General features: G+C 32.7%; 2 protein-coding genes across 3 annotated transcripts in view; one reads left to right on the forward strand and one right to left on the reverse strand.

Annotated features, from left to right (window-relative positions):
• Positions 1-1,089: 1,089 nt before the first annotated feature.
• On the forward strand, positions 1,090-73,298 carry LOC143253034 (protein lin-9 homolog). 2 transcript variants are annotated; one of them, XM_076506123.1, is made up of 15 exons: positions 1,090-1,154; positions 2,430-2,465; positions 16,548-16,594; positions 17,926-18,033; positions 24,893-25,026; positions 38,313-38,438; positions 41,140-41,297; positions 43,098-43,231; positions 43,432-43,545; positions 55,223-55,324; positions 58,145-58,225; positions 63,487-63,612; positions 67,978-68,160; positions 69,959-70,053; positions 71,507-73,298. In XM_076506123.1, exons 1-15 carry the CDS (start codon positions 1,136-1,138, stop codon positions 71,607-71,609), a joined length of 1,566 nt encoding a protein of 521 aa, XP_076362238.1. In that variant the 5' UTR covers positions 1,090-1,135; the 3' UTR covers positions 71,610-73,298. The 2 variants fall into 2 exon arrangements, 1 of the variants encoding a protein (XP_076362238.1); XR_013029307.1 differs by lacking the exons at positions 69,959-70,053; positions 71,507-73,298 and adding an exon at positions 63,803-63,885 and having other exon boundaries at positions 67,978-68,116.
• Positions 73,299-82,910: 9,612 nt separating this feature from the next.
• Positions 82,911-144,179, reverse strand: part of LOC143253035 (uncharacterized) — a 73,959-nt gene continuing 12,690 nt past the window's right edge. The window contains exons 2-16 of the mRNA XM_076506124.1: positions 112,769-112,840; positions 110,463-110,534; positions 109,763-109,834; positions 103,497-103,568; positions 102,396-102,467; positions 101,891-101,959; positions 101,447-101,590; positions 101,086-101,223; positions 100,210-100,275; positions 96,715-96,858; positions 95,921-95,992; positions 93,341-93,633; positions 91,824-92,006; positions 90,697-90,935; positions 82,911-89,746 (exon numbers count right to left, since the gene is read on the reverse strand). Coding sequence (XP_076362239.1) covers positions 87,320-89,746; positions 90,697-90,935; positions 91,824-92,006; positions 93,341-93,633; positions 95,921-95,992; positions 96,715-96,858; positions 100,210-100,275; positions 101,086-101,223; positions 101,447-101,590; positions 101,891-101,959; positions 102,396-102,467; positions 103,497-103,568; positions 109,763-109,834; positions 110,463-110,534; positions 112,769-112,840 — 4,135 coding nt within the window. The 3' untranslated portion in view covers positions 82,911-87,319. The remainder of the gene's footprint in view (positions 89,747-90,696; positions 90,936-91,823; positions 92,007-93,340; positions 93,634-95,920; positions 95,993-96,714; positions 96,859-100,209; positions 100,276-101,085; positions 101,224-101,446; positions 101,591-101,890; positions 101,960-102,395; positions 102,468-103,496; positions 103,569-109,762; positions 109,835-110,462; positions 110,535-112,768; positions 112,841-144,179) is intronic.

The following is a 144,179-nucleotide window of genomic DNA, read 5'->3' on the forward strand; positions in this document are numbered from 1 at the left end:
GGCAACGTCTAATGTCCTCGTAGAAATACTAAAATCCGAAGTTAATTCTCTGAAGTTGAAAGGTTTGTACTGTTCGAAATCTATAAAAAATTCTGGTTAAAATATCTGTATTGTTCCGATTAATAAACGTTTATCACAATTATATCTTCCAAGGTTTAACTGTAGTAATCAAACAAAATTCTAAAACTGACTCTTGGCTCGTCCATTTATAATCTCAGGCGAAATTCTCGAAAGTTCACATGGGAACAATATTCGAAGATTTGCTAGTGGTTTCGTAAAACATACATTGTTGTGTCTTACTCTCAAGAATTTTCTACACATTTATAAAAGAAGCGGGAGTTAAGCAATACATATTTAAGAATATACGTTACATGCATTAAACTGAAATAAACGTAGATATTAAATAAATGCACGATAGTTAATCTGTTACACCCGAAGAGCACTGGTTGAAGATAAAACGTACAAGGACGTTAAAATAAATGATTAATTGACTTGGAAGAAGAAGAAAGAAGAACAAAATCTACTGAGTGAGTCATAGATAGATTAAGAAATGCAGACTCTAGACGACACAAGATCATGATGAAGATACGGGATCCTGTCAAGATGAAACCGTTTAATTTATTTGTTTGTTTTGGAATTTGGCGCAAAGCTACTCGAGGGCTATCTGCGCTATCCGTCCCTAATTTTGCAATTTAAGACTAGAGGGAAGGCAGCTAGTCATCACCACCCACCGCCAACTCTTGGGCTACTATTTTACCATTGAAAAATTTAAAAAATAGAAAAATTATGACTAGTAAATATATAATTCAAACGTGAACAGATTATATCTGAAAATATAAGCAGAACATTGTCATTCAAAGTCTATTCGATAACCAATTATCTTAATATTCTAATATATATAACTGGTATATCAAAACAACGCCATATTTGCTTGAATATGTGCAATTTCATTTCATGTACCTTTATTATTAATTAAGGAATTTTTGTGATTTTTTACGCGTCAGTTGAATGAATTGTAATTAACCATTCTCTTTCAAAAAGTGGTTTTCTTTTAATATTAAATTTTCTTTTTTTTTTCTAATATCCAAGGGCAGACGGCTCCCAGGATTGGGGTTGTTAAACTACATAGGACGTTATGGCGGACTCGCTTGAATGTAAGGAATTCGAGAAATGATGATTTATTCATTTTATATTATTTTAAAGCAGTTTTTAGTATAATTAAGTACTTTGTAGTTTTCTATTTTTCTACCTAAGCTAATTTTGTGATGTAAAGCAATAATGAATATCGTTTTTATGTTACGCGTGTAATGTATAGTGACTATTGTTACTAATAATACTCAAGTCAATAATAACATATGATAGGGTGTGTGTGATACTGATAATGCTGCTACTAGTCTATTAGTACTAACAGGAGTAAAATACTGTCCTAGATAATGTTGTCAATGAAGCTCCCTTGTACTGACCTACCTGAATTACTAGTGATAGTAATCAGTAATAGTAATTAAATCATTAATAATGTAAAGTTATTGAACTAGTATTATTATTACAGTAATAACTATGACTTATAAGTTATAGTTGAAGTTAAAATAATATCACAGCTACAGCTGGTTAATAATGTTAATTGCTAACTGATTAAATTATGGCTTTCTTGGTCAATTAATACAATATTCCTCAAACCCTCTTAACTTCAGGTAAAAAAAACAATTAGCAGCAGGTGCTTTCACTAAGCTGTTTTCCTTCTTCTTAGCAGATACAATTACAGTAGCAACTTTATCATAACAAAAATAAGGTGAACAAGTTTCATGGCAGTATATTGATTATTCAAAAATAGTAAAAATCAGAAAACATAATTGTAATTAGTTGCTTCACATCACACTAATGAAAGTAATTTCTGCTCAGTTTAGTAAATCAAATAACTTTACACATTACAATAAAGGGATTTAACTTAGGTTGTGAATTAAAGTACTTAGGCTGTAGTGAGGGTCAAATATATGAGTGCAATCATGATTCTCCTGCATAGTGGTATTTTTGCAGACCCACTGCCTAAAACTGGGTTGTGATACCCATGGTGGGCAGAGCACAGATAGCCCATTCTGTACCTTTGGGCTTAATTCAAAACAAAAAAACAAAGTAATCACAATCCATTTGAAATATGTGTAATGCCAATTATTAACAGTTGTAAGTCAAGTTGGCATAACCTCAAATTTGAAATAACACTGAAATTGTAGTCATCAAAACTTCAAAATGAATAATCTTGGGGTATTGCACATTAATGAAAAAAGAAGAAAATTTCTGTTTTATTTTTTGGCTTAGTGTTTACCTTGATATCCTAAATAACCTTTCATATTTACTGGACTTGTATCACATGTAGTTGACAAAGTGGGTAAAAGTGAGTTGATGTGAATGTTTTTTGTTTTTTTTGTCTTCAGGTGAATCAGCAGCAGCTTTATTGAGCATGAAAGATGGTATGTACTGAAGAATTTTGGTATCCATTTAATTAATGTAAGTAGTGCAGAGTTAAATTTTATGGCTGTGGCACAGCATTCTGCATAATTCTGTATTTTTTCTGTTTTTTTTATAATTATGAAAATTAAAAACAAGCTAAGAAGGGTTAATTTTGTAAATAATTTCAAACACTAGCAGAAATACCAACCTACAAGTGGCTGTTTATGCTAGTAATTAGTAATCACAGTATTCATATCTTATTTTGAAATGGTGAATATTTTAATTTATTTATTTTTTGAAGTAATGCATGGTGTTTAGATTGTCCTCTTTAGTCGTATGCAACTCATTGTACAGAACTCAAAATTTTTACACATTCAATTGATATAAACTGTAACTTTTATACATTAAAAGTGGTACTATTTGTTGAAAAAGTTTTGTAAAGGATTCTAGTTCAGTATTACTACATTTAAAAATTATAAAATATAATCAAACCCTCATGTACATAAATAGAAGTTGTGGGGAGAGTACTTATATTTAAAATTGTGTTCTTTAATGAAGGAAGTGGCTGTTGCACATCATAATTATTTTTCTTATTTCTGAATCTTGAATACACAGACTGTGGAGTGTTTATGGATTTTTGTTCAATGTGCCATTCAGTAGATATTATAACATTCCATAAGCCTTCTAGCATTGAGATCTTGTATTTCAGCATGACAGATGTTACTATTTTATTTATTATTTCTGTCACATAAATTGATATATACAGTCACATCATTGTTTCATTATTGCAAGTTTTTGGTTTGATTATTTTCTAGATAATATTTCTTTTCAAAATAAATCACAACTTTGTGTTGCAACCAATTAGATATCATTGCTCTGTTAATCTTGTCATTTTATATTAATTAATAAAAGTAGCAATTTAGTATTTGTGATCACTTGTTGGATTGTTTTTGCATCTTACAATAATTTCCATAAAATAATTTATTGCTAATGCATCATTTCATTTGGCATTTGAAAGTGAATGTACATAACTTGCTTACAGCTTAATATTTGATCCTTTGCACAATTACATAATTTTATCTATCCTGCATTATATTACTAAAAAGAAGTGACTTTTGCATGTTATTTTAGTAGCTAATAAAATTTCTTAATGATTAAAACAATCCTCTCACCTATATTATAGATTATTGTATTGTCATTATTTCAAACAAAAAGGACAAGTTTAAAAAGTTTTAGTAAATAAAATTGACAACCTTTTTACTAACACATCAGAAAAAGTTAAGTTTGAAACAAAAGAGTTAATTTCATTAAAACCCAATGGTTAAAAAACTGTCATACCCTTTGAACAGTGCAGTATCTTTCACAGTAGTCACTTAAGACACTAGATTGTGTCAAAATGCACGAAAGGTTTAAATTTCCTCTTTCCTGATGTCTTTATAAAAACATTCAAGGACTGCATAGCTCATTATTGTAATGTCTTCCAAAGAGAGTGGTAGAATGTTACTTGAAATTGTTAAATATATTTTAGTCCTCCATATGAAGATATGCGACTAGTTCTATTTCAGTTATTGTAGGTCATTTCATATCATGTTGAAATGATCATATAGTACATAATAAACTATTCATTATGATTTTATAAAATGACAATTAGTGGCTTAGGTCATTCTTTTCTAATGCAGATTTTCCAAAACTATTACTTTTTAAAATGTTAAAGAAGCATAATAATGTATAACTTGAATTTTTAAAAAGTTGTTATAGATATATTAAAAAAGATAACTGCTGAAGCATGTACCATCATTTTAATCATTAGTGCTTGTTATTATAGCATTTCAGATAATACCAAAGTTAGCCATCCTCGATGAGAAAATTTAGCTTTCCATCAAAACTGTACACATCCTCAAAGATATTCTCATCTTGAAAAATGGAGAGTTAAAATAACTTACAGTCATCCATGAAGAGACACATTAAGTATTTCATATCACCATGCTTACTGATACTTTTTTCCTTTAGGCCATAGTAAAGGCAAGACTTGTTAAAACTTGAGCTGCGGGGTCATGTTTTTGAGCAAAGAGATCCTCGTGAAAATTGCACTGGATTCACATTCACATGTCTTCAGCAAGTTTTTTTTTGTATCCTCTGTGTCTTATTTTTCTCTTAAAATGCTTTATCCAGCAATAAATATAAAAATGCACAAATCTATTGTTAGAGGGAAGAAGAGGTAGAACGTATACCTGATCTTCCCGGGTCCAACAAAATTGGACTTTAAAGTCAACTGCAGCAAATGATGATTAAGTGTGCAATTAATGTCAAACTTTTGAATTGGGAAGTGCTGTTCAGTGGACAGAAGATTAAACTGCATGATATTCTATAATTTTATTGAACTATTTTTCATGACCGTACTCTGAAAATGTACTCTTATGGGACTTGCTTTAAGTCACCAGTCAGTCATAGTTTGTAAACCCAAATTAATGGTTGTAGGGTTGGGGTTAAGGATATTCCAGAGTTTAATTTTTCAAATGCAAAACCTGCTACCTCTAATGACGAATATGAAAAGGTGCTAAAAGCACTTTGGATACCCTTACATAACACATCAGCACCTTAACATTTATCAAAGTTGTTTTGCGAAAGTGATCTAATCCTTATATGTCATTTTTGCATAACTGATATCCATGACAGCAAAAGTGTGGTTTGGATCTTTTCTGTTTATAGCAACAATCTAAAGGGATTGGTTTTATGTAATTGCTCATATGAAACTCTAATACTTGTCAGTTCAGAAGATATTGAAAAAAAAATGTTTTGTGTTAGGTCACTTGTGCATAACACCATTCATTTGTGCTACTTATCATGTAGCAAAGCTTTTCAACAGTAGAAGGGTGCTATGCATTTTCACTAAATACATTCATTTTTCTCTTTAGTATTGTATTACACAGACATGTTTAAATTTCTAGTGTGTTCAATTTATCAAGATTTGCACTGTTAAAAGAATTTTGTCTTTCATTTGGAAAGCTTCAGTTTTTTATCTTGAATTCTCAAGTGATGGTGATGTATACTTCGTCCTGAATGCAAGGCGTTGTTCACATTTTGGCCTCTTTTCTGCTGTGGCTTTTGGAGCTCATTCACTCTCAGGATCATTGCAGCCATTGTTCAACATGTTGTGGGTTACCATATGATTAATGGCTCCATACTCCTGCCTTGTCAACTGTATTTCTTTTTACTCAGTTGTGAATAATGCATTACTCTGAGATCTTCTTCTGATGTCCTTCAGGTAGTACTTTGCCATTCCTAAAATGTTCTTAATATTTCATTATGTTGCTGGATTTCATTCTCATGTATGTACCTTTCCTTATCTTTTGCCTGTTTCTTATATTTTATTCTTTTCTCCCTTTCTGATCCATGATTCTTGGGTTTATCTTCTCTGTTCTCCTTGCTTGTTATTAGGTTTTATGCTGTTTTCTTTCTCAAAACCAAATGCCTTGTTCCCCCTTACATTTGTGACTCCTTTTGTCTTAATTTGTAGACTTTCTTCATTTCCTTTTCCCAGTTCTCTATCATTGGTATCTGTATAGCCAGCTTTACCTTCTGTTTCATTTCCTAGGTTCTTGTTATCACTTTTTTCTCTGTATCTTTCTGTATCACCCCTCTTATCTGAGGTACTTCTTAATACTTCTGTAGAATTAATTCCCTAGTTATCTTGCCTATTCCATTTCTTCTGCTTTGTCCCTCTATAATTTGTTCCCCTGCTGTTTAGACTTGTTGGGTCAGGCTATTTTCTCTTTCCTCTACCTTTTCATTCTCGTTTTGTACTTCTTTTATGTTTGACTCCTTTTCTTTGCCCAAATGTCTTTTGTGGTATTTCTTTATTAATACTTAGATTGCTGTCATAACATTTCTGTCTGTGATATCTTACCAGGTTTCTTCTTTTTTTCTTGACTTTGCTCTTTACTTCTGTTCCTCATTTAAAATTTTCTTATTCTCACCTTCCCATTCAGGATTCCATGTTCCATTCTTTTTTTTCACTTGACTCATAATCTTGTTCATTATTCATCTTATAAATGACTGTCACTCCTGTATGATTCTTTGAGTACTTACTTCTGCTATTGATCTGACTTTCTGCTGATAGAAATTTTCTACTTATCCACCTTGGTCTTTTTCCTTACTCCTCTTCTCATTTTCTTTTCACTTACCTCTAACCTTATCTCTGGTATTTTTCACTTGGTCTACAGTTAGCAGTGGTTCTTTCTTTGTTTTTTATTATTTATTCTTCCTTTTCATGTTTTCTCATCCCTTGCCTTTCCCTTTGACTAAACATTGGCCACTCATATTCATTGCATTGTATCGGCCTTCAGTTGTCATATTCACAACTACGGGTTGGCATTCTTTTCTTAGACTGTTTCCTCTCCTCCTACCTTCATTTCCTCTCTGTGTGGATTTCTGTATGTGGTGAGGGGATCTCCAAGGGAAGGTCCTGTTCTTTCAATTTACCTCCTCTTGGATCTAAACGTTCACCAACATGCTTGTCGTGCATGGTGACCTGAGAAGGGGAGGAGAGGATTCTGGTGGTTTGCGGATTTAACCCTAACACACCTCTTTTGCCTTGAATTCCTGTAGATAGGCAGCCTTGAGTTGATTCCCCAAGGTCAATCAATTGGTCTATTTGGGCTAGGGTCAATCAAATACTAGTGTTGGATGTTTTAAACAGGTGTTTTGGACACTTTATCTGATGCTGGTGTTTGGGTATAGTGCTCACAAAACCCTGGCATTGCTGCAGTGTCCTTGTTTGGCATTGTAGTGCATCCCCTCATTAGAGCTCCATGGTGGGTGGGGTCAGTGGACACCAAAATATTTTTTTTTATTATTGATCCTCCAAATAAAATCTTAAATAAAATAGTGAAAAAAACAGTCCATAGATAAATGACCATGTCTTGAAGATTCTGAGCAGCAATCTTTAACACCTGTACCTCATTTTCTTATACTACACTCTTTTTCAGACAAATCTTTAGGGTAGATGTCTCCCTTTTTCATTTAGAAGGGACTAGCGGGACTTGCTGGCTCTCCAAACTCAGTAAAGAAGCTTTGCTCTGGTGACATTGGTGGAAACATCCACATCTCAACACAGTGAACTCCTCTTGCATTCAAAGGCAATTGGGAATATACCTATTAAGGTTACACTTCATGCTACTTTAAATTCATCATGAGGAGTTATTGTTGAGAGGGATTTGAAGAACATCCTCAAGTCAGAGATTTTCACTGGTTCTCCCCACCTAAGGAGTTGCTGCAGTGAAGTGTACCTCCACTCGCAAAGATGGAATTATGATGCCAACAAATGTCCTCATTTTGACATTTACATCACCATGTCCACATGCCACCATCAAGGCAGGTTATCTTAATTGCAAGGTACAGCCATACATTCTAAACCCACTCAGATGTTTCTAGTGCCTGCTGTTCAGTCACTTGAACACATCATGTTGTGGTTCCTTGATGTGTGCTCATTGTGGTGGCAAGGACCACAACACCTGTGAATGTGAAATGGACCCTCATTGCATCATTTGCAATGGCTCTCACCCCGTCCTACTTTCATTTTTGCCCTAAATGGTTGGAAGAAAAAGAGGTGCTGTGTTTGACAATGATTCAAAACATTACTTACCCTGAGGCATGAAAATTGCTGTCCATCACTTCATCTTAGATGTATGCTGCTTCACTTCATTCCACTACTACAGTGGGAGTGCAGATGGATATCTCTGTGCCTCCAAAAGAATCATTCTCAAACCAAGTGAATAGTCTTTTGACCTCCATGGTTAAAAAAGTTGATGAATCAATGTCAACACCCATTTCTATCCCTAACATACATTCCAGCAAACCCCAAGATACACTTCCTTTGGTTCTGGGTATGGACATTTCCTCAGGTACATCTTTTTCTCTCACCTCAAGATGCAAAACTATCATTCGTTCATATCCCCAGTCACTGGAATCCTCTTCCAACAACAAAGACCTAATACAGGTTCCATGGAGGTTAACAGACCTCCCTCAAATAAAGACAACAAATAAAAAAGATGTGGTTGTAAACATAAGGGCTCTCCACCCAATTCACCTACACATAAATCAAAATGGCCACCTTGATACAATGGAACTGTCAAGGTTTACATTCTAATATGGATGACATCAAAGCATTGATTGCTTCCTACCATCCTGTATATCTTTCTTCACAGGAAACATTTCTGAAACCTACCAATATAGTCACCTTTTGACAGTTTTCTCTGTACAGAAGTGACAGGCTGTATGATGGACCAATGCATGGAGGTGTGGCACTGTTGGTTGATCAGCATGTGCTCACCCTGTGTTTGCCATTCAACACAACTTTGAAGATTGTAACCATCTGTGTTTCCTTGGGTTGTACCATCACTCTTTTTCTCTCTACCTATCACCTAGAGCAGGGGTTCCCAACCGGTGGGTCACGACCTTGTTAGAAGTAGCTTGGGATAACATTAATTTTATTTCATCAATTACATTTTCAAGTTGCGAGTGCCAAAAGGTTGGGAACCCCTGACCTAGAGAGACCTATGATCAGTCAGATCTTGATGCTTTCATTGAACAGTTGCCATCTCCCTTTTTAATGCTCAGGGACTTTAATTGACATCATTCACTCTGCAGAAGTGCTGATATTGATGTGAGGAATTGCTCTGTAGAGTGTATGCTCTCTGATAACAACCTTTCTCTTTTCAATACTGGCTCTTATACTTATTTACATGTACCTGGTCAGTCCTTTACTGCTGTTGATCTCTCAATTTTCTCCTCTTCACTATTCTCCCACTTTTCATGGAGGGTTGACAATAACCCATGGAGCAATGACCATTTTCTTGTATTTTTAGTAAGACTGGCCATTATTGATGACACCCAACCCGCGAGCCCCAGTGGAAGCTGAATCTAGCAAACTGGACCTCTTTCACTGTCCTTGCAGAACTTGATCTTGCTATCATCTGTAAGCCATTAATAGATGACTGTTGGGCAGAAGTACCTGACTGTATTATACAGGCAGCTGCTCAGTGTATACCTAAAACATCACAACATTTTCCACGTTATCCTGTATAACTGTCAGTGGTGGATGACATGGCATGGAAGGCTCAAAATCGAGCCTGGGATACTTTTTGTAGGTATCCCAGACTCTTGCTGTACTTCATTGCTTTTCAGCAGGCCCCTGCACATGCTCAGTGGGAAGAGGTCAAAGCCAGAAGGACTCTTGGATTAAGTTCACAACCAGCATATCTTCTACCACCAGTTCCAAAGTCATATGGGAAAAGCTTTGAAAGGTCAGTGGGCAGTATAATTCTGCCCCCCTCTCAATCTTACTCTCTGATGGCCAGGAAGTAGCTGATACCTGGAGCATTACAGCTACTTTAGGTGAAAGCTTTTGCCAGGTATCTAGCACTTCTGATTCATCCTCCACCTTCTTAGCCATCAAAACTCGGGCAGAGTGATCACCTCTTTCCTTTTGAGCTACTTGTCTTTATGACTATAATCGTCTCTTTATACTGGTGGAAGTCAAACTGGCCCTTCACCAGTCTGGCAGTACATTTCTTGAACCTGATGATATACACTATGGAATTGCTGCACCATCTGTCTCCTGCTTCTCTTGCTATTCTTTTGATTGTTTTTAACTGGATCTGGCAGGAGAATGTTTTTTCTAATGCCTGGTGCCACACTATCATCCTACCTTTCTCTAAGCCTGGGAAGGATTCCAAGATTCCCTCAAACTACCATCCAATTGCTTTGCAAGTTGTCTTTGTAAGACCTTAGAGAGGATGGTTTGGTTCCTTGAATCAATCAACCTCTTCATCCTGACTTGGTTCTGATGACAGTGCTCCACCATGGACCACCTGAATTGACTTGAAACATCAATCAGAGAAGCCTTTCTCAAAGGACAACATCTTGTATCACCGTTCTTTGACATTGAGAAGGCTTATGATGCAACATGGAGGTATGGAATTTTGTGAGACCTCCATTTATGTGGGTTCCATGACCATTTGCCCATTTTTCTTGAAACTTTTTTAAAAGACAGATGATTCAAAGTTTGTGTGGGTTCAACACTTTCCCGTTCTTTTCTACAGGAACTTGGAGCCCATCAGGGCTGTGTTTTGAGTGTCACACTTTTCAGTATAAAGATTAATGCCATCACTGAACAACTACCTCTTACTGTTGCAAATGGGCTCCATGTTGATGGCTTTCACATCTCATGACAGTCGTCAAACATGAGGTATATTGAACGGCAGCTACAGACTACCCTCAATCATTTACTGAAGTGGATCACAGCAAACAGTTTTAACTTTTGTCACTTGAAAGCCATTTGCATGCACTTTTGCTGCCAATGGGGTATTCACTCTGATCATGAACTTTGTATCGGTGAAGTTATTGCACCTGTGGGCCCTGAGACAAAATTCTCGAGGCTTATCTTTGACCATAAGCTTACCTTTATACCACACATCAAGCAGCTGTGGGTCAAATGTGTAAGAGCACTGAACATCCTCTGTGTCCTCTCTTCCAGCACTTGGGGAGCAGATCAATGTTCTGTGCTAAAGATATATCATGCTCTTATTTGATCAAAACTAGACTATGGATCACTGGTCTGTGGCTCTGCCAGGACCTCAGTCATAAAGATGCTGGACCCCGTTCATCATTACGGACCTTGGCTCTGCACTGGGGTCTTCCACAATTCCCCAGTTAAAGCTTATACACAGTCTCATGAACCTCCTTTGTACCTCCACCATTTTTAACTGTCTTTACTGTATCCTTCGAAACTTTGTTCCTTACCAAAGCATCCCAACTAAAGTTGTGTTTTCCTTCCTTTGTGGGCCATGCTTTTTCAGAACAGATGATCTGCCTTTGCTCCTTTTGGCTTTTGTATCCAGGATCAGTTGGATGAATTGGGTCTGTCCTTGGATAGCATTGCTTTATCCACTGGTCAGCCCTTTCCACCATGGCTTATTACAGTCCCCATATGTGACCTATCTTTAAGTCATTTGAGAAAAGCAGACACTCCTGATTGGAAATACTGTCTGTTATTTGCTGAATATCTTTCAAACCATCCTTTTATTCCTATTTATACAGATGGTTCAAAATCAGGTGATTCTGTGGACTCTGCTATGGTTTGTTGAGGTTCAGTTGTTGCGTGCAAAAACCCCTCTACAGCTTCTGTGTTCACTGCTGAACTGTACACCATTTTTTTTGCCCTGCATCATATAGAAGGTAAGCAGTACTTAAATTGCAATATTTATACTGACTCGCTTATTTCCCTACTGGCTCTGGAATTTGCTTCATGTTGGTTCTCACCCTGTTCTCACCAATATTCAAAACTGACTGGCTTATTTCTCTTTAACATCTACTTCTATTCAGTTTTTCTGAATACTAGGCCACGTTGTGGGATTGGGCTCACTGACACTGCAGCTAAATCTGTCTGCTCTGGCACTGTCACTGCTGTGCCTGTTCCATACATGGACTATGGTCCTGTATTCAAGACTCAGCTTCATCCTAGTTGGCAATCAACTTAAAGTGAGAAACATGGAAACAAGCTTTTTCAAATAACACCTTCTATTGGACTTTGACCCTCTTGCTTCCATAAGGATCAGAAAAAGGAAGTTGTTCTAACTAGACTATGCATTGGTCACAGTTTTTTAACTCATCTTTTTTTTTTTTTTATCTGAGACTGATGCACCAATGTTTTGTTTGTTTAACATTCAGGTCACAATAAGTCACATTTTACTTTCTTGCCGTCCCTAGATTTTCAATAATGGCATCATTTTAAATATGTTTTGTCCAAGGTTTATCCATAACATTAAACAGTGTTATTGGTGATGGTGACACTGTACACCTTGGAAATGTTTTTAGTTTTTTAAAGATTAATCTTTTAATGCTATTTAAGTATTTTAATTTCTACATTAGACTTTTTTTAATGTGATTCCCTTTTAAGAATCGAAGTACATCTAGTTCAATTTGAAATTAGAAAATAGCCATAATGCCAAATAACTTGAAAAATGCATTGGAAAGGCAAACTTCAGGTGACTACTGCTGCTGTTTGAGCTACCTGTTAGTCATCTTGGTGAGTTAACATTAAAATTCTGCTTCAAGTCTTTTAAAACTTTTATTACTTTACTTTACAAAAATGGCCATAACGTCAAATAACTCGAAACCAGGACTGAAAAATCCAACTTCAGGTGATTAAGGGTGGTTACTGAACTTACCTGTTAAGTCTTCCTGGCAGGTTATGATAATTACAGTTATGCTACAGAAAGTCCTTTACAACTTGTATTACTGTAGTTTTTCTCTTACTGCTATAGACTAGATGTAAAAATTGGATTTAATGCTATTTATGTTTTTAATTCAAAAATTAAACTTTGTTTTGTTTTACCTTAATTTCCTTTTATCAATTTTAATAATTTTACTTTAAAGTTAATTTTTTTACGAGATGTTTGGTGCAGATAGCCTAGTTGATTTGCACCATAAAACACCAAACCATTCTACCTTCACTCCTTTTGTAAGGCTTACTCAGTTCTGAAAGTGGGTTTATTCTGGGGTCTGCATCCTTTCCTAAACTCATTGAGTTTTTTGTTCTTTCATGTATGAGCTATGGCATATTTGGTCACTAGGTCTTACACTTCTCATTCTCATCCTACATGAGAGGTTATTTTGCTTTTGGGGATTTTGGCTTCCTCGTTAATTTGAAGAAATAACTAACATTTCTTAAATTACAGACCTTGCAGATTCATAGTTTTTTGTTTTTTTTTCTTGGAGTCCATTTTTCCATTTGTGAGCATCTTACATCAAATTCCCCTTGAAGCTTTTATCTCAAGTTGGTTTGCCTTTAGGCATTTGACTTCACCTTTGGGTCTGTTGACGTTAGGGTGACCTTCTTGCCTTACATTTGCAGAAAGATTATAAGTGATTTCTATTGACAATGTAACCACACTTGCCTTTGATATATTTACTGCACATCAAAACTCCAGACCTTTTTCCTTTTGGTCTGGTCTTCCATTTTTTTATGTGCCCACTCCTCTATTCCTTCTGACCCTCATCTTTGTGTGCTTTTCTTCTTCATTTATATTGTTAGCATGTTCATGCTCAGTTCATTCTTAATCCATTATCATTTGTACCCTTTCCTTTACTCAATATTTCCTCTGTATTTTACTTTATACCCATGCATTCTATGTGCATGAAATTTGCCCAATCTTTCCTCTGTTGGACTAGACTTTTCACTTTTGTGTCATGCCTCTTGTCACATTCTAATTGTTCTCTCACCACTGTTTTGGGCAAATCTTTTGTCATTTCTTTTATTCTGGCAGTCATCATGTAACCATCTTTTTGCTTCTTTTCCTTGACTGTTCATCATTATGTTTGTCAGACTGTACTTTACTAATTGTAATAATGCCTTGTCTTTAGCTATTATCTTTTCCTTGTGCTATGAGGTATTTCTCCCTCTCCTTTCCACTCTGTTTGCAACCTTCTTTCTTCTCCATCTTGCTCTAGAGCATGACTGAAACCTTAATGAAGTTTACATGATCTGGTTCATGCCTCATTCAAGTGGTTGACCTCCTGCCTTTTTTTACAGTCTCTTTATCTTGGCTTGTTTCCTCCTTATCTACATTTGAATGTTTTCTCTATGGTTGGTTCTTGCAACCTCTTCTACCACACTTCTATATCCTTTTCCCTTATCAGTTCATTTCTTCCTCAGTTTTAACTGTTTCAAAGGTTACCCATTCTTCTTTTCAATCTCACTTCTTTCTGTCTACCACTTATAGGGGGTTATCTCCCATAACCTGGTTGGTTACTTGATGTGCTTATTTGTGGATTTTATTTTATTTTTCTCTCTCTACTGGTAAAGTTTACTTACCATCTCTGGGTGATATATTTTTCTTGAGTTGGGCATGTGCAAAGATTATTTTCTATTTCTTCACCTTTGATATGTCATATCTGCTTCATTTATATTTAATGAAATTTATAATCATGAAATTTCAAAATGGTACTTTGAACTTAGAACTTAGTGACACAGCAGATAACTCAGTGTAGCTTTGCAATAAGAAAATACATGCACACTCTAAACTGAGAGAGCTATAAAAATGCTGATATTTTATAAGTTAGATTTTTGAAGCAAAATTAAAATATTCTGAATTTCATAAACATTCAACCCCTTTGCTACCTCAATCCTAAGTCAGTTCAGGTGCAAAAGATTGGTTTGAAAGACCATAAAATTAGTGTAATAGCCTTTGTCTATGTGCTATCAATGTAGTTTAAAGTGACTTCAGAGTAAATGTATCTGTTAAAGTCTCAACTCTCATAATGACACAAAAAACTAACCATGAAGACCAAAGTGCTTTCCAAACAGGAATAAAGTTGCAGGAAATCACAGATGAGGATAAGACTAGAAGAAAAATTTCAAAGTCACTGATTATTTTTTTTGAGTACTCTGAAGTTCATCATTATTACATGAAATGTGTTTCATACCATCCAGTTGTTACCCATGTCAGGACAACCTTCCATACAAAGGAATGCTGCTGTGAAGCCATCAATGACTTGGAAATATTTGTAAAGTCCCACATCTGAGATAGGAGACAGTGTTCATATATTAGCAATATCCCAGTACCTACACAAATCTGGTATGAATGGATAGGTGGTAAGAGAGAAGCCATTTCTGAAAAAGAATCATTTTAAATCTTGTATGGAGTTTGTGACAAAGGATATAAATGATGCTACAGACATATAGCAGAAGGGGTTTTTGTCAGACAAAACAAAAATTATTTTCATTCTAACTTCAAAGCATTACATCTGGTGTAAGCCAAACACAAACACATCACTCAGTCAACATCATCCCAACTGTTTAGTACGGTGGTGGCAGCATCATGTTATGGGTGTGCTTTTTAGAAACTGGAAATTGGAAGCTTGTCAGGATTGAGGGAAAGGTAAATGGTGCAAAATACAGACAAATCTTGGAGGAACATCTTTTTAAGTTAGCCAAGAATCCAAAAGTAGGTTGAAAATTCATATTGCAATGAGACAGTGACTCGAAGCATTGGTTTCAAAAGAAAGTGGAAGTCCTGAAGTTTCTTAGTCAAAATCCTGTAGAAACGTTATGTGGAGACTTGAAGATTGCAGTCCATCAATGAACCTCCAACAAACCTGTCAGAATTGTAGCAATTTTGCATGAAGAATGGGCAAATTTTACATTGTTCCATTGTGCAAAGCTGGTAGAGGCCTATATAAAAAAAAAAGACTTGCAGAAATAATAGCTGTAAGAGGTGTTTCCACCAAGTGCTGATTTAGGGGTCAGAACACTTATGCAGTCAATAAATTTCTTTTTTTTTTCTGGGTTTTGCTGTCATTCAACCTCCCTTATACATAACGGTGTTAAGTTTGATCATTGGAGTTTTGAATGAAAATAAATTTATGAAAAACAGCTGTTTACATTATTTGTATTAATGAAAATGTGGCATTAATGGTTGAGAGTGAATACTTTTACAAGACCCTAACACTTTACAAAAACTCTTCCATCTCTTCATTGTGGAATTCTAGCTATGTTCAGAAATGTGGTATCATCTCAGAAGCTAACATTTTTCTTTGTCTGATAATGCATTTTCATACATACTAACCTCCTTGCCCACTTTCATGCACTGTTGCATTCCTTACCTTGTCACAGAATGAATTTCTCAGGTACAGATGCATAGTGGTAATTACTGCACATAGAGAAATGTCACCCTTCTACTGTGATCATGCAGTACTGCAATTTGCATTATACCATGTGAAATTAGGTGGGACTTACTTCAAGGCCTGTGGCTTTCATATCTTTTTGGCAGGGTGTAAGAAAGAGAGCTCACTCTGTGAAAATATATCTAACAGGAAAATGTCAATTTTTATCAGTAAGAATTAGAAATGAAAAACACTTTAATTTAATTCACAGGTATTATCTAAATAAAATACATCAAATTAGCAGATCTTCACTGCATGACTTGCAACTTTCTAGGTTGTAATAAACTGGATTATTTATTTTAAACAAAAAGCATTATTTCATGAAAAATAATATAATTTTAATTGGAATTGTTTAACTTGTATAATTTTCTTGAAAGGAGGAAGACTAGTTCAACCACCATCATCACCTGGAAGAAGAGGAAACGTGAGTTTTTGTTTCATATATAACAAATATTAAATTAACTGTAATATATTATGTTTATACAATTAGCATAACACCATATATTTATATATATGTTTATTATTTTTTATTATAGTGACCTTTAAGACATGCTTAGCTAATATTACACAACTTGCATTGATGCAGTGCATGTGCATCTAATATAGAACTGACTTTTAGTTTTACCTGACTTGGCTGTGTTTTAGTGGACCAGTATTTTGTAATATGCAGCCACATTTCAATTATTATACATTATATATGTGCATAGATTATTACTCTTTAGAAATAAATTATTGAACTTATTTTAATTAAAACATAGAACAATGAATTTGGAAGTAAACAAACAATTATCTCTTCTTCAACCTTTGAACTTGGTTGCTGCAGCACATCAGTTGCTAAGCCTTTTAAAATTTTGCACATGAAGAATATCAAACAAATTTATTTTAGGTGTTTTTATATACACAGTTGAATAACCAAAAAATCTACTATACTGATACCATGAAAATCAACTATAATTTATTAAGCTTAGCAAGATGTATATAGATTTTAAAAAATATTAAAACTTTTGAGTAGACTAAAGATACACAATCTCTCTTCATAGATATCATGATTCAAAAGAATATGGTGGTCTTTTTAGATTAAAATGGTTTAGAAGACTATTCTGGGAACATTATTATCTGTTGATTTGCTATTCACATTTCGTATAATGTGGTAAGAGTATATAAGGGAACACTCCAAAAAAATGAACTGTTTGATTCGGTACGTAAGTCATCTCTCTCCAAAATAAAAATATATGAAGTTCTTGTTTTATTCTAGCTAGTCAATATTAGTAATTTAAATTACTAATGTGTACAAAACTATGTACTTTGTATTTTGACATCACAAACATTTAATCTGAACCAGTGCTGCATTCAACGTACCATGTGACTTACTAAGTTACTTTTAAATTAAGGAATTAAAGTTTGATTTACAATATACAATGTTGATTCCAAACTTATTGGTATAAACTCATAAATTAGTAGTTCAATAAAATTTTGAATGTAAGTCAATAAATGCAATGACATAGCTTTTGACCCATGCCCCATTGCAAAAAGGTTAACAATGATTTTGTTTGTTATCCATGTATATATAGGTGTGTAATTTTCTCACATACAAGAGTTATTTATGTTATATTTGTCTGATACTTTTTCATTGCTCTCTTGATATATGTATTTTTCAACACTAGTAGTTTTTTGTTATTTAAAGGTTGTCACTGTTATTCTGTTAACCTCAGAAGTTTTCCATGTTTATTGTTATACATCAATGTATTGATATAGCCACCAAGAATAAGAAAAAGAAACAGGTTAATTTATAATGATGATGAAGACACATCATATAGCCTTTCCAAATCATCTCCAAGAAAAAATCCTCGTGTTTCGTCACCTGTAAGTATCATTTCACTTTATTCACTGTCACAATACTTAAGCTTTGTAATCTCAAAATAAATATATTTTATAAAGTTTAATCATTCAGTTTTAAATTGTTTTCATTAATGAGTTTTTATTAACATTGAATTTATTTTAAAATATTTAAGCATTTGTTACATAAAAGCTTCAGTATTTTATCTGCAAATGACTAAGCCTCTTGTTCTGCTAAGGGTTGATTACACTTTATATGAACAATATTCCAAGTCTCATGCTGCACTTGGAACTACTTCCCCTCATCATTTATGAGGCTCAATCTGGTGACACTGTGTATATATTGTTGCCCAAAACTGCACTTGCAGTTTTAACAAGCTTTTGGGAAAGACAAGAACAATGTCAGTCTTAATATAAACATTCTGACAACTTTCCAAAGACCCTCCAATATTCAAGGATGTCAAGACTATTTTTAAGGAGACCAAGGACACAAAAGTCCAATGGAGATGCCTTTTGGGGCTTTACAGGTATGTGCTCAAAATGGGAGTATTGTGATATCAGTTTTTTGGGCCATTTTTCTCATGAAAACAGTCATTGGTTTAAAGGCATGGCTGTAGATTTTAAAATTTACTTTTGAGTACTTGTCAACTTGGAGTTCTTGTTTATTATGATGTTCACATCACCAAGAGATCTTTCCAGCTTCATCCCAATGGTGTTTAGGTCATAGTTTTTTTTTATTATAATCATAGCCTATGGTATCAGTTTGTTTTCACATAGTGTGATTTGAATGTTATTACTCTTCTAAACACTCTGTTTAGTAATCTTTTATACTTTGGTATGTATAGAGCATTGAATATTTATTTCTTCAGAATGTTGTAAACAATCTCATTATAATCTCTCCTTGAAAAAGGCTATAACATGTATTATAAATATTTGATTGTGGCAGTGATACTATTTTGTTGACTGTTTGGGAATTTGGTGTGATGCAAATTTATATATATATGCTGAACATTTTGTTTGCAGTGACACAGGTTACATCTCAAATCTGCCACGTTTCTTTACGTTAGAAAGTGTGAGAAATCATTTTCTGTTGCTCTGTTTGAGGACTTGGTTTTTGTTTCAAGTTTGATCAGCAGTTTTCCCTTCCATCCCATATCTGTTCACTGATATAAGATTAGAGGTCATAATTTCTGTGAATGATGTAGAAGTCTGGAGATTTTGTATTTACGGTGTTTTGTAGAGTATATAGACATTACTTAAAACATATTGTGTTTGATTATATTACTTAATATATATCTACGTGTACTTAATTTAGAAGATGGTAAAAGAATAGATTTCTTGCTCAACTGTTGTCAAATGAATGGGTATTTCCTGTTTCAAAGTAGTACAATTGCAAATGACATTTTTATATATATTTCTGAGAATATCAGCATCCATAATTCAGAACTGGAAACATCATTTAAAGATCTTCAGACCACAGCAAAAAAAGGAACACTGTTGATTAACTGATCATTTTGATGCATATTTCTCAAATATTAAACTCTAATATAAAATGGCAGTCTTGTTAACTATATAACAGCAGGTTGTGGGAAAAGTTAGTTTTGACATTGTATTGCCTGAGTACCATACAGTGTATCTTCCATTGTAGGACACCATAGTTTCAGTGGTGTAAATTTATCCACTTTATTAATTTCACTGTTTATGGGTATTAAAAGATTGTAGTATAAGTTCAATATATTTATTATGTGGATTAACTAGCCTTAGAGTGAAATAAAAGAGATTGTTGCAATTACTTTCTTTACTTTACCAATAACACCTTAGTTAAAGCAGTTTGAATATGTTGGATTATTGCAGTGAATGTTTTATTCAACTTTAATGTTTTTCATCCAAGTGAATATGTAAATAATAAAAGAGATGACCTACTTTAACAAAATTTGGTACACTTAGGCTCAAAATTGATACTTAAGTACATAGTGTTACATGTTTGTAACTTTCTTACCCTCCATTTTAACTACATTACTAAATTACTTTTGTTGTTTTTTTCTGTCATTGATCACTCACCACTTAGTGTTAGTTGAAGTAAGAAGATTATATAAAATAATGTTTCATTGTTTATGGGAAATGCGACTATCAAAGTTTAATTAAACACAACAGAGTGCTTATGTTATTAATGCTTGAGTGTCATAACGAACATTGGTGAATTCCATATATAAGAAATTGGTGGCTTATCTAGGATTTATCCCAAAAGAAAGAAAAATAAGTGTTTGTTTAGATTGAGTGGAGTTATTTACAGACAATATATGTGGAATGAGTGACTGAATGGATGAAATTAGAAGAACCTCCAAGAATTGTTCCTGAGTCTCTGAGAAAGAACCAGTTATTGGAGGTGTGTGAACAATTAGACATATATTGCAAACAGTCATTTAAAAAAAAATGGGAACTAAGATTCTTGGTTGTGAACAGACTGATAGGTGATGACAGAATAGAGGAGAGTATGTTGGAACTCTTATCATGAAAACGACAATCCTGTATCTAAATGCTTTGAACGTGATTTAAAGTTAAAACAACTGGAATTACATCGTTAAGAATGGCAAAGAGAATTATAATTATCCAGTGTCAAAGACTTTATAATAGTATACAAAGTTAAATATATAGGAATGTTGAGTTAAGTATTCTTCTACAGTAGATGTCTATCACTTGTTGGCAATAAATTTGATATTAAATGAAGAGCATGCACTTCACTTGTTTTTATTGGAAATAAGTTAAATGTATATACAAAAAGTCTTTACAGTATGGAGATTTTAGTTGTATCTTAAACACTGTACAGTTCTATTCTTCTTGTCAAATGTCCACTTAAGCCATTTCAATTGCTTTAGAAATTAGTTGACAAGCCAAAATAATTTTCTCTTAAGTATCTCACAATAGTATCCATATGTGATAACATTACTGCTTTTGTATTATATAGTTCCAGTAGTCATCTACTTTTTCGTGCTACCAAATTATCGTTTGCTTTTTGCCAAAATTCACTTAAGCTGGTTCAGTTATTCTAGAACTCTCTTTGATGAGACAGCTGTTATTATCCTTATTTCTTTTAAAATTGCTAATCTGACCCTTAATATATCAACCATTAGGCTTTTCACTCCCACAGTGGTTAATGTTTAACCTTTCTCTGACTTATCCTTTATGTGACTTTTTCTCTCTTTCTTACTGTTACCATTACTTGTGTGTCTATCGTGTAGGTTTTCTTAAAATTTCTGTGGCCTTGACATCAGTAAATTACAAACGTAAAATAAATAAATTAATAATATAACCTACACTAAAGAATCTTTTACATCTGACCTTAAAAGGTTAGACAAAGAATTGGAAGTAAGAAATGATCAGACTAAATGAGCCTGAAATAAAAAACAAGTGTTCTGACATAAAATTATCACTAAAATTTGACTCTAGTTGTCATGTAAAAATAGTACCACCATTCAATGAACGTCAGGTAGATAAAAATTTTAAACATTTCCTGAAGGTTGCCCAAAGTTTAGAACAATGCTGATTTTATTACAAAGTGTCATTAGAATCAAAACTCAAAAAGTTTATAGTGCACTCTCCATTGACAGTTATAATGTGATGTTATAAAACTCTGGCATTTTAAAGCCTACGAACTAGTTCCTGAGACATTCAGGCAAAAATTTAATACCTATCAAACACATGAGAATCACACATCTGCAGAATTTATGCATAAGGAAGAAGTCTATTTTGACAGACGATGTACATCTTAAAAAATGAATGACAACTTTGAACATCTGAAACAACTGATTTCTGTAGGAGAATTTATAAGGTGTGTCAAGGATGATGTCAAAACTTCTGTTGGAAAAAGTAAAGGGAAAAGTAAAATCTTTGCAACAGGCTGTCACAGTGGCTGATGATTTTGCTTTAACTCACAGAATTAGATTCATTAATCTCAAAATACTTTGGAGGTAGTAGCAGTTCCAATAGTAAGTCTGGTTGAAGTTACCAGTCAAGTTCGAGAACATGTATGAAGTCTAGCCATTTAGATTATTGTGCTCCCGTGTCATTAATTCTAAGAGTAAGGGTCATTTAATATCCGTATTTTGGACTCTGAAAGCAAAAAATAAAAAGGTATCGCCTAATACTTTTGTTTCCTTGTGTAAGTCTTTGGGAGTCTCATCCTGTGAAAAAAAATTTCTGCCCATTATGTCAAAGGGTTTTATGTTCATTAAAAAAGATAAGTTTAATTCTGATAGGCATGGGATTAGACTTATCCTTTCTAATCCCATGTGTATCAGATTTATTTCAGAATACAGAGGCCACTCAGTCTTTGTTGTTGCAGGAGACACTGTGGATTTATTTTAGCCCAAGGCATTCAGGATAGCATTCTGAATGCATCTCTGCATAAAGTTTGTTTACAGTTCAGCCTATTTCCAGGATTTGTTACTGTAGGTGCTAGGCTTACTTTTCCATTTAAGGGTGTATCTTTGCTGCTGGATAATGACTTGGCAGATGATGACTGATGCTGGTATTATTTTGAAATCAAGCCCTTGTGAGTATAGTAAGTTTATTGAGGTAGAAATGTCTGATTTATTTCCAGCCTGTGCAGTGACTTGAGTGATACCCAAAAAAGGCATCAGTAGACACTTGGAAGTTCAGTAAGGATTAGGGATGTGTTGTATGGTGGTTTTATTGATTTATCAGACACATTTATGTCTTATTAAAGAGAATGATCATCCTTCTGTCAAAAGACTCTTGGAGACAAAGTTTGTAAGGTTTCTGAAAGGCAAAGTAATATGAAGATTGAGTTATCTTTGAAAAGTCAGCTTATACAGCAGGAGAGAGATCCTGAGATTGCTATACTTGTGAATAAGTCCCTACTTGTGGATGAAATAGAGACTGTCACTGTAGAATTTTTTCATTACAGATGGTGTACTCATGAGAAGATGGCATCCAGCTGATATTCCTTCCAATGAAGAGTGGATTATTGCATATAGGTATTAGATAGTGAGAGTAGAACACAAAATTTTATTGAATGGATATGTGGGTGTGAACAGAACAAGTGACAAAAAATGACACATTTTATTTTGGCTAGGTCTTATGTGCAATGCCCTAAATTTTGTAAAACTTGCCACACATAACAGATGGATGGTAAACCTAGTGTTCCAGTTCCTGTTACTCCACTGCAATAAATTCCTGCATCTGATGAACCATTCAGCAGAGTTATTATTGATTATGTTTGTCTGCTACTAAAAACTGAGGGAGGTAAAATTGAAGCTGTTACAAATTTTCCAATCCAAAAAGCTGTGAGATCACTTAGATTTTTTTGTGTGGCCGATTATTATTAGAAACTTTATAAGCACTTTGAGGTTGCTGTTCCACTTACCAGCTTGAATAAGAAGAAACAAAAGATTATTTGGATCCACAAATGTAAAGTGGCATTCAATAAAGTGGCTCTAGTGTTGAAGGCACCAAATTTTTGTCTAGTTCACATTGACTGTTGATACCATTATTCTTGAAATTGGGGTAGTTTTGTTGCAAAATGCTCATAAGGACATTGAACACCTGGTTTGTTATCTTTCAAAAACAAACATTCAACTGTAACCAGGAGAACTATTCCACAATTATTTGTTAACCTTGATTTTAGCCTTTCAACACTTCAATGTTTGTCTTCATTCTTTTGTAGAGCCAGTAAGTTTGTATCCAGACCATAATCCATTCTTAAATAAGGAACAAAACCCAAAGACTTTTAGTGTTGCAAGAGTATAATTTGGATATAAATATATTAAGTAAAAAATATTTTAATTGCTGATAACTCTGTCTTGCATCATACAAGGGTTTAATGTTATGTTAAATTATATGAACTAAAAATATTTGTAGGGGTAAATCTGTTACTTGCTTTATTGAATTGAAGTATTTATACCAAGCCATAATGCTATTGTTCTGTGTGTAAAATGAGAAATTATTATGAAGTTACTAAATGTTGGAGTTTGACTAGGATATAGAAAATTTGCCATTTTTGGGAGGTTTTAGATGTTTTTGACTTCCTTATCCCCATTTCAACATATTGATGTGTATTTTTTTTTTTTCCCTTTGTGATTGCCGGTCAACATTTAGTAATGTATAAGCAAGGTGCATACCATATATATATATACGTGTGTCCGTGAGCAAGAAATTCAAAGCATATTGGTTGTAGTAAGAAGATCATGTGAAACGTTATTTTGGTGTTTAGGTTTAAATTGTGACTATTATATTTTAATTAAACATCACCCAATGCTTGTGTTATTAATACATGAATATCACTATTAAATATGGGCAAATTCCATAAGTAAAAATAGTTTTGTGAATATAGATAATTTTCTGTATGGTTGTTATGTTTAAAACTTTAAAATAAAGTACAGAACAACATTTCAACCTTCATCTTCAGGTTAACAAAGAGAATTTGCAACTGATTATTGCCAGGCACGACAAGAGTGTAAATGAGTATGGGATTGTAGCGGCATTGCAATTAGATGTTAGGTTATTAATTAGTATAGGTAAAATTGTGTTCCTTTATTGGCTTAAGTTTGGTTTGAGTTGTTGTTTAAGTAGGTCTTTGATTTTGGTTATGGTTCTATGGTTATATTGTGTTTATTTGATTTGTAGTGTTAAAAAATGTGTGAAGGTGTTTTTTTGTGTTCTTTTAATTTGGTTTGTAAATTTCTGCTTGTTTCTCCAATACAGAAGTCATGGCAGTTGTTGCATTGTATTTTATAAATTATGTTGGTGTTGTGTTTGTCAGTGTAGTTTTTGATAGTGTGGATGTAATGAAAATACCTCTGTAGATCTAGAATTAGACCTATTATTAAATGTTCAATGGAAATTTTTTATTTGATATATGATCTAGCCAACTCCAGGAAACCCTTCTGTCACAGATAAGAGAGCAGCTCAGAAAGTTGGAAGTCGTCTTCGAAACCTTTTGAAATTACCAAAAGCCCACAGATGGGTGTGCTATGAATGGTTTTATTCTAATATTGACCAGTGAGTGGAAAAAGATTTGGTTTAAATTTTAACTGTTTAAATGCATAGAGTAGCTAGTCAGTGTTGACCAAAATATTGAACTGTGAGTAGAAAGAGATTTTATTCACACATTAAGACTGTTTAAGTATTTAGAAATTTTATATGAATATTGATTTGTGATTAATCTTGGTTAATTTTAATTTTTCTATCACAAACTATGCACATATTTGATTCAAACATTGAGCAATTAAGTAAAAGACTGCATGCAAGTGTTAAACAGTAGTAAGGAAATTGTATAAGTATTCATTAGTGAGACTCTTTTCTCAATATTTACTAGAAAATGCAAGTGATTTTATTCAGTTATTGATTATTGTGTGTTCAGTGTTTGATTCAAAGTTGATTTATTAATTGCCACATTTCATCTAAATATTAGCCATTCAATTCTCAACACTAGCTCGGTCACTCTGACCTACCACACGACCTCTTTGTACTTGTTTAAAGTCTTTGTAGGTTTAATACTTCTAAGTTTCAATATGGTTTGTATATCTTCATAAAATTTGATAGTCTTTAAGTTAATGTTACAAGTCTTATACAAAATCATATATTTTACTGAAGTATTTTTAATAAACTGTAATAATGATTTGTCCATGAATGTAATATTTGTTTTGAATGGTCCAAGTGCAAAGAAATTTTCATGTTAAAAAGATTTTCACTCATCTCCAAAATCTCAAATCTCCTTTGTTTGATACCCAAATTTTTCTAAATTGCTAAATATGTTTCATACATTTTTTAAGTGAAACTTCATAATTTGTCTACTATTTTATTTACCATAACTGCAAACAGGATTGGTCAATTTGGCCAATTTTGTAACCACTAATAAAAGTTGAAGTAAATCTAAAATATATTTTTTTCTTTCTAGAATGACTTCAGATGGTAATATAAAACTACATTATTTTATCCTAAGTAGCTTTAAGCTTGTAACAGTATAAATCTATATTGACAACTAACTTTTATTGTTTTATTGCTCTTTGAACTGTGTCTAACTACTATTTATGCCAAAATAAGTTGTAAATCACTCAGGCATGTGCAACTCAAGTTATGCTGTTAATCACATTACTTATGTGCTGCTTACATGCTTGCCATCTGAACCTGAACAATTTATCTTTTATTTTTATTTATTTTACCTAATCTGATCATAACTAACTTAAAAAGACTTATATTTTTTATATTTTAGTCACTGTTATAAAAATAAATGAAGAACAAACATGAAAACAAAAAAATTACTTACATAATCTTCTTTTCTTTTGTCACCAATTGTCTAGAGCATTTAAACCTACACGTTGTATACTAATTATAGTAGTGCATTAAATAATGCTCCAAAGAACATAAAATAGTATCATGCAAAAAGCAGACAATTTCCCTCAATTCTCAAAATGTTTCTGGCTTTATAACATTGCAACAAGAATTGTTACAAATTAATCTAAGTTATCCATTGTGATTCTCATGGGGACCACAGTTATGTTGTAAGTGAAATTGATGATTATCTTTTTAGAACACAACATATTGCAATACTTCATGTCTGTATGCAAAGTAATTTTCATGTTATGATTAAAAATACTTTTCTTTATTTCAGAAATCTCAGATTTCCTTTATGTAATCCCTAAATCCTTCTAAATACATTTCATTTTTTTGTCCACTAAAACTTAATATTTTTATCTGTTATTTCCTGTGCCCTATATCAAAAGAGGATTGGTCAATTTGAGCAACTTTTAAACAACCAAAAAAAATTGATGTAAATCTAAATTACTCTTTCTTTTTTCCTCTTAGAAGAATTGTAACATAAAACTACATTGTTTCTCTCAAGTAGATTTAAGCTTGCAATAGTATAAATCTATTTATAATGAAATTTTATTGTTTTGTTGTTGCCATTTTGTTTGGTCTTTGAAATGTGTTTAACAACTATCTGTTCTAAATGAAGGAAAAAAAAATCCTGTTTGCACATTTTAGTTACATTTATAGTAGTAAAGAAACAATAAACATGACAAATAAAAAGTAAAATACTTTCCCCATCTTTTTTCTTACTGTTGATTGTTGAAGACACTTAACCCTACTTTTTGTACTTATTGTAGTATTACACTAAATTTTTTATCCAATTAAACTATGTACCAAAGAACATAGACTAATAACATGTAAAAAGTAGACAATTTCCTCTAACTCTCTGACTTTCTAACTATGTGACAAGAGCCATTACAAATTCATCCAAACTAGTTGTTAACTTTCCCATGGGACCAAAGGTTTTACTCTGATTGAAATTGATTATTATACAATATACATTTGATAGATGGAAACCTTGACAATTAATTGGTTATAAATAATATATAATTAAACATGAGCCCCTCAGTGTGGATTCCTGTACTTGGTGAGGGGACCTCCAAGGGAAGGTTCTGTTTTGTCTGGTTACCTTCTCTGGGATCTAAACATCCACCCACGTGTTTGCCGTGCGTGGCGACCCATGAAGGGGAGGAGAGGATCCTGGTGGTTGAGGGGTCCAACCCTAACACACCACTTTGGCCTCGAATTCCTGTAGACGGGTGGCCTTTGGGTGGCCCCCCTTGTGGGTCAATTGGCTGGTCCACTTGGGTTAGAATCAACCAAGTACCAGTGTTGGAAGTTCTCAACGGGTGTTGTGGACATTGTGCCTGATGCTGGTGTTTGGGTATAGTGCTCACGAAACCCTGGTGTTGCTGCATTGTCCTTGCATGACTTTGTAGTGCGTCCCCTTGTAGGGCTCCATGGTGGGTGGGGTCAGTGGGTACCGAAATTTTTTCTTTTTCCTATGGATCCTCCAAAAAATTTAAATGAAATTGTAAAAAAACAGTCAATGGGTAAGCGACCACGTCTTGAATACTCAGAACAGCAATCTTCAACACCAGTAACACACGTACCTCATTTTCTTATATTACATTCTCTTTTCGGAAAAACCTTTAGGGCAAATGTCCCCTTTTTTTATTCAAAAGGGACTAGAGGGACTTGCTGGCTCTCCAAAGTCAGTAAAGAAACTTCGATCTGGTGACATATTGGTTGAAACATCCACATCCCAACACAGTGAAATCCTCTTGAATTCAAAGGCAATTGGGGATATACCTATTGAGGTTACACCCCATGCTACCTTGAATTCTTCACGAGGAGTTATTGTTGAAAGGGATTTGAAGAACGTTGCCGAGTCAGAGATTCTCGCTGGTCTCTCCACTCAAGGAGTTTCTGCAGTGAGGCGCATCTCCACTCGCAAAGATGGAGTTACACTGCCAACTAATACCCTCGTTTTAACATTTACTTCACCACATGCACCTGCCACCATCAAGGCAGGTTATCTCATTTGCAGGGTTCGGCCATACATACCAAACCCTCTTTGATGTTTCCAGTGTCAGAGATTCGGCCACTCAAAGACATCTTGTCGTGGTTCCCCGACATATGCTCGTTGTGGAGGCAAGGACCACGATGCCTATGACTGTGACATGAACCCACATTGCATAAACTGCAATGGTTCTCACCCCTCTTACTTTCATTCTTGCCCAAAATGGTTGGAGGAAAAAGAGGTGCAGCGTTTGAAAACGACACATAACATTAGTTATCCTGAGGCTCGGAAATTGCTGTCCACAACTCCATCTTGGACACATGCTGCTGCACTTCATTCCACAACTACAGTGGGAGTGCAGACAGATCTCTCTGTGCCTCCAAGAGAATCGTTTTCAAAACAAATGAAAAGCCTTTTGATCTCCGTGGTTAAAAAGGTTGATGAATCGACTTCCACATCCATCTCTGTTCCTCCCATATCTTCCAACAAACTCAAGATCCACGTCCTTCAGTTTCAAATACAGGCATTTCTTCTGATACATCTTTTTCTCCCACCACAAGAGACAAAACAATTATTCGTTCGCATCCTCAGTCACTGGATTCCCTTTCCAATAACAAAAACCTGCCCACCCGACCCAGAGCAGGATCCATGGAGGTTGATAGACCTCTTCCGACTAAAGACAGTAAAGAAAAAAGACGTGGTCTAAAACTGAAGGGTTCACCAGCCACTTCACCTACCCGTTCTTAAAAATGGCCACCTTGATACAATGGAACTGTCGAGGTTTACGTTCTAATCTGGATGATATCAAAACGCTGATTGCTTCCTACCATCCTGTTGTCTTTCTTTACAAGAAACATTTCTCAAAACTGCTGATACTGTCTCCAATCGGCAGTTTTCTCTGTACAGAAATGACAGGTTGTGTGATGGTCGAGTACATGGAGGGGTGGCACTGTTGGTTGATCAACACGTGCCCACTCTGTCTTTGTCACTCAACACACCCTTGGAGGCTGTAGCCATTTGTGTTTCCTTGGGTCATACCATCACTGTTTGTTCTCTGTACCTGTCCCCTGGAGAGACATATGATCAATCAGATCTTGATGCTCTCGTTGAACAGTTGCCATCTCCATTTCTAATCCTAATCACCTCTTTCCTTTTGAACTGACTGTTTCTTTGACTATAATTGTCCCTTTACCCTGGTGGAACTAAAAATGACTCTTCATCGGTCTGCCAGTACGTCTGTTGGACCTGATGATATTCATTATGACATGCTGCACCATCTATCTCCTGCTTCTCTTGATGTCCTTCTGATTGTTTACAACCGGATCTGGCAGGAGAATGTTTTTCCTGATGCTTGGCACCAGGCTATTATTTTACCTTTCTCTAAGCCAGGGAAAGATCCCAAGATTCCTTCAAACTACCGTCCAATTGCTTTGACGAGCTGTCTCTGTAAGACATTAGAAAGGATGGTTAATGCTCATCTTGTTTGGTTCTTTGAATCAAACAACCTCCTCTCGCCCACCCAGTGTGGGTTCCGTCGACAGCACTCCACCACAGACCACCTAATTCCTCTTGAAACATCTATCACAGAAGCCTTTCTCAACTGCCAACATCTGGTATCAATATTCTTTGACATAGAGAAGGCTTACAACACAACATGGAGGTATGGCGTTTTGCTAGACCTCCATACATATGGGTTACGTGGCCATCTACCCATGTTTATTAAAAATGTTTTAATGGACAGGAGATTCCAAGTTCGTGTGGGTTCGACACTTTCTCGTTCTTTTGTACAGGAACTTGGAGTCCCTCAAAGTTGTGTATTGAGTGTTACACTCTTCAGTATAAAGATAAATGCCATCACTAAACAACTCCCTCTCACTGTTGCGAATGCACTGTATGTCGACGACTTTCACATCTCATGTCAGTCGTCAAACATGAGATATATTGAGCGGCAACTACAAACTGCCCTCAATTGTGTACGGAAGTGGACTCTGGCGAACGGCTTTAATTTCTCTCTCTCCAAAACTGTTTGCATGCACTTTTGCTGTTGACGGGGTATTCACCCTGATCCTGAACTTCATATCGGTGAAGTTTTGCTGCCAGTGTTCCCGGAGACCAAGTTCTTGGGGCTTATCTTTGATCGTAAACTGACCTTTATACCACACTTAAAGCAGCTTTGGGTCAAATGCACAAGAGCACTGAACATCCTCCGTGTTCTCTCTTCTACCAGTTGGGGGGCAGATCGCTGTTCAATGTTAAAGGTATATCGTGCTCTTATTAGATCGAAACTCGATTATGGATCAATGGTCTATGGCTCTGCCAGACCCTCGGCCTTAAAGATGCTGGACCCATTCATCACCAAGGACTTCGACTCTGCACTGGGGCTTTCCGTACCTCTCCAGTTCAAAGTATATACATTGAATCTCATGAACCTTCTCTACACCTTCGCCGTTTGCAACTATCTTTACAATATACTTCGAAACTTCATTCCTTACCAAAGCATCCCACCTGGAAATGTGTTTTCCTTCCTTGGTGGGCAATACTTTTTCAGAACAGACGATCTGTCATTGCTCCGTTTGGCCTTTGCATCCGGGCGCAATTGGATGAATTGGGTCTGTCCTTGGATAACATTGCAGATTCCACAGGTCGGCCCATCCCACCATGGCTTATTACAGCCCCAAATGTGACCTTTCTTTCAGTCACCTAAAAAGGCAGATACTCCAGATTGGAAGTACCGTCTTTTATTCAATGAATATCTTTCAAACAATCATTCAGTTCCCATTTATACAGATGGTTCCAAATCAGGTAATTCAGTGGGCTCTGCTATGGTTTGCTATGGGTCAGTAGTTGTGCGCAGAATCCCTTCTACAGCTTCTGTGTTCACTGCTGAACTGTATGCCATATCTCTTGCCCTGGATCATATTGCAGCTGAGCAGTACTCCAACTGCACTATTTATACTGATTCGCTTAGTTGGAATCGCTACACATTAGCTCACATCCTATTCTCGCTGATATTCGAAACCGACTGGCCCATTTTTCATTAGCAGCTACTTCAATCCAGTTTTTCTGGATACCAGGCCATGTTGGTATTCGCGGGAACGAGCTTGCAGACATGGCAGCTAAATATGTCTGCTTCAGCACCATCACTCTTATGCCTATTCCGTACATGGACTATGGTGTTGTCTTCAAGGCTCGGCTCCGTGCCAGCTGGCAGTCCACTTGGAGTGAGCAACGCGACAACAAACTTTTTCAAATCAAACCCAAAATTGGACTTTGTCCATCTAGCTTCCGTAAAGTTTGGAAGGAGGAAGTTGTTCTCACTAGGCTACGCATTGGTCACAGTTTTTTAACTCATCATTTTCTTTTATCTGGAACTGATGCACCAATGTGTAGTTTGTGTAACACTCAAATCACTATCAGCCACGTTTTACTTTCTTGCCATCGTTACAATTCTCAACGACGGCAATATTTTAAACATATTTTTTCCCAGGGTCAGTCTGTAACATTAGACAGAGTTATTGGTGATGGTGACTCTGTCCACCTGGATAATGTTTTTAATTTTTTAATGGCCATTAATCTTTTTAATCTCATTTAAGTGTTGCATATTTATTCATTACACCTTTTTAATTGTGGTTCCTTTTTTACAGTTTTAATCTCTCTCATTCAATTTGACATTGGACAATGGCCAGAACATTAAATAACTCGACACCAGTACTGGAAAGGCCAACTTCAGGTGACTAATGCTACTGTTTGAACTATCCGTTTGAACTACTCGTTAGTCGTCCTGGCGAGTTGTTATTATACTTTTGCTGCATATAATTTCACACTTTTACTACTTTACTTTTTAGTACTGGCCATATTAAGTGATAACCCGGAACCAGGACTGGAAAGACCAACTTCAGGTGACTGACGGTGGTTTTTATACTTACCTGTTAGTCTTCCTGGTGGGTTATGATCATTACCATTCTGCTACAGGTAGTCCTTTACAACTTTGTTGACTGGATGTCAACATTGGTTTTTACGCCATTTTCGGTTTTAATTGCCGTTTTGCTTTTATCTTCAATTACTTTTACAAATTTTACTCCATTTACTTGACTTTTATCTTTTTACTGGGCATTTGGCTACTCATTATTACGATTTTGCGGAGTGTCTTTTAAAACTTCTATTCTTTTACATTTTGATACTGGTTGCTATGACACATAACCCGGAACCAGGACTGGAAAGACCAACTTCAGGTGACTGACAGTGGTTCTTGAACTTATCTGTTAGTCTTCCTGGCGGGTTATGATCATTACCATTTTGCTAGAGTAAATATTTTACAACTTTGAAGACTGGATGTCACCATTGGTTTTTACACCATTTTCTGTTTTAATTGCTGTTTTGTTTTTACCTTCATTTACTTTTACAAATTTTACTCCATTTACTTGACTTTATCTTTTTACTGGACATTTGGCTACTCATTGTTACAATTTTGCTATGTATCTTTTAAAACTTCTATTCTTTTACATTTTGATACTGGTTGCTATGACACATAACCCGGAACCAGGACTGGAAAGACCAACTTCAGGTGACTGACGGTGGTTCTTGAACTTACCTGTTAGTCTTCCTGGCGGGTTATGATCATTACCTTTTTGCTAGAGTAAATACCTTACAACTTCTTATACTCTGCCTTCTATCTTAACATTGTAGACTAGGTGTCAACATTGGTTGACAAATTTATAGTGAGTAATTTACATTTAAATTTGTACTTTTTGGAGTGATGGTAAATAAAATAGAAAAGATGACTAGAGAAAATGTGTCCCATATATCACACTAGGAAACATTTACGATTTTTTAAAGTATTATCTTGCAGACTTAAGAATGAAAAACTTGTATGCTATTAAAATATGGTTTATCACTTGATATTGTATGCTATATAAATTAGTATAACATGAACAGAAAATAGTTTAATAAAATTTGAATTTAAGACACCAAAACTTTGTTATACACACTGAAGAAGATCTGGGGCAAGAAGGGTTAATGGTAAGAATATTTACATAATGTATTTTATGATAAGTGGGTTGTTTTAATCAAAACTTTTGCCAGTGAACAATCAAAAGTTAAATTTAAGCATTATCCAATCAATATTTATTATCTGATCATTTAGCTTGTACAAGTTCTTTTATTTAGATTTCTTTTATACCTTTTCCCAAAAATCTATTGTATTTATTATAAGTAATTCAGATACAGTATTTTACCTTCTCTCACATAAATAACTATTCTCTTCAGTGCTTCTCTCTGTATGCCAGATTTTTTATGTATACCACAAGCTTTCTATCTCCTTCCTTGGAATTGATGAATTCCAATGTGTGTGTCATGCAAATCATCATGCATTAGATAAGGCTAATGGTATTGTGATGATGTAGATGGCGTAATATCCTCCAATATGAAACATAGAAACAAGTGGGAGGGATACTTCAAAATTGTTCATCCCTTTCTTTGGGATCCCTAATCCTACCTTCATGTGGCCAAATTTTGAATTTAAAGTAGAACCAATCAACATAAGTCCTCAAATGTGTTACAGATGTCTGTAATTCTCCCTCTTTTGTATTCCGTCAGTGTTGTGGATCACAGTGGAGGTAATTGTGGCTTCTCACTGTTCTTTTCCTTCTGCTACCTCTGTATTTTATTCTAAGGATATTAATGTACTTGGGATGGTTTTCATAATTTTCATATTGGAGAGAGATGGTTTACATTGTTATTTTTGACACTGGATTTTGGGTATCTGAATTGATATATCAGTTATTATATTCACATATGCTCTATTCTGGAGTTAGGGGATACTAGATTCCTCTATTTTATGATCCTGCCTTCTACCCCTGCCAAATGGCTGGGTTTTGGATTGCAGTTGACTTGCCAATAGTATGATCCTCTTTCCTACCCTGACGTAGATGTTGATACCTGAGGCCGAGTTTTGGAAACATTACCAGTATGATTCTCATCTTACCCCAGCATTGTTTTTGGCTCCCATTTGCATGGGTTTTGAATGTAGTTGACTTGCCATGTATGGCCCATTGTGCAATAGCCATTCTAACCCTTTGGGTACATCCTTTTAAGTTTACCTATTTTTATCATTTCTGGGATTGATTTTCATAAATGTTGCCTGCTTTGGATTCCTTTCAAACCCTACTTCTCTCCCAATCAGACATGCTCCTCTGTTTTCCACCCATGTGTGCAACATCCTTCTACAGTAGCCAAAGGTTATGCCTAGTTGTAATCTATCTCATTTTATGTATTTTCCTTTAGAGACTTTTGATTGATGCTTTTTTCTTTCATTTGCACTGGTTCTTCTACCTCTTCAATGTGGGATGCTACCTATTTATGTGGGTGGGAGTAATGTACCACATTGAAATTTATAATTTTCCTACATTGAAAGTATATTTCCTATTGGTGTTTATCTTCTCTCACTCTTCCTAATAATGCAACATATATGCACTCACATTACCATTTCTAAGAATCTAAAATTGGCCTTTTGGCTTTACAGAGTGACCTGTTTTGGCTGTGTTTTAGTGGTTTAGTATTTTGTAACATACACTCATATATCAGTTATAATACATTATAGATGTATATATACATTATTACTATTTACAAACAACTATCTAAACTTATTTTTCTTAAAATTTGGAACAGTGAATAAATAAGCATAGGAAACAATTCTATTTTTGAACTTCATACTTCTTTGCTGCTTGCCATAAGTTGTTAAACCTTATGTAATTTTACATGTGGAGGAATTGAAATTAAATAATTTTGTAAGTGTCATATATACATTTGAAATAATCAAAAAGATCATAAATTATTATATCATTATCATAGAATCCCACTATAATTTATCAAGCTTAGTAACTAAGCTGTATTTGGGTCTAAAACAGGTATGAAATTTCAAGTAAGTTTAAGACTCAACTTACCAACTTCAGGTCTTGTATTGAAAGAACAGGTTGATATCATAATACTTAAAAATGGCTGAGAAAACCACTAGAGGGATGTTCTGAGTTTTTGATTGGTTATTTGCATGTTGTAGACAGAATTAGGTGTACTTCAATTTTTTAAAAATTGAAAGAGATGGGTAAGGCCACTGTGTTTGACTTAGTACATTTAGTGATGTCTCAGCAAACAGAAGTATGAGGTTCTGATTTTAAATTCTAGCTTGTCTGTATCAGTAATTTGAGTTCCTATTTCATAAGAAACTATAGACTTTGTAGTTGAACTTCAGAAACATCTAATGCTGCATTTAATTATGACATAAAAAATCAATATTCAAGATTTCTTTTTAATATTTTAAATTTAAAATATTATCTAGTGGAGTAAACTAAACTTTGAATTATAATCTACAATTTGATACCAAATTTATTGACATACATTCATAAATAATGGTTCAATAAAATGTTAAATGTGAGTCAACAAATGCTGTATGACATGACCTTTGACTATGGCCCATAGTGATAAGGTTAAGGCATGCGAAAGAAGTTTCCATTATTTCTTGTGCAAGTTATCTGTTTCATATTTTTGAAACTTTACATATACATAAAGACTTTTTTTTATCACTAACCATTTTCAGCACTTCTCCATCATATAATATTTGTGATAGTAGGTAAGTTTTATATTTATAAATTATTTTTGAGAATGAACTTTTATTTGGTTGTATTATTTATATGATTGCCAAGTTAAATCTATGGTTATACTCAAGTGTTGTATTTAACTCTTTCAAATCCTTTACTATGCATGACAGAAAGTTTGTTTTACATTCAAAGTTTTATTATTGTACTTTTTGTTTATATTATGCCAATTAGTATAGCATAAAATATCAGCTAATGGTACATATTCTACTACAGTGGTTTCCAACCAGGAGTGCGAGATAGCGTTCCAGGGGGCGCGAGATAACATTACAGGTTTTTTTTGTTTATGTTAAGGTTACTGTCCCATATATTCAAAAATTACATTTGATTTTTATTTCTTATATTTCTTGTTACAAACGTAGCTTTTTACCTTGTTACGATAAACTATCATTTCTACCATCACCTGCACAGACTGAAATCTTAATGTACAACTTCAAATTCAAAGAAATTTCATTTCATGCATGGATGAAAATTTATTTTTTTTGTAGGCCATGTAGAGTTTATGCAACTTTTAGTTTGTTGTAATATTTTTCTTTTCCAAATGTTTTGTTTTTGTTTATATATCATTAAAAACTAATTATAAAAATTTGTTTTGGCCACCTTCACCTTTATTCTTAAATAAATGATTACTGTGAGGGGTGCGAGAACATATTAAAATTTTTTATGGGTGCAGGGCATAAAAAAGGTTGGGAACAACTGTTCTAGGAGTTTATAAGTTTTAAGTTCTGACTTCTGCAAGGAAATATTTTTAGAAATCATGAATTTCCCCTAACATGGCACATGGGACATATTTTATCTAGCCACCTTATCTCATATTTTTCCATCACCCCTTTTTAATACTAAGAAAGCAAATGTAAATTATTCACTGTAGAATTGTCATTGATTAGACAAACCATAGTTTTTATAGACTTTAAAATTGTTTAGTTACAGAGCTATGAATAGAAAGTGAGACATTTCCTGCCACATCCTTTCTTTCAGGATCTGTTTATAGTTCTCTTTTATATTTAATTATACATTACAAACAACCAATAGAAAGTCAAATTTTCATTTGTGAAATGACATATTCTATAATTTTTGTTTTGAACAAATAATCAACTTCACTTGGGGTACAAGCAACTTTATAGTGAGAAACTTGATGACAAGCTTGGAAGAAAAACAGCAAAATTGTGAAAGTTAGAGGAAATTATCTACTTATATTATTAGCCTGTTTTCTTTGGTGAATTATTTAATTAAAAATATTAAGTGCATTAATATTCAAAAGGAAGATTGGGTAAGTAATTTATTTCTTCTTTCATGTTTATTCTTTATTTAATCATATAAAAGTAATTAAAATTTAAAAACAGGGGTCTTTCAAGGTTATTTAAGACTTGATTAAGTGAAATATTAATAAAATGCTTCACAAGGCAAGCGTGAGAGCTGCAGATTCCTTGAGTGATTTAAAACTTGTAATGGCACTTGTAAGACATGGTACAAAAGGGAACCAAAATGGCAATAAGACAATAACATTTAATTATAAGTAGGTGTATACTCTTATGAGCCTGAAGCTGTTTAGGATAAATGAATGTTGTTTCATTCTAGAAAGAAGAAAGGGGGTAATTTATATATATTTTGATTTTTTTTGGTGTTTTTGAGGCTGGTCAAATTGATTGATCTTGTTTTAAGTTAGGGTAGAGAAATTAACAGATAAAGTATAAATTTTACTGAAAAAACTGTGTGAACCATTAGGAGGTTTTATGGATTACATAAAGGAAGTTTAAAATTTCTGAGATGAGAAAATGCATTTTTAATCTTACATGGACTATTCAAAACAAATAATATATTTGTGGGCAGATATTTATTTTAGCTAATTAGAAATACTTTACTAAAAATATGAGAATTTGTATGTGAAAGTTGTATAAAATTTATTGGAAGATTGCCAAATTTTGTGAAAATATACATATTGTATTGAAAGTTAGAAGTATGAAATCTGTAAAAAATTTAAAGAGTACAAAGAGGCCATGTGGTTGGTCAAATTGACCAAGCCCATGCTGAAAGAGTTAATAAATATTAAATACATAAGATCAGTTAGTAAGTAATATGTTATAAATCTCTAGTGAAAATGTGTTAGATTCAGAATTATTTTTTGAGATAAGTTTCTAATTTTTCTTTAACACTAGAATCTTTATCAGTATTATCAAGTTGCTTATTTAATACTTTGAAAATCATGATCATGATGTGTGATTTTGAAATGTTCTCAAAATACACATTCTTTTGCTTCTGAACCAACATAGTAGTATAGTTTATTATGTTTTCTATACTTTCAGGCCACTTTTCTTTGGAGACAATGAATTTTCAGTGTGTCTTACGGAATCTTTTCCTCAGTTAAAGACTAGAAAACTAAGACGGGTAGAGTGGGTCAAGATCCGAAGGATAATGGGAAAGCCTCGAAGGTATATACATAATGGTACTTTATAATGAAGGCCACAAGTTTAATCAATAAAATTTAAGAACAAGAAAATGAAAAATTAGGTAGTTTTTTTTTCTGTGTTCACTGTTGCAGTTTAACCATTTTCAAGATTTATCACCATTAAAGTATTTCTAAATTGTTTTGGTTGATGATAGTATGCAGAAGAAACTTGGTTTCTAGATCAATATTTTGTATAACATTATATCACACTAAGACTGATATTATATGTTCAATATTTCTGTCATCTTTATGTTGGATTCTAATAAGATAAAACCATTTCATCTGTGTATGCCACTTCTGATGAGTTTTTTACTCAACACTGTAGTTTATCAGAATATCTGAGCATGCAAAATATAAAGCTGTCTAAGAAAAATGACTTATATTTGTCATTTAGGGAAGATTAATTACCTTGGGTTCCCATTACATGTTGCTTCACTCTGTGTCATTTCATTATTGAACCATTCACCAATTATTACCCAAAGAAAATTCCCTTTTTTAATTACTAGAACTTTCTAATGTCATTAACTACTTTCCCAGTTGTAGTGTTTACCAACTACTACCAGTATTTTTGAAAGTGTTACCTTGTTTCATTACTAGTGCTAAAGCATTGTCGAACTGCTTTACTAGACATGAGGTTCACCAATTACTGTTTAGTACTATAGTACTAATATGTGTGTGAAGTAATACTGCTGTGTTCCATTACTAGAGTGTGCCAGTGTTGTCTGGCCATTTTACTGTGCAAAGTGTGATTTGTCCTTCACTGGCCAGTATGATGGAGGATGTAAACATATTTGTCCACCAGTGTCTGAGCAGGTTTTTTTTTTCTTTCTGCTGCAGAAAAGCCTTGTTTCCATCCTTTCAGCATGGCTCCAAAGTTGTGACCTGGTAAAGTGTGTCTTGCCAAGAATCCCAAAAAACAATTAACTTAAGCACTAAACTGTTTAGTTCTTTAATATCCTTAAATGCATGTTTTATCCAATACACTAGTTAAAAAAGCCATGTTACACACTTTAAAATAGTTATTCAAGAGTGGACTGAAATTTTTTAGAACTGCATCCCCCAACGATACATGTAAATATTGTGTTGCTTAACATTGTTTTAGACATATGTCCCACTTTTCAGAAATACACTACAATGTATAATATATTGCAAGATATAATAGTTCCTGTTTGATTGCTCAAATTAGTGGAATGAGACCAAATCACTCCTCATTCATAGCATTACTTTTCAAACCTGACATTGCTGTATATATTTGGTAATATATGACTACCTTAATGTTGCAACTAATTGAGGAGGTCAATAGCAAAATAGATGAAGCTGATGCCAAACAAAAATTAAATTTAATTATGTTTTATAAAAATCTATATTTTGTGCTCAAGATGGTATATTATTATTAGGAACTCATATTTGTATTAAAGAAAACATCACTAAACATTATTTTTGTTACTGTGATGCACCTTCACATGAAACATATATTTATAGATAACATTGGGTCTACATTTAAAACATTTGAGGGGTCTGTTTTAGTCATTATGTTTAAATCATGCTTCTCCAGTATAAGCTGTTATACACCATAGTGAGTGATATTTTATTAATAACTGATATAAATAACATTTTGATCAAGTTTTGTGTGTTACATGCCTGGCATACTTGATGAGAGAGATACCTTAGCTGTGGTATTTTCAGCACCTAAATTACATCAAGGTATATGACTTGTAGAGAAAGATTTGTTGAAAATTGTTTTCAATGTTACTGTAATGTCTCATAAGACAATATCTGTTACATTTTGTTACAAATTGTGGTGCTGCAGTTTTTTAAATGAAAAACCAATAGTTTTCTTATTTATTTGTATCTTTTACAACTTAATATTTAAAAAATCTTCATGTTAATTTTAATCTTAGCATAGTGAGTAATTTTATGCTAGCTTAAGTTTATGTAACAGATAGTGTAATTTACCAAATGATAAACATTTAGAAATAGTCAATGGGAAGATTAAAAATACATTCTGGTTTCTCAGTGTAAAGCTATAGTAAGTTTTAGAATTCTGTAAAGCTACAGTAAGTTTTAGAATTCTGTAAAGTTACAGTAAGTTTTAAACTTGTGTAAAGCTACAGTAAGTTTTAGAATTCTGTAAAGTTACAGTAAGTTTTAGAATTCTGTAAAGTTACAGTAAGTTTTAAACTTGTGTAAAGCTACAGTAAGTTTTAAACTTGTGTAAAGCTACAGTAAGTTTTAGAATTCTGTAAAGTTACAGTAAGTTTTAGACTTTGAAAAGGATTAAAAGGAACATAATGTTTTTGCTTCTTTTTTTTTAATTACTTTATTTTTCCCAATACTATTTGGAACTTAACTGAATTATATTCTCTAAAGATTGTCTTAAAAAATTTGGTTGGACATGTTTTAGCTAAAGGAAATTCATAGAAAGATTTGAACACTGTAATTTATTCCATTTAAAACAGTCTCAGTTTTTTCTTTATGATAGCTTATTGGTAGCAACCTATTGTTATTAAGTGCCAAAGAATGTATATCCTTCCATTAACGAGCATTCTAATATTATATTTATAATACTTAAGTTGAAATGCAGTTGGATCTTATTTATTATTTTATTTTATTTAACATTGGAGAAGGTAATTTTTTGTATCTATTTGTTCTGTTATACTTTATTTGTATATTTTATGACCCAGATGTTCATCAGCATTTTTCATAGAAGAAAGGGAAGCTCTTTACTCCAGAAGAAACAAGATACGTCAGCTGCAACAAAGAAAAGTGGCAGACCTCACAAATTATCGTGATCTACCTGATGAAATTCCTCTTCCTTTGGTGATTGGAACAAAAGTCACTGGTATTTAAAAAAATATAAAATTAATGTTTAATTATTTTTTGTGTTTCAGTGACCTTAACTTATCACTGGGCAAGCACATATCTCATTTATTACTACCATCTACAATCACATTTTGAACAGTGATTCTGTGTTATTACATTTTTTTTGTGAGTGCTGTATTATGATGCATAAAAAATAATGGGGAGTTGGGCTGCCCATACCACTATTTTAACCAGTAAAACATGAAATGTAGCATTAAACGAAAATTTCTTTTTGGCATTAATCTAATAACACTGTCATTTTTAAAGACCTTTTTGTGCATGTTACTGAGTTATGTTTAAAATTTAATTAAACCACTTTATTTTCAGTGTATTAATATTGTTTCTGTCAAGTACATTATAATTACAAGTTTAATATTATTTTTTTTCTTTATTTCAAAAGAAAACTAAAACAATACTTAATACTGCACTTTTTGTGCAGGCACTATCAGTGTTACAATTATTAACTTTAATCTTTGTATAATGATTTCAAATTGCAACATGGAACTACATTTGTTTATCCTAAATAGCTTTAAACTCCTAACAACATACATCTGTTTTCCTTTATTGCCCTTTGAACCTGTTTAACTGGTATTCCACTGCTCAAGTTGTAAATCACTTGGCAAATGTGTGGTCAACCTTACCTTATTTAATTACCTAATGGATGAGTAACTTAGAACTGTTTGTGAGCATATCTTGAGAAATATTTTATTTTTCTTATTTTTCTTTATTTTACCAAATACTTCAAAACCTTATCAGTTTCTAATTTTTACATTTGAGTTTTTTCATAATAAGTAAAGAATACTCATGGAAAAACAAGAAATGTAGTACTTATGTGGTTCTTTTTCATTTTGCTGTTGACTGTCAATTACACTTCACTCTGTTTTATACTAATAATATTACTGCAATAAATAGTTTATTTAATTAAATAATGCAACCAATAACACAGAATAATAAGCAAAAAACAGACAATGCTCTGTAACTATCATGAATTATCTCACTTTCTAATTATGCTATAAGAGATCCATTAAAAATCCAGCTAAGCTCAACAATGTGTTTCCCATGGGAATAAAATTTGAGTCTAAATGAATTAGACAATTTTCTTTACAGAAGACAACATAATGTAAAACACTATTATATTGATTAAAACTTTGGTTTTCTGTTGGTTATAAATATTACAGTAGTAACTGTCAGAACTGATGGCAATTTGTAAAAGAGAAGATGTGACAGGTGGACATGACAAGAGAAGTCTAGTTTTCTAGTATATTGCTGTCTAACCAAACAAGATTGAACAACATAATTATAATTTGCTTGAGTGATGACAACATCAAAATGAGTAATTTACATTGAGTATTGTACTTCTTGGAGGGATGGTAAATAAGTTAGAGAAGAAAGGATGCTTAAAGAGTAAATGTCACAATTCTCATACTTGATACAATTAGGGATTTTTAAAATGTTTCCTTATAAGATTAAGAACTTAAAACTTATATTGTACTTATATTTGGATTGGTAGCTGCATCTGATGCAAATTTTATTCATATACCCTGATAATAAAGTACTTTAATTAAATTTTGAATGTCACTCGGAAAAACCCTCATGATATGTAGAAAAAGATTCTTTTGTGGAGAGCTAAACATGACCAAAAATAAACATAGTGTATGTCCATTTAGAAACTTCAGTATAAGAATTTGTATAGGAATCTAGAATGAACATTCAGAAACAACTAGAAATATTCATGCTTTCAATGAGATGTATTAACTCTACCTGTTTTTTTTTATTTAAGCTCGACTCCATAATCCATGTGATGGTCTTTTCATGGGAAGTATTGATGCTGTTGACACCACAAATGCCACTTACAGAATTACATTTGAACGATCAGGATTGGGGTCACATTCCATACCTGATTATGAAGTTCTGGTCAGTTATTCACATTTATCTCTACAAGTTTTATATTTCTATTATATAATTTTAGGTATTTATTAAAGGAAAAAAACAAAACAAAATAGTAATATGACAAAGAAATGTTTTAATAAGTGTGTACAAATCTTTAAGAAATACAAAATTAAGATAAATTTACATAAGATTTTATCTATTAGAATTTTATACATATCTTACAGAGTACTGAACCACAGGAAACAATGCCAATAACTGCTTTTGCCCAGAAACAAAGGCCACGTAATATGTTCTACACTCCTCCAAGATACATTCCCGAACCTTCCTCTCCACAGTTGGTAAGATTAATGTTTTCTAGCATTAAAATAGTTTAATGTTGGAAAAGCAGAAGATGGCATATTGCATATATGCAATAACATTTTGATACTAACTTATCTGAGATTTTCAAACTAGAATAAATATTAAACACAATGCAGGTCAATATATGAGATTTAAATTTTATAAACATACACATATATTTAACCTGTAATTGATTTAATGCATATTTTAACTAGTAGTAGTGATGATATGCAATTTAAAATATAGTAATTTAGATATAGGTTACTATTAATATTTGTTTTGAAAGACTGGTCCTTTGAGTTCAAATTATGAAGGAAAATGAAGTTAAAAAGCCTTGATAATATAAGTTTGATAATTACTTTTGTTAATTGTGTTTTCAGTTTATTAATTAGTTTATATGTATTTTCAGAGTGTTACTTTGATTAGTTTTATTTTAATTTTATTACTTTTTATGGTGGACATCTAAGTTAATTACATTTTTCCACTTTTTATTCATAATTATTATTTAAAGTGTTTTATAATTTGTGAAGTTTTGTGTTTATTATAGCTATATCATAAAAAAAACAAAAAATAAATCTTAAGCTTCTGATCTTGTACATTATCTTTTCTCACAAAAATAGTTTTTCTCATTCATTTCTGTACTTAAGGTGTACATGGTGATGGGGCCTCCCATAGATCATTCTGTATTTTCACTTTACATCCCCTGGGATATGAACATCCATCTACCCATGTGTTTACTGTGCATGGTGACCCTTAAATGGTGAAGAGAGGATTCTGGTGGTTGAAAGATGTCCATGGCACTGCAACAGTCTTGAATTCCTGTAGATGGGCTTCTTTGGGATGGCTCTTTCAGGTTAACTTCATTGGTCCTGTTGAGTTAGAGTCAACTGAGTACCAGTTTAGGTATTTTCAGTTGGTGTTGTTGACATTGTGTTTGAGTATAGTGCTCACAAAAGCCTGACACTTCTGCAGTGGGGTCAGTGGGCACTGAAACATATTCCTTTTTATTATGGATCTCCCAACTCCTCCAAAAAATAGTAAAACCTCAGATCATTGATAAACAACCATGCCTTGATGACTCTGACCATCACTCTTCAACTCATATTGATTTTGCATTCCTAGTCAGAAAATCCTTCAGAACAAATGTCTTCCATTTTATTCAGAAGGGTTTAGAGAAGCTTGCTGGTCCTACTAAGTCAGTCAAGAAGGTATGTTCTCTGGACATCTTGGTGGAAACATCTACACTGAAACCCACCAAACTCCTTAATTCAAAGACCCTGGGGAATATACTGTGACGGATTTACTATTATGTATTTATTTAAATTAGTGTAAATTAAATTTAGAAATGCACATAATTTATTCTGCTAAATCTGTATTAAACAATTCCTGGCTCTTTACAAAAGTTGTAGAATATTTTATATTTTAAGAATCAATAATATACTATGTATGTAAGTATCAGTGATCACCAGTATTGTTTTAGCTGAAATTTCTAAAATATCATCTAATGCTTATAAAAAGTAATCAATGTAACTCATGGAGAGATAATATATATTGCTGGTTTGCTACAGTTGGCATACTGTAAACCATGGTAGCCATAACTGTGATTAACACTTATTAATTGGGAAACTACAAATATTTGACCAAGAAAGTTTAGAAAGTTTGAACATTACAAATCATTTAACTTTAGAGAATTAACATCAGATATTAGAATGTTTATCAAGACATTATATAGCTTCAGCAGTAAAAACTTGCAAGTTATCAATGAAGAGCTAGCTAGCTCCCTGTTAAATGAATTGTATCCATATAAACTTAGAATATATGCTCATTTTGAACCTTCCATAAGATATCCAGTTCCTGACCAGGTAGAAGATTCAATATGGTTTGTAAGTTTGTTGAACTTTTTTATATAAATAATTATTTGTAATAAGCCCTTTTATATATTGTATTGTTGTTTGTATTTTGAAATATATTTGTGTTAAGAAAAAAAAAACTGTTTATCAGTTTATTGGCAAATATAAATTTGATACATCTCTACATTCAGTTAACTTCTAAGTCCAATTTAACTCAGGTTTAGTCTATTTTAAATTGTAATTCATAACAGATTAAATTACAGGCTCATCCAAGATAAATTGTAACAGTACTTGTTGAGATTACTCCCCATGTTGAAAACAATCTCTGAGTCAGATATCCTTGTTGGTTTCTCCTTATAAGAGAAAAGATGGAATTATGTTGTGTATCAGTGTTCTCATTTTGATGTTTACATCTTCACATCCACCTGCATCTGTCAAGGCATGTTATCTTCATTGTAAGGTATTGTCTCTATGACTGTAATCACCCCTTTACACTGGTGGAACTAAAGCTCACAATTCATCAGTCTGGCAATACATAAGTCAGACCTGATGATGTCCACTACTTATTAGATGCTGCATAATATCTTTCCTTGCCTCTCTTGCCCTTCTTCTGGTTGTTTTTAACCAGATCTTGCAAGAGAACATTTTCCCTAATACTTAGCATAAGACTATTATTTTACCTTTTTTTAAACCTGGAAAGAGTTCCAAGATTTCTTCTAATTATCATCTTACTGCTTTGACTAGCTGTCTTTGCATAATCTTAGAGAGAATGATTAATGTCCATGTTTGGTTCTCTGAATCTAATAGCCAGTGTGGGCTCTGTCAACAGTGCTGCACCATGGACCACTCGATAAGACTTGAAACATCAGTCAAGAAAACCTTACTCAAGATGGAACATCATGTCTCTGTCTTTTTCAATCTTGAGAAAGCTTATTATACCAGATGGAGGTACAGTATTTTGGGCAACCTACATTCATGTAGGTTTAATGGGCATTTTCTCATTTTATTCATAATTTTTTATTAGACAGGTAATTTCAAATTAGTGTGGGTTCAACCTATTTCTCGTTCTTTTGTACAAGAACATGGAGTCCCTCAGTGCTGTGTCTCTTGAGTGTCACACTTTTCAATATCAAGGTTAATGCTATCACTACATAACTTTCTCCTACTGTTGCAAGCAGGCTCTGTGTTGATGACTTCTACATTATGTGTCAGTTGTCAAATATGAGGTTTCTTGAGAGGCAATTTCAGACTGCTTTCAATTGATTGTGAAAGTAAACCACAGGAAACAGTCTTACCTTTTCTTTTTACAAAAACATTTGCTGGAGTTTTTGTCACCAGTGGGGTCTATGTTCCCATCTTGAGCTCTGTCTCTATGATGATGTTCTTCCTGTGATTCTTAAGCAAAAGTCCTGGAGCTTATCTTTGATGATAAGCTTACTTTCATTCCTCTCATTAAGCAGCTATGTGTCAAGTATACAAGGACACTGAACATCTTCTGTGTCCTCTCTTTCACCTCTTGAAGAGCAGATTGATGTTCTATGCTCAAGATCTATTGTACCCTTATTTGATCCAAACTGGACAATGGATCTCTGGTCCATGGTTCTGCCATGACCTTAGTCTTGAGGATGCTGGACCCCATTCACCATTTGTGGCTTCTGCTCTGCATGGAGGCTTTCCACAGTTCTCCAGTCCAGAGGCTGTAAACTGAGTCCCACAAGCCTCATCTCAACCTCAGCCATTTGAAACTTTCTTTGCAGTATGCTACCAAACTTTGATCCTTACCACATCATCATTCTTGGGGTTGTGTCTTCCTTTTTTAGTGGACTATGCTCTTCTGAAGTAGTCTGCCATTCTTCCTTTTGGACTTTATATTCAGTTGCAACTGGCTGAATTGAATTTGTCACTGGATGATGTTGCTGTCTCCAATGATCAACCAATCTTACAATAGCTAATTGCTATCCTCACCTGTGACCTTTCTTTGAGTCATTTAAGGAAGGTGAATGTTCTTGATTGGAAGTAGCATCTTCTCTTTATTCCACATCTTTTGAGCCATTCTTCAATTCCCATTTATATAGTTGGTTCAAAATCATGTGACTCTGTGAGCTTTGCCATGGTTTGTTGTTGCTCACAGGATCCCCTCACAGTTTCTGTGTTTACTGCTGTATTGCATGCCATTTCTCTTTCCATAGATCACATAGAAGCTATGCAGTACACCGACTGTACTATTCAAACTGACTCTCTTCGTTCTCTTATGGCTCTAGAATCACTGTACATTATTTCTCACCCTGTTGTTGTTGTTGATATTCAATGACATTTGGCCTGTTTTTTTATCTTTCATTAACATTCAGTTCTTCTGGATAACTGGGCACGTCAGCATTTGCAGGAACGAGCTCACTGGCACTGCAGCTAAAGTCTTCTTGCTCTGGTACCATCAAAGACTTGTCTGTCTTGTATATGGATTATTTTCCTGTATTCAAGACTCGACTCTGCACCTGAGTAGAAGTGCAGTTGATTAGAAGTGAGCAAGAACATTTCCAGATTAAATCTTCTGTTGCTTTTTGACTGTATTATTTCTGTAAAGATCAGAAGGAGGAAGTTGTCCTGACTAGGCTACATATTAGTCACAGTTTTTAACTCATCATTTTCTTTTATTGGAGTCTTTTCCACCAATGTGTGACTGTTGTGATACTCAAGTGATAATAGCTCGCATTTTACTGTTATGCTGCTGTTATGACTGTGAGCAACAGCACCATTTTCTATGGGTCTTTTCTATGGGTTTACCCTTGTCCTTGAATGGTGTAACTGGCAATGGTGATACTGTCCAACTTAATTATGTTTTTAATTTTTACAAGCCATTGATGTTTTTAATTACGTTTGAGTCTCTTATTTGACATTTGTCCATTTTTTACTTTTTAAACTCAATTTAGTTTCACATTTTATAGAATTTTCCTTTTACATTTTTACTAGTTGTTTGGTGCAGATAATCCAGTTTCTTTGTGCCAAAAACTTCAAACCAAGTCTTATAATTTTTTTTTACACATGCCACAAGTCCCCTCATCCATTGGAACTGATTAATTCCAATGTGTGTGTCATGCAAATTATCATGTGACAACTCTCCACCAATAAGAGTACAACATACTCGTATTAAACATATGACTTTCTCTATTCAATTTTGCCTATCACTTTTCCTTTGACAGTACTTGGTTTCAGATGTTTTTGGTGTTTTTGTGTGTTTCACATATATACATTTACTAGTTTCAATTCAAAAGTGTGATTTAGTCCATTAATTTTTTATCCTTATATTGAGGCACATCTTACTCAAATGTAAATTCCACATTTTACTTATTTTTTCTCTCACATTTGTCTTCCAAACATTTTTGTTTCATTTATATTTTTGAAATGAATTCTGAAGTTCATGTTACCACTTCAGGTATCATACCTCTTACAAGCACTGTTTCACAGGTTGCAGGTGGGAGTAACTCATCATTGGATTTATCAGTGATTATTCACTGACGGGTTGATCATTATATGGGTCATCCACCTGAACTTGCCATACTTCCTTTATGAACAAGCTGAACCTGTTTGGGCTCATGAATATTCTGATAGCCTTTTTACATCATCGGATTTTTCCATGTCTTCCTATGCCAACCTTCAAAATTAGCTAAATATAATATGGCATTTTTAGACATGATTTTTCTGGTATGTGATTTTTTTTAAAACCGTTTCTCCAATTTCTTATGATCTTGTCCTTTATTACATGATAGTTCCTGCTCTTCATATTAAGTTTTCCTACCCTTGCAAGATGTTATGAATCATGCTGAGCAGTTTGCTTCACAATTAGTTTAGAGTGCTGGCATGTCTTCCACAGGCTTCAGATCAGTTTGCTTTGGCTTACCATCAAACTGATTTCTGTTTTTCAACTCTCAACACTTTGACTTTACCAGTGTAGGGGATGATCCCTAATCTTCCTGTGCATTTAACTCATTCCCAGTTTTTGTACTTTCATCTTACTCTTACTTCACTTTTAGAATATTTATGTACTATCCATCTCCTTTACAAGGTTATACACTTGATGTGGGAGACTGTCTGTAATTTTCTTGTGCACTTAACCCATGCTCAGTTTTCACTACTTTATCTTACCCTTACTTCACTTCTATGGTAATTATTTACTATCCACCTCCTTTTTGAGCTAATACATCAAGATTCTGAGCATTTTCTAAGAGACACTTTTGCTTTATTAACTCCACATTGGCATATTGGTCATCTTCAGTTCTTCCTTTAGACACATTATTACGCTGCAGTTGGATCTTCTGGGTTGCAGTGCAACCTTGTCCCAGGTTTATTTGTTGCCTGTGTTTTGGAACTATCTAACAATGTGCCTGAGACTTTGAAATCACATGTAAAATCTGTTCATTGGCACTCTATATCTTCCTCTGTAGTAGCTTATCTGTTTTAGTCAGAACCATGAAAATCCCTTATTTCTATTTCCCATCCTTCTCAACTTTTATCTGTTTCTTCCTACAGAGGTTATTCCTTGTAATTTTATTTGATGTTGATGGACATGATGCTAAGAGTACTAGTAACTATCCAGTTGGTTCTTGTCTGGTGAGAGTTTGATTTTGGAAATTTGTTTTCCTTTGACAGTTTTTTGCCACCTATAAATGGGTTATTTTGGTATTATCAGAGGGACCTGTTCTCCAATTTCTTTCCTCTCATTTTTTTGGGTACCCATTTCCTTCCTTCTGCATTTGGATCCTCTCATCAGTCAGCATCTGTTTTAACTGGCCATTAAATCTGTTCATCTTATTTCTTCATGCATGGGCCAATTAATAGGAAGCTTTGAGGTATCGGTCTGTGGCTAAGAGGTCTTATCATATCAATGTCCTGGAGCTTCTTGCTGTATGTTGAGCTTTGGCTCATTTTCTCTGTCTGGCTAGAAATTGTGTGGTAACTATCCATTTCACAATTCTACAGTGGTTCCTTTTTCAGTCACCAGGGTAGTAACTGTTCTCAGTCTCTCTGTATTCTTATGCTGGATTTCCTTTTTAGGTCCTACATGCAAGATATTCATGTCATTGTGTGTCATGTTCTGGATATTCTCAATTTTGTCGTAAATTGGCTTTTCTGTTCAGACAAAATCTACCTTACAAAGTGGTCTCTTGATCTTCTTATTTTCCAGTGGCTTTGCTTTCAGCATGTGTAGTCTTTATGTAGATGTTGTTGTCTTCTCCTTTTGACCATAAGTTATTTTTAGTTTGTGCTTTGGTCCCTCATCCTCCTGCTCTGGGTGTTTGTGCTTTAAGCTGGGATTGGTCCAACACGTATCTACTTCTTCACTAGGTGATATCAACCATTCATACCACTATGTGTCAAGTTTTTATTACTCCTCACTAACCAGTTCAACCGTGGTTTCCATGGCTTCTCCAGTTTCAACTTACCCCTCCATTACCTCTTCTTCTGTCTCTCTCTTTTCTTCATTAACTTAAGTCACCAGTGCTTCATGTCTTCCATCTTCACACCAAGTGTATATCCAGCCCTTGGCAAAGAGATCTTACTTGTTCCAACAAGTAGCTTCATTTCTGTTTCATTCCATTTGCACTTCCTCCATGGAAGTTTATTTGTGTAAGTGCAACATTTTCCACTGATCAGTCCACTGTCTCTTCTATTGCAGATTTTATAACTTAGCTTTTTAATCAGAGATAATCTGTTTCCTTTATCTCAGGTTATCAGGTGGCCTTGTCTCATACTTTTCATTCATCCTGATAACATAAGTTATTTACTCTCCTACGTTTTCCTTGTTGATGCATTTCTTCCAGATTTGTCATCCACTGTGACAGGCTGCCCTTTTGTACTGGGATGTTAATGTTATCCTTCATTGCCTCCATTTGTATTATTTTTGACATGCTCCTTGTTTAACCTTTCCCTTACGACTTATTTCCTTCTTCTTTAGCCTGTTGATATTGAAGGTCTAATTTATTTGCCATTAATGTTTCATGTACTCTTTATCATCTTACATATATTCTTCTTTATTCAGATCATTTTTCCTCCTGAAACTTCAGTAGCTAAGGGTGTTAATTCCTCCTTTCTTGCTGATTTTCCTCCTTTATCCTTTTGTATTGAATAAATCAGTATGATCTGCTTTTTAAAAAAATAGGATTTTGTGATGATGCATATGCACTGTCTCAGGTGTTATCGTTCCTCCAGACTCTTCACCATTATTTACTCCTTTCTTATTTCTAGCTGAGTTTGGGAATCTTCACCATTTTCCAAATCCAAACTGCTGGGATGATGGAGTGTGGAAGCATCTTCCAAAATGGGTCAATGAAATACAAACAAAATAAAGAAAACTTGAAGTGATAGTTACATAGAATTGAATAGAAGGGATCACATGCATAATGAGTATGTCACACTTTTATTGATTGAGGGTTGACACATGATGATTTGCATGAGAGATGCATTGGAATTAGTTGGTTCCAATGGAAAGGACTAAAAAAGGCTAGTGGTATGCTTAAAAATATGTTTGTATGTATAGGGCTGTACCTATTGAAAATATATTTTCAGTATAGGAAAATTATAACTTTTGGAACAGCCAGTACATTACCTGAATTAGTTAACTTTATGTCCTTAGTGTTAATCCATTGGACTAACCCTGTATCTGTTAAACTATGTATATATAGTAATGTTTACTATAATCCTGAGTTTACTACATGTATTTTGGTAATATTTAGAAACATTAGTAAATATAACAACTGTTGTACACAAAACTTGAAATTTTATTAAAGTATTTCATCTAATAAAGATTTGTGTGCAGATTTCTGAAGCCTTTATCTGAGTGCAAGACAATTTTTCATGTGAAGAGTAAAATACATCTTTTCATCTTTTGGGTGTAATATTTTATTTGCATAACCTCTAGAACCTGCTAAATTGATATCATCTTTTTTCAATAACTTTGTTTTATTTTCTCTAACCCTACCATTATGTGTAGTGAAATTATCAGTTTACAATAAAATGAAAAATTTTACATATAAAATAAAAGGAGCAGTACCTCTTTCTTTTTTAAGTGTATTATTTTGCTAAATTTAAAAATAATCTAAATAAAAAAAAAAGTTAATACATGATATTATACCTGAATGTTTAAGTTTGAGAAACTGTTTTGGTGATATTAAGAAAATAGTATTTTATTATCATTCATCTGCCTTGGATTATAACAAAGGAATTGCATTCTTTTAGTTACAGTTAAATCCTATATAAATAATGGGTTATTTTGCAGTTAAGTTACAATAAATGAGAGCACAAATTTTAAAAACAGATAAAAACTTCACCTTTTGCTAATGATTAATAGTATTTCTCTTATCTGTGTGAAAAACTAGTTAACTGTTTTTTGATGTTATTTTTCCACTGAATAGAAAGGTTCAAGTGTATTAATGTTGTAACATACTAATATCTGACCATAGAGTATGGTTTTTTAAAAGGCTGGATCTTATGTTTTATATCCACTCAGTATTCTCTACAATAGGAATATAAAATGCTATTCTTGGATTAGCACACACACTTACACCTATATGCATATTTTAATTATTAAAATATATTAACAAAGTTCTCTTTCTTTTCTGCTCAAGAAACAACAGTCTACTTTCCAAGCAAAAAACATTGTATCAGAAACAATGAACAAGATGTGACAAGCCAAAATATTGTGGACACCAAAAAGCATCACCTCCAACTACTCCTACAAAAATTTAGAGAATAATTCTACCTTTGCAATTAATGTTTTGTAATAATACAGTTACTTGCTCTTATGATTGTATGGAAAGAAAAACATGATACATGTTTAATAATGGTCTTGCTTATTTCAATCCCTTTCTTTTTGATACAATGTGTAAAAACTATAGTTTTGTCCTAGTGTTTGGTGACTTTAAACAAGTAGCTGCAGCTTAAGCAAATGGACATGCTCATCTGCCTTGTCTGAAGCTACAGATATAGGGCTTGTGGACATTGTATCATGTAGATTACACAACATCTTCTGAGTTGCATTTAGTTTCACCAGTTAGAACCTAGAAAGAACATTACAGGTTTTCTACAGACTTTGTCAAGATGCACCTTAACGTGACAATTTTGTCCATAAGAGACACATCCGTGTTTCCACTAATGTTTCATGCCAGTCAATGGGTAGAGAATATTCCTGTAGTAATGAGCCTTGAATGTACTGCATTAATTTATCTTTTTTGTGATAAAAACATGAAAGTGACACAACTTTCATCATTCTAAAGTACAAAACATTTGCCTCACACAAAGAAGGATGTGACAAATTGTTCCTTCCTGTAAAGTTGCAATTTTTCAACTTTATGGCAAACCATGTGTCTGGTTATTTCAAAAAGTACCAAACAGATGATTCTGATGCTATTCATTTGAAATGACATAGAACACATGACAATAAATGTGATGAACAAAATTCTCAAACCTGAAATTATCAAACCATTTTCTAGCATATTGAAATTTGCAAAGTATGAATTAAATGTTCAGGATTTACTAAGTTTTCTGAAGTGGATGTTGGCTTTTCAGCAGACATATTTGTTAAAAGTCTATTGTTTTTCAAGAAAGTCAGTGAGAGAGATTTTAAAATTTCAAATGGAAGGAAGTGCATTGTTTATCTGTTGGAGAAGTTAATGGATAAGCCACCTGTTAAAGTCAGTTTTTTTTTTGTGGCATGCTTCTTGCCTCAATCCATCTAAAGTTGCAAAGAATCTAGAAGATTGTGAGAAGAAACTAAAACAAATATTCTCATACTTTGTTGGATTAAAGAGCTTTCTTGAATGAAAAATGTGATGATGTACAAAGGCAATTCAAGCACTTTTTGCCAGATGAAGTTTCCAGCCAGTATAGCTACTTTCATAAGTATGACAGTCATCTAAGTGTAACATTATTACTTGATACATGTTTTGTTGAACAGCTAGAAGAAAGAACAGTATCTAAAACTGTAGTCCATTATCAAATTGATGCTGGTACTTTCACATGTTCCAGTCACAATACCTGGGTGAATAGTTTCTATTAGAGATTATCTCAAATAAATGTGCATATCTACTATGCAAAAAAAAATTTGGATAAGTTAGTTATTCACCCAAGAAGAATGAAAAAAAACAAGTAAGGAAAGGGTCATATGAACAAGAAATCATGAAACTGAATGAGAAGAAGAGAATGCTGGAGAAAGACATTGAGCATTTGCAGGAGGGAACAGAGAAAACTGCAACAGTAGCAGAAAGATATGGAAAACCAAAAATGACCTCTTAAATTTATGTTTTTGAAAATATCTGAAAAAATCTCTGTTGTAGAAGTAAAAAAGTATTAAAGTATTTTTTGTTTTGTTTTTTCATGTACGATTAATAACTTACCTGTTTCATTACCTATAAGATCATGCTATTTCATCTTAAAAGCTTATTTTGTTTTGAGTGTTTAAGTATGATCTTAAATTAATTTTTGTAACCAAGAGATAGATTTTGACATAATTTTATATTACTTAAATGATTATTGTTTCTGTTGATTCATTATATTTACAGTTTGTATTTGTGTATTATTTTTCAGTCATTAAATACTATAAAAATTGTCAATTCTTTATAGTAAAGAGTGTCTTGTAATTTTGAGTTTTTATGTACTATTCAGCATTATTTAAAATCTTTTTATAACATCCTGAAATATTAAAACAGTACTCTGATTATTCATTTATTGTTAGACCCATAAGTAGCATACAGTATTGTAGTAGTAGTTTATTGTGGTGTGCAGTTTTACTCAACATCCATATATCATTCATCAAAGGATGATTTTATTTTGGCAGGACAATGACCCTTTGTTAGCTGGTTCTCCCATTAAACCAGGGCTTTCAATAAAAGAAGGAGATACAGTTGGAGGCTTCCCTGTGAAATTTTTGTTGCTAATGGTATGTGAAATTTAATACATGTGCATGCATAAAATACTTAATGCAAGTATTATGAAATGTGTTTGCAACCTTTTAAATTTTTATCATGTCATATTTCTTTATTTTAATGTACTTGTTGGTTTTATGATGTCTTTTATTTTTATTTAATGCAGGCTGTTGATAATAGTCACAAATGCTTATGGTATTCTTATATAATTGGCAAATTAAATTGCTGAACAAGCAGATTTTTTACCTTTTATGTTTGAATATACTGAGTTCAGTGTGATAAAGTAGATGATTTTTTCTCTCTGAATGTGGAGTTTGTACGGGCACCCATTGGCTAGCTTATTATTGGATCTACAAATGTTTTTTAAATGAAAAAAATACAAAATTTGTGGCTTTAGTGTACTGTAACTGATAGTCAAGGTCTGTTAATTTTATATTGAGTTATGATTGGCTCTTATTCTAATAATGCTAATGTACAATTTCATATTTATTTATTATAAGGAATTAAACCTAATTTTCTATCATTGTCAGTATTCTTTACTCACTAGTAGAAATATATTGTTTTAGACTTATTATTCCTTTATCAAAATTCTTTTTGCCTTGTTCTCCTGTTTGTAATTTTTTGTTAACCCTATAGTGATGGGCAATGTTTCAAAATTTGTCATCATGTTTGTTGATTTGCATTTAAAATTTTATCGAACTACTAGTTTATGAATTTATGTCGATAAGTTTGGTTATCAGATTTTAGTATTATATGTTAGTTGATTCAATTTAAAAGTAAATATTAAAAAAACACATTTGAATTTGATTTTTGTGTATTACACGGTATATATGTCATGTGAATAACCAATTGAAAACTCAGAATGCCCTTCTAGTTGCTTTCTCAGGCATGTAAAAATATAATGATGTCAACTTGTTCTTTTGATCAAAGACTCCAAGTTGATAAATTGAGTCTTTAGTCAGCTTGAAATTTTGTATTTTTTTGAGATTGACCCAAGTATAGCTTAGTTACTAAGTTTGATAAATTATAGTGGAAACCTATGGTATTGATGCAGTAATCTATGCGTTTTGGTTATTTCAAATGTGTGTGTAAAACCTAAAAAAAATTTTGTTTCACATATTCCATGCACAAAATTTTATAGGCTTAGTAACCTACAACAAACAACAAAAGAGTACAAAGTTTGTAACTAAAAGACGTAATGGTTTGCTATGCTTCTTTATTTAATGTTCAATGATTTAAGAAAAATAACTTTTAAGAACTTGTTTGTAAGCAACAATAATGTATACACATATATGATGCATTATAAATGAGTTGGGCTGTATTTACACTAAAATACAGCTAAGACAGGTTATTTTGTACTGGCCAGTTATATGTTCTTGGATTCAGTAACATGAGTGTACATGCACCATGTCAGTGCAACTTGTAATGTTAGCCAAGCACAACTAGAAGGTCAATATAATGAAAACAATAAATATACATAAATGTATAGTGTTATGAGATTTAAGTTATTTAGACTAAACACATTTCATGTTATGATTTGTTTCATTTTAAAATGAAAAAAATATGATTTATATTTATTTCCTGATTTTTATGGTGGTTACAAGGTTCTCCATATAGTTGTGGTAGAGAAAATAACACAAAATGTAAAGTTTTAGTGAAAAAAAAACATTTGAAATATATTTAGGAGGTTTTAGAGATTGCACAAATAATATTTGAGATTTTGGGGACGAAGAATGTTATTTTTTAATTGTAACATGAAAATTACTTTGCATTTGTACTATTAGTGAAACAAACTCATTATTTTCACAAACAAATCTATAGTAAAAATAATACATTAAAATATTTGATTTTTTTGTGTACAAAAACTTGCGATCTTTACTAAAAGTTTACCAAATTTTTGAAGTACACATACTGCATCAAAAGTTATAGTATAAATACTTAACTCATGTGTTAACAGAGCCTGTCATGAAAGAAATAAAAGGAAAGTATAGTGCTCATTTTCCAGTGTAAGTATTCATTGTGTATCACTGTTAGTATTTGTTAGTTGCTCTCAAGAATGTATGATCCTCTGTCTGTTATTTTGATATTTATCATTAGGAATGTACTCTTGTTGTTTACCATTATGTAGTGTATAGTGTTTGTTTCCATTATCAAAAGAACCTTGAGGTTTGTCTAGTATTGCATTCCTCATGTCTACCAAGACACTGATAACATTTTTTCATTGTTATTTGAAAAATAGTGTGATTGATTTATCTCATTACTCTCAGTATTCCTTATTTTTCTGTAGCCTGCCCACAATTATTAATTTATTATTATTAAGTTTTCAGTATTGTTCTTTCTTTATCACTAATCATACAACCATTTTCCTATTTTCACTTCCCAATAGGAACACACACTTGCTTAAACCTCTCTGTCATTACTTACCTCTATTTAGTCAATAGGAGTATGTCATTATATCTGTTGTCTTCTCTCCATAGCTGTCTGACATTGTGGTTTAGTAGATTATTTATATAGTTACTCAAATAGAATGTATTTTGATTTTTCTTCTATTTTGAAAAAGAGGTTAATAACATTTTATTTTGAAAAGTGATTATTTTTATTTATGTGTTCACTGTGTATAGTAATCACTTAAGTGATGAAGAATCTACTCTTGTGGTGATTGCCTAACCATTTGTAATTTTGTAAGGAACTAGAATTTCATAAAATAATACCTTGTTTTAAATTATTGTGTATAGGTGTTCAACAACCTAATTATTCTTCTATATTAGAACTCTAGGAGAAACTAAAGAACCTTAGAATTTTCTAGAAAAGGTTGCATATTTATTTCTCTCTAGGTGCGACTCACAAAAATTCTTTCCTTAAAGAAACTAAAAATATCAGAACTAAAGAAGATGAACACAGAAGCTGAAAAAATGGTAAGCTTATGTGGCTTGGATTTATGAATGTGGTTTCTTTGCTGAGTTCTAATATTACTTGGTGTAGAAGAAGAGAAAAACAATATTTTTTACTTTTTCTATGTGTGTGTGTGTGTGTTTTAAGTAAGGTATTTCATTTCATAATTTTGTTTATAAAATCATTTTATGATTTCTACATCAAATTTGTGTTGGTGTATATAGGGCAGTGGTGCACAAAGTCTGGCTTGCAGGCCAAATCTGGCCCATGACAAGTCGCTGAGTGGCCCACGATGTTCAACGGGAAAGTCAAACATAGAGAGTTCGCGCCTGCGTGAAGATTAAGCGCTATAGAAGAATATGCATTAGATTAAACACTGGATGGTTCCATATTTGTGTCGAGCAATAAAGAAAATTTAATAAGCAAATCTAGTTAATGCATAAGCATTTAATCATTGGCACAATGACGTAATATTTCTGTAATTACAAGATCTCACGCATTCCAATTGTTCTTTGAGATTTACTTATGAGCCCTATTTTGATATTATTTCGTAACAAAAATGGCAGCAAATCATAAAAGAAAAGTTTATGTCGAAAACCGGCAGTTTCATGATGATTGGACTGCGCAGTACTGTTTTGTTCAACAACAGAAGAACATGATTTGTCTGCTGTGTCATTCAACAATAGCAGAGGCAAAGGTATCCAGTATAATGCATCATTATCAGTCGAAGCATAAAGATTTCCACAACGTTGTCGGTGATGAACAAACAGCTCCAATTGAATTTCTGTGGCGGTCGCTGAATCACCAGCAGAACGTTTTCTCAAAGCAGTCAGCAGATTTAGATGCAGTATGTGAGGTCAGTTACAATATTTTGTTGATGATAGTGAAATCTGGCCGACTAACCATTCACTGATGGTGATTTTGTCGGAAAAGTTGTGTCCGGAAGCAGTTCGCAAGCTACAGATGGTGGCTTTGATTCGTATGAGAGTTCAATGAAGAATTTCACACCTCTCAGCAGACGTGACAAGGCATCTTACAAATAAAGCATCCAAATTTGTCTACTTCTCTTTAGTAACAGATGAGTCAACTGACATCAGTTCAACAGCCTAGCTACTAGTTTTTGTTCGTGGTGTGTCATCATCATTTGATATCACAGAGGAACTAATCGGCATGGGTTCCATGAAGGGTCAGAAAACTGGGTCTGCTCTATTCGAGGAGATAGTATGACTGTGTAGTAGTGTTTTGTTGGATTTTACAAAACTGGTAAGTGTGACAACTGATGGAGCACCAGCTACGACCGGAGAAAGTAGCAGGCTAATAGCACTGTTGATGAAGCATCGAGGAAAGCAGAACAGACAGTTGGTGAAGTTGCACTGTATAATTCACCAACAGAACCTGTGCAGTAAAGAACTTGGTTTTCAGGCACTGATGGCATTAGTGACGAAAACCATTAATTTAATCAAATCACGAGGGCTAAATCACCATCAGTTTTGAAGTCTTCTTGATGAAATTGATTCAGACTATGGTGACCTTGTGTATCACTGTGAAGTATGCTGGCTGAGTCAAGGGAAGATACTCAGAAGATTCTGGGAGTTGATTGATGAGGTGATAGAATTCCTTGGAAGCAAGAACAAAGACACAGAAGTGATTTACATGACTGATCCAGCATGGCAAGCTAATTTGACCTTTCTGGTCGACATGACACAACACTTGAATGATCTGAATTTGAAGTTGCAAGGCAGAAATCAGCTTGTCTGTCAGCTTGCAAATCACGTCTCAGCTTTCAGGACAAAGTTGCAGTTGTTCCGGCAGCAAGTAGCATCAGGCAACTTTGTGCACTTTCTCAATTTTCAGTTACAGTTACAGAAGAATCGGTACATTGACACACAAGTTTATTTTGGGAAGCTAGATACCTTGATTCAATCCTTCAACTTATAGTTTTTTTATTTTGACCAATGCAGATTGTTGATGAAACTTTTTGCTGATCCATTCAGTGTGTTAGTGGATGACTTGTCAGTAGAATATCAGCTCAAACTTACTGATCTCCAGGCATCTGATGAACTGCGTGCTATTTATCGAGAAAACAGTTTGCTTGACTTCTACAAAACATTGCCTGATACATTTGCTAATCTGAAAGAGAAGGCATTTGTCCACACCAGCATGTTTGGCAGCACATACTGCTGCGAACAGGCTTTCTCACATATGAAACTGAACAAAAATAACACTCGCAATCCTTATGATCATCTGGAAGCAGTCTTGCATCTTTCAACGTCAAATATCAAGCCTGACATTTCTAAGCTCGTAGATAATGTGCAGCACCATCCATCTCACTGACTTTGTGACAGTTGATGTATCATAACATTTCTTAGAATAATGTGCAAACTCTTTGATGTAATCGTTATTTGTGTGTTCTTAAATGTGATGTCCATCTTGTGTGAAACAACTGTGGAATGATTTTAATCTTCACTTTTTTGTGGCCCCTGACTCAAAAAGTTTGTGCACCACTGGTATAGAGAAAGCTTCATAAGTGGATTAATCCTTAAATGGCAGCAATCATCAGTTGATGTTTTCCTAGAAAAGGCAGCCATCATCAATTGATAATTTCATACTTTGTGTTCAGTACAGCTGTCATCAGTTGATGATACAGCTTAAAACATTTGTTGTCAACTTCCTCACACTGTAGTGACAATACCAACTCAAAGCATTGTGTCTGAGTCATTTTCTCAGTGTAAGTGACAGAGCAGAAAAGGTAGGGTCAACTAATGAAAAGAAGTGAAAATTTTTTCATCAAAAGATGAAATTGAAGTATTAGCATGTATTAATTATTTCAATGAAGAAGAAAACGTTTTTAGATTTTTCATCATCAAATTCAATTGTTTCAAGCTCATAATGTGATTTAGATAGTGAATCAGAATACATAAGTGAATTATAATCCATTGATTCTCAATGTGTGTCACAATTTTGATCCATTTATTCATTCTTTTGATAGTAGAAACACTGGACACACAGATAAATCTAAGTTCACGAATGAATCTAAAGAATATGATTTTTTTACTGCTATATTTGATTACAGTATAATGAATCATATTGTTTGAGAAACAAACAAATATTATGAGTTTTGTAAATCCTTGAATTCCAAAGAAAGTGAAAGTAATACTCCCTCTACTTCATGAAGTAAGCAATGGGAAGATACAACTGTTGAGGAAATGTACACTTTTTTGCTCTGGCGATTCTTATGCCACATGTAAAAAGAGCATGTGTTGGCTGATTATTGGAAGAATAATGCACTTATAGGAACTTCAGTTTTCCAGAATACATTACTTGAGATTGATTTAGGGAGATTATTAGATATTTTCACTTTGCAAATAACAAAGAACCAATTGCAAACAATTGATTATGGAAGGCTCAAGAAGTGTTTACCATGGTAAAGAATAAAGCTAAGGAATCTTTTTCTCCATTTCAAATAATGAAGAACCAATTGAACAATTGATTATGGAAAATTTGAGAAGTATTTACAATGGTGAAGAATAAAGCTAAGGAATCTTTATCTCCATTTCAAAAATAGTTATTGATGAATCATTGGTTCTTTTCAAGAGGTGCATTGTTTTCAAACAATGCATTCCAAGCAAGCACCATAGATTTGGAATAAAGATCTTTGTGTTTTGTGATTGTGAGACAGGAATTGTAATAGATATGATTATTTATTCTGCAGATGATGTAGATGTCCCAGAAGATCCATGATTAGGATTATCAGGATCAGTTGTCAAGCAATTGATGAAAGACTACCTTGGTAAAGGTCATATATTATATACTGATAATTATTATACAAGTCTGGATTATGCAACTTTCTATTTGAAAATAATAATAGCTTTTGTAGAACAGTCAGAACTAATCACAAGAACATGCCTAAATTTGCACCTTGAAAGAAGGGAGATTTGAGTCCAAGAAGCAAGGGAATATTTTAGCACTTCAATAGAAAGATGAACCTCTTGTTGCTTTCCTTAATACAGTACATAAAGGTGAAATAAGATGCAGTGGAAAGGATGATTACAAAACTAAACAACCAGTAACCAAATATGATATGGGTTTAGATTATACTAGGCTAGTTGACAAAAGTGACATGCAAATTGGACAAAGTGCATACCTTTGTAAATGTGCAAAGCTGTACAAGAAGTTCTTTTTTTCACTTAATTGGTATCTCAATTTTGAATTTTTATAGCATGGATCTAGTAAAAACTGGTAAGATGCCATAGTTGAAGCAGTTTAGTTACAATGTAATTTACCAATTATTGGAAAAGTATGGCAAGACCTTTCCCAGGAAGACATAGCCTTACTGCTCCTGATAGACTTGTTGGAAAAGAAGTATTTTCTTAGCACTTTATAGAAAGCATTCCATCCTAAGAGGAAAACTTGGACAAAGGCAATATCACGTAAGTTTGCATACAGCAAGAAAAGAAAAGAAGCGAAAGATGATGACTACCTGGTGTAAAGAATGTAAAGTAGCACTGTGCATTGAAGAGTATTTTTACAATTATTATACCATAAAAAGACATTTGAACTTGTAATAAATAAGTCATTACTGTGATTTTTCATTTTCTTTCATATTTTGTTCAAAATTCATAATAAAAATACTAAAGACTACATTTAAGAAATTTTTTCCAATTTTTTTATGTCTGTAGTGAGCTGCTACCTACAAAATTCCTGCTGTTTAAGGGCTAAGTAACCAATAATTACTAGCATTACTTAACAGTTTTTAAACTAAATACTTGCATCCAAACCAAAGTAATATATATAAATAGCTGGATATATAAATAAGCATTTGTAATTTTTGGTTCTGAGAGACTACACAACTAGTTTACATATAATGTTGTATGTGTCTTTGTTACTGTATTATTTTCCTGTGTGGTTTTTAAAATGTAAATAATTATACATTGATATTGGTGAGGGTACAAAGATTTCAAAAATGTTTTAAACTGCAGTTTATATGTAGCAGGATAGATATGTATTAATTTTATAAAATTCCTATGTGAAAACAAAGTAAACAATTAACATAGTAGAATTCATACAAAGCAGGATTTTTCTTTTCTTTATCAGTTACTAAAGTTACAATATTTTTTTTATAACTGAGGAATGTATTAAATTTTATAAATGAACAATATTTAAGAGAGATTAATTTGTGTGTGTGTGTAAAATAAATTTAAAAAATGTTTTTTGTTTCAAAAAGTTAAACCAGAGAAAATTCTGAGAAATCTAAAAATTATTTTTTTTTCATTGGCATTTGTAGTGTTCATATCAACAGCCTATTCCTTTAGAATTCCAGAAAAGATATGCATCAATAATTTTGGAATTTGAAAAGATGAACAAGGATTTGAATGAACACCTACTAGAAGTTCAGCAGTTCTGTTTGGAGGTATGCTTAATACGTTGCTTTATATGAACACCAACAAAGCACCTTTCGAGTGTTAAGAGCACACAAGTTTTAAATTTTAAACCTAAATAAAAATAATAATTTCAATTCTGTTTCAGTAATTCTTTACCTAGAACAAAATATATAATTGATATTTTATCATTCTATAAAATTTATTTTGTTTAATTCTCAGATAGGAATGAAAAACAAAGATTGAGATTTACACTTTCATGCAAAAATAGGGTGTCTTTTTAGAAACTTCCAGCCCATTTCAAAGTAAGTGGTTTGTAATTGCATAAGAATGTAATTATCCATGCTTTGTTTCACATGTGATTTCTTTCTCTTCAATTTTTTTTTTTTTTTCTTAGTACAGCCTCTTGTTCCTTTGTGATTGTGTGATCTGAGCAACTACCGATAAGGCTCTGTTTTGACAATGACAAAAGTGAAATTTTAACTAGCATTTGGTAAAACAGATTACAAACTATTACAACATTGTTAAAATGAAGTGATAAATAATTTATGGTTTTGTTAGAAAGTGACAAGACTTTGCTTACTCTAGGAGGAGAAAAATAATAATGGGAAATCTGCAAGACTTAAGAACAAAATTAAGAGATTTTGTTGTAGTTTTTTTCTTCCTGGAAATATTTTTATGTTAAATTATATTCACTTGAAAGCTATGACAGTTTTCTTCTCTCTCAAGAAATCAGGTAAGCTTAGTTAAGTTTACTGAATATAGTAGGAAATAGCCAGAGATTCCAATGCCTCAGCTCTTTAATCACTGAATATTATTATTGTTAAATTTGTAATATTCAAACAGTGTGTGAAAATAATCAACTTATTTTCTGATACAATACCTTTCCTCTCCCACAAAATAACTTTTCTCCATTATTACTGCCTGCCATATACTGAACATTTTGACTCTCTTCTATCCTTGATACTCCCATCTACCCCCACATGTTTAATGTGGTTGAGCTGTGCAGTATCATGTAAATAATCATGTGACAACTCAACACCAACAGGACAGTGCATTCTTCTCACAGATTCTTCTCACTGAATTATAGTATCTAACCTGTAACATATTTACTGTTATATACTCTTCAAAAAAAGAAACGCAAAAGGGATATTTTTGTTATTTTAAAGAGAAATATATGTAATAATGTTACAAGCTCAAAGTATGTGATGTTACATGTGTTAAGGCACTGATTGTCAGACCAAAATGACAATAAAAGTTGTGCACATTGAAAACGGAGGAAAACATCGGATTTCTCGCCAAAATGCATGCGTGTCTAATAAATTTGTTTGAGAGAACTGCATGTTCTGCAAGTGCAACATGTGCAAAATTCTTATAAAAGCGACGGGTTCTCGGTTTCCATAGCTCAGTGTTAAGCCACCAACACGCAATACAGTTATGCCAAGACTGACTGAAGCACAACGCAACAACGCCATTGGTCGCTTGGAAGCAGGCGAATCTCGATCAGATGTTGCCAGAGCTGTGAATGTGCACCCAAGCACCATCACAAGGCTATGGAATCGTCACCAACAACATGGATCAACTCGTGACCGTCCACAATCTGGCAGACCTCGTGTGACCACGCCCGCACAAGATCGCTACATCCGGTTATGTCACCTTCGGGATAGGACCACCACTGCGACGTCTACTGCCTCAACCATACCAGGGCTGTGTAGGATTTCTGATCAGACCATACGCAACCGTCAATGAGATTCTTAGGCCCCATGTGCAACCCATCAACGACGTTTTTCAACATGACAACGCCTGTCTTCACACAGCTTGACTCATCACTGTCTTCTTGAGACACCACAACATCAACGTTCTTCCCTGGCCCTCCAGATCACCAGATGTAAACCCCATCAAACATCTTTGGGACGAGTTAGACCGATGTCTGCGATGGCGACAACCTCAATCGCAGACTCTACCTCAGCTTGCATCAGCTTTGCAGGCTGAGTGGACAGCCATTCCACAGGATGTGATTCGTCATCTCATTGCTTCCATGGGCAGGAGATGCCAAGCAGTTATTGATGCTCACGGGGGGCATACTCGTCATTGATGTTGAGTGACGTTAAACTTCATCTAGTGAGCGTGGACTTTGCCTTTCCAGACTTTGGATGTTCAGCAGTGAATGTGCAAAGTTTCACACATGTCATACAGAACTACCTGAAACAAACTTGTTAACAATATGTCTCAAATTTTGCCTTTTGCTTTTCTTTTTTTGAAGAGTATACATTCATTTTAATATCAGTTGATAAAATTTTCAGTTCCAGAACAAATAGAAAAGACTCAGTATTGTTTGTAAGTTTGTAGAACTTTTGTATATAAATCATTATTTCTACTATCAATTATTATAACTTATGTTACTATTTCTATATGAAACTATATTTGTATTACGAAGGAAAATTGTGTGTATCAATCTTGTTGGCAGCTTTCCTAAATTTGATACATATCAATATTCAGTTAACTTTTAAGTTAAAATTAAGATTTCTAGCTATTTGAAATCATAATGCATAATGTACATAACAAAATAAATTAGGGGCTTGTGATCGAGATCTAAATCTGAGACAAAATTAATTCTAAATTAAAATTCAAATAATTCAATTTATATTTATCAGTGCCAACAAGATTTGATTGTCTGATTATCAAGGTTTTTTGAATTACCCTCCCTCAAACAACTAAAGAATAATAAAAGTGAATTGCTTGAAATAGCCAAAATTTTAGAATTAGAAGTTAAAACTCAATGAGAAAAAAAATGAACTAAAAAGTGTATTATTGAAATACTAGTCTGATTATTTGTTGTCTCAGGAAGCATTAGGGGAATACTGTCTCCACTAGCCAATCACTATGACAAGTGTTCATCTACAGATATATAATTTATGCATGTGGTAGTAAATAAGTAATGAAATAAAACATAAAGTAGCAGAACCATTATAATAAAATTTTGAATATGTGTAGAAGGATATTTATGTGAAGAATTTGGGATTTGTAAATTGGATCTTTGGGGAAATTTTACTTATAACAGTATTCCAGTGCTCAAAATGTTAGGCTAATAATTGCATAAAAGTATTTTACTGCTGTAACACATTTTATGAGGAAGTATTCTTTAATTTATTACTTAATTATTTTTTTGTTAACATTTTACATACGATCTGTCATTTAGTTGGAATGTCTCTTGAATTTTATTGTTTATGTACAGTGCCAATTCATACCCAGTTAGGATTAATTCTAACATTATAATTAGCCAAAATGGTGGACACTGATTGGTGCTAAGTAGTCACAATTATCAAATGATCACAAAACTTCTCTATACAACAGAGAAGGTATGCTGAAGAAGTAATATACAGAGAAATACCTAAATGTTGTTATTATCAAGTGCTATTTATTTTTAAATCTTTCCTCATTTTTTTGGTGTCTCCTTATGTAAGATCAGTGAAATACATGAATGGTCTGGGAGAGAAAAATGAAATTGAATTGTAATTTACATGGAGATGGAAATCCAGCTTCTGTTGGATTATTTGATTGCATGTGGTATGACATCCTAAGCAAAAAGTTTAGAAATATGTAAGGAGAAAATGACAAATAGATTTTGAGAAGGTACAGAAGGATTTTATATATATTTTTTTATAACTTCAAGAGCTCAAAATTCTGAAAACTTAAATTAGTAGAAGTTTATCATGTTTGGCACTATCAGTTTCAAAGGTTGCTTATTTTGAACTATTTGTGTTAGAAATTTGTGATGTACATAAATAGAAAGAACAGATTTTGGGTTAGATTTGTAGATTGATAAATTTAACTATGCAAGTAAGAGATTTAAATAGTTAAAAGAGAATATTAAAAATTAGGGTGGTATTATTGTTTTGTTATTACTGTCTCAAAAGCTACTGATGATAAAATCTAGGTCAAATAAAATTCGACTTACAAGGTATTAAGAATGTCTTACCATGCTAACAGACCAGTACTAAACTTATTTAATCTAATAAATATTCTCAATTTCTTTAGTAAAACTACAGTTTTTCTTAATTACAAAATAAGTTTAAAACAAAATTTTCAATTATACCTCTTCCTTTTCTTGATTCCTAAATATTAATAAATTTCTTTTATCCTATTATTGTGGAAACACATTAAGCATGTACATATATGTGTAACTGTAGTTACTGTGATTAAAGCTTCCTTGCATAGCTGCCACTTTTAAGAAGTAAAAAGAAATGTGTTGATACCTTTGCCATAAGATAAAATATTGCTAAAATAACAGGGATAGCCCAGAAATTATAAATAGTAGCACTTTAATCTTTAAAAAAAATTATGACATTAGGTATTGAAATTTATAAAGTACATCTATATTTCTTGTTCATTAATAGATTGCTCCAGAACAAGGTCTTCAGCCTGTAGTTCAACCAGACATGGTTAGACAAAAATGTTTACAAGAGGCTAAAGATATTGTGAAAAAGTGGAACAACACAGGACAAAATACTCAATTAGTGAGGAATGAAAAAATACTGGACCTTGTTGCCAATCTAACCTCTTTAATGTTGCAAGTAAAAGTAAGTGCTGTAGTTACTCAAATATTTCATTTTGTAACACTGCCAAATTTTAGTTGAATCTCTGCCACATCATAATCACTGTGGACAAAAAATGGTATCCATATGTTTAGATAATATTTAAATGAATTCCTGAACATTGTAAATATTAACTCAGTTTTAAAAATTTCATTTAACTAAGATTTTCTAATGATTTTGTTGTTTTCAAAGGTACATAAATTAATTGCAGAAGCTTTCCTCAGGCTTTATTTTTTTATCAGATGGTACTTATTTCAGAAATTTTCCAGTATTTACTTTGTTAGATATATGTTCTGGATAAAATAACTTGTATTTTAGATGATTCACACTTTTTTTTTTTTTATGATGAAATAATACTTATTTTGGGAGTCTTTCTAAGTTATTTCTTTAAATTCAGATTATATAATCTGGTCCAACTGCACTTTAACAACTTTTACTACATATTCTGAGATTATCTTATTTTTCAAGTTTTGAGGTTTTCTCTGAATATATTATCTTATCATTGGAAATTAGCTTTCTAGTCTTTTCCAAATTTTTAATTTAATTTTGAAGATCTTGACATTTCTTTTAGTACATTCTTATGTAAGATCAAACAAAATGTATTTTGGACAGCTAGTATTGGTATTAACACTTTTACCAAAATAAAGCAGAGAACAATATTTCGACCTTCTTAAGTCATCTTCAAGTTAACAAAGAGATAGTTTACAACTGACCATTGCTGGGCACATGTCTTAAGGAGAAGAGTGTAAATGGGTATGGGGCATTGCAGTTAGATGTTAGGTTATTAATTAGTATAGGTATAAAGTTGTTCCTTTATATTGGTTTAATTTTGATTTTATTTGCTGTATAAGTAGGGCTTCTTTGATTTTGTGTTTGTTTTATTTGTTTTCCTACATAATATCTGGGTGTTTTCTATGGTTATGATGTGTTTATTTGAGTTGCAGTGTCCAAAAACGTGTGAAAGTGTTTTTTTGTGTTCTTTAAATGTGGTTTTTGTATTTTTGCTTATTTCTTTAATATAAACTTTGTGGCAGGCGTTGCATTGTATTTTATGTGTATATATATATATATATAAAACACATATTTTTGAACATTGCAACTCAAAGAAGCCCTACTTATACAGCAACTAAACCCAAAATTAAACCAGTGTAAAGGAACACCTTTATATCTATACTAATAAATAACCTAACATCTAACTGCAATGCCCCCTAAAATTCTGTATCCGTTTATACTCTCGTCTCTAAGACGTGTCCGACAACGATCACTTGCAAACTCTCTCTTTCTTAACCTGAAGATGACCTAGGAAGGTCGAAATATTGTTCTCTCCTTTATTTTGGTAAAAGTGTTAATACCCATACCAGCTGTAGAGAGATACATTTTTACTTCAAGTAGGTTTTTCATCATCATAAATAAGACCAAACATATTTCAAATGTTTTTTAGGTTTATAATCATGTAAGTTCTATAGATCATTAATTTTCATTTTGAAATTGCATCAGAGAAATCTTTGATTTTTCTTTATTTTGTTAATCATACACATTATAAAGACATTTACCTTTGAGATCCATTTATTTAGTAGTTTCACAATTTTAAAATAACCTTGAGTCAAATGGAATATGTATGTCTAAAATTTAATGTATATGATAGTGCATAGGAGTTATGCAATCATGACTGGAATACATTATTAAATCAGTCAAAATATGACTAAATTGTATCCCCTGTTATAAAATATATCAGTGTATATTTATACTATATAAATCTTTGGAATTTTTGTTGTTGTTTCAGAATCTTGCTGAAAATGATCTGAATTCTTTTGAACTGAAGTCACTTTCAGACTCATTATTAGAAATACAAACTGGTATTGAACCCCAGAACTTAAGGTATGTTGATGTCAGTTTCTAGTCTACAGTTCTTGTAGACAGGCTTCATTTTTATTTTAAGATAAATTATAGTAAACTTTAGTCACTCTCCTTATAAAACCCACATTATGCAGATACCAATTATTTAAATCTTACAGTAGATATTTCTTCATGTGCATTAATTTACATTTTTTACTACTTTACTATTTTTGTGAATAAAGCATTAAATACCTTTATCTTACTTCAAGACTCTTTCTTTACTCAATCATCGATTGTCACTTGGAAATTGAACCTATATGTAGAAATCCTTAACTTTTGTTTAATTGGTTTAGAGATTATGAGATAGTTCAATATTCTTGCTGCAGAAGACTCATGTTAGCTAAAACATCTTTGTGTACAAACATTTAGTTATGGGAGAACCAAACAACTAACAGCTTTCCTAGTTGATGTAGGTTTATAAAAACAAGTATAATACATTTTCATAAAATAAATGATCAGAGATGGCACATGAAGATGACTGTTAAACCTGTTTGATTGTTAACTGAGTTACAGTTAAAAGTACGAGTTTCCTATCATAGGGCAATCATCCACTCATCAATTAGTACGATTGTTACAACTGTCCAATGTAAAGAACTAATAGCAAGAAATTATGTTCAACATTATGTGATATGTTTTAAGCTGCTGTCTGTGGTGTTGTACTTTGTCTATAACATTCACTCTGAGTATATTGGTACCAATGTATTTTTAAGGTAAAATAAAATTTACTCTATTTCAACACTATCTTTAATTGGTTTTTTTATATATATACATATTTCAAAATATTATAATATCTGAGAAAGCTAGTCAAATATACTTTTTTTTTTATGAAACATATTTTGGGACTCAGCCCAGCATGGCCAAGCGTGTTAAGGCGTGCAACTCGTAATCTGATGGTTGCGGGTTCGCATCCCGGTCGCGCCAAACATGCTCACTCTCCCAGCCGTGGGGGCGTTACAATGTGACGGTCAATCCCACTATTCGTTGGTAAAAGAGTAGCCCAAGAGTTGGCAGTGGGTGGTGATGACTAGCTGCCTTCCCTCTAGTCTTACACTGCTAAATTAGGGACAGCTAGCACAGATAGCCCTCGAGTAGCTTTGTGCAAAATTCCAAAACAAACATATTTTGGGACTATTTTTCTTAAATTTATGACTTAATTTTTAATTATATCTTGTAAAACACCCTTACCAGATGTGTATTTTCTAATATAGGCTAGTATGGTTTGATTTCTTATTGAAAAATATCTGTACATTTGAGTTATTAGTATTTTAAATGCTTTCTTAAAAGCCAAAGGTTATTGCAATTAAAAAAACAACTTTAATTTTGTGGTACTAATGTTCATTAGCAATAGGCATTTTTAATGTCATTTTGCTATTGCTCTTCATAGTTGTTGCTTTTCTGTCTGAAATCCTACAATATGTTAATTATTATTCTCTAGTGTATTCCAGAATGAGGTGGAAATTCACATAAATCATATCCAAGAAGGTTTGAGTCAGATGGGTAACTTACATGCATTTGCAAACCACAATATTCCTGTTTGAGAAGATAACAGATATCAACAAGCTTAAATAGAAAAAAGATTTTGATTTTAAGTATTATTTATTTTGTCATTTTTAACTTCATAAAAGAATAATATAGAATGTAGCTGGTGTAATATGAGCAAAAAGTTTAAAATATTTAGCATTGGGACTTTACAGACATTACATTTTTTAGGAAATCTCATGACAAAATAAATCGTTGTTCACTTTGATATAAATTATACCTATTTTAAAAATATGAAACTTGATTTTTATGTGTTGTTTTAAACGTGTGGAATTAACATGTATAGCATTTTTTAATTTTGAATTGCTACTAGATAAAATAAATTGTGTGTTATATATCTTTTTGATTTTTGTATCACAGTTGTAATGAATTATTCTGTTGCATTGTGCAAACAGGATTATTTTAATTTCTTTTGAGAAATCAATGCATTTCAATGTTCAAATGAAATAAGTAAAACCTTCAGTAAAGTGTTTTGTAAATTTGTATAAAATGTCCCTAAGGTATTGAAAGTAAACTTTTTTTAAAATTTTAATATGTATCTGAAGTTACATAATATATTCCTGTATTTTGAGTTTTTATTCATGTTGTTTATTCTTTAAGTTAGAATTTGATTTTAAACCTCTCTTGATAAAGTAACATTAATGAATATTAAACTAACTTCTGATCAGAACCTCAAGAATATTGCTCTGATTTGTTTTAATTTTGACATATGTACTTTGGGTTGCCCAAAATATATACACCTGTCACATGGGATTGTCTTAAGACTTAAGTAGTCTTATGTGAATAGTTTAATTTATAACATAATAGTTGGAAGGTGATAATATTATGAAGCACTAAAGTATTTAAAGTTTACAACCATACAGAAGTGAAGTATGAATTGTTCATACAACACTCATACATTTTTGTGATAAGTATTGAGAAATGATGATTTATTATATCCCATTATTTTGAAGTAATCGAGAGCTTATTTTACAATAATCTTTAAAAAATTGACATTTACCAAATATTTTTCATCCATGCTTCCACTTTAATAAATAAGGACCCCTGTCTCTTTTCTTTCTCTTTTTTGTAATGAGAGGAGTGAGTTGAATGACAAGAAGTAATACACAGATACCATTTAAAATGCTCTTTGTGTTGTACTAATTACTAATTTCGTTCATAAACAATGTGTTAAAGTGCTTGATTTTGCACTATTGAGTTCACTACTGTTTCTTGCTTTCACCCAAGAGATAACTTGTATCTCCGTGGAGGGAGGATGTTTGTCACACACACCTTGGGAAAAGTTGCCATATGTAGGGAATGCACGTAACTCTGAGCTAGTGTTATAGAAGTAATTTTTTAAAGAAATGCGAGCTAGTATAATATGCTTGATTGTTCTCCCTAATGCTTCTCTTTGGCCAATGCAAATTAATTAAGCCACTCCTTCTGTCTAATAAGAATGTGGTAGCTGGAATTACAACACATCTACATGCTGAGGGAGATATGTTGGTATAGTCTGCCATTCTCGTTAAAGTGTTATCATTAAAATTCCATTTTGTGTTTTAAACCACTGTATCGTACTCCTTAAAAAACTCACTTGGTTTGGTCTGTTTATATGGATATGAAAAGAATAAAATTATGAATACTTCTTAAATATATATTTTAAAATCATTGAAATAAATTTTACATCCCATCCCTCATTTTCAATACCCTGTTGTGAAATGTGTTCCTGCATTTATTTAAACTTAAAGAAGAATGACATCTGTGATGGGTTTATGATAATGACATGTGTTACTGTTTATTAAACTCTGATGTAGCACTAACTTATAGCACAACCAAAGCTGATGTTTATGAAGATACAAAATAAGCAGAAAAAAAGATAATACTTGAACCGTACATGAAAATATACCAATGTTAAAATGTGACACAAAGAAAGTGTACACCATATGGCATCTTTAATGCTATCACTACAGGATGGAATAAATAATGTTAAATTTAGTTTCAGTTAAAGCCTGAAAAGAAGCACCTTAAAACCTGAAAATTCTAATATAAATAAGACTTGGGAAAACTATAACATTCCTTAATATGCCAAAAAAGTAATTATCAAAAACTAATTTAGTAATTAATTTATATTTGAGTTATTTCTAAAAATTCCCTTATCTTTATTCCTCAATAACTCTGTGGTAAGTCTGAAGGCTAAAAACCGGATTTCGATACCCATGGCAAGCATGGCATAGATAGCTTGCTACATGTGTCTGTACTTAATAACAAACCCTTGCATTAACTTTATTTAAATAAATCAGATAATCTACTTTCTCCAGTAATATACAATGATTAGTATTAACTACAAGTTCTGCTGTAATAGTTAAACTACTAGTTTATATTTAACCAAGATTTTTTTTAAATTTGTCTCACAAAAACACAATTACACTCGCATTTTATTTTATAAATTCCACTTTGTAACATATTTAGTGTATTAGTGTTTAATGAGGGAAGAAAGTACTAATTTTATTCTGCACACTTTAAACAATTTTATAAGAAATTTTAGAGAAAAGATAAATGTAATGGTTTTAGTTCCATCTTTTTTTGTACTTACTATTAAGTAAATGAGTAAGATACTTAATTTTAATAAGCTGTGTATTATTAAAACGATTTTATATTCTTTGTTGTTGCATCCCAGTGGCAGCAACACATCTGTGACTTACAATGCCAAAAACCTCGAATCAGTATCTGTTGTTGGAAGAACACAGCTCATTGTTCTCCTTTGTGCTTAACTTTAAACAAAAATATTTATTGCTACATATTTAAAATAATTTTGTTTTATAGAAATCGATATCTAAAGATATGACAAGCTCTGTAAATTAACTATGAAAAACCCCACTTTTGGAGTCGCAGGATGACAATTTCATTGAAAGCATTCAAATAATAAGTAGAACATCCAAAAATAGTGTTTTTTTTTACCTATTCAAATGCTTTATAAGTTCATTTAACCTGTCTTTACCGTGACTTGTGATCAGCAAATTTCAACCAAGTACAAATTTTTGCATTCTTCCTGACTTTGTGGCTGAATTGTAGATAAAGTATAATATAGTGACACACATCTACTTACCTATAGAAAGTTTTAGTAACTCATACATACATGTTGTGTTTTCTTGTTTCACTGTTTAATTTTACGGGTAAATAAAGCAGTAAACTAACGTGCATGGCATGTAACGTCAGAATATAATAGATTTTTACATATACCTTATATAACTGTTTTACTGTTAGGATTTGTTCTGAAGATATTTTTAATAAGATATTGTAACAACTAATGAACAAATGAAACGCACTAAACTAAGAAAATCAAAATCTCATTTTTAGGTGGCATGCTCATATTTTTTAGTAATTTTAATGTGAAAAGAAAAAGTTTTGTGTATAGAATTAATGTGTTTTACAGCCATAAAAATATATGAAATATATGTACATGTATTGAAAAAATTGAACTCAAATTTTGAATTATCTTGTCATCCGAACTCTTACAGAAACAACTTTTTATTGTGACTAAGATTGCAGCTATTCAGATTTTCCTTTATCAAGTAATTATTTCGAACGTTTATCTATATCTCGGATGTAATAAACTAGGAGGTCCTGCGCGAAATAACCACCTTGTTTCATAATTTGTATTCACTATAGACTGAATAATGATACATATTTTTAAACTTTTCATGTATCTAGAGTAAGAGGGTTAAGAATTTAGATATACCTAAAATACGTTTAATAGTAATAGGTCATATTTACGTCTATGTATGTAAGATTGGTGTTGGTCAATAACATTAATAGAAATATAAAGATGGCGCTGTGAGTAGATCTGTAAATTGTACTTAATCCCAACAGGGTTAAATCTTTCAAATTAATAACATATCCATGAATTATTGTCACAAGAGAAAAACAAATAGTTAGTGAAACAAGCATTACTTATAAAAGTGATGGGACCAGTTGGCCCTGTTGTACAGCTCAGGCCAGCCGAGCTCGAAGCGATGTGGTATCATGAAACTTTCCCTCACTTAAATCTGTAAGAGTGACAGTCAGTCATTAGCATGAAAGGAAGGTTGTAGAATAATACTTACTAACTAATTGGAACTTTGGAAGCTTTAGTAACTTTTGCATGAATACAAGTACAATAAGAACAGACTTTGGAAATGTGGTGTATGTCTTACATCGTCCTGAATACAGTTCATCAGTACAATTCTTTACACATATCTCAGGAGATACTGGAAATTCCGTTGTTTTTACTCAAGCAATAGTTCTGTGCCTGTCAGCTCTAGAGAAATCTAATAAACTGTACTCGCAGCGTTTTATTATTGTTATTATCTAAATGAAAAACAGCTGAACTGGAAAAAATAAGGGGGCGGACAAGAAAAAAGTCGTATGTTTTACAAACAGCATCCCCACCAGGGCCACGGTAGTACGTCTGCAGACTTGCAACGTTGTGAATCGGTTCGATACCCGTGGTGGGCAGAACCGAGATAACTCATTATGTAGCTTTTTGCTGTACAACAAAAACTACATACAGCGACTAAAATAATTAACATAATGTGGCCAAGATAATCAGTATCATTGTATACATAGCTTGAAATTGATTACTAAGTAGTAAACCATATACTTTGTTATGCTTTATTAACAATGTCACAATTGTGAGTTACTTGTCACTTGGCTACTATTTGTATGACTATGTGTGTATGTTAATATTGGAAAAATAGCGAACAAGTGACAAATAACTTATACTTCTGGTATCTGGACAAACATGATAATAAAATAATTCTAAACTAGGTATATAGTTTACTTTTTTTAGCGAACAATTATTGGCCCGGCATAGTCAAGCGTGTTAAGGCGTGCGACTCGTAATCTGAGTGTTGCGGGTTCGCATTCCCGTCGTGCCAAACATGCTCCCTCTCCCAGCCGTGGGGGTATTATATGTTATGGTCAATCCCACTATTCGTTGGTAAAAGAGTAGCCCAAGAGGTGGCAGTGGGTGGTGATGACTAACTGCCTTCCCTCTAGTCTTCACTACTAAATTAGGGACGGCTAGCACAGATAGCCCTCGAGTAGCTTTGTGCGAAATTAAAAAAAAAAATAGAAGTGAACAATTTTAAACTATGTATCTAATAATATTGATTGCCTTGACATTATTCTAATATCAATTTTTCTTGTCACGGATCAGTATGGCCGTGTGATTAGGACGCTTGACCCGTTATCTGACGGTCTCGGATTCGAATTCCCGTCACACCAACAATGCTCTCCATTTCAGACGTTGGGCATTATAAAGTTAGTCAATCCCACTATTGGTTGGTTAGAGTTTGCGGTGGGTTGTGATGACTATCTCTCTTACCTCTATTCTTACACTGTTAAATTATGGATGGTTATTGTAGTTAGCTTTACTCGAAATTCAAAACAAACTTGATTATCCCTTTTTATGTTTATATACAACCATACTGTTTTGGGTTTAGATGTATATTTTTATGAAATACACATACCTTTGATATACATGTATTTAACGACAAAAATATTAATATTACCACTAGGCACACGGACAAGTTAAAACCACACTCTAGTAGTGTTTAATAATCTGGCTAAAGCCTATCAGTCAGCTAAAATCACTTACAAAGCTTAGATAATAGTCAGTAGATGTGATAAGTTATTGCCAGTAAACACACTTCCCTCACAGAGTGAATAGTAAATACTGGAAAACAAGCAAGTCCTATGGTTGTACAGCTAACATGAACTACATGTTCGCTGTATATGTGTTTATGTGTATGGAAAATAAACTTATTATTTAATCTTACAAACAAATTGTTAGCTTGGACAAAGAAGTAATGGTTGTCAACAACAATTTAAAACTTGCGTATTTGTATAGGAATCTCGTTTAAATTCCATCTTTTTATACGGCCGTTTTCACATTTTTTACAAGAAAAGTTCTCGTCAGAATTCCGCGACATTTAACACAAAGTGTATTTTTTTTCCCTGTAAAGTTTAAAAGAAATTTAAAATCTAGATTCTGTTTTAGTTAAACCACTCGTGTAGGCCACAGAATTTATACTTTCGAACTATAAACATTTTTTTAGTAAAATGAACATTAAGAAAGTAGTAATGTTAATTTTAAAGCAAACGGAAAGATATTGAGATGATGGCTAAGGTTTGAAAATTTAACATACGTTACAAAAACAGATTGGGTGAGCAAAAAGAAAGAAAGAAAAAAAGACAACGAATATTATGGCAAGATTTGGCTAGTCCATTTCACTGCAACTGTTTCAAGGATTTGTTTCATTTTTTTACATGCTAAGTACTGGTGTCTTGTTGTTTAACAGTCTTGAATTTTTAAAATGTAGCTCTTAATAATGGTAAATTTCAGAAGGGCCAATTTTGTACAAAATCATATTGTGTAAAAACACTTAGTAATGACTGCAATTTTTTGGGCGATTGAGTTTACTTTTTCCACGCGAATAGGTAGGACAAGGTAAAATTAAAGTTTACCCCACAGAAACCTGTTGAACAACAACGGATGAAGCTCTGTTCAGTAAAGGAAAAAAACAACACGCTGTATCGACATACGAACATTTTAATGGAATATTCTGGTAATGAAATGGAACAAATACTTCCAATTCGGGGTTAAATCTGGTAGCGTATCCTTACCCCACTTATAAGTATACGACTATCCAACAGTTAACATTTGTGGAGTATAGCTATTGAATTTCTATACTTTGTATATCCAGTTTGATTAAATATGGAATTAAAACTCGCTTTTTTCATTGTTAGTTAATTGAAGTAATAGTGAAACTAATGTTATAATGAAACCAAAGATATCAGTGATGCAGTGTTACTCTCTTAAAATTTATGTTCTATAAATATCTGTGTACAAACAAATGTATAACCTACCCATACACATCTAACTAAACACTCTTTGTGAACAGAGTTCAACAGACCTTGTTTAATTTAGTACTGAACTATGCTGATTGTACATATATATATATTTGGTGAAGTAACCTCCATTAATTCCTAAAATTGCAGCAATTAACTCTGAGTGGAAATATCGAGCGTTCGTCGTCACGTGCTAGCTTTGTTGTATCCGCGCCCGTGTAATTGGTTTCATAAAGGAGCTAAACCCACTTTATAAAAGATATGCAAATATGGTTTTCTAATCTTACCCATAGCAGGTGTGTGAATTTCCTGGAGTTAGAACATTTATGAAACCATTTTTATCTGTAGATATATATATGGACATTCACATCTTTCATGATATTAAAAACTAGTACATGCTTTCTGAGCGTTTGTGCGTCATTTATATCTCAATGATTCACGGCCCGAATAAACTTTTGTATTTTCGTGGTTCGTTTAAAGTACTACTGGTTAGGTGTGCAATGAAGATAAAAATAACTAAAATGAAAAATAAATGTCTTTGAACTGAACCAAACAAAATTATGAAATTGTCAGGAATCGTTTTGAAATGGCATAAGATTGATCCTACCACACTCTTTAAGGTAGGTACTGCAGTGAGCGATGCTGCACTGTAAATTGCAATATTTCATGACTAGTTAGGGCGCTCGATTTGTAATATGAGGGTCACGTCTTCGAACCCCAGTCACACCAAACATGCTCGCCTTTTAGCCATGGGGCGTTATAATGTTACGGTAAATCCCACTATTCGCTGGTAAAGGAGTTGGCGGTGGGTGGTGATGCCTACCTGCTTTCCCTCTAGCCTTACACTGTTAAATTAGGAACGGCTAGCGCAGATAGCCCTCATGTAGCTTTGCTAGAAATTTAACAAGAAACAATTTTTCGTGTGTGTTTGGTGTACGCCACTGGTGGAACAGCGGGAATCTTGAGAGCTCGTAATGCTAAATATTATGGATTTAATTCCTACAATATGAGCACAGCGCAAACAGCCGTATGTGCTAACTTCCTCTTTAAGGAATAATCTACTGCGTGTGTATGTCTGTGTGTTTTCTCATAGTAAAGCCATATCGGGCGATCTGCTGAGTCCATCGAGAGGGATCGAACCCCTGATTTTAGCGTTGTAAATCCGTAAACTTACTGCTGTATCTTTGAATCCCCAACTTATTAAATTTAAATCAATTTAAAAAGTGTTTTCACAGGCCCCTAACAAGTAAACGTAGCGTCACAAGCTTTTTCTGTCACACAGTAAAAGATTCCTCTAACTCACAAGTCAAATGTTCCATCTATAATAATGTGAATGAAGTGCTTCTTGTAACACGAAATTGCTCTCTGAAAAACAAGGATAATTGTGTTTATTGGTGAGTGCCTGTAATTAAATTCAAATCTCTCGTTAATGTGTATTGAAAAATTATTACTTCTTTATTTTATCTCAGCGCATTTAACTCTAATTGTCTTGATCAGTGAAATACCTTTCAGTTTGTTAAAAAATAAAGTTCTGTTTTGAAGTGTTTTGGAAAAAGAAAGAAGATTGACATATGTATCATTCACCTATACAAATTCAATGGAAACTTAGTTATCTCACAAAAAAAACACTAAAACTTTTCTCTCAGTCACTTTAGCGGTCTCTTTATAACAACTGAGATGGGTCAATTGTTTGTGTTCTCGGATAGTATTGTACCAAGATCGCTTTGGGGCTTGAAAATTCTTCTAAGTTATCTGTATCAAAGGCTCCTATCTAATACTTTTCAATCATACAGTGTAGTTTTTCTTTTTGGTTTATTAAATTATATGCTGGGTAAGGTAACTAAAAAAACAAACTCAAAAATAATCGTTTCCTGGTTCAATCATATATAGTTATATATATTTTGGGCTGATGTATTTTTCCTATTATTATCGATTTTCAAGAACATCAAATTTAGTTACATGAACAAAAATATGATTATTTATTTTGCTACATTGATAACAAAATTGAGAAAGAAATCTTCTTTTGTTTTTCTAGACTCGGTCCGTGTTTTGGACCAGAGAAGGTCAGGTTTAGCGTGGAACTCTTCCTCTCTATCTGAAATCGTTATTTTATTCACACTGTTACTGAAACCTTGGTAATAACCCTTGCTACTTTACTGTTGTATTACTCACAGTAAGTTAAATTTTGTCCATTGTCCGAATTTTAATTAACATGCTCATTTCCAGAGATGCCAACTATTTCAAATGACTGAGTGTAATAATTGTAGGCAGAGTTCTTTCACAGTTTTAGTCCCTTTAGATTTGCCAGAAACAAGACAATCTAGTGAACGAGGCCTCTTTTTATCCAACTTGTGAACGATCGCATTGATGTTTCTATGCCGCTAAGAAAACGAAAAATATCCATCTACGCGAGCGCTGATTGGCTGACAATCACTGATGACGTAACTATGGATTCCCCCACCTACCCAGCATGGAGAAGCACCGCACTCAAACTATTGGTGGACGTCGGAGATACAAATATTTTTTTATTATTTCAAGCACAAACATGATTATCGCAAGTAGTCATTTGGACTATGTTTTTTATTTATTATCAAAATTTATTTGTATCTCACTAGAAATTTTCTTTTCACCCCTTTCAAGCCCTGGGGGAACAATTTATCACTTTATTGTATAGACCTATATAATAATTTGGGAGTTGCAACAAGTCGTAATATTTGTCTGTATGAGCGTATAGTCGTAATGTATACACCAAAATCGTAACGATTACGCTCAAATCGTAATGGTTGGCATCTCTACATTTCGTGTCACGACCAATTTATCGAGGCCTGGCATGGCCAAGCGCGTAAGGCGTGCGACTCGTTATCCGAGAGTCGCGCTAAATATGCTCGCCCACCCAGCCGTGGGGGCGTATAATGTGACGGTCAATCCCACTATTTGTTGGTAAAAGAGTAGCCCGAGAGTTGGCGGTGGGTGGTGATGACTAGCTGCCTTCCCTCTCGTTTTACACTGCTAAATTAGGGACGGCTAGCACAGATAGCCCTCGAGTAGCTTTGTGCGAAATTCCAAAACAAACCAATTTATGGGGTAATATTAATTTCAATATTTTTACTAGGTTATGTATATCGAGCTGTTAGCCTGTGTATATATGACTGCTAAGTGGAACTTATACACACATATAATCCTGCTTTTACTAGGTAGCGTGGCCGAGTGAAATAGGAATTAAATTAGCATATTGGACTAATTTTCAAATTTGTTTGTTTTGATTTTCACGCAAAGCCACACGAACGCGATCTGCGTTAGCCGTCCCTAATTTTACAGTGTAATACTAGAGGGAAGGCAACTAACTAGTCATCATCACCCACCGCCAACTCTTGGACTATTCTTTTACCAAAGAATAATGGGATTCATCGTAACGTTATAACGCCCCCACGGCTGAAAGGGCGAGCGTACTTAGTACGACGGTGATTCGAACCCGCGACCCTCATATTACGAATCGAGCGCCTTAACAACCTGGCTGATTCATTTTCAAAGCTAGTCATTTTCCGATAAATTGTAGGGATTTTACTAGTAAGCTTCAAACGCCTTTTAAGCAAATTATATTGTATTATGTAACTTGTAATGAAAGTCGAATATTTTAACACACGTTTGTTTGTTTGTTTTGAAATTTCGCACAAAGCTACTCGAGGGCTATCTCTGCTAGCCGTCCCTAATTTAGCAGTGTAAGACTAGAGGGAAGGCAGATAGTCATCACCACCCATCGCCAACTCTTGGGCTACTCTTTTACCAACAAATAGTGGGATTGACCGTCACATTATAACGCCCCCACGGCTGGGAGGGCGAGCATGTTTAGCGCGACGCGGGTGCGAACCGGCGACCCTCGGATTACGAGTCGCACGCCTTACGCGCTTGGCCATGCCAGGCCTTTAACACACGACTTTGGAATGACAAAAACAATCGGCAACTATGATATATTCCACTCAATTTAGTTTGGAAGAGAGTGTCACAGTGTTTAACGTGCCTGATTGTGGAGCAAATTGTCTGTAGTTCGCGACTCCTTGCTGAAAAAATAAGCAAATAAATCGCATTTTAGAACTATTCGATTTGACAGGAGTTGGCAGTACGTGGCGTTGACTAGGTTACTCCAGACTAACACTTCAAAATTAGGAATGACTAATGCTGATAGCCTTTGCACAAAATACAAAAACTAACAATTCAATGCTTTTAAGTCAAAATGTTGAGTATGAATATAACTAACGCGAAACCTGAGATCTATGGTCTTCAATTAAACTTAATACGTTTAATCATCCCATATTTTTTTAATTTATAGTATAAGTTTGTTTTGATATTCTCACTACACGTTTTGTAATTACAAGAAGCACAAATGTTTAACATCTTTACCAAAATTTACCACTAAATATGAAACTGAATAGAATTAATTATAAATTTATTAACAAAAAACACACCAATGTTATATTAAACAATATACTGGCGACATAACTTATATTATAAAGTATAATAGTTAAATAATTTATTTTTAAGCTATGATACTAATAATACAAAGTATTTGATTTTCCTCTTAAATGTCCTATTAGAATTTTCCCCCCGTTAGTATAGCGGTAAGTCTACGGACTTACTTTGCTGAAATCAGGGATTCAATTACCCTTGATGAACTCAACAGATAGCCCAATGTAGCTTTGTTAGAAGAAAACAAACAAACCTATTAGATTTTATGTCAGTTCACTTATTATTCAAGGCTGAATGTTGTAGTAATATCCATTTCAAAAAATAGTTTTTAGTATATTATTATTTCGTTAGTAAGGCCAACATACATTTATTTTTCAAATGGGATTTGATTCATTTTTTCAATAACGTTAATTCAAAGAACCTAGTAAATTTAATTATTTCTCAATTTTCTGAACACAATAAAACCTCATTGGTCGTTACAATTTAATTATTTCTTAATATTCTGAAGTCAAGTGAGCGTATTCTGTAAAAATGAATTACTTTTTAATTTTGTGTTCAGAAAATAATTCATTTCCACTAAGTGTATCTTCTTTTCAGGATATGTCTTCAGAATAGTATAAAAAAACGAGCATAAAACGTAATAATTATCTGAGCTCGATAGCCAGCAAGAGGTCACACAGTTTTTCCTTATAACTGAAAATGGCGTGATATTTTGTTTTGTTTTAAATTTCGCGCACTACACGAGGACTATTTGAATTAGCCTTCCTCAATTTAGCAGTGTAAGACTAGAGGGAAGGCAGTTAGTCATCACCACCCACTTCCAATAAAAAAAAAAGCATGACAGTCACAGTAAACTATCACTTTGCTGATTTCGTGTTAATTAGTGACTCTACCATATTGGGAGCAGGAATGCTAACTTCAATAGGTAAGTTTTACCTTACTTACCCCTAAATGGTAGTACCTTATTTTTTATTTAATTTTTATTTTGCTTTTTTATTTTATTTTATTTATTTATTTTTCATCTTTTTATGCTTCTCTTTTTCTTATTTTAACTTGGAAGAGCAGTCACCTTCCCACAACTGTCTGCAGGCAATGAAGGGTGATATAGATGTCCGACGTTGTGGGCTTGAGCACCCACATCTCACTCTCCTAATTTCTAATTTTGTTTTGTAAGACTAGCGAACTAGAGGTTAAGACTAGTAGACGGTGTGTCCCCACCGCAATGTGTGTCCTATTTTCTCAATGACCTCCAAAACCTAGGATATATTTTATAATCCCACGTTGTAGCTTGTACCCTAGGATCCCTTTTTTTAATGTGCAGCGTATTTACAAAAAAAAATGTAAAAATATTAAATTTCATGTTAATGTGTTTTGGTTTATGGCTTGATTATTTTATTGTTATAATATAATTAATCAGAGGTTGGGATTTACTGTTTTTAACGCAGTCCTTCCTCATAATTTTATTTGTTCATTTAACTTCATTTAGATATAAATTATTTAATTTCACTAAAATACATATATATAATGGGTGTGCCAAGCACTATTAAAGCCATACTTGCTGATAAAATGATGTTTTAAATGTTTCTGGTTCAAACATAATACCGAATTTAATCACAGAATAACAAACCAGTTTATTATATCAATGAGAACAGATAGAAAGTGCTCGTTTTCACGTGACTATGAAGGATTATAACACTAAGATTTGGGTTCGATCCCTGAGAGTGTCACAGCGCAAATAACTCATTGTTCAACTGCATTAAAACAAACTAAAGTGTTCAGACAGTACGTAATGAACCTACAAAAATAAAAATATTAAACGTAACTGATAGAATACATGCTTTTGTTTGTTTGCTTGAAATTAAGCACAAAGCTACACAATGGGCTATCTGTGCTCTACCCACCGCGGATATCGAAACCAGGTTTTTTGCGCTGGGAGTCTGCAAATATACTGCTGTGCCAATGGGGGGGGCACACATGCTTGTATTTACTTCTGTTTTTTAGATACATTGTTACAATACTGATTGGCATAGTTTTTCTGGAGAGTGACTAGGCAATGTGTTGAAATTACTATTAACTTCTGATCATGGCAAGCTAATTACATATAGTATGACTAAAAATAACGCAGCAACTGACATAATTAATTAGATATACTGGTCTAATTAGGAGTCTATGATGTCATAAAATAAAAAACTTTATAATGATTATTAAATATTGATTCAACAGTGCGTACCTTCGTTTGATACGCTAAAAGACTTCAGATAAAATTATTTAATTATCAATATATGTAATACTTATAATACCATTGCATGATCTCTTTTTCAATAGAAGTACATGTTTCAACAGATTGCCTCTGTTTTATTATTTTTTCATTGCAATGTTTTGTAATCATTTTATAATACCAAGGACAGGATAATTGCCGAACCTTTATACTTAAGCTCTATCTCTAATCTATTAATTATTAGAGCCCTTTATATAAAATTTCTCTCTCTCTCTCTTTTTTAAACTTGAAATAATTAAAATTATTTAAACGAAAATAATTTTCCAGATAACGTTGTTAATAACTTCAATCAGTTAAAATGGAACGTTACTAAACAGCGTTTTTAATCATATATTTGTATCCTGGCAAACATGTATTAAATGTACATGGTGGCCCGTAAGTCCTTACCCATCCATATATCTTATGTATCCAGTGTATCTGTGTGTTGTCCCTCATTCTCGCTGCATAATATTATGCGACGCCATGTTCTGTGAGACATTTTCCTCAACTTAAAAGGGGTTATTGTTCCAAATGCCGCGGTAATAGCTGCCTTCAACTCATCATTAGTATTGTAACGTTGTTTAGACAAAATATATGGATGGGTATTGATTTACGGGCCACCCTGTATATCAGTTAAAGTTTTAAGATACCTCAGAATTCGAGAACTTCTGACAAATCAGGAGCGCTCAAGGCTACAAATCCATTAAGATTTTGTTCATACATTAACAGTTCAAAAAGTGACAATGACAACAATATTTAAGGATCACTTTAACACAGAGACAACACTTGTTTAACAATACATTTAAACTTGATAATTAATTATTACTTTTGTGCATGTTATGATCATGTAAAAATGGCATGCATGTCAATTTGTGTCACGCAACTAAATTTTGCCAAAAAATTAAGATAAACCGTAATAATGTTAAGATTAAAAGAACTAAGTACGTTTGTTATAAGGTATTGTTGTGCGAGCATTAAAAGTTCTCATTGTTGTGTTTTAAAAGAACATTTTCACTCGTACAGGTTCCCGTAATCTTTGTGAGAAGAATTTGGTTGTTTATTTTCGCGCAAAGCTACACATGGACTATGTGCGCTAGCCATCCCTAATTTAGCAGTGTAAGATTAGAGAGAAGGCAGCTAGTCATCACCATCCACCGCCAACTCTTGTGCTACTCTTTTACCAAAGAATAGTGGGATTGACTGTCACATTATAAAGCCCTATGCCGAGCAAGTTTTATGTGACGGGGATTCGAACCCGCAACCCTCAGATTACAAGTAGGGCGCCTTAAACATCTGGCTGTGAGAAAAAAAAGAAATCCGAGTGGGATATACTACCAAAATAACTTTCCAACAGTCTTTGTAGTGCTCGTTGAAAATAACAGAAATGCATCTGTTTCAATTACAAATTAACAATCTAAAACGATCTAACTATTACAGTGTTGGGTTCTAAAGCGGCCAACAAGGCAAAAAACAACAACACACACACACAAAGTACATGCTCTACGTATCAGATAAGATAAATAAAAATCGTTTTTAAGTGTATAATAATTATTCACGATAAGATCTACATTGTACACTAAAACATACATTTTTACATATCACAGTCTTCAACAAACACTCTTGTATGCATTAGGTCATAATTCAGAACTCATTAAATCTCAGCAGCTTCAACAACCGCACCTTTACTTTGGTTTCATCAATACTCATCTTTAGCAGCTAGGTATACAGCCAAACTTCAAGCTCAAATACTAATGATAGAGTTGATACGATCTGATACATTGACAATTAACGATCAAGGTTCAGGCTTTAGAAACACGACCGAAACTCAGTTGTGGCGCCAGATGTTTGAGTTAGTACTCAACTGAAGAACAGTGTATCTCTATGGATCTTCATTCAGACCTAATGAGAACTTAGCTGAATTATTCAATTATGATGCAGAATATAGCGAGGAACAAACTTTCGTCATTAATTTTTACGAACTGGTTTTATTACTAGTTTATCAGTGAAAGTTTGATACTCATTCTATTTCACCACAATGTTTTCATTTAAAATTCAACAAGGACTTGAACAAACCAAAAGATCTCCATTCACATATAAATAAAAATTTACTCGTAATTACTCAAAACTTTGTTTCATATTGTGAAGATCCTGTTCAATCAAGGGTACTTCTTCATTAATGGTCTGTACAGTTGATTGTTCGGCCATTTCTTTTATATCAGTTGGTGTACAATGCTCAATCTCGGTACTTTTACCATAATTCGGATCAGTAGGATGACACTGAATTTCAATAAAAACATCTTCGATGTCAGACTCTGATTCACATTCTTCTTCTGTTTTTAATTTCTTAAACGAACTTGGAGAGACAGGTGACATCCTTTCACAGATAATATCATCAGAATATTTTTTTATTGTTGTTTGACTTTCTGAACAAGACAGATACCCTTTGGATTTTGACCTTAATTGACATTGACTTCGAACCTTTAGGCGCTGCAATTTTTGTGTGCTTTGGCTAGACAGAGATCTTAACAAGCTAGGTAGGCTTTTCAATGAAAGTTTTTTAAGCGAATTATCGGATGCAACTTTACGATCTAGATTTAATTTATTATTAGAACCAATGCAAGTCATACTTTGGGACTTGGGATTTTGAATACAGTCAGCACTTACACAAAGGTGGTTAGTGTTGAGACAGCTCTCTATACTAATTTGTAACTTCCCTTCACTTCCTCCCATTATATCGGTGGCAGATGTCTTTAGCCAATTCTGTACTTTATCTTCTAAACATTCCTTTTCTCTGTCTTGAGAAATGTTTCCTTCGATTGCAATATGGGGGTTTGTGGCGATCTCAGCAGGTTGAGCGGAAGAATCGGGAATTGAAGTGTCATGAGTATTTGACGAATCCACTTTCTGGTCGCCAGTGGACTGGTCACTAGATAGCAATACTTGGTCTTCTTTTGATGTCAGTACTTCACTACTATCCTCGTGACTGGTTTCTGCTAGTCTGTTATAAAAGCAGTTGAATTTATCTTCTAATTCTTTATTCTTAAATGTCAAAGAAGAACTATGTTCTTTTCTAGCACAACTAGGACATAGTCCTTCAGAAACTATAGGTCCAAATGGTGGCGACTTTTGAAGAGGCCTAAAGTCATACCTTTTTCCAAGCACACGGGGAGCACAGGTTTCATCAACTGCCATCTGACGACATAATTTTGGATTTTCCTTTGCTACACCAACCATTCCTCGTATGAACCTCGTTTCTCCATTCACAAACGGCCTTTCAAGAACATTTGAAAATGGCCGAGCTCCATGACTTTGTTCAATTACCACATGACCATAGAGATTTCGATCTGTTAGTCTTTTAAGTCCTGGTCTGACAAGATGAGAATCAGATCTTTCACTACTTACACTTGAACGAGACATACGAAAAGTCGAAGTCGAGGAATCCTGTCTACTACAAGATATGTTGGAATCTTGAGAATTCTTACGGGTAAATTTATACGAGTTTCTTCTTGCACCACTTTCCAAAAGTCGCAATGGAATATTAGTCTGACGCCAACTATCAGAACGAGATGAAAAATTGTCACTGGATACATTACCACCTCTTTTTGTGGTCCTTTCTAGATTTTTTTGTATCTGTGCAATTGCGTAGGTATATGCATTCGAATCATTTTGCGCCTGTGGTTCTTGACAAAGAAAGTACTTCATCGCAAATGTTTTCCAACGGCTTCTGTATTCCATTTGTTTTGGTTCATCGACAACCTTGTATTGACCACACTGACATGTTGGTTGGTCACTATCAGGACTTTTACGTTCAGCAGCCGAATTTGTATTAGCAGGTGTATGACGATTAGAGAAATTGGAACTGTGGCGACACCTTCCAATTCCACGAGTAACTCTTGATTCTTCTATTCTTTTACAAATAAACACACAGTCTTTCTTAAACTGTTTAGTAAAAATGGCGTACAGAAACGGATTAGCACAACTATTTAGAGGAAGGACAAATATTGTAAATACTTTAGCTTCTTCTAGCGAAATCAGTTGAAGCCCAAAAATTGCTGTCAATGATAAGAATGCTATAGGGGCCCAGCAAACAAAATCAGTAAAGACAAGAAGAGCCATTCTTTTTGCAATTCGTGAATCGTTAGAATTCCATGCTTGTGATCCTCTAATAGCACAGTACATTTTTAGGTAACAGCCCATTAAGATGACAAAAGCGATTCCATTTATAAGGATGAGAAATACGACATATCCGAGAGACAATGTCGATTCTGTCTCAAAGGGCAAACAAACAGCAAACTTTTTGTAGTTACTTATACCACAAAGAGGCATTACTGCCATAATTAAAGCAAATGTCCAACCAGCAGCCATGATGTATGCAGCATGCTTCAAAGACAGGCGTTTGTTAACGTACATGGCGTGAGTTATGGCGTAGTTCCTCTCCAATGTGATCACTGACAAGGTGTAAACGGACAGCTCACTGCTCAGGACCCCCATGAATCCCGCTATCTGACAACCTGCCGATCCTTGCCACGAAATTCCGTACACCTGAAGGGAAAACCAAATATCAGAGAAAATCATAATAATATCTTAGAGTTGTAATATCGACTGACTAGCTAAATAAATTTCAAATATTATTTCAAGGTAAACATTTCGGTATTATTATTATTATTTGTACGACAGTAATATCTAGTTATTTTATATAAAGAAAAAACATTCCTTTATTGGTATTCCAAGCGTATATCATAAAATGATTTGTCACTTCTTTTAGTTGTGTGCACAAATAGTTCAGAAGATTTTTTTTAATTTTCTGAATATAAATGTCTCCCTATGTAGGTTATCAGTAATTTTATGGATTATTGGCTATCTACTATTTGGAATCGAATCTTGGATTTTAGCATTGTAAGTCCAAAGTTATCCTGACCCATAGGGAGACAACTTGTGACTTACTATAAATGGCAAATATTCAGAAAGCTGTAATATTTATTACGTACAAATAAATAAACTATATGTGAGATTTAACATTTTTTCAATATAATTAATTACATATAAAAACTGTTAAATCGTAGCTGTAGGAATAGGCTTCATTCATGAACAGATGCATGAAGATACAACATACAGGAATGACGTATGATATTTCAAGATTATTATGTCTGTAACGACTTTAGTACTTTAACTTTTGTTTCAGTAAATCAGCTCGTTATTTTGATATGTCATATTATTCACGAAGACGGTGCTTAGAAATGTTAAGTGTTTCAAAAATCTCAAACAACAACAAAAGATATATGGTGTCGATTGTACATAAGAAACCCCTTAGTTCGCTACTTCTTTATAACTTTAAAATAATCATAATACTTACCTTTAGACACATATCAACTATATTTTGTTTGTTCTGATTCTTTTTCTTGTTGTAAGAAATCGTTTTTTGTTGTTTTTTATTCCGTAAAGAAAAATAGTTAAATATAAGAATATTTCACTTTTATTTAAAATTAACCTACTTGAAATTCCCCTAAAGTGGAAGCATCCACCACTGCGAGAATCCCAAGATAAATTCCCATAAAGAAGTCTGCTATGGCAAGATTACTGACAAGAAATCTTGGGACATCCATGGTGCTCCGCCCAAACATTAAAACCACCACCACTACTCCGTTCCCTAACATCGCGAGCAGAAACACGATCCATATTCCACAGCGTAACGTCCACCAGCCAAACAAATCGTCGCAAGGCAGGAACGGATCTGATACAAACATAAAAATATTCACAGAGTTTTGTTGAAAATTGTAACTTGTTAATGCTGGTTTAGACTATTTGAATACAATAGTAGGATTTATTTATAATGAAAATGGTCCATAAATTACAGAAGCATGATATCACCAACACATCGCTACATCTTGTGATATCGTAATGAGCACGCCCTTCTTGATCACGAGAATGATGTAAATCACAAAAAAGCTGATTTCAAGTATAATACTGTTATCATTATCCTTGCTATTGTGTTAGGATATGGAGAGAGTATTAGATTCAAACTGTAATAGTAGCGAGGCAAATCTTACTAGGATTCGTTAGAACAACAATCTATTTAGAAAACTTCAGTAAGCAGTGAGTTGAATTAACCCAAAGACAAAGTCGAGGTGAAAATTAGACAAATAGTGTCCTGATTAGAGATAAACATCAAGTGCAACTACAACAGCGTTATTCTACCACATGTCTGAGATATACATAATTTATAGTGTATGGGTGGAACTTATAATGTAACCATGAAATTGGTGTTCAGTGCAGTATCATATAATTACAGCAGATATACCTTCTCTAAGTCTAGTGTTAGCATAAGTATCATGTAACCAGAATAATTGTACCTTCTCTAAGTCTAGTGTTAGCATAAGTATCACGTAACTAGAATAATGGTACCTTCTCTAAGTCTAGTGTTAGCATAAGTATCATGTAACTAGAACAACAGTACCTTCTCTAAGTCTAGTGTTAGCATAAGTATCATGTAACTAGAATAATGGTACCTTCTTTAGTTCCAGTGTAAGTATAAATATCAATTAACCATAACAACAGTATTTCAATTAGGCACAGTGTGAGTAAAAATATCACGTAACTATGAGAATGGTATCTTACTAACCTGGCTGTGGTATACACTGGATTGGATAACGAGCAAGGAGCATATCTTCATTGTTATAGAAGGATTTGTAATCTTCAAAATATTTATCTGCATACCGAGCCAAATTATCAGGAATTACATAGTCTTTCCCAAAATATTTCCAAAACTGAACAGCAAACTCTTCAAATTTTGTTGAAATATTATCTATGAGATAAAGAAGTAAATACGTATGATATTAACTTAGGGTAGTCTGTTCTTAACTGTATCTTGTCGTACAAGACGTCAAGCAAAATAATTTTCCAACTCTTAAGGAAACACATCAGGAAGGGACAGGTTTCTTATAGCAATAATTTTGTAATACGTTTAGTGTATTTATAGCTATCTTGAATACATCATAAGAGCTAATACTAGCAAGAAAATATTTTACCAATTGATTGGTTAATAAACTGTTTTTTATTTTGATTTTCGTTCTGGTTTCTTCAATATAAGTTAGAAGTTCAATAACTGGTCGGTAATGGTGACACACAAGAGCGGAGACAGTAGTACTATAGAGAGAAAGGATGGTTTTGTACGACAAAATGGAAACCTTTCTTTATCAAGAAAAAAGTGAATTACCTTAGCTTAAATAAAACTTACAGAATGAAAGTATTTAAAACTTGAGTACTTATTGAAGAACAATAACTCACAGTAGGCAGTTTTCCAGTAATCACCATGTAAAACACACATTGAACGTGACTCTTATCTGATGTTTCGAAACATTGAAATTGTTATGGTTAGTTGTTTCATTCCGCAAAAGTTGCTCTTATTGTATTTTTGTGGTAATGATTCAGTTCAGTAGGGCATGATCAGGTGGTTAAGGCACTCCACTCGTAATCTGAGGGGCGCGGGTTTGAATCCACGTCACACCAAACATATTCGCCGTTTCAGCCGTAAAGGCGTTATAATGTGACGGTCAATCTTATTATTGGTTGGTAAGAGTTGGCGGTGGGTTGTGACGACTAACTGCCTTCCCTCTAGTCTTACACTGATAAATAAGGGACGGCTAGCGCAGATAGCCCTCGTGTAGCTTTGCGATAAATTCAAAACAAACAAACCAAACCGGGTCAGTAGGATCCCCAGTATACATTTAATCAGAATACAGTAAAAGTTTAGTTTTTCAGAATATCAGAGGTAACACCAGTTGTGTATTTAACTTTTAACTTCTAATTAACTAAAAACTTTCCAAACAGTTTATTTTTGTCAATCTTTTGTTATTAATATTTCTTTGAAAACAAAAGTGTCGCCATTTAACTCAAACTTTTGTTTTCTGTAGTGGTGTGTTTCAAAATGGTAGTAATTATTTGCGTTTAGCTAATTTTCATTATGAACTTCACGTTTGCTAAATCTTACTGGTATCATCAGTTCTATATTTCTCTTTGCTATCAATCGATATGATAAAAGAGAAAGAAAATTCATTCTTTCAAAAATATGAAAAAACGTATTAAAAATGAAGTAAGATTTACACAAGGATCAGTGTTTCCGATGGATGTCGCTCTTACCATAGCTTGGCCATACATCTGTGACGTTCTTACTCCACGTACTCATATCGACGTCATTTTTTGTGAGCCACACAATAGTCTCCTGTAGGTTTTCAGGCTTCCATGGCGTCTGTCGAGCCATTGAGAGGAATGCGCAGCAATGGTAGGAGTATGAAAGAACTAAAGTATGAACACTAGGAAATGATTCTGGAGAGGGGAAATCTTTCAGGTTCGGATTGTTAAACGTCTTGAGCTGACGAATACTTTGTAAACCCTTTGTCGGAAGTGTAGGAAAGCGGTTGCTCCCTAGATTTCTAGCAAGGAAGATAAAGTATTTAGGTCAATCTTAATGTCCAATTAAGGGGTTTAAATCAGCATCATTAATTAATTAGGAAAAATAACAAGAGTTGTATTATGGTGACAAAAGTTATTTTATAATTACAACGAAAATGATGTTTTTAGTTAGTAACCAAGAGATCGTTGTTTTAAAAAAAACGTTGCAGATGGTAGAGAATGATTCAAAGAGATTCATTCACGTGTGACACTTGGTCGAAACCGGTTCTTTAACCTCTTTTTACTTTTATAAAAGAAAGTACAAAGTAATGATATCTTATCATCTTTCATATGTCAACAGGTTTTAATGTTAATGTTTAACGAAATGTTATAAAATCTGATATTAAATATAAATAAAATCAGGACTTTACATAGCACCTATAGTGTGAGAGTATGTAGAACAATCAACAATAATTGTTTTATGTTACATCATCATGTTATTAATCTCTTATCTATTTATAATTGTATTAAGTTCTGTTTTGTTTCCACACTTTGACATCATTTGTTTTCTTTTCTTTCAACGTTTGGCGTTTCCTTTTGTTCTTATACTTTGTTTCACCTCTTTATGTATATACACACCTAGAAAAGTGAAAGTTTGCTTGTTTGTTTTTTGAATTTCGCACAAAGCTACTCGAGGGCTATCTGTGCTAGCCGTCCCTAATTTAGCAGTGTAAGACTAGAAGGAAGGCAGCTAGTCATCACCACCCACCGCCAACTCTTGGGCTACTCTTTTACCAACGAATAGTGGGATTGACCGTCACATTATAACGCCCCCACGGCTGAAAGGGCGAGCATGTTTGGCGCGACGGGGATGCGAACCCGCGACCCTCAAAAGCCTTAACACGCTTGGCCATGCCGGGCCAAAAGTGAAAGGATAAAATAATTATAAACTACAGTAATTATTTTAAAACACCAATTTATCCCAACATATGGAATCAAGTATGTCTTCAATATCGGTGGTAATTTATTTTTCCCAGAAATTTAGATCTCTTTACTATTTTAAATTAACACAAATATGGTATTTAGTCTCATAGTGTTCTTATTGACTTGTGATATGCTTTACTTCAAGATTCCTTTAAAAATTGCGCTTTAAATACAAAAATAATAACTTTTTGGTTCTGTTCGTCAATAAAACCCAAACACATCAGCTCTATCTTACTACGGACGTTACACACTTGTGAGGGGTATTGCCATTGATTGCAACCACAAACTGCTAACTTAAGTTTCAAGATATTCTTGGAATCTCAATACGCTGGTGCCGTGTATAAATTCACAGTACACACGTGCCAAACTAGTATAAGTATTATGAAATGGTATGTGAATGAAAAGTGTTTTATTAAAAGATGGACCAATTCTGTTCAAACAGTACGAAAACTACGACTTGGTTGACTAATAGGATTAAAATTTCAAAATATTTGAAATGTATAAATTGAACACGTTTTCATATCTAAGAAATACGTTCAAACGGGAAAAAAGTTCAAGGTTTACTGTCGTACGTATCAAACAAAACAGGCTTGTATTTCAGGTTGAGTTATTTCAGTAACGGGTGTTTTTACTGTTGTTTCTTCTAATTGCATGCGAGTTCAACTTATTTCTAGTTCAGACGCTCTTTTTATTTGTTTAACAATTATTGTTGCACTTTTGGCAATTTATTTAGTGATATAAATTATGTTTAAAATAATTACTGTTTAAGTTTAATTATTAACACATACATTGGTTTAAAACATTATACACCATTCATTACTTCTAAATAATTCTATCATTGACTTCTTCCGTTGAATATTTACAAAATAAGATTCACCGTTATATTGAAGAGAAACTGTTTCTCTGTTGTGTTTTGGAGCCGTTTAAATTATTTGGATTATAAACACAACAAGTAAAAATGGCAGCTCATAAACTCAGGTAACTCTGGAAGTGTTATAAAACACTTTGGAACAATACAGAAAACTTTTCAAGTCTTTACAGCTTCAGAAGTAGTTAAAAACTTGCATCAGTAAGTGAGAAAGAAATCATACGAAAAGGATAACTTTGACTGAATCATCACTAAGTAAGTAGAACGAACCAGTTTGAAGTTTCAGCCACCAGATAAAAGTGAAAAACCCGAAATGACATAACGTAAAAAATTTACATCCAAGTTGCTTCTTTACGTAAGTGCTAATATTACATCCTTATTCTGATACTAGTACTCTCCTTTAACAATTTAAAAGGAACACATAATGAATCTATTTTTATAAAACAGAAAACGAGATTTATAAAATCCGAACATACAAATCCCTTAACCGAGGAACAGAAAGAAAGGCGTCAGGGTGAATCTCTTCTATCCTGTTGTTGGCAAGACTTCTGCAAAGTATGAGATATTAAATTTATTTTTACACATCAATATTCTTTTTGCAAGAACAAGATACATCCTACTTTATACAACGAAGATTTAACAGTTTATTAATCTACCGAAGATTGTCTAAACTACTAAAAAGTATTAAATTAATACATACTACACCACAGAAATAGTTTGTTTTTTATTTAAGAAGGTTGTTTTAGGCAGACGTTTCTGGTTATATTTTTAGTAAAGTATCTGTTGCTCCTATTTATTCTACAGAACAAATATACAAACAAAATATATTAAAGTTATCAGATATTTATATGCACAAAATATATGCTAACAGCTATATTTTTGTATATGATATATATGATAGTTTATTTTAAACCTACGTATAACAACACAGTATAACAAAGTATAACAACACAGAGAGCACCTATGTTAATATATACAGAAATTCGCAGACTCAGAAGATATAACACAGTGATTGTCTTCAAAATCAGCTTACCATTGTGGGTAAAATACCTTTCATTATCAGCCTGAAATTCGGTGTTTCCAATAGTTTTGTACAGTTATTCTAAGATTTTGACGTAAATGCATTATTCAGAGACGCCCACAACTATTTTCATCAACGTCTTTAAAATATTAATAAACCACTACAGAAAACAATAATTTGAAACACACCTTATATGACTAAAAATGAGACACTATTTGTTATCAAAATCCAGGAAGTTAATAAACTTACAAAACTTGTAGGACGCCCAGTCCACGAAAAGCATCAGAAGGAATAATTTCTATCAGATTATCACCCAGAAACAAATCGATTAATTTTTTCTGCTTCTGAAAAGGAGCATTCTCCAATAGTCTTATCCTATTGTAACTGAAGTCTCTGTAAGAGAAACAAGAAGATTCGATAGCAACATGGAAAGAACATGAGATTTCACTTGTTAAAGAACAAAAGTATGCTAGTAATATCAACTATAAGTGGACAAATAAAACAAAGTTTAAGCTTTTAATGCACCGGTTCATAAGAGAGTAAAGAAAAAAGTCCACAGTAATGCAGAAAGTATATATATATATATATATATATATATATCCATACAAATCCATATATAAACTTCAAAACAGATTATTTGTTTTAATTTATTTGGTGAAGCCTGGCATAGCCAGGTAGTTAAAGCATACGATTCGTAATCTGAGGTTCTCAGGTACGAATCTCTGTCACATTAAACATGCTCTCCCTATGGGCGGTAATGACTAGATGCTTTCCTTTTAATGTTACTCGGCTAAATTAAGGACGGTTAGAGCAGACAACCTTCATGTAGCTTTGTGCAAAATGTAAAACAAACACAAAACAAGCTTTCAAAGAATGCACTAATTATTTCTTGACTAGTCAGAGAGTTACAAATACCCCCTCGCACACGACCTACTTCATTTTTTCTTAAAGAAAAAAATCGCTTTCAGAAAAACATAGATACTGTTCGTTTAGGTTTAGTTGTTGTTTTTCCTTATACATGTCAAAGACTAGACAAAGACTATTGCGCTTCTCGTACCTAATTTGGTCTGATGAAATAGATATTTTAGACATTTATCTATACCTCGGATGGAGTAAACTAGAAGATTCTGCGAGAAATAACCACCTGACGTGATGATTTGTATTCATTATAAATTAATAATGATACATATTTTTAAAGGCATTTCATGTATCTAGAGTAAGAGAGTTAAAAATTTAGATATACCTAAAATACGTTTAATAGTAATAGGTCATATTTATGATGTATAAGATTGATGTTGGTCAATAACATTAATAGAAATATAAAGTGGCGCTGTGAGTAGATCTGGAATCCCAACATAGTTGAATCTTGTCCACATGATCTTTCAAACGTAATAATATATCCATCAGTTACTGTTACAAGAGAAAAACAGTGAAACACAAGCATTACTTATAAAAGGGATGGGACGAGTTGGCCCTGTTGTACAGCTCAGGCCAGCCGAGCTCGAAGCGATGTGGTATCATGAAACTTTCCCTCACTTAAATCTGTAAGAGTGACAGTCAGCCATTAGCATGAAAGGAAGGTTGTAGAATAATACTTACTAACTAATTGGAACTTTGGAAGCTTTAGTAACTTTTGCATGAATACAAGTACACTAAGAACAGACTTTGAAAATGTGGTGTATGTCTTACATCGTCCTGAATACAATTCATAAGTACAATTCTTTACACATATCTCAGGAGATACTGGAAATTCCGTTGTTTTTACTCAAGCAATAGTTCTCCTGTGCCTGTCAGCTCTAGAGAAATCTAATAAACTGTACTCGCAGCATTTTATTATTGTTATTATCTAAATGAAAAACAGCTGGACTGGAAAAAATAAGGGGGCGGACAAGAAAAAAAGTCGTATGTTTTACAATCAGCATCCCCACCAGGGCCACGGTAGTACGTCTGCAGACTTACAACGTTGTGAACCGGTTCGATACCCGTGGTGGGCAGAACAGAGATAACTCATTATGTAGCTTTTTGCTGTACAACAAAAACTACATACAGCGACTAAAATAATTAACATAATGCGGCCAAGATAATCAGTATCATTGTATACATAGCTTGAAATTGATTACTAAGTAGTAAACCATATACTTTGTTATGCTTTATTAACAATGTCACAAGTGTGAGTTACTTGTCACTTGGCTACTATTTGTATGACTATGTGTGTAAGTTAATATTGGAAAAATAGCGAACAAGTGACAAATAACTCATACTTTTGGTATCATTAACAAAACGGACAAATACGGTGATAAAATAATTCTAAACTAGGTAGACGGTTAAATTTTTAACAAAATGTTTGAAACTATTTATCTAATATATTACATTAATTACTTTCAAGTATTCTATTACCAATTTCTCTAGTCATGACCAAGCATGGCCAGCTGGTTAGGGTTGAAATCTCCGTCACATGTTCGCCTTTTCAACCGTGGGGCGTAAAAATGTGACAGTCAGTTCTACTATTGGCTGTAAAAGAGTAGCCCTAGAGTTGGCGGTGGGTGGTGATGACTAACTACCTTCCCTCTAGTCTTGCACTGCTAAACCAGGAACGGCCAGCGCAGATAACCATCACGTAGCTTTGCGCGAAATTCAAAACCAACACAAAACTAATTTTAGAAAATGCACTAATTATTTCTGTGACCAGTCAGAGAGTTACAAATACTCCTGCATAAAAAACCTACTTCCTTTTTTTAAGAAAAAATCGCTTTTAGAAAAAACACACATACTGTTTATTTAGGTTATTTGTTGTTGTTTTTTTTCTTATATTAGCCCAAAGCTATACAAGGACTATTGCGTGTCTCGTCCCTAATTTGATCTGAAAAACAAGAAGACATCAGTTAACAGCATCCACTGTCGATTCCTGGGTTTCTCTTATCGAATAATTTAACGCATCTACCGACCGAAGTTGAGACACGTGATTTTTTAGTAGCATGATAGATTCATATTCCAGTTTTTAATCTCTGGACCACGTCTGGTCCCATTGTGCAGTAAAAAATATTCCGTGCCGTTAGTACTTTCACACAATCATAAAAATGGACAGGTTAACCCTACTTCACGGAATACGTGTACAACGTGGGTTTTTTGACACATATTTATGTATAACTAGTTTGCACTTATGGACTATAGAAATATACTTTCTACTTTAATGATATTCTGTCTTACACAGTTCAATATCATTGAAATAATAGATAATACAATACATTTTAAATAAGTTATAAATTTTAACTAAAATCGTTATCGTATATAAAAAGGAGACACAAAAAACAAAACGCTCGTGTAAAATTTCCCTTTTAGCACTAAAGATGTATTAATAATCAAAATACACACATCTTTACTTCTAGAATGGATATAGCATATAATATATTTGGTACCACTAACTAACAATAGTATAAAGATATTCTTCTAGATTAACTTTAATATAACTAAATAAATAATAAATTTAACAGATAGTTTTGAAAAATACATTACACTTTTTAAAGAGTTAGTTTCTCTCATATTATTATATATTGCATACCAAATTTTTTTCTAATTAAATTATTGATTTTTTATAAAGTGTTATGTATAAATGAGTAGTAATTCTTGTATAAAATAATGGTTTTTCTTGTAATTTTTATAAGTTGCCGATTCATATAACAGCGTTATCCACATTTAAAACAAGATTATATTTTTGTTTTAGTGTATTATTCTGGAACTACTTACATCAAACGAAGCTCTTCGCATTTTTCTAGCTGTGGTATTGATGACAAATAATTGGATTTCAAGTTTCTATAGCAAAATGCAAAGTAGTGAAAAAAAAAATAAGAATAATACGAAAAGAGAGACAAGTATGCTGAACTGGCAGTACATAAATAGTGATAAAATCATGATAGCTTTTAAGGTAATACAAAGTCATTTTGTTTTAAAAGAGTAATTCATTTATCTTTTTTTGTCTCACTCAATGATATACGAAAATAAATTTTTGGGTGGGGATATCGAAAAGAAAAATTATAAGCATGAAATAAGCACGATCATTTGGATGATCAGTGGGAAGTCTTTAGTTTGTGAATGTAAATTTACATAAGTAAACGAGAAGCTTTAAAAATAGTTCTGTACTCTTACTAACACAATAGCTTTTTGAAAGTTGAATATAATTTTGTGTTAATGCTGCAGATAAACTTTTTTGAAAACTGAACATAGTTTTGAAATAACACAATACTGTTGGGAAATTTAATTGCTATATTATTAATTTAAAATCTTAATGTAAACTAATTACGTTTTTATGAACAAAATAAAACATTATTATCTGACATTAAAGTTTATAAGTTATTTTTACTCAGTACTAAGCCAACTATTCCGAAATGGTTTCTGGTCTTAACAATTTACAGCTGGTGATGCAAAGGTAACCGCACGAAAACACATCAAATAAAACTGATAAGCAAACAAACTCTATCGCATTTACTACTTATTTTGATTAAATTATTTTATATAATTATTTTATGGATAGTGAAGATTCAATACTTAAGTGATTTTTTTATGCACGTTATTTTAAAGGATTTGATAATTTACGTAATGTCACAAATGATTATTCACACTCACAGGCTTTTAAGTAGTGGCACCTGGTGGCAAAAGTTTGGAACAGTGTGCAGTAAAGCACGATCTAAACGTAAGTGCTCTAATGCTTTCGTTTCTGTTAGATCTGGAAACTCCTTTAAGTTCCGCACATCTGAAAGGATGCTGTAAAAATGTAAGTCGTATCAGTTTTTTTATTTCCAACTCATGAGATAATAATTTAGCATAAATCAAAACGTACAACTAAATTTGTGTGAAGTTACAATAAATGGCTTTCGTATCTTTCCTCTACATACATCAATGAGAGTTCATATTGCTAGATACGGCGGTACCGAGGCGGTCACGTTACATGTTTCATATTGAAGTGAGAGAGAACAAAACTTCTTACAGCTCCTTCAGGCTGGGGAGGCTGGAAAAAGTGTAACGTCCTATTTCCGTCAATGGATTTCCTCCAATTTCTAACAGGGTCAGCTGAGAATTGGACTTGAAGGCAAAATCCGGTAAATATTTTATATCGTTGTCTGAAAAAGTGCTAAAGACAAATAGTATAATGGCTGTATGAAACACTAGCTTTTATAAAGTAATATAGTAAGATACAAACAGTAACAGAAATGTGCCTATCTTAATACCAATATTTTGTGTGTGTTAAACAGTTCAGAAGACAATAATAGAAGCTGCCAATAAAGGACTTAATACTCACAGATACTGAAACCGCTCTTTGAACTGTCCAAAGTATCTAGTTTTCATTAATGAACAAGAGCTGATAAATTACAATGTAAAAATTATGATAATTTATTCTTTTTGACAAGCTCTGTACACGTATAGTACCTACAGTTCTTTCAAAGTGCGAAGAGTGGCCAATCCACTTGGTACTTTCTTCAGTTTGTTTCCGTCGATTTCTCTAAATGAATCAACAATTTTGATAAAACAATTACAGATGTTTTATTTATTAGATTCTTTACAAGTAGGTCTATCAATACCAAAAATATAATTTAGTCTTTTAAATAAAAGCATAAAATATAATTGTGTTAAAACTAATAAACCATTTACTGAAGCTAGAAATAAAGACATTACTACATAAGAATTTAGGTCACAGATGTCAATTACAGATAAGTGTTCAATTAAGTATATTTTTCAAGTCTCACGAATATATAAATTGATAATATTTCCAAATTAGGTATTAAAGCTATCTTAGCTTCTTATTTGAATCTGTTTTACTATTAAAGTTTCATATTTTCATAATGTGCTTATTATACAGTTAATAGCGATCCGTCACATTAAGTACCGAAAATAATAATAGCACCATGCAAACGAAATAGTTTCCATGGTCTACTTACAATACTTTTAATACCGTAAGGCCAGTAAACGCTTCCTCCCCGAAACTGTCTATCCTGTTCCACTTTAGAACACTGCACGATAAAGCAAATGTAAGAAAACTATATCTAAAAGCAAAAACAAAACAAAAACTCGTGATATCAATAATGAAAGTAAACATTCCAAGATATTAAAAGTAAAATCAAAACACGAGATTATACTTACTTTTTTTAAAATGAAAAGGTGACATCTGATTGGTGAATATTTCAAAAGTTTAAAGCCATTAGCTTACAACGTTACGATGAAATGTTGTTTGGGAATCTATTTACGTTGTAGCTTCGAAGAGGTTTAACGTAAAGCAAAATATTATAATTAATCAATATAGATAGCAAACTTTTGTTTCCTTATTTAGCAATGCAAATTCAAGAACCGTCTTAAAAACTAAGCAGTAGTCTAGAGTGTTAAAATACTCATAAGTAATCAGAGTAGATACTAGTCTTTCAGGTGAAAACACTTTCTATTTCAAACACAAAAGGAAAGGCTTGAGACAGATAATTACTTTTCCAAAACAGCAGAAAATTGGAATATCCTTCATTCGTTCTATAAATATAGACCATCTAGGTTTCTGAAAATGCCCTTTCTGTACATTACCTATACATATCGATCACCTAGGTTCCTGAAAAGACCCTTTTCTGTACATTTTATATTATATAGACTATCTAGGTTCTTGAAAATGCTTTTGGTTTTTAATTTGAAAAATTAGTTTTACAAAGTTTTGGATATTTAACAAAAAATGTATCATAAACGTTAAAAATTATTTTAATATATAATACTAACAATCCCTAAACGAAGTTAACTTCAACAAGGTTTGATAGGTTGATTTTTCTACACGACAAACCTAAGTTAAATCAATTTTTTGTATTAGATATAATTAAAATTTAATAAAACAACATTTGTAATCAGCCATCATTATTTGTATTAAGCCATATGTAATATAATTCACGTTAGTTGTTTACGATGACACCACAAAGACACACATGGAGTAATAGTTTAATTTCATACTAGCAAGAATTCAGTCTTTATAATAATGCATTTGGATAAAGATTTCGGGTATAGTCACTTACAGGATGGCGAGTGCAGATAAATTCTGGAATGCGTAATCTGGAACTTGCCTGATATTGTTGGAAGCCAGATTTCTGTAAAGACAAGATCATTTTCTATATTGTAATATATAACCCAAGCGATGTGAAAGAAAAAAAGCCTGGGAAGAAATATAATCGGATAATTGTTTAAAAGTGGGATGTTAGGAGATTCACAAAGTTCCTTATTGAAATCTGTAGTTCTCTTACCTTTTATTTTTAAACTACAGAAGCTTAGACTTCTGTGGTTTCTTCTATTAAATGTATTATTAGCAAACAATTTACTTCTTATCACATAATGGGGAGTTGTTTTTTTATAATATAGTTTGCATTTTTCTTGGACTAGAAAAAATACAGACTAGAAGGAAGGTAACTATTCATCACCACCCACCGCCAACTATCGGGCTACTCTTTCACCAACGAATAGCGGGATTGACCGTCACATTATAAAGCTGCTACCGCTGAAAGGGCAAGCATGTTTGGAATTTCGTGTGAAATATTTAACAGTAATTACTACGTTATTAATAAGTAACAATTCTTGCTTTTCTTCACCTTGATAATATAATAGTATAATTTGCAAGCCATAAGAATTCTTGGCGTATTTTATTAATGTCTAAAAACGTTAAAATACTGTATAAGAACCCCGTATACAATATAGTAAGTTATAGTTGTGTCAAGAATATTAAAAAAAAAGTAATATGAATTATATTTTCGTTTTAATTTCTTTACACAAAATAATTTCGCCACAACACACTAGTTTTTAGAACACAAAATTAATATATTTTTAAGCTTTAATAGTGTTTTCAACACTACATTACATTTCTTTAATGTCTGAGTTTAATTTTCGTCGTGTTCAGATTACAACCATATTTTTGATAAGACACAAAAATATTCTACTTGATGTAGACAAAGATCATGTCATTTAACAACGACATGATTTTACTATGTAATTTTCAATCGATATATCCAGAATTATCAGTTTTATTCAACTGAGACTGCATTCAAGGCTATAATTTTTCTATAACATTACAGTTGATATATCAGTTGTCATTATTACAATAGTTGCTTCTAATTGATAAAAAAGATTGTTTTCATTTTAAATACCGATGGAAATTAAAAAGATGTTTATTTAATAAAATGTATGCTAAGATATGTATTATTATTATTATTTTGTAAAAAAGTAATGTTGTTTATAACATAATTTGATTAAACAAAACACTGATAAGTTGAAAATAAAATGTTTGTTACTATAAAGGCACGTTTTCAACGTAAATCAACTTGTGAACATGTGCGTCATCTGTTCGTTTATATTATTGAATGTTTTAGAACTTCTACTGCAGCTCCACGTAACACCACATTTCCACTAAGCCCAGGATCGACCACGACTATCTAAATTTTCAAGCTTTGAAGAATTATAAATCTGTTGTAGAAGAAGAATAGTAAATCATGTCAAATTTTCAGAATGTTATTTTTCTCTGTGTTATACATAATCCATCTCTTTCAACGTTCATGCATGACACGTTTCTGTCACATTTCATATCACATTCTAGTTCATTCACTTTCTTTCCTCCCTGTTTTGCTATTTTTACTTCGACAATTTTGAATTTCATTATGACGGAGTCTGAAATGCGACAACATTCATATCAACAGCCAAGCAAATCACAGCCTCTCAAATGAAATTTACTGTTTTTCAGATGCCTCTACCTTTCATGTTTATTATAATCTATAAATTATACATTTCAGTATTACACATATAAAGATGGAGAATGGTTTAATAATTTCTTTATACATTATGGAACTCAGTAATTCAATGTATAATGCAGCTTTGGCTTAGAATTATTAAAAAATCACACGAAATTATGAAAAGAAAGACACTTTTGTTTGATATTTAAATGTTGTATAAGTTAAATGGGTAGCTGGGTTTGGCGTTTTATGGTGCAAAGCAACTAGGCTATCTGCGCCATAAGTTAAATGTTGCAGAGTTTGTGATGCACAATTTGCCCATTTCAGAAATCGAATACTGGATGTTACGTATTAAAATTTATTTCGGACAAGTTTCCTTTTTATTATATTACATAGTTACGTATGTTAACGTATTACTATTCCAAAAACCCGGAAATCTGAATTTAAATTTAGAAGTTCATTAAATGTCAATATGTATCAAATTTATGGTATTTACCAAAAAGATTGATACACACAATTATGCTTTTTAAAACAAATATACAAACAAAAATCAATACAATTTATAATAGCTGTTATCACTGATAGTTAACACGAATGATGGTTTATACACACATGTTTACAAACTTACGGACGATACTGATCTTATATCCAGTGTACACTGAATATTTTATTGATGATTCAGGTCCAGGACGAGTAAATTAATTCTGAGTTAATGTTGCCACACCTAGCTAAAGATTGCTGGTTCGGTTGGCCTAATGCCGCTTAAAAGCTGATTTTTCCAATGAAGGTATTTAATATCCTCGTACAAATTTTAACGTCCGAAGTTAATTCACTAAAATTAAACCGTTTCTAATGTTCGAAATTTATAAATGTTCCTGGTCAAATCCTGTATTTTGTCGATTAATAGGCGTTAATCATAATTATAATTTCCTACACCTACAGCACACTTACTGTAGCTGGCCAATTTCTACGTCAGCTTTGAGTTTAAAAAATCCTGTTATTTCTATTTACTAATCATAGAAATTCTCAAAACTGTATATTAATATGTAGTTTACATACGAATTACAAACAATTTTATAACTGTTCATTTACCTATTCATCAAAAGTAATTTCAATTTACAATAACCGATACGGAAATGATAATCTTGGGTTAGGCAACAACTCTTTCCCCAAGCCAAATCGTTTCCCAACAATAATAGTACACCCTTAATTGGCAGAGTAGGTTTTACTCCAACCACAACTGTTCCGGAACTAGGATTAATGCCAAATAAATATTATTAACAAAACTATCCTCAAACATTGAACAATGACAGAATCAACAGAGACAAAACTCGAATCCAAAGCCAATACACCTTCTAACAACGACGATTGAGCCGCCCCAATATCACGTAAAAAACAGAAAATCAACACACACAAGCGGTCTAAATTCTTCCCTTCAGTCTTTTTATCAGTGGTCAAATAAAGAACATCGGGTGATTTGGAGAAACTATGTTCATACGTGGACACAAACGCACTGGGATTTGCCTCTTTTTATTTTTCAAACTCCAACAATTGTACATAACATGACCAGGCTTTTTACAATAGTGACAGACAGGACTTGATGACTTTAATAAAGTTTCATTCTGACTGTCTAAAGATTTCGAACAAGAAGAGATGGATTTTTTAATGGACAGGTACACGTTTTTGCTGAGCTGGCAGCAATTTCAATTTTATGAAAAGTGGTTTTATGTGTTAAAGTGTAATAATCGGAAAGAGCAGCTGTTCCCTTTATTGTTTCATCTTTCTTTACATCCAAATAAGTTTTGAGATCGTCACTTGTACAGCTTATTAAGACATAATTGTCTTAATTTGTCGAAGCTGTTGTCAAAATCTATGAAATTACACTATAGATCAAAATAAACCTCTCTTTCGTAGGTCAACTCTATATGAGTTTAGCAGTCTTGCTTGTGAAAACATCGAAACTTTTAGCGATAAGCCTCTGGTACTAATTCGTTTGCTTTGTGGATAGCAGGTTTAACCTTTTCACAATTGGTGCAATCTTTTAGAGTGAGAGCAAAATAAGCTTACTGTACTTTGTCGTGTGGGGAGGCTGTTCCATGGTTTGAGCAATTTTTTCAAAATGTTGGAAATATTTATCAACTTCATTTTCATTAAATGAGGTACTTCAATATATCAATTGAGTTCAAAGTTGTCATTTTGCTTTGGTCGATCAAAGATGAGTCTAATTTATATTTATTTCTGGCTAATTTCTTTCTCGGCTTCAATACAGGCTTGTTCGGCCTTGAGACGTTCAATTTCTCTTTCCGTTTCGATGCGGGCGTTTTTAAGCTCGATTTGTTTGAGTTTTAACTGGACTTCTAAATTATCTTTATCATTCAACTCTGATTGGCTAAGCAGACACTAGGGTATTTTCCTAATGCTTCCTCAGACAACAAATCATCATTGACTAATATTTCAACAATACATTTTTAGTTCGTATTTTATAATTGATTTTTTAACTGTTAGTTCTAAAATTTTGGCAATTTCAAGCAATTCACTTTTATAATTTTTTTTTTAGTTGTTCGAGGAAGGGTGGTTCAAGAAAATCGTAATAATAAGACATGATCAAATTTTGTCAGGCTAACAAATGCAATTTGAATTACTATTTGAATCTGAATTCATTTCGAATTTTGTATTTGATTCAGATCCCGGATGAGACCTAATTTATTACTTTACGCATTATACTTTGTCTCGGACAAGTCTCCGGTTTATTATGCTACCTACGTTATGTATTACTATTTCAAATAATCGTAAATTTGAATTTAGAAGTTAATTAAATGTTAATGTGTATCAACTTTATGGTATTTGTCAACAAGACTGATACACACAATATATTTTAATATACAAACATAAAAACAATATAATTTATAATAAATGTTATTAATAATAGTTATTACATAATTGTAATAATGTAATAATAATTATTACAACAGTTTTACAAACTTACAGACAATACTGAGTCTTATACCCGGTCTAGAACTGAATATTATATCAACGAATATTATATAACGAGCAAATTAATTCTTATCTGATATTATCACACCTCTCTTAAGCTAGCTGGTTTGATTGGCCTAATGCCTCTTATAAGCTGATTTTTACAGATGAATGTATTTAATATCCTCGTAGAAATTCTAACGTTCGAAGAAGCCCCCGCTAGTACAGCGGTAAGTCTACGGATTTACATTGCTAAAATCAGGGGTTAGATTACCTTTGGTGGGCTCAGCAGATAGCCCTATGTGGCTTTTCTATAAGAAGACACACATACGTTCGAAGTAATTCAGTGAAATTGAACGGTTTGTAATGTTCGAAATGTATAAATGGTCCTCATCAAATTCTGTAAAATGTATAAATGGTCCTTATCAAATTCTGTAGTTTTTCGATTATTAATTTCTAGAATTTCGAACAATGATCAGGCACGCCAGTAAAATCAACAAGAAGTGTTGATTTTTACACTCAAGACTCAAATTTTGATAACAGGCGGGACTTGCGTAATACACCTTCAGAAATATACGTCACAGGGTATAAAGAAAACTACACTGAAACAAACGTATACACTAAATTAAATGTACAACAATAAATCTGTCACTCGCATTTTAAATTATAAATAAGCCTTTACGCTTACCAGTGAGTCATTGGAAGGCGGCACCTTGATTATTTGAAAGGAATCATTACACAATATAAATTACTAAATACAGGGCTCAAAAACATCCAATTCTAATATTATATAATGTATAATGTTTTTATTTAACATTTTAACCAACCAAATCAGGAAAGTGATATGCTAAACGTATTTAAACTCTTTTTTTTTTCCGAAAAACTTTTCATCAAAGTAATTTCAATTTACCTAAATAATCCCACAAGTCTGATCAAATCACAGTTACCTACATAGGTCAGAACTAAAACTAACCCTGTAATTAATATAGTTAATTTAATATATATCGTACTTTCTTTTTCGTGGCCTGGCATGACCAAGTGCGTAAGGCGTGTAACTCGTAATCCGAGGGTCGCGGGTTCGCGCCCGCGTCGAGCTAAACATGCTCGCCCTCCCAGCTGTGGTGGCGTATAATGTGACGGTCAATCCCACTATTCGTTGGTAAAAGAGTAACCCAAGAGTTGGCGGTGGGTGGTGATGACTAGCTGCCTTCCCTCTAGTCTTACACTACTAAATTAGGGACGGTTAGCACAGATAGCCCTCGAGTAGCTTTGTGCGAAATTCCAAAACAAATTCCTTTTCGATAAAAATACATTGGTTCATCACTTGGGTAACCTCGCTATTAGCGATATTTTCAGCTGTTAATTTAACGTGCTAAATATTTAGACCTCTAGAATGTAACAATAGTAATTATTTTTAGATTATCTTGGTCCATAATACAGTTTTTTTAACTTTATTCATTAATTTTATTGTTATTCACGAAATGTTTTTTGAATGAAAATGTACAGCCTAAAGTCCCATGTTCTCTTTCCATAACAAACCACCGCTACATATTTTTATAGATGTCTGCCGAACACTTCTTACAAAAGATACTTACAAGACCTCTAGATTTGACAATCCACTTAAAGCAGCTATTGGTACTTCCTTTAACTGATTGTTCTGTAGCCATCTTGAAAAGAAAAGCAGCATAAATAATTTGAACAAGAAGAAAAAGGCAAGATCAAAAATTTAAAGAAAAAGAAGGGAACATTATGAACAACATACCAGGTATATACTGCCAGGAAACAATATTTCGTAATTTTCACTTTCACGCTATATTCAGAGTTTAAGATAGATAACCCAAATATAAAAACTCATATCTTTACGTTCTATCTACCCAACGGTAAAATTTAGCAATACTTATTAAGAAAACTAATGTTTGTTTTATTCTGTTTTTAAATAATGCAAAAATACCTAAACAATTTATTTAACTCATCTTCAGCAATTTCTGTTTTTACCACTAATCGACCTAGCTTAGCTTTGAAAAAAAAAACTTCTTGAAGGAAAAACAAACATCTTTGCTTTTAACACGATTCGATGCTTTGTGGACTGCATCTGTCTTAAAGCTTTTGGACGATGTTTCGAACGTTTTTAAATCTGGTAACTAAAATTAATTTTCTGAAATATATTTGGCATTTTATATAATATTAAAATAACATACCATTCTTTCTACAATACATAACTACAGCTTAACATTAGATAGGTATTTCAAATAGTTTTGCTTCAAACACACTCAGTAATAAAGCATTTATACTCACAATACTTTTAACTTTGACAAACCGGCGAAAGCCTTGAATGGCAAAGAATGGAGGTTGTTACGTCTTAAGTTTCTGTAAAAGGAGAGAATAATTTATTTGCTTACAAGTTCATTAGAATATTCTAATTAGGAGAATAATTATGCTTGAAGAGCCCTATAATATTCGTCTAGAAATCATAGGTATACATGGTAAAGATGAAAGAAGCATAATTAATTTCTATACTGAAATGATAATTTGAATTGGGTTAACGATAAATTTGGGTTTATATAAAGCTACAAATAATGTCCCGCCTTTTCCACTATATTACATTTATTTCTTCTCCACTAGTTCACGACACTAGATATTTGCATAAATACTAAAGAAAAAATTTTGATTAGAAAAAATATGCTCCGTTTTTGCGTTGTAGAGAAAACACGCCAGAATCTGATGTGTTTAAATCGTTAATACATTATTTTTGTATTATATATGTATTGAAAGACGTAATATGTAGATGAAAGTTTGCTTGTTTGGATATAGAAATCCAATTTTTAACGTTATAAATCCTAAATCTTACCAATGAGATTCTAGGCGATTATAGATAAATAAAATGAAAATTATTTGGAATATTTTGATGTTGTAAACTTAATTAAGTCATATCCAAAGAAAGCTTGTTTTTCCGATTAATATTAGTTATTTCACTCTCCAAGCTTTAAATTGTAAAACTATAAGAAATCATGTGTCTATGCCTACTTGAATAAAATTCTGTATGTAAACAGGGAGTTTAGTATGCTATTTTAAAACGATTTTGAGCCTTCATCACGTCATTATAGTTCAAGTCGTGATACCCACTCATGCTTTATCTGATGAGTGCGCATTTTGACAATAGTCCTGTATTGTCCACTTCTAGAGACTCCTCAATAAAACGGTCATGTTCAAAGCATAGGTCTCCCTGCTTTATTTCAAAATGACCTAGTTTAAAAGGATAGTTATTTGTTAGTGAATTTTCAAGACTAGGATCGTACAGAAATATTTAAGCGTTGTATCCATCAGCTTAAACAGTATGTCTCTGTATGGCATAGCTCTATAATAGCTGTTTCATTCACCAAATACTTGAAGTGTATGGTGGTTGTGTGGGAGAAATAATAGAAAGTATTTTCTTGATGTACCCATACCATTTTACTCTGGTTTATATACACCTGTTCTTACAAAGCCGGTATTTTTGTGTAAAATAAATGACCCAGAGAATTGGTCTGAGAGTATGCATAGTTCACAATGGTCTCTGTATTCATTCTCCTAATCCCGGATTTATTCTTGGCATGTTCAGTAATGATCATGAATCCTTTCGAAAATGTTTTGTTATATGCCTTTTATTATTTTTATAAATTTATTTCACCTATTGACAGGTGGGAAATGTTACATACGTACTTTCAATTTTTCATCGACTAGATATCACTCATATATTATTTTTTGACATTTTGGCTTCTATTTCGGAATATCTCAGTTTGGACATGAGTGACTTGTGTTGCTTTTCCAGCGATAATCATTTAGGTTAGGTAGCTACTAGAGGGCTATCTGTGCTATCCGTCCCTAAATGAGCAGTGTAATACTAGAAGAAAGGCAGCTAGTTATCACCACCCACTGCCAACTCTAGGACTACTCTTTTACCAACAAATAGTGGGATTGACCGTAACTTTATAACGTCCCTACGGCTGAAAGAGCGAGCGTGTTTGGTGTAACAGGGATTCGAACCCGCGACCCTCGGATTACGAGTCAAACGCCTTAACTACCTGGCCATGCCGGGCCAGGTAGCGTACTGTTGTTTGGAGCAAGTGAACGACTTTTGCCACTGACCTTTGTGTTTCCTGAGCCTGTTACAAAATGATGCCATTTGCTCACTATAGCTGGGACACGGTAAATTTTTTGGTCATTCTGGATGGTCTTGATGTCCCAAATTAATCCAAACTCTTTTGTTGTACAATGCCACTATGTACAAAGGATATTCCCATCTTTGAAATTTTATATCCCTAATTTTTTCATATATTTACCATCTACATGGTACAATTATTTTGTATCTAAAAGAACTGATGCACACCCAATCAGAAATGATCAGTTTTTAATGGCTTCGCAATACCTATGTAACGCCAACTAACGTCAAATTGTAATTCTGATAAATGCCGTTCTATCCCTACTTTGTATCGGCTTCGAACGAAACAGTTTCAATTCAATGTACTTCAATCTCCTTATGTTATATTTAAAACGTTGTTATTGATATTTTAATTTTCAAAGAAGAAATAGTATATCACTATAATAATACAACATCAACTTACAGTTCATTCAAGTTTGGTAGGTGGCGAAAACTGTAGCTGAGTAACGTACTAATATTGTTGCTGCTGAGGTCCCTGTAAAAGTAATATCATGTATATCTATAAGTAGTTATATTTCACATGTCATACAGTTATATGATACACGTATATCATTGTATATTAATTTACCTTCTGAGAATTCTAGCTCATTCATAATCACACATATATAACATTATGTTTCTTTTTTTATAACTTACAGTTTGATCAGTATATGTTTTTACAAAATGTATCAAACATATTCATCTTCAACTAGTTCTACATGATAATATAACGAGAATCATATCTGCTTTGTTGAACTTTATAAGAATAGGTCTTAAACTATGTACACTGTAATAAAACAAGATACATTTGTTCATCATATTCCTACACTGTCACTTTTACCTATGTATGTCAGACTTGCAATCTATGCATAATATATTTGCTATGTACTATTAGAATTTCCTGCTACTGTTCGATAAACACTTCCTGTAAAGTTTGCTGGGAAGTATATATTTTGAATTTATCTGTCTTTGCTTGTAGTTCTAAACTATTAAAATTCTTGGTCTGAAATTCCTATAAATTTGAACGGTGAATAGATTTGATGTCTATATAATCATAAACACAAATATGTTATATGCATATTGTTATAATTAAATGCATTCCATATTTCTAAGGTAAGTCCCTACCCATTTTGATATCAATGGTTCATAGTAGAGTGTGGACTAGAATATGGTGTTACAAGCTGCTCTGCCACAAAATTCTAAAGCGGTTCTTCAATACCTTTAGTGAAGTGTCAGTTTCTTGCAGAATTCAAGACCAGTATATAAATGATTTTGAATATCCCAAGGTAAGATGTAAACACGATGTTTACATCATAGACTGTTTTAATAAAAAATCAGAAAGATGAAATACTTAAGGTCTCAGGATAAAAATAAAATTATCTGATGAATTATGTTCGAAGATATAATATGTAGTAAATACAGTCCTGATAAGGGCAGAGTAACGATACCAAGAACTGAGTTGGAATGTATTCACGTTGTAACAAATATTGGTTGTGGACTACTTTGGTGCAGAAATTATTGGTTTAGAATGTATTTACATTGGGACAAAGATAAGCTGTGAATAGCTGTGGTGTAGCAGGGTTTGAATTGGAATATATTCATGTTGTTTTAAAGATCGGCTGTGAGATATTGTGATACAGCAAGAATTGTCCTGGAATACGTATACGTTGTAACAAATAGTGAGTGCGGATTGTTTGGGGCAGCTAAAAAGAAGAACAAAGACAAAAATGTGCAGCATCGCTTTGTTAAGACTGTTGCTTTCTATTTTTAACCTAAGTGATTGCGTAGTTTGATCTAAAAGGAATGATAGGTGACGTTCCACAATATGGAGACTTTTATCATTTAAATAAAATATAACCTTTATTCCTTAATAATTGCCATATAGTATTTATTTTCTTAAATATATTGAGTTTAATAATGACAAGTATAACATTTCTTAAGCATTATTTTCATACGCATTTAAACCTAAAACATACTAAGTATTTGATTTGATAAAAAAACTCCACCGATTAACTATAAATAAGCTTAAAAGTCACTAATCTTTGCTTTAGTGGTATTATCAGCGCACAACGTTTGACTAGCTAATGATCTTAAGTTTGGTGTTTTATGGTGCAAAGCAACTAGGCTATCTGCGCTGATCTTGATACATTAGTTTTCCTATTAGCGTTACTCTTAGAGCTTAAGGCTAAACTATATAAATAATCTTAAAGTGTTAGTTAAATTTAATTCAAACTTTATCTTAACAGAATTTTGAAATATAGTTACGTTAACCTTTTATTAAACATTAATTACCAAATACTCAAACTTAATAGTCAGAGCACAAATGATTAGTGTTTGACAGGTCACAACAGAATGCTTTTGAAATGAAGAAAAAGTACAAATATTTTAAAATGAAGTATAATTAAACTAATACGTATGTTGTTCAAATGACACTTTCCTTTTAAATAGGCTCGTTTATCAAGGTAGTACGTAATATAATTCCTTCACATGCCTGTTTGTACAATGTTGATTCAATTACTGAAAATAACTGTTAAAATTAATTTACAACATATATAGCTGTATCGTAGAAATGTTTGAAAAAATGAAAACTGTTAAAGGTATGTTGTTGTTTTTTTAATTTTCGAGCAAAGTTGCATGAGGAGTCTCAGGAGTAGCCGTCCCTAATTTAGCAGTGTAAGATTAGAGGGAAGGCATCTAGTCATCAGCACCCACTGCCAACTCTTGGGCTACTATTTTGCCAACGAATAGTGGGATTGATCGTCACATTATGATGATCCAACGACTGAAAGGACAAGCATGTTTTGTGTGACTGGGATTCGAACCCACGAGTCGGGCACCATAGCTACTTGGTCATCCCAGGCCTACTATGAAAGGAATAGAATATTTCATAAATAAGATTTAAAGGTATCAAGTATTAAAGAATGAAAAGAATTAGCAGAACAATATTGACCTGATAATCATTATATTTTTATGTATATACAAACAAGTTAACTATTTGATAGTTTAGGTTCGTATCCATAATTTTAAGAATTCTACCGCAATAAGCTAGCGAACCGGCTCTCCACCTTTGTAGATATGTAACAAATAAAAGTAAAGAAACATAATGCATTTACTTAGGCATTAAACTTACAATCTAAATCATTAGGAAGTTTAAGAAAACTACATACTTCCTAAGATACATAATTATCGATGTTTATTGCTGGTATGAGTATTAACACTTTTACTAATCAAGCGGAGAATAAAGTTAACAAGGTTAACCTGAAGATGACCTAGGAAAGTCGAAACGTTGTTCTCTGCGTTATTAGTAAAAGTGTTAATACCTACACCAGCCGTTCTGAAATGCATTTTTATTTCAAGTGGGTTTCTCGTCATTAAGAATAATTCACTTACGTTTCGTCCACTTACGCCGGTTGTATCCTGTACCTCTAACATCGCCTTCTACTTTTCCTTACTTAGGCCCACTTCCAATAAATGCTAACTTTTTCAAAGTCCATACAGGCAAGTTTAATTAATTTGGAACTTACTTTTACTAGCTAAAATATTTGTCTGGTTTCTTTCAATACCGATAGGATCACTCTAATACATATCAAGCATTACGCTTATATTAATTGTTACACCTTCCTTCTCTGTATGAACATCTATTTTACTTGACTTCGCTTTGTTTTTGTGTGCTCTGACTTTGCCTGTTTGCTTTTTCCTACTCTTACACTATTTATATGTTTATTACTAAATCATCTGTTCGCTGTGTTCTCGACATCAATGAGTTGCAAAACAACTTCCAATAATTGTCCTCTTTTAACTCTTTTATAATAAAGAAAATAAATATAAAATTTTCTTTCACAAAATAAACTAATTATTAATATTCAAACTAAAGAGTCGTAATTATAAGAACCCATGTGTAAAAGCAAAGGACAATATGTTATGTCAACCACATTATACGTGTCGTATCAAGTGCTGACAATACTTGGATTTACCAGACCAGTTGGGATGTGGCGTTAGACAACAAGTACGTACTTTATTTCGTAGAATGGATCAGTTTGTACAAGTAAAATGCATTTTTAAACCAGGATATCGAATAACGTATTCATTCAAGAATAAAGATCACAAGCCTTTATTTAGAACATTAAAGTCACTTAATGAGTTTTCTTTTCTTTTTTGCAAAGAAATTTGGATCGTTGTTATAAAAGTGAAGCTGCTTTCGCAAGTAAAAGAACTCCCTGGGTTAATGCGACCTAATCGTCCATCTTAACAACGGATAAGGATGAACAAATCCTTCACATCAAAGAACTTAACCAGATTAGAGTAGTTTATGAAATATTTCTCGCTTTATATCTTTAAATAAACGTTTCGCATACTTATAAATCATTATTTAACAAGTGAAATAATTTTATAAAATCATATACCACATAGGTTGCAACTCAGTTGTAATAAACACAAACGTAGTAAGTCAGGTAGTGAAAGAAACACAAAGTAATGCAATTATGTAAAATATTAACCACACCGTACTGAGTAAACTATAGACAAGGAAATGGTAAGGAGGAGCAACCACTGTCTGTTTGTTCAGAACCAATTTTTCAATACGATTAGACTTTTATGGACGATATATTTATATTACGATTCACAGGCTGAAACATTTCTCGTTTCATAACATATGAAGCTGTTTCTTACCTGTAAGCTATTACTAGAGTTAATATTCAGAGATTCAGTTAAGGACTATAGCAATATTTAAATCGTTTTATTTATTTATTTTGCAAAAGAACGGATTTCTTTTACTGCGCAGCACACCCGTATATTAAATGATTTCATTAACGTTAAACACGTCTTTTCATGACCGTTGTTTTTCAGTTACTCCGAAATTTTATGACCTTTTTTATAGCCAATGAGGGATCACAGCAGAATTGTAGCATTTGATAAAAGATTTTAATTATCTTTAAGCTTAAAGTGTTTCATATACGCATTTTATTATTTCTCATTTATACAAGGTTGTTGTTGTTTTGAATTAAGCACAAAGCTACACAATGGGCTATCTGTGCTCTGCCCAACACGGGTATCGAAACCCGCTTTTTAGCGTTGTAAGTCCGCAGACATACCGCTGAGCCACTGGAGGGCCATTTATACAAGGCCTCTTCAAGTTCCAGACCCGGCATGGCCAAGCGTGTTAAGGCGTTTGACTCGTAATCTGAGGGTCGAATCCCGGTCGCACCAAACATGCTCGCCCTCCCAGCCGTGGGGGCGTTATAATGTGACGATCGATCTCACTATTCGTTGGTAAAAGAGTAGCCCAAGAGTTGGCAGTGGGTAGTGATGACTAGCTGCCTTACCTCTAGTCTTACATTGCTAAATTAGGGACGGCTAGCGCAGATAGCCCTCGAGTAGCTTTGCGCGAAATTCAAACAAACAAACAAAACTCTCCAAGTTCTGTAAATATTTCTCGAAATAATTTTATAACTTTTTTGTTAATAAGAATCATCATAATTACACAAAACATGATCATTTAACGCAGAAAATTTAATAAACCTTATAGTTCAATTTTTAAATATTCCTTCTGTTTAAAATTCTACTTTTATTCGATATACATTTTTTACAACAGTTTTGTCTTTAACAGTTTTTAAATGATTACTTATGCCATATATTTTGTTCATAAAGTTTAAAATGATCCTCACTCGAAATGTAATGCTTAGAATAATTAATAACAAGGAGATTGTTTAAGTAATTTATTCACAAATTTGTGTTTTTTTTATAGCAAAGCTACATTAGGCTATCTGCTGAGTTCCCCCGAGGGGAATCGATACCCTGATTTACCAGCGGGGAACCCTAATGTCATACCCATTGATTTTCAGTCAATCTTTTTACCTGACCCGCTTTTCTTTGAGTCGAAAACAATAGAGCAATAAAATGAGATAAACATGGTCGCAAAAACAACAACAAACGAGGATGATGAGGCTAACCTAATGTCATCAGAAACATTTGGTGAACACCAAAGTTGATTAACCTGGTCAGTAAAATGTTTCCTAATCTAGTGTAAAAACAAACAAATAGTCTGTTGTAGCGAATTATATTTCACATACCTTTACAACTTAGTGGTGTCGAAATATGCGTGACTTTCGCATTATGTGGAATAGACTTAGCTTGTCCAATGTGTAGACCCTAATATTAAGCTATTATGTTGATATTTTAAACATAGAAAACATGTTGTCAATTGAGCATGAGCAGTTATTTCCAAACCCCATATAAATAGCTGTTTCAATATGTACAGAGAACGTTTTGTATTGAACAGGAACGACAGCTCTGAGAAGAAAATGAAGTATTTCTCATGTCACGAGAGAAATTTATAAAAAGTAATATTATTGCAGCTACCATTTAGAAAATCATATTTTTTGTAAGTTCTGTAATGGTTTAGTCTCATTCTCTTGTGTAAACGAACACAAACGAGAAATGAATTTGTTGTTATTGTTATGAAATAATTCATAGTGCGGTTGGTATCAAAATATTACGCAACAGTCTGACAGCGCAGAGAAATTTTACAATATACTGGCTTATGAATAAGCAATGTTATCTAAGCGGCAAAATTACAATAATTCTGTTGTTTTGATGACAAATATAATAAAAAAATTAGTGGCTTTACTTCATTACATATTTGTTGCAAGTCCGAGATTCAACTAACTTCATTAAGTGGATTTATTCGATCAAGTGATACATGCTAAGAACGTTATCATGTGCCTCTGTTACCGACGAGGGAGAGCAGTTTAAATTTTTCTAATCTCAATAATTTAGCGTCTTTAAAGAACATGAACTAGATAGTCTGTATTAAGTCACAGTTTTGAAAAATAAGATTCCTGTTGTATTCTTTTTTCTTTGGTAAGTATAACAGCTGAATGAGTATGTAAATTTATGTAATTAGAAATGTTTCTTCCCAAGATATGAGGCACAACGTAAGAGAACGTTTATAGCTACAAAACTAGTATAATGAATCGATCTGGAATACACCGGGAAAAGTGAAACAAACATTATCGATGATGCGAGGTAAAAGAAAGATTAGACTATACACAAGTCATGTCTGAGAAATGAGGTTGACAGATATAATTAAAACACGATAAAATTCTCATCGTGTTTAGAAATACTTTTATTAACTGAGTGATTCAATGTTTTCAGTGCAGTCCGGTTTCAGTTTTTACTTTCTAGGTGATACCTGTAGTAGATAGGAGTCAGGTTTACCGTACATAGAAAAACCTTCTGGCAAATACATTTGTCTCTTGACATTTTTAAATTGGTTTTTAAAACATTGTGAAAACAATAGCAACATTTCACGACGCCCAGGTGCCGATTTCTTATAACCATTTATATAAGAACTGATTATAGAATTTAAAATATATACATATTTATTTGAAACACTCATCGCATTGGAGCTATCATTAAAAAAAACAAAAAACACTTTGCTTAGCATATTCGAGCCGGGTTTGGGGCTCACGATACGAAGCTTAAATACTGCTAATAAACTCTCTTGTAAATTTAAAAGAGAATAAACATTGAAACATAATCTTTAAATGAACCTTGTCTTCAGCATCCCTTAAGGCTCCAATCGGTAGTTTAATATAGTTAAAAAGTATTTGCTGTTAATTTTAGCATTGTCAACCAATTGTTTCTCATGAGGCCTTTGGGTTTCCTAGTTTCTTCTTTTTAGCCAAATCCCTAGCCTTCTTATACTTCTGTAAACCTTCCACTTTATTTGAAAAGTTTACTGTCTTAAAATTATGACGTTTATCCATGTAATTATTTTTTTCTTATTAGAAACGTGTCTGTCTTAAATTAAACGCGAATTATTTTTAAAAAGTTCCTAAATCTTTCACTCTTCACTTTGTAACTCATTGCTCTAGTTCGTTGAAGATTAAGTTTGTTTCATAGCCTCAAAGTCGGTTTTATGAAGATTAGGATCTAAAAGTTCATTTTTTTATCTTCACATCAAAACATCAAATCTAGTTATAAGATGATCACTTTTATCCAAATGTTCTCACTTTAGTTCTTGCAACTACACTCTCATTAATGTGGTTTACAATAAATCTAAATTTACATTTCGTGTAGTTGATTGTCTGACTATCTTCTATAAAAAAAAACTATCCTGAATTATTTTAAAAAACTTCTTTTCATCACTACTTAACTACATACAATCTTAATCAATGTGTCTAAAGTTAGGTCTCTCGTCACTATTTTAATTGTATTCGTAGTAGCAACTGAATCTCATAAATTTCTATTTTCAGAGTATACACTTCATAGTCTAGGGCCAATTTGGTGCAACATTACAAGAAGACTTAAGAACCACAATCATTATGGCATATTGTTATCAGTATAGGCACTTCACAATCCATAGACATTGTTATACAGCTTTACCAGAAACTTCACGTATCACAGTCATTGAGGTATCATTGTCAACAGGGTCGACCTTCTCAGTTTATAATTAGTGTGATAATTGATATCCGTATTTTTTCTTTGCGAATAATAATTAATATAGATTCTTTAAAAATACTTGAAAGATTTTTTTCAGGAATTATGTACATTATAAAATATGTACATTAAGTGCAAATTTTAAGAATTAAAATGCTTCATACCAGCAAAAGACAAACAGTCAATAAAATATGCTGACAGCAAATATGTTTCATGCTAAATATAATATAGAGTTTCAGTACCTGATGCTAAATCGTTTGAACCTTCATTAAGTCGTTAAAATCCATGTAGCCATGTCCAGTCATGTTTAATTTAATGACTATGCATCTTTAGAATAGCCCTGCAGCGTAGTTTCAATACCAATACCGTCAGTTCTTAAGATTGTCCTGTTTGAAACACAACAATCATCCATAAGTACTTTACGTATTTCATATTGTGTATGAGGACGACCGTATCCTAGCATTCACTTCAACAGCTCAGCTGCACAAAAATTTCCAGACTGCGTTCGGTTGCTCAAGCGGAAAGAAATAGTGTGAATACTCGTTTCATTCATTCTTAAACTGTTTGGAGTATGTAAAGATTCAACGTATATGAGATATTTTGTGAAAATGACTTTTATGTATCTTTTACTACAGTTTGAGTTACTTCTTGATTATGTTGCATATTGTTGCTTGTGGCTCTTAAAAGGCTATTCTAACGGACGAACTTTGCTTACCACGATTAGGGTACCATTTCTTCCAGACTTTTATTTGGATGGTCCTCATGCGCAATGTTTATCCATATTTCTTTATTTTCCAAAACCATTAAATAGAAAGGACATCAAATTTTAGAAAATTAGATACGTTATCACAAAATATTTTTACGATCTGAGTGTATGGATATTTTGTGTAGGTTTGTTTGTTAGTTATGAATTTTGTGCAAAGCTATAAGTAGAATATCTGCGCTAACTGTTTCTAATTTATCAGTGAAAGACTAGAGGGAAAGAAGCTAGTTATCGCCACCCACCGTCAACTTTTTGGGTACTATTTTACCAGTTAATAGTGAATTAACCGCCTCATAATAACAGTTACACGGGTGAACGGGTGAGCAAGTTTGGTGGGACGGGGATTCGTCGGGTCATTTTGTTTAGGAAAGGTTCCTGAAACAATCAATTGTAAGTGGCATCACACTATCTACGAAATGGAAAACAAGGTCAGAAAGTAGTTATTACACAATCTGTTCCACCATAATTGTAATTATCGAGTTCTCTTTATGATTAGCATATTGAAAAAAAGTTTTAATATAACGTACTAAACTATCTGTAGTCATTGGTAACTAACAAGAGAGAAGATGAAAAACATCTGAGCACACATTATAAAATATTAATACATATGTAGAAATGATAAAGCTGGTTTCCTTTGTAAAATATTAATATACATGTAAAAGTGATAAAGCCGGTTTCCTTTGTAAAATATTAATACACATGTCGAAGTGATAAAGTTGGTTTCCACTATAAAATATTAACACACATGTGGAAGTGATAAAGCAGGTTTCCTTTATAAAATATTAATACACATGTAGAAGTGATAAAGCTGATTTCCACTATAAAATATTAATACACATGTAGAAGTGATTAAGTTCTTTTCCATTATAAAATATTAATACATACGTACAGTTACGACAGAAAGTGTTCGTACACCTGCGTCCCGAGTGGTTTTTTGCTTATAACTTAAAAATTATCACGATTAGGATAACGAAAGTATAGTATATTATAATTATTATACTAAAACACATCCACATAAATTTCTATCTAAATTAAACGAAAAAAAATGACTTCGATTGTATATCGATCATACGGGGATTTGTTCTGAACTTATTGAAGACAATTTACTTTAAGTCTTCAAAGTATCATGCTTTGGAGAGTAATCATATCAACGATTTCTAGAGTATAGACTCGTTTGCAAATTCAAATGTGTGCCGCTATCATGAAAAGAGTTTACCATTGCACGTACTCGCCCTTTCAACTATGCGACGGTCAGTTTTATTATTTGTTGGTAAGGAGCATCCGTAGTGTTGGTGGTAGAAGCTGTTGCTATTTCCTTTCTTTTGATTATTGAAATTTAGCACAGAAGCCTGATTTGCCACATTACTCGGTTTATATACATACATATAAACAATATCAACAATTTGAGAATCAATCTAGAAGGAATATCCCATAACCGAATCCTAAGAAAATTTTGCCTCACAACGATACAGCATGGTTCTCTCCTCAAATAGGAAACAGTAATCCCATATATGTGTAAAAAAAGTGAAATTCACCATTAAACTTTATATTTATATTTGAAATAATAATAACGTCATTGTAAGGTTGTAATTAAAATCAACTATTAAAATCTGCAATCTGAAGTTATCTCAAGTATTCAACCTTGTTGCTTTTCGGAGGAATCTGTTTTATCAGCTTGGATATGATAAAATGACACAGGTTGCGAGTATCAGATTTTAAAGTTCTTCAAGCCGGTTGAGACGTCACTAGACCGAGATATATCTAACCGTCTTTTTTCTAACTAGAATACAGATCTATCGTGTAGTCTCACCTTAACTGATTTCATTTCTTTTTCTCTGACCTGTTAAGACAAGAGAGATCGTATTCACTTGGGTAGTAATATTATACCCAAAAAAATACAGTTATGACAACTAATCACTTTGTAAATTTTCTTCACTCTAAACAAAAGCCTGAATTTTTATAATTTTTATATACAAAAATTTCTCAGTACCTCTTGTGTATACATTGCTCATTATCTTCGTTTATATGAAGAACAATTAGGGAAATGAGATGTATCCGTGTTTACAATGTAAGTTTTGTTTCGTAAGTAGAAACTCACCAACCTCCCATTATATTTTGACAAGATTATAAAATTTTATATTTTTTCCTGTTTTATAATGACTGTAATTTCACTAAAAATCTAAAGAAGATAAAAAAAATCGCTTCTTGATAACTCATTTATTTTCCATGCTCCCACGAACCGTTGGATTTGTATAGGAAATTTATTTTTATATATAAATTACCATCGTTAACGATATGTGCTTTATAATATGTGATTGCATTTACTTAGTCTGTTATTCATGTCTTAAGTAAAAAATACATATGTAACTTTAACGTAATAGTACGAACTTACGGAAACAAATGGAGAAAGAAATAAAAGAAAAAAAAACATCCTAAATCTTCCTAGAGAAAGTAAAATATTTCTCATATCGTCTTTAGTCGCAAAACAGAGGCTCAGAGAATAGCTATGAATTTTCCAAGTAGAAAATTGAATCTCATGACCCTTCATATTTGACCTATTTGAGATATAATGACAGTTTTGTACTCCTACTCAGGAAATCAAAGCCTTTGATGTCTTTGTCTACACTCAAGGTCTCATAAATTAATTTACTAATCCTGCCTTAAATAATTTCAAGTTTAAGATAGGTTGATAGAGATTCTGATGAGCAGTAAAATGGAATAGGGTTTAAAAAATTTCAAGTTTAAGATAGGTTGATAGAGATCCTGATGAGCAGTAAAATGGAATAGGGTTTAAATAATTTCAAGTTTAAGATAGGTTGATAGAGATCCTGATGAGCAGTAAAATGGAATAGGGTTTAAATAATTTCAAGTTTAAGATAGGTTGATAGAGATCCTGATGAGCAGTAAAATGGAATAGGGTTTAAATAATTTCAAGTTTAAGATAGGTTGATAGAGATCCTGATGAGCAGTAAAATGGAATAGGGTTTAAATAATTTCAAGTTTAAGATAGGTTGATAGAGATCCTGATGAGCAGTAAAATGGAATAGGGTTTAAATAATTTCAAGTTTAAGATAGGTTGATAGAGATCCTGATGAGCAGTAAAATGGAATAGGGTTTAAGGTTTAATGAAAAGTGCGGAAAAGTCTCTTAGATTAACTTACTCAAATGCTGCCTAAAGGAATTTCAAGTGACGCGAATACTGAGGATTCCCTCTTGTTTTATATGAAACTTAACATTTGAATACAGTGTCCTTTCTTTGTTTTATATAAAAAATAAGTCCCATTTGTTAAATACTGTTATATAAACGCCTTCAGTGGATCAGCGGTGAGTCTAAGGACTCACGCAGCTAAAATAGTACATTTCACTACGTGTGAGTGGCACAACACAAATATCCTGTTGTGTAGCATTAATTCAGTAAAGTTAGCTTTGTTATGTCGAGAGTCCAACATGTACCGTGCAAAACAGATTAATTGTTTCTTTGTGTTCAAATTTTTAAACATTTATTTAAGTGCAGTATTTTCGTTAGTGTATATAATATCATATACATGTAGTAAGTTTTTCGAGGTATAAATTCATTACCCATTACTGCATAGTGATGTATGATTTAGTCAATGTCCACATAAGCAGATCAATTAGTTTAAAACACCCTTTGACGAGACAACTTATTTTCCTTTTTTCTGTTTTAATCTGTTAATTTCACTAACATATCAACTGTTATGTCTTTCACTTCTACAACGGTTACATTTACGTGTTCTAACTTTTTTTGACTGAAATTGTCTTTCTCGAGATTTTCTTCTTATTCTCTGTTTTGTTTCCGCTTGTCTAGTTGTAGCTATTTATACGTCTATCACTTAGGCCTTCTCGAAATCTTCATAGCCTTAACATCAATGGATTACAACAATGTTCGATAGCTTCGATATCAATGAACTACAAACAAAATGAATTAAGTAATAATACTACACTAAATAGTCCTTTATATCTAACACTAATATATTTGTGTCGTATAGATATGATGATTAGGTTTAATATTTGATTATTAGTAGGAATTGGTCTGTAAATCCGATAGCTTAGGTTTCGCGTCCCTTTTCTGCGAATAACATAAAATGAGTTTCGCTCTTTGGCATCATTGGAGCGCTATATGCATTGCAGTTAAAAAATCACTATCTGGTTACATAAGAGAACACCTAGATTTGGCGCTGAATGTTGTTAACTCTAATTACTCATTTAGGAATAAGAGACAGCTATGCAAGAGTAGCTTAGCACGAAAATCCTATACATAGAACCTGTACTTCATTGAAAAATGTGAGAACAGTTATTAGAAAAAGTACCCTAGATTTTAGACAATTTTCTAGAGATCTAAAAATATTTAAAAAACATTGCTTGTTGTATAATCAAACTAGCAGTGTATTAAGAAACTTCAGTAATTAATAAGTTACCTGAAACATTTTTCAATTAAAGACAAGAGCCCTAACTAAATAAATAAGGAAAAATGTGTTTATAAATAGGCGTTATACGGTATTTACCAGAAACATATAACATTTAAGCTACGCTTTGAAATCCAAATTTAATTAAAAACATATTGTTTTAGATTTTTAATAGAAAACTAACTTAGATACGACATTCTGTTATCATCTTATTCAGAATAGATGCTTCATTTCTTGAGCAGTTTAGTTTCTTCACAAGTTATTTATTCATAAAGATCAACAAAATGCTAACAGATGTAAAATTGTTTCAATGGTCATTTTTGTCTTTATACTGTCCGTTCGATTGGTCTAATGATAGGAAGTCCAAACTTTCATGACACGGGCGTCTTATCTTTACGCAGTAAAAATCAACCTCTATCTCTCGACATACATGCACATTCACACACTTACATATATATATTTATATAGAACTAACTACTTTTTGTTAAAGATGTCTTTGATCGGTACCCGTAAGACAGATCCTCTTTAGTTATTATCTAGATAGCTTACGCAAACCATTTCAGAATATATTTAAAGATTTTCGTTATGAAAGTTTTCTAACATTTTCAGTTGATTCCCAGGGTTAAAAATTGCAGGAAAACGCTATTGTTTTTGAGAATTTTACATGTTCGAAAGATAATTTGAAAAAGGAGGACTAACAGCTGTTGATTTAATTTCACATTCATATCAGGAATCTCTTATCTCACTGTGAAATTTTTGCATATGTAATACACATACATTTACACACGCATACACACATATACTTAACATAATTATATTACGGCTGGAATTCTACATGAGTTACACAAATATTTTATCAAATTCTGAGTTTCTTCTACTGAAAATTACAAGCTTAATGAAAAATGAAAAAAATTAGTAGATATATAGCAAGGCTATTCCTTCCAAAATTAATTGTACGCAAAACTCTTCATGTGTGACGTTGTACATAAAAAAAATGCTGAGTTAAAATTGATAATTTCAAACTCGACGTTAGCATTTCTTGAATAACATATTTATTCAAATACATGCTATTGCCCTTTGGGGCAATTGTTAATGTAATTGAATACATTAGGAACATATTTCTAACTAAATGTAAGCAAAAATACAAAAAGAAAGTTATAATACTTCATATGCAAATTTCAAACCACCACAAGTAGCATTGGAAAACAACTTTTCTTTAAAAAAATTTGATGTTATGGTTTTATCAATAAATATTGTTAATAACATCATATGTGGTTATTCAGAGAAATTAGGAGGCGTCAGGCAGCTAATGTATAACTTACGGAAAAAAGTATTAACATCACTGCCCTATACTGACAGGCATGCGATGTTATTAAAAACAATTAGATAGCTTTTTCCCTTGAATATATCTTCAAATAAACGTATGCTTTTTAGATCAGAAGATATAATACAAAAGTTCTTCAGAGTTAAAGACAAAATTTCATTTCTAATAACATTAAACGTTGTTTACGAATTTAAATGTCCTGGTGCAGTTTTAGGTATATTGGGTCTACCACTAATTGGCTAAAAATATGTGTGCAATAACGTGCAAATTTGTTAAGTTACGTTGTCGCTAGTATAGAAGGTCACGCGACATAGTAATACAATAATTTACATTCAATATTATATCCAAATAAACGACGTCAGAACCATACATTTTAAAAATGCGCTGTTATTTCGTAGATTAAGGCATAAACAAAATAGAACTAATTTATCAAATGACTTACTGTTAAAAATGATAGAACTTAGATAAGAAATTTTCACCTAACTTTTTAATAGAATCTGAGCATCAATTGAATTTTTCTTGTCCATTAGAAATTTACTTTAATTCACTCGTAAGCTATTTCATTTTGTTAATTTAAGACATCCCCTAGTTGGTAAGATAAAGAAATGTAGTTAATGTATTGAACGATGGATATTTACTTAAGAGTTTTTATATATATTGTAGCTTTAGTGATAAGTGTCAGTCGGATGAATGATTTCTTTCAGAAAACATTTATTTTATAAAAATAATTAATTAACCAATTGAATATGCTACTTTTCAAAACGAACTAGTGTTGGTTTCACAAAACATTTAACTCACGACCAAAATACGAGTATCGTTCCCAAATTTTAAAATGGATGGTAAATGGTTCGCTTCTCGTTCTTTGTTTATTGGGTCCGTGTGTGTGCGCTATAAAAGTGAGGGTAATTATTCGGTCAAATCAGATGAAGATTGGTACTTTTGATTAACTTCCTTTCTTCTAGGTTATTTGCGCAAAATTAAAGACGAATGGATGGAGATATCCTACTGTGGCTTTGTCCAAAAATTCAAAGCAAACGAAAAAGTAAATAAAAATATTCGCATTTTGAAAGATTGATTATCATTTTTAACGTAATTAACGGACTTAATAGTTCATTCAATTTATTGTAGAATACTCATTTTCTGTAATTATGTTGATTCTGTTAAAAATCATTGAGAAGATGTCTGAAGAATAACATATATTCATAAACATTTGTTTCCAAGTTTGTTAAAGGTTAGTATACCACTGTTGAATAATAAGTTTTGTCTGCTGCAGTTTCCTTGCAGCTTTGATACGAGACAAGATCAGTGTAAGGAATTCATTAAGTTTAGACCCTTGAGGCACATTAGTAAAACATGAAAAAAGAACACCATGGTAGATTCTACACTATTTTTATATAAAGTCGATGTATTATTGTCCTAAATGATCACGTGACTCCATCATTTTTGTTCTTAAAAAGGTAGAACAAATATCTTAATAATTTTGTTGAAATGAAATCAATTCACCATCTAATACATATAATTACTATATCAAAAGAACAGTGTTCATTCATCCGAATAAAATGTCTTTGAATCACGCTTTACAAAAGTTTTTGAACACTGCAAATCGAATAAACGCAATATAAACATAGAAAACGCTCAGATACCAAGTAGGGAAACAAATATAAACAAACGCAAAATAAAAAAAATCCTACTTATAGAGCAACTAAAACCAAAATTAAACCAATATAAAGGAACATCTTTATACCTATATTAATTAATAACCTAACATCCAACTTCAACGTCCCTACAACCCCGTACCCCTTTATACTCTCGTCCCTAAGACATGTATCCAGCAACGGTCACTTGCAAACTCTCTCTTTCTTAACCTGAAGATGACCTAGAAAGGAAGGTCAGAACGTTGTTCTCTCCTTATCAAATAAAATGTTAATACTCATACCAGCCGTTCTGAGATGTATTTTTAAGATATTTAGGTGAACTATTTACAAAGGATCGTCATATTTAGCTCCGTTTTAGTATCCCCTACTGATCATGTGTTTGATATTCGTATGTTAAATAGCTGCAAATAAACCATTATTTTTATTTGTTTTAGTATGTTTGCGGACTTATACCGCTAGAAACCCGTGGTGAGCAAATCACAGATAGCCCTTTGTGTTGCTTTGTACTTAAATACAAAACAAACAAACAGGCAAAAAACAATCCTATCGACTTCGTTTTTAAAGTATGTAAATAAAGCATTTTCTACAGATCTTGTGTTTGAAACACCTAAGCTGAGTATCTACAATAGAACACATGTATGTGTTCATCTGTTTAAATAGGGTGACTCATACCATTCTCGTGTTTAGGATGTCGAAGTCGAATATCTCCAATGGTTCGCGTGTTCCATTAGCTTAATTCTTGTATCTCAGACCCATGGGATGTTTAAGTCGAAGTTCGCATATTTCAAACTACTTATGTCGAGCAGTTTCTAACAAGCATTATAATTTTTATGAGGCAAATGAAACATCAAATAAATGTGATTTACAAAAGTAGATGAATGTATCCTGTGCTGTTTTTTTCATCTTGACATCGTAAACGGTGTAAACACATGACATTGTTAGTATTAAAACAACAAAGATCACTTTATGTTTCATAAGTGAAGTCCGATTATGGTAGAGCGTTCGATTCACAATATGCAGCATGCGGGTTTAAATTCTCTTTCCAACTAAGCATGCTAGCCCATTTAGCCACGAGATGTTATAATGTGACGTTCAATCCCACAATTCGTTGGTGAGAGTAGCTCAAAACCTGGCGGTGGGAGGTAATATTTTCTCAGTAGTTTATTATGAATAACATAGCTTCATTACCATTTGAGGATATTTTGCAAATATTTTCTTTTTTATAACATTTCTAAACTTATGTCTGTTCTGAAGACTAACTAAAGAACTGTTCCCGCTAGTTTAAAAGTACAAATTTTTGTAATAATAACTATACAATTTTTATCACAGTTTGTAGGATGTTTCAGCAAGAAGACGATATAATCTAAAAGCTATTAAATGGTGATGTATTCTACTTTACAGATGAATGAGAAGTCATCCACCTATTTGATTTGCTTTGAATATTCGCACAAAGCGTTTACAAGGGGTATAGGCTTCCCTAATTTTGTACTGATAGATTAGACAGTCAACGGTATCTACCACTAACTCTTTATTAATGCCATCAATGAACGATATGTTACTTCTATCACAGTATGTACTATATTATACTAATACAAGTTGATTAACATAACGCCAGCTTAAAGCTTTGATTATCTTCTATTGTGGAACTATTAATCTCTGTAGAGTTCTGCACTTTCTGTCCTTTGCCGCTACTTGATTATTTTCTACTGTTTTCTTTACGTTTCAGTCCGGCACGTTTCGGCCATGTTACAGGTTTATTATTTATCAAGATTATATTACATTTTTGACCGACTGCTTTTTGTCGTTAGAATGATAAAAAATATATAGCTTATAACGATTGCACTTTAAAAGTTCGCTCTAACATTTTAGTCTTTATCCATAGTGCAAACATGTTTTAAAATCGTTTCCTCACCTTAAATACACACAACACTCACACATCAAATTATCACTATCATTAACAAGTCTCACGTTACCACGGGATCGCGTGGAGCAACGAGACCATGTAGTGACTTTCTGTCTGACCGGATACGAAAATGATAACTGTTGGTGAAGTTTCTTGTGTTTTGTAACTAAATTCGAATAGAGTCTACACACTCAAAACCTGTTTTCCAATTTCTCTTATTTTTGTATGTGTTTCTAGTTCATCCATGAGATGAAGCATCCCGGTACGGAAGGAGGTATTTTTATCTGTGATCGCATAGCACGAAAACCCCGAAAGTCTCAAAGTTCAATGTCTTTCGAACTATGAGAAATATGTATTGTGCGAAAAACGAATCATAAATTTAATGTTCTGTGTTAAAGTGACTAAGACGTTTGTTCTAGAAAACAAACAGGTACATCAATTTCAAGTTTGAATTCAATAAATTAACTGAATGATGGCTTACATACCACTACTTCAAGTTGTTGGTTTTCATATGATTTAGAAGAAGAAAGGTGCCAGTCTTTAACAGCCACAGAATGATTCTAAATGAAAACTTAGGTATTCAAAAAAAAAATATTTTTGTTTTTACTTCATCGATGAAAGTGAAAATATATTAAATGACCTTACACGTTTGTGATGTCTTCCGATAATGATCTTGATCAGTTTGACAAAGAGTAGTAATCAAAAACGAGTGGTTAATTTGATAAACAGCAAGAACTGAAATGGGATGTTTAGTTTGATAACAAGGAATAAAACCAAGAGTTTATTATACCATACCGTAGTAAAAATACTGATATAATTTTGTAATTGGTTTCATAAACTGTTCTAACTGAAACTGATAAGTTACCATACTATTAACATCCTGAAATTTTATTCGAAATCAGAATTTAAAACATTCACAAACGTGTTTATAAAACAATTTTAGACACATATAAAAGTTCATCGACCTCCAAAAAACTCAAATCTCTGGTTAAAGTCTGAGCTTTAGGTTAATGTTCGAAAGGTTTAAGTGTTAAGTGGTTTTCATTAGTTTGATACGTCATCAAAACATTCAATCTAACCGTATTTATTATTAGTTACTTTAGACAAATTCATTATTTCAAAATTTCTCACAGCTTAGATAAGTAGAATCAATGCAACATTTATCTTCCAGAAGTATATTGGTATAATTTGACGCCGTATAACACTAAAAATTAGGTTTAAATACCCGTGGTGGATACAACACAGAAACCTTATTGGTGCAGCTCTATACTTAGCTACCACGTTACAATATCAATATTGGTGACGAAATGGCCAAATTTATATTTATTTAAAGTGCAATATAGCGTGGATATTATCTTTAACTATTTATCTTTTGTATTTAGTAACTTAACACGTTCTTACAAACATTTTAGTGGGAACTGGATAACGAAATAGTACACTATGTCCTCTTTCTATTTTTTTATATCATTAGATAGCATTTAAACTTCTAAAACTTCTAGTTTTTTGTGTTTCAACTGCAAAATATATTTATACATATAACAGAACTACTTTGCAATTTTATCCTAACTGTTAGATGTATGTAGTAATAATAAAGATGAGCTTGGTGATTACGTTTTATTATATGTCCCCCGCTGGGACAGCGGTAAGTCTACAGATTTACAACGCTAAAATCAGGGATTCAATTCCCCTCGGTGGACTCAGCAAATAGCCCGATGTAACTTTGCTATAAGAAAAACACACACACACACGTTTTATAAAATTATACAAACGATTTCCTATAAATTAGAGTTCGAATTGTCTACCTTCAAATTATTAAGGATTAAGCAGATACGAGATATTTTACTTTATTAGAATAACTCTGACACACTTTTGTTAAACTTGATAATAGCATAAGACATTTCTAGACGAAATACATGTTATGTAAGAATATGTACCGCTTCACTCTTGGGAAATTTTGTTAAATCATGTTCTTAGTTTGAACGATTGAAATACTTGAATGTGGTATAGGAATATGCCGGAAACTAAATATAAATAAGTTGTAACATGAGTTTTATATCCAAAGCATCAACCAGTTATAAAAATTTTAAGTCTATTTAAAGACAAATGTTGTAGCTATCTACTTAATGAGATTTCTCGGTGTTTTTTCTTTCTATTTTCTACTGCATTTGATCTACTATAACAATAACAAAAGAAATGTTGCCTGAAACAAAAAATAAAACTATACGCAGCTCTTGCGATAACAAGCTATAACAAACGACTCGTTAAATTGTGGAGGAGGAAAGTACAAGCGGTTGGATTTCAAAGTCTTGTTACACTGTTCACCAAATTACTGTAGGCTTAGCCAAAACTCCACGTGCAATTATTGAAATGTATCTAATAGTCTCTTTACATTTTTAGTAGTTGCTTTACATCCCTAGTTACTAATTGCTGCATAAAGATCTCTTGCACTTAAGCAAACAATAAAGTTTATGTTTAATTGTTTTGTTAAGCCGTGACACCACCAAGCGTTTATTGAAGGTGCTTTTATTTTGTGTTCAGAGTCGTTCAGTAGAGATAATAGATAAACCAAGAGATTGGCTGTGTCTAAATCTTTGTTTATTCTCTTGGCATTGTCTACCTAAGAAAAGATTCTTTTACACTTGTTTGTTATTTCACGTGAACTGTTATCTAGTTTCTCCTTTAATGAAAATTAAGCATCGATGGCTGTATCAATTAAACAAAATACCTTATCGAAGAAAATGTAATATTTACTCAAGTACTTTTATTTATATATATCTATTTATTTATTTTTCACTTGGCTCTAATCCTTCCTTTTGAAAGGTTCAAATACATATGAAACAACTATTATTACGCAAAGTTCCCTTAATCAACGTGGTTCTCTTTAGCATCTGGAAACGTCTGGTGACTGACATATGATTTATCGCATCGTTTCAGCTGCGATTGAAAAATGATAATATGAAATGAGGCTTATCTAGTATATTGACATAAATATTAAAGGCTAATTAATTATCTTGTAAATAATCGTGCTAATAGAGGAAATATGGATATATTTTTTACAGAATACGACTGGGAAATAGGTCTTTCTTTTGAAATTAAGACATTTATTTTCTAACTGTACTAATATTAAATGATCAAAAAGTTAAGCACCACTATCAAACGTATAATTGAAATATTAATCTGATAGATTTTACTAGTATAGCAGATTTAAGTCTGTTTAGTTAGCGTTGTAAATTGATAAAATTAAATATATATATATATATATGATGCTCACTAAACAAACTTACACTGATTGTGATAGAACGTATTGTACAATATATATTCTCACTAAAAATAATGCATGTCACCTCGATCGTTTGTGTGGTGAATTTATCTTTAACTTTTCCAGAAATAGAAAAAAAAAGAAAGGAATTGTTCATTTCATGTTAGATATATTGTTTGTTTGTATTTTGCACAACGCTACTCGAGAAAGCTAGCCGTCCCTAATTTAGCAGTGTAAGACTATAGGGAAGGCAGCTAGTCATCACCACCCACCGCCAACTCTTGGGCTACTCTTTTAACAACAAATAGTGGGATTGACCGTCACATTATAATGACCCCACGGCTGAAAGGGCGAGCATGTTTGGCGCGACGGGGATGCGAACCCGCGACCCTCAGATTACGAGTCGCACGCCTTAACACGCTTGGCCATGCCGGGCCGGTGTTAGATATATGTTATATTTTTTTAAAGCATGCCACAGTATAAATAAAAAAAAGCGAAACAAATATAAATGTCCCATTTCATTAAAAACATAGTCATATTTGTAAGAAAGGTGAACAAAAATAATTATAATAGAGGTCATGTTGATAAATGATGACGTTTATTGAATTATTTTAACTTTACCCACAAATGTTAAATTTCCACCAGTTAATCTTTATGTGAAAAAGTTAGCTAATAAAAAATAAGTGTTATTTTTTCAAACAGTAAAAGGAATTAGGAAGCAAAGCTCTCATTTATTCTTGTTTTCTAAATGTAATAGTCATGTAGCATGTGTTAGAGATCGAGTGGACATTAACTAATGATTCAGGAAGACAAAGTAAGTTTGAATATTTTGTTTCTATAGTTACAAATACTCCATAAATTATCCCATGAGTGGGCACCAATGAAAACTAGTAATGACTTGTTATTGTCAATTCTATAAACTCAATATCACTTTATTGAATCTGGTTACTACAATTAATTGGAATGCACTTATAACCTAATCAGTGCATAAAAGAAAGGGGATTTATTTTAGTGTTCACACAGAGAGAACTAGCTCTCTGGTCACATTCTTTCTGCGGATGAATTATAGGTTGTAAACATTGAATGAAGTAAAAATGGCAAGTCATGATACTCCAGTATTCTCGTTTGATATCATTATCCAACAGAAGTCGTCTTGTCGCTAGCTGACTACGAGATGAGATATCGACTTTTAACTTAAATGCTGAAGAAAAGCTGAAAACTTTAGTTTAGGAGAAACGAAATAACTTACCATAATAAATGTTATTTATGAAGATCAATTCTATGGTTCTAGAATTTATGTCGTCTAAATTAATGGATGGTATTAAAACTACTACACATAAATTTATTTGGTCTCTTTCTAATTTCTTCTTCTTTCACCCATGCATCTCAGATAAACTCAGCTTCTCGAATATATTACACTGGCAAAATATTAGGTTGTTCGAAAAATAATGGCGGATTTAATACTTTAACTCTAATAAGAAATAAAAAAATCAGAAGCAGTTTAATTAATCAAAATAGGAGTGTGGCTATCTGCTGAGCCCACCGAGGGGAATCTAATCTCTGATTTTAGCGTTGTAAATCCATGGACAGACCGTTGTACTAGCGGGGGGCCCAAAATAGGAACTTCGTGAATCTCTACACTTTTGCCAACAAGAAACAACATTATTTATGCCATGACCATTAAACTCTAAAGTTCTAGAACTAAAAAAAATTATTTAAAGCCATTCCCTGCTGCTGCAGTTTTCGAACACTGCAAGTCAAATAAACACAACATAACCATAGAAAACACTCAAATACTAAATAAAGAAACAAACATAAACAAACGCAAAATTAAAGAAGCCTTACTTATACAACAACTTAAACCCAAAATAAACCAATATAAAGGAACGCCTTTATACCTATATTAATATAATAAAATAAAGAAAATTATATATTCAAACATCCAACACCGCCCTCTACATTTCGACACACAGTTACACAACCCCTTTCAAACATGTGGTCGGCTTCCGGTCAGTTACCTCTTTCTTTGTGAACCTGACGATGACCGAAGAAGGTCGAAATGTTGTTCGCTCTTCTATGTAAAATATTTTCTCAACCCAAACGAGCCGTTTTTGCATATAAATTTCTCAACAAGTGGGTTTCTCGACATCACTGAGTGCACAATACGAATGTTAAAGTCCTCTTAGTTATAAACAAGTTGCATTAAAAACGCTCTCAAAATAATGGATCTTTCTCTAGTGTAGATAACATACTCTACATTTACACTGAAGAAGCCATGTATGACAAGCCTCTGACGAAAACTAATGCTACCCCCGAAAGAAACGGAAATTAGAAAGATAATGTTTCATCAAAACTATCTCCGCAGTGGAATCTTGAAATGGATTTTTGATAACGCTTTTTCCTTCTTGTAATTTCCTTGGTTCTAAAGTACGTACTTGCGAAAGACACATGCTTTGTTTTCTGCTCTTGATGCTTCGGATTATTTTATTGCTTTCTACAGTCGTCGTCGTCATTCCTTAGAACCCTTAATTATTTCTTATTCAACGTATTTAATGGGTCACTTTATTCTTTGGCTGAAGTAAACTCAACTATACGTAATGGTTTTCAAAAAAATTAATGTGAAACAGCAGGTTCGATCCTTAAAACATCATAATGAATTTCAAATTGATAATTCATTTTGTCGGATTATCGATTAATTTTGGAGATGTACGATTAACACTAGAATACCTCACTTAAGCATTTATTCTTAAATAACCTCAGCTAAGGATAATACGAACACGTGCCTTCGTCACCAGAATGTGCTAACAAAGATTGTCGGAAAATGTCTCAACTACTTCTGATGCGCTTAATCAGATGCAAGAAAAGTTCTATGATTTAACTTTTCTATGTTTAGAACACTTGTTATTGTGGGAAACTTCTAATAAACAAACGAGCTAATTTCTAGTTATCCTTGTAATAGGATATTACACTTAGAATTTTAAACTGTCGCAAACGTAACGAGAACGATGTGAAAAAATACATGGTTACTAATTGCACCACAACTTTTTCCGGTGCAATCAAATAAATAGTACTTTTAAAAGAAGCTGAACAGAATAAAAGTGAGAGATAGTAGCAATGACATGTGTTTGTGTTATGTATTCCCTATCTGTCTTAATGGAAGATTTAACTGTAAACGTAAATATTCAGTGTTTCGATACAAAATATTACTTAAAGCGTAACTAGCTTTAATGTTCCTTAAACTTGAATGAAGTTAAACAGATTATATATATTATAAGCACTAATGTACAGAAAAACACATCTTGTAGTCTTTCTACCTCAAATTCCTATACTACACGATAAACTTCATCATTTGTATAATTCAGTGAAACCAAATAAATGAGTCGTAAACCCATGAATAGCAGTCCGCAAACCCTGATACTGCAACAACTTGTATTGTTAGAACTACATTTGTCAATGGTAACGGTAAAGACTTTGATACATACTTTGGCGTAGCAACATCATGTTCTTTGGAGATAATATGTCACTGATATTGTTAAATACATTGACACACGTATTTGGTAATAACAGTATTAGTAACAGCTATATTATTGGAATCAAATACATATATCGATAAACACAATGACCAATTAAAACGAAACTAAAAATGATCCTGACATTCAGTATAACTAATTAATATATCTTTCTTATGTTCTTACTTATAAAAGTTAGAATTATTTATCAACTGATTATCGTTGTTATTAACACCATTTTCGACCGTAATATCACAAGTTGAAACAACTTAGAAAAGTTAGATTAGTCCGAGAAATATGTATTAAGCCAACAATGTAAACTAATCTTTATAATAAAAATATAATAACAAACAATAAACCCAATTTAAAATATAATTACATTCGATATGCTAAATATTATACCTTTGTTTTTGTAAGTCTACGGATTTACAATGTTAAAATCGGGGGTTCAATTCCTTACGGAGGACTCAGCGGATAGCTAGATGTGTTTTTGTTATGAGAAAACGCACATACACAACTTTGTTTTCAAACTACACCCAAAGGTCAAGCGCTTGCAAATAGTTGACTGTTCTTCTTCGGGAGAAGATTACCTGAAATAAATACATAGGCATGCGTGTTGGCTATTACATAAATCGGATGTTCACTATGAGTGGAGCTTGAGATCTAGCCAACCATAACCTGGAGTTGTTTGGTTTGTGCAAAAGAGACGTGCAAAGGCACAAAAGAGTTAGGTGGGTGACAGTTATAATAATGTTATCTAATTTCTATAAATATAAAATTATAAAAAACAGTAAAAATAAAATAACGAAAAAAGGTGGCAGGAAATAAGTAAAATAATAATGTGACACAATATATAGGAAATCATACTAATATAGCAAAATTAAGCAAGAATAATACTAATACTATAAAGTAAAGTTAATTATGAATTTAGTTTTAAAAATATTTTCAAGGACATGTGACGGTTAAGAAACCTGAGTTGAAGATTGATGCCATTTGATATTACAGTATTTAACAGTGCTATCCAGTAAGTTTCTGTAATTTCCCTGTTTCTTTTAGATGTAAAACGTGTTTCTATACCTGTCAGTTTAATGTCTTCAAAAGGGTGTCCAGACATATTAAATTGTTTTGCGACTGAAAGTTCTTTGTTTGTTTTGATTGTTGATTTTTTGGTTATAGTTGTTTTGGTTTCTAACTTACATTTTGGAAGGTGCATTTCCGATTTTGGATACATTTTGATATATTTCTTCTTTTTTGTATAACAAGTTATAGTTTTAGGGATTTTGAACTGTTTTTGGTTGTCTTTATCAGAAAATTTATCAGTTTCTTGAATGAATTATTCGGAGGATAACTTACACCTGGTGTCGACCTACAGTTTACTTTAGCGTGAACTAAGTAAGAAAGCAAAGTTTTATTTATATAAAAGAAATACTAGGAACATTTATAAGTATAGATTTTAGGAGATTATTAAGCTGAAGGAGGTAAAAGTATTTCTTTAGTATCCGAGGTACGTCTTTTTTAGTTTTGGGTGATAGATAACAACCAGTGGATTAGGAAAATGATTAATTTTAAATGATTGTTTCAAGACAAATTCACGTGGTATATTGTTAACTTTGTCAAGTTGTCGTGATAGTGTATTGTTTACAACTTCTTTCAATTCAGTAACAATCTGTTTCAAAGAATTAATGTGATGGTCATAGTTCTTACTCTCAGAGAATACTCCTACGTCTACTCTCAGAACGTTTAAGAAATTGAGGTATTTGATATGAGTTCCTGAAGACGTAAACGTGTTCTTCACATCTTTGTGGTTATATAACGATTGGGAATTGTTTTCAATACATTGTTTCAATGATGACATAAAATAGATTGGCTAAAGAAAGAGTCAACTTTTAAACTATGACAACAAATTGATTTTGTGATATTACCATTTATCAAAAAAAATGGACTTCGTGATGGCAAAGCTCATCATTTTAAGTAAAATTATTTGAAATAGTCGTATGATCCAAGTCATTGTTACATATTAAATCAGCTCTTAAATGTATGCTTTCTTTTAATAATACACTTGTAGAGTAATTCAACGAATAAACTGGCACAATGAAATTCACTATCAAAGTGCAGATATATCTTATTGTGCATGGTGACTTTGTTACTGTATATTTCATTTATCTTTTATTTCGTTCTAGCATAGTCAACATTAACTTAACTATCCAAAGAAAAGAACAACCTCATTGTATTCTCCTCACCATTTACTTTACAAAAATAAACGTAAAGTTTGAATTTACATAAAGCAAACAAAATTAATTGTATTCTCAGAGTAAAATATATTTTAAGGTAATTAAATATTTTTTTTCCAAAGTACATCAGCTATTACTTATGATGTTCAAGGATTGTACATATAATTTTATACTGTTACCCTAATTCGATTCAAAAACATGGTTATTCGTATTTCATCCGAGTATGGTATATTTTCTCTGTAGAATGCTTTGATTGTCAAGATACACAGAAGGTACCATTAATGAGAGGAAAAACATCTTACAAATGAAGTGTTTAGTCAACACTAACTTCTTTGTTTCTATTCCACCAACACTCCATCTTTCTCAACGTATCACACTACAGCTTCTACTGACTTTATGTACACTGTATACACAAAAATAACATTAACTTTTAATGAAGTATGCCAGTGTTTTTGGATTCACTAAAATTGATTCTAAAGATTTATGTAACATAGGTAGTAATTACAAACTATATATAAACACTTTGGATAGTTCATAAGTTAAACAAAATTTTAATTTGATAAAATATTTGAAATAAAAATTACGGTTTCTTCATTTCAAAATCAGTAACTTAGTTTACAGGGTAATAATTGCACAGGTATTTTTTTAATGAATTGGTAATCACTAAGTATCTAGTATAGAACTACGATGATAGAGTATGTAACAAAGCGATAGTACAATAGAACAATAATCCGTAATGTGATAGAGTATAGCTAAATGAACTGTTAATGAGTGAATAAATTATTGTATAATGCGTCTATTAGAAAGTGTGTAACAGAGAGGTATTGTAATGGAACAATAATCAGTAGGTGGAAGGTAAAATGCCTCGATTAGCAAGTATGTGACATTACTTTAATAGAAATGTAATTAATACACATGTTGTACATGTACTTTTCTTTCTAATAAAAATGGAACACAAAGTCAACTCATTGTGTTTTGCTTGATTACAAACATCTGCTGCGCATTTTTTCACACTGCAGGAGTACATTTATTGATAGCTAGTAAGTTATTTTTGAAAACGTCTTTGTAGTGAAGCCTAAACTATATCGGGTTACTTGGATATCTATGCACAGATACAATCGGAGGTTGTTCCTCTCACACAGACGCCGATAGTTGATCTTAACTGTTTCATAGTAGGCCTTATTAAAGACACAACTTGGCAATATTTTCTTAATTTATAGCCACGTAAAAAGTTACATGTATGGTAAATTGTTTTAAAAACCTCAGAACTGAATATATCGATACGTTAACTGTTAGCATCAATGAAACGTACATCACTATAAAGTACTTACTTACTTTTTAAAAAGGTCACACACACAATAAAAGTAAATGTTTCCATATCTTGTAAATGATAAACTTTATATGGATATTTAAAAAACGTTCTATTGAATCTGGGAGCGGTGATATTTGTGATGTGTGTTGTGTTTTAGTTTGTGTATACGCAACAGAGACATTGTGTGATTTTTCATGGGTGGTTCGGAAGAGCAGAATGGCATAACAAACCGTTTGTGTACATCCAATTGTTCCATCAGAACTGCCCAAAGGATAACAGTTTGTTTACATCCGGGTACCTTATCAACTCTATCCGTCACTTTATGTACGAACGTATCATCGGTATCAACCAAAGAATATTTTTATAAATAACCTTTTGTTTATATTCGATTTTCTTGACAGCATGAGTGAAAATACATTAAAATGTAGCTCATCTATGACATCTTGACAATAAAAACCGAACTTATAAGTTCATTAAGTAAGTCAGTGGATTCTAAAAAAAAAAAAAATAAAGCTGTATTTCTCTTGACAAGACAGTAACTTATTCATCACTATTCTGACACAAATTTAAGTACGTCTGTAGCAATAATGACAAACAAAAGCGTAAAAGCTAAACTTTGATGAACATTTAACAGTCATTTTCACTTTCCCTAACCTAAACACTTTTACCCATAGTAATTACCAGCCACTCATGCTGCAACCCAAAATTCTATTTTCTTTCTAGGCAACATAAACAGACCACATTCCATCATATAAATTAAAATTCATATCAAACGTTTAAAAAATAGCCCCAGACTCAGCAAATCCATCGTTAAAAACTCACTTTTCCCCTTACTAAAAAATGATATCATTTCTCCTACTTTCTCTTGTTTACACCTAAACAGTCATTTTTGTGAAAATTTATAATATAGGTAGCATCTAGACTACAACCATATCTGTCGCAATCCTAATATTACTCAAAATGCCTCATCGGTATTGGATATGGCAGATGTAGCGTGATTGATATATTTTTTGCTTTTACTCATAAGTTCTTACAAGTATTATTTATCACAATTGAAATTCGCTCTTATAACAAACATTTCTAAGAAAGAACCCAAATAATTGAATCCCATCACTTAACTGTATCAGTAAACTCCTTGAAAACATGATCTTCACTAAGTTACTATGATATCTAAAATACAGTAATCCAATTTTTAACTTTCAAAACGTGGCGTTAAACATAGTCTAATTGCAGATAATTTGGTTTGGTTAATTCAAAAATCTCTTCACAGTTCCAATTGTAATCACGCTTCGGTCATATGATATTAAAAAAACCTGCAGTTCTGCTTGACATAATGAACTTAATTCAAGCTTAACTCCTGTAACACTTGTCCCATGTTTCTGTAATGAATCGTGCTGCCAAGTTTCCCGTTCACAATTCTTAATAAAACAAACACCTCTTGGTTAGGTGCCGGAGTTATTTGGTTCATAAGATACTAAATTTCTATAAGAACAACACTTCACCTCCATACGCTATAGGCCTACCCACACCTAGCTAAAATCCTTTTTCATCTAAATCTTTTTTACAGATTTATAGATAATCAGGTAGAAATGCATTAAGGTATTTTTTACACTAAACAAAGATAAACCAAAGAATGACATTCGTTTTCATCCATTAAACATTCAGGTTTTAGATAGTGAAGTACAAGATTTATTGCATATGAGACGATTGACAAATAAATTATATGATTTGTTAGTAATTAATAAGTGTAAAAATAATTAAATGACACCTCAAAATGCTGTAATAACAGCTTTTAACGTCAAATTAACTTTTATTATACATAGTGTTTATTGCACCAATAGTTTGTTTTCGTTTGTTTGTTTTTTGCAATACGCGCAAAGCAGTGTAAGACTAGAGGGAAGACAACTAGTCATCACCACCCACTGCCAACTCTTGGGCTACTCTTTTACCAACGAATAGTGGGATTGACCGTACCATTATAACGCCCCCACGGCTGAAAGGGCGAGTATGTTTGGTGCGACCGGGATTCGAACCCGCGACCCTCGGATGACGAGTCGAACGCCTTAACACACTTGGCCATGCCGAGCCCTTCACCAATAGTCTAAGGTGATATTCATGTAATATATTAAGAAACTCACAGTTCTTAAAACTAGATAGGATTCTCCTACTAGATCTAGAACTCAACTCCTGCGAGGATGTAGGTACTTTACACCTATCTACTACTTGTTTAACATCAGTTCTGTTTATCGGACTAGACAGAAGAATATGTAACAAATAGCCTAGAGCGGTTTTATCAACTTATGATGTTTTCCAAACTGAGCAATGGATGGATTCAAAGACTTGTTCTGAAGTTTCGACACGTATAGTGTAAGTTTCAAAGTAAGATCGCAAGGAAATATAGAAAATCAACACAGGAAGAAAGCTTCTTACTTGTAAATAGACCACTTGAGGTTTTTTATGTTAACAAAACATTATAAAAAAATAAAACACTAAGTTAAGTATCAATGATTGTTTTCTTACCAGCACTAAACACAGGTGGGCATAGCACAGATAAACCATCATGTAACTTTGTGCTTATTAACAAAAACAAACTTGCGAATACGAGAAAAAGAACAAACTTTCAAAATTTGTATCTGTGCTGTGCTTACGTTAGGTATTTAACCCGGAATTTTATATTATAAGCTATCAGACTTTTCAAAAGTAACCGATGTGCATTGAACTTAAAAACAATTGATAAGAAAAAAATACTGTGTTAATATTAAATAAATCGAGAAGGAAACTTGCTTAATTCTACATATAATAATCGAGTTTAAAGGTTTCCTATACGTTGAAGTATTAAAGAAGTTAAAAAAGGTTTTTAAACTTATCAACACTTAATCTTAAGAAATTCTCATGTATAAATTCTAAATAAACATGAAAGAAAACTTGTTAGTGAACCTAAAAACTTCTTATATCTAAGATTGAAATAAAACAAGAAGTTTGGTTAAAACTTATGAATACTTTATTAATCTAGAAT

Source organism: Tachypleus tridentatus, chromosome 6, assembly GCF_004210375.1.
Source record: "Tachypleus tridentatus isolate NWPU-2018 chromosome 6, ASM421037v1, whole genome shotgun sequence".
In the NCBI taxonomy this organism is placed as follows: domain Eukaryota; kingdom Metazoa; phylum Arthropoda; class Merostomata; order Xiphosura; family Limulidae; genus Tachypleus; species Tachypleus tridentatus.

Excerpts from the sequence above, each read along its gene's own strand:
- LOC143253034 (XM_076506123.1), top strand. Across the intron at positions 38,439-41,139 it reads ATAATGGGAAAGCCTCGAAG|ATGTTCATCAGCATTTTTCA; the intron begins GTATATACATAA and ends TTTATGACCCAG. Across the intron at positions 41,298-43,097 it reads GATTGGAACAAAAGTCACTG|CTCGACTCCATAATCCATGT; the intron begins GTATTTAAAAAA and ends TTTTTATTTAAG.